The following is a 144,179-nucleotide window of genomic DNA, read 5'->3' on the forward strand; positions in this document are numbered from 1 at the left end:
GGTGGTCTTTGATGATGATTTTACATCTTCTATGAATTTGACAGGTGTTTCAATTAGGAAGTAAATAACCACCCCCCCCACACACACACATGCCGCACCCCTCCCTGCCAGAAACCCTGAGAGAAATGCTTTCTCAACCACATGTCCTAAATGGGGACATGCTTTCAATAATCACACATCTATTAGGAAGCAGTGACTCTCTTTACTGAGTTGACATACCCAGAGGAAAGTGGCTTTCTTCCTTCAAAGAGTAATATGACCCTGATTCTCCCCTTCTTGTACATGTTTTTCAAAGGCTTGGGAAACAGGTATGGGCAATATTCCAGGCCGGAACAACGAGGGAATTTGGTTTGGTTAAAGTTCACAGGGCTAACAGGTTTAAAGTTTGGGATCTGGCAAATAAGCCATGAAGGGTCGGTCTATCGAGTTGTCTTCTTTCCAAAACAGGCTCCCTGCACTCTCCTTGTGACAAACAGGGGACAGTCTCTTAATTAAAGCTGGGAACAGCAGGCAGAGTGAGTCTCCTCTGAGGACTGGACTCAAATGTTCTGGTGACAAGCAATATTTTACAGAGATTGGAGACTGATTCTAAAATGGACTTTTCTGTCTAGAGTTTGTCTCTTTTCATGAAGGTGTTTTCTGTCTCTCTCTCTATTTTAAAATCAAATTTAGAAGTGTCCGAACACCCCCAACTCTCGCGGGAAGGTATCTGTGACCTATTCTTCTACCAGGTCCTTGCCCTAGGCTCCCAGCTCTGATGCTTGCTGGGAGGTGCCTCGGTGGGGTGCAGTGGGGGTGGCCAGGCAGGAAAACAGAGGTTAGGAGTCAGTCTGGCATTCTGCACCCAGCCTTGGCTTTCCCATTTGTTGACCATGCGACCTTGGGACAAAGCCCTTAACCTCTCTGAGCCTCAGCTTCTTGGACCTTGACAGGCGTGCTGGAACAGTCCTTTCAGGTTCTGATTTAGTGCCTAGATTTAGTGCTTAGACCAATCCCTCTGTGTGGTCCCGACAGCAGAAACTCCATTGTCAGTTCTCCCTTGGTTTCACACCAAGGTCTTGCATAAGAGCTTAATAAGTTAAACAAAACAGCCTATAAATAGTTTTTGAGTGTTTCTCATGCTTCTCGCTGCTGTAGGGGCTGGGAGATGCTGCAGGAGTCAAGGCCCCTTTCTGCCCTGGAATTTACCATTCAATGTGCGGAGACAGGCACAAACCAAATATATAATGTAATGTCAAATGGACAGAGAGTCTAAGGGCCTCTTTTAGGAAGGCACTACCTGCAGTGGTTAGAACACAGAACTAAGATCACATTTCTTGGGTCAAATGCCAACTGTGTCGCATCCCTTGCTGTGCTACTGTGGGCAACTGGTTTAACTGCTTTGCCCCTTAGTCTCTCCCTCTGTTGTATGGGCCTGGTAGTATTACCTAGAGTTAAATGAGATCAGTCACTCCAGTGGTTTACCAACTATTCCCAGATTGTCTGTGAGATGCCAGGCACTGCTTTGAGCATCTGTGAGGAGGTGATTTTAGAAAAGATAAGCTTAGTGGGTATGTTGTAAGCATCAAATAAATGTCAGCTATCATTAGCTCTCACACACCAATGCTTGTGTTTGTAGAGGCTCACACAGTGGTGGTGGGTGTGGGTCGACAGACATCCACACTACCTTATTTTGGAAATCTCATTCCGATGGCTCTGATGCATTTAGACTAAACAATCTCACACCTTGCCCAGGTGGTTTGGGACATAATACAGCCCGCAATTCAATGAATCTCCCGGGGCTGGCATACTTCTGGATATGCTGGGTCAGTGTCGGCCTGGTTCATTTTTTGCTGGAAAAGGGTCATTCTATGCTAGTCTTTCAGAAGACAGGAGGTGACATTCTTTGAAGAGAAGGCACAATTAATTCTCCAAGCTCCCTGTCATTTTGAAAAACGTGCCATAGAGTCCAATAGCCACCTCCCCAACCATGCTTTTTCAGTTAAAGAGAACCCACTATGTCATTTTCTATGTGACCCAACTTTTTGATGCTTTGAAAATGAAAATGCCCCGAGAAGCCCCTAACTGAAGCCCAATGGAGGGGCTGGGGTGGTGGAGATATCATTTCCCTGCAAACTGCCCAGCTGACTGCAAAGTGTATACTTAATTAATGCAATTAAAAACAAAACAAAACGCAGGGGCGTGTGGAGATCTAAATTCGGTGTAGCAGCTTTGGTGCAAATCCTGTTTTGGGGGCTATTGGAGTCAAATTCAAGCAGAGGAAAGAAGTGGGAGACATGAGAGAGGGCTGACGGATGGCTGGAATCGGCTGAGTGGAGAGGGCGGATTTGGAAATGCTGACGGGCGACGACCAGAGGCTGAAAGCCGAGGAAACAAGGCCGGACTGCGCCACATCCGGTGAGGATGTCTGGGGGGCTCCGTGAGCACAGGGGCCAGCCATCTCCGGAGACCCACGCGCGGGCTCCAGGCGCCGGAGGGTGGCTGAGGCTAGGTGTCCAGGCCTTGTGCTGCACGGATCTGGGCGCGCAGAGGCGGCGCGGCTGTGTGCCCTCCTGTGGAAAGCAAGGAACGCTGCCGCGAGGTCGTAAAGGGACAGAAGTGGCAGGTCCTGGGGCCTGTGAGAGTCCCAAGGAAAGACCTTCCGGCACGTGGGACGTGCCCCTGCCTGGGCCTGGTCTTCTGCCTCTCCCTACCCTCTGCGCTTCTTTGACTTCAGTTCCTCCCACGGCCCTCTCCCGGGGGTGCTTACCCCGGGGCCAGTGGCTTGCCACCCCTCCTTCCCAGCACAGCCTCGGTCCTCCGCAAGTCCCGGGGAGTAGAACCATCCCGGACGCGCGCGCCTGGCTAGAGGGCGCAGTAGGGAGAAGGGAAGGGCGAGGCGAGACGGCCCCGGGCACTATGGAGGGGCGATCCTGACCAGACTGTGTCCCAGTCTGCCTTGGAGTGGAAGCCACTTAGTCGGTCCCTACCTAACTCCGCCGAGTCCCCACTTGCCTGGAGGGCAGATTCGAGCCGCAGCTCCTGCGCACTCACGCCTGAAAAAGCCACGGGCGGAGCCCGCCTCTTCGCCCGGAACAGGTCGGAGCCGCGACTCGCTCCCGGAGAGGGCGCGGGAGGTCCCGCAGCCATCCTCCACCTGCTGGGAAACCCGAGCGGTGCCTTCAGCCCCAGTGGCTGCCTAAGCTCCCTCCTCCCCGCCCGCTAGCCTAGCTCAGCTCCGCACGCCCCCCAATTCGCTCCCGCTAGCCCTCCTGAGTCACCTCTTCCGCGCCCCCGCCCCTCTGGAGCTCGCGCCCTTTCAACCCCCTCCCCCCATTCCCTCGTCCCCATCCCCCTTTCCTCCTGCCTTCCCTTCATCCCACAAGCGTTGCTTGGCTCTCTCCGGGGCATTTGGCGAGCTGGAGAGGTGAGAGGGATAGGGATCCTGAGAGCAGGCGCAGGGCGGCTAGTCCGGAGACTCCCGCCTTGGCGAGGCGCTGACAGACCGACTTTCCGCTGCTCTCCGCCCCCCACCCCGCCCCGCCTCTCCCCGCCTCTTCCCGCCTCTCCCCGTAGCCCGCCGGACCCGCACCCAGCCCTTGTCCCCACTCATCCTCCCCGCCCGGCCCCTTCCCCTCGGCGCGCGGCGCGCGGCGGGCTGGAGGCGAACGCTGGCTGAGCCCAGTGCAGTGACCGCCCACCGCTGAGCGGCCTGCGCAGCTCCCTGCCTGTCCGGCCCGCGGCGGCTCGCAGCCCCCGGCAGCAGCCTCGGCAGCTTCGGCCGCGCCTCAAGAGGCGGCTGCAGCGGCTCTGGCGGCGGCCGAGCGACCGAGCCCAGGCTGGGAGACATGATTCGTCGCGTCCCCCGGCTTCTCCTCGGCTGCTTCCTCCCCGAGCTGTGCGCCCGCGTGTGCCGGGCGCAGGAGCGAGCGGGGCACCGGCAGCTGGCGCAGCTGGAGGCGTGGTAGTACTGGCGGAGTGGGGGGAGGGCAACTGCTCCGGGGCCACCTCGGAGAGGCAGGCGAGGGCCCGGGGGTCTCGGACGAGCCACCTACCAGAGCGTCCACGCCGGACTTCTACCGGGGCTACTTCGATGTCATGGGCCAGTGGGACCAGCGGTTCACTCGGGCGACTTCATCTTCTGCTGCGGGACTTGTGACTTCCGGTTCTGCTGTACATTTAAGAAGCGGCGACTGAGCCAGAGCACCTGCACCAACTACGACACTCCGCTGTGGCTCAACACCCGCAAGGCCCCGCGCGCAAGGACGACTCCCCACACCACCCCACGAAGGACAAGACCACCCTGATCCTTTACATCATCTGCGGGTGGGACGTCATGGTGCTTGTCGGCATCTTCACCAAGCTGGGGCTGGAGAAAGCTCACCGGCGGCAAAGGGAGCAAGTGTCCAGGTGGGCTGCAACCCCTCGCCCCTCCCCTCCAGGCGCCGCTCTCCCTCCTCTTCCCTCTCCACCTTTGCCTGCGCAATGGCGCTTCCCCCACCCCCCGTATCTCCGCTGGAGGAGGTCGCCCAGGAAGCCAACTTGGGCTCCCAGCTCGGAGAGGGGGCGCTGGGCTCCGCACAGGTGTGGACTTGAGCGCGTGTGTGTATGTGGGGGTGGTCTCTGCTGTCCTCCTTCACCCTCTCGCCGCCCCCTCCCGCCTAGGATTGAAGCGGATCTGAGACACACACACAGCCCGGAAGCCCACGGCCCCGGAGTCTTGGGTTTTGGCGAAGGGTCGACCCCTCGTATTCCAGTTGCTAGGTTCTAGGTAAACAGGGCAGGCGGGCCCAAAGGGAAGGGCGGGCTGTGTAAGGGAGGGAAGGAGTGTGTGCCGCCTGCAACTCTTAAGGCTCGCGAAGAAGAGGCGAGGGAGGTAGAGAGAGAGAGGGGAGGGCGAGAACAAAAGCCTTGCCTGGAGCGGCCGCCTCTCTCTCCCTGAGCTGCCAGGTCCCTGGAATTGGGACCTTGGTTGCCTTCCTGTCTTTCCTGACCCCTCCCTGCTTTCCGCTGGCGCCACTTCTCCCTGCTGGGGGTCAGGGCCTCCACCTCGCCCCTTGCAGGGTTGGCCCGGACTCCATGGGCGGGAGCCCCCTTAATTCCTCAACTTTCCAGTTTGCTTTATTCATTATGCAAGTCCCAGCGGGAGCGAGTTGCAGCAGATGGGAGAAGGCATTTGGGGATTAATGGAGCAATTTGCCTTTTGCTTTTTTTTTTTTTTTTTTTTTTACGTTTATTTATTATTGTGAGACAGAGACAGAGCATGAGCAGGGGAGGGGCATAGAGAGGGGGAGACACAGAACCCGAGGCAGGTTCCAGGAATCCGAGGCAGGTTCCAGGCTCTGAGCTGTCAGCCCAGAGCCCCCACGCGGGGCTCGAACTCAAAAACCGCGAGATCATGACCTGAGCCCAAGTCGGTTGTTCAACCAACTGAGCCACCCAGGCGCCCCTGCCTTTTGCTTTTTAAAAAAGTGTCTGAATTGATTCGCACGACCCAGTAACTTTGGAGGCAGAGGACGCAGCCACAGGGACGCATCCCCCAGACGCGTCGCAGGCCAGGGTTGGCGTGAGGTCTGGGCAGGCGGGGTTGGCGAGCGACTGGCAGTCTTGGAACAGGTGGATGGCTGGGTGCTAGCTAGCTCGATCTGGCCGAGTGTGGGCAGCGGGGTCGCCATGTGTCCCCCTACCCTCCCTACACACAGACACACACCCTCCCCACACCTCCGGCGGGGGCCCATGTGTGCTCGTGTGGATGCACGAGCTCCGTGCGCCTGCCTAAAAATTCTGAACAAAGAGACCCACCCAAAACAGGCGAAGCAACATTACCACCTCACTAGTCATTATTTTCTACTTATACGCAGAGTATCCGATGATTTTTTTTCCCCCCAGAGGGGAGGGATTTGGGGCAAGAGGTGAAGAAGTTCCTCTTGGTTTGGGTCAGCAGGGAGGTGTGGGTGGATGTTGGGGTCTTGAAGCACAAAAGTTAGCTTCAGGGGATTCTGGATACTCTGACCAACTGAGAGAATAACACGCCGGCCCCGCCCACCTCCTGCACCCTCAACATGCCCTGTCGCCAGCCCTACAGGCCAGTTTCACTTCCCCGCAGTCCCCACCAGTCCCTGTAGCTTCCCAGGGTCTGTGTTAAGGTGAAGGAAGAGTACCGAGGCAGGACTGCGGCAGGGGACGGGTGTCGCCTTGGTAGGGAGAGAGTCCCCCAGGGATAGGTAGGCTCCCTTGCAGATTCGTATTAATTCCTCTGCTGAAGTATATCCCCTGAGCCTTTCTTGCAAACCAGCGTTTCCAGGAGCCCTCCTGGGTGTTTGGGTGGGGGGTGGAGGAGGGTAGGAAAGGTGGGAAGGTTCGAGTGGAGTTAAGGGTGGGCGGCTCCCTTTGGCCTGTCGCGGGGGGGGGGGGGGTTGGGGGGCGGGGGGAGGTGATGTGTGATCTTCAGGCTCTGTGTGATCTGGGTATTCCTGTTGAGACAGCGCTCCACCGCCGACCTCACGGCCCAGGAGGGACTCATGTTCCTGTCCTGCCACCTTGAAGCTCTGTCTGGAGAAAAAGAATCCCCCCAGGGGATGCAGCCACTTTTGCAGGGACCACAAAGGGCTGCTTGGGGGTGGAATCTCCGGGCACCCAGTCCTTTGATAACAGAGCCTGGACACAAGACTCTCCCTGGACACAGTTTGGGAATTCCAGAAGGCGGTGGAAGTACATTCTCTTGAAGAGAAAGGATAGTTGGTATTTTTATTGGCAGTTTCCCCGGTGTGGTTTTTGACCCCAGCTGCTGTTTAGCACCTGGAGTGCTTTAAAAAAACAAAAACAAACAAAAAAAAAACGTGTTGCTAGGGGCCCCGCCCTAGGCAATTTAAATCAGAATCTCTAGGGTTGCTGAGTCTGTATACTTCTGTAAAGCTCTCTAGGCTTTCCTGTGTGTAGCCAGTTACTATTACGGAAAAGGAAGGAACATTTGTGAAGCACAGCACTAGAGGTGTGTGTGTCTGTGTGTGTGTGTACTCGCATGCGTGAGTGTGCAAACGCTCCTTTAGTGTGCATGACTGCCTTAGGAGACAGGTGCTGTCAGTTCCCACTTATAGAAGAGAAAATCATGGCTCAGATTGGATGGCTTCTCCAATGTCACACAGTTAGTTATAAAACTGCAGTCCCCAGCCCCCTGATTTCAACTGTGTTTCCAGTTTGAGTGAGCAATGGGTGGGGGTGGGGGGCTTCCTAGAACACACATTCTTGTGTTCTGTCTGGAAAGGGAAAGATTCCGGGTCAGTAAAGGTCTGGGATGAGCCCCAGAAATCCGCATGTAACAGCCTCCCCGAATTGCTCCTCAAAAGTGGCCTACACATTTAAGGAAGACTGTTCTTGAGTTTGGGACTATTTTACAGTCTTGAAGATGGATGCATTAAATCCAGTGTCACTGTCTTATGTGCATTTGGTTGTGTGTTTTCTGCACGTATTTCTGCTTGCGTATTTGTGGTGCTGGGGGCTGCCCCAAGGACCGTCCAAATGCATGTTGCACTGTGTATGCAGTTAATCATTTCAAGTCCCAGCCACAGGTCAGGGGGTACGTGGGTGGGTATACCCAGCCACCTGAGAGCTTCCGGGTGAAATTAACATCTCGGCCACAGCCTCTTAATTTGTCTTGGGCTGTGTGGGTCACTGAGATGAAGGGTTTATTCTCATTTCATCGGAAAGCACCCCCACGTCACCAACTGCTTCTGGTGACCCATGCACTTGTGGTATCCCAGAAGAGGCCTCCGTGATGTCAGTTTTCAGACCCAGAGTCCTAGGCATGTCGGCTGCTCCTTTCTGGGCCAACTGGGACCTGAAAACAAGAGAAAGTCGCTAATTCCAGGAACTGTGGGGGTCTTCTGAAGAACTTTAGAGACCCTCATTCACCAGCCACAGCAGCCTTACATCCAGCAACTATGTATTGGAACAAGTGACTGCAAACAGTGGCGAGCTGTGGTTACCCATCCACGCAGACATGTTTTGTTTGGTCTGCAAGGTATTGCTATTTATGCATTCTTTTTAAAAAAATTTTTTTAATGTTTATTTATTTTTGAGAGAGAGAGAGCATGAGCAGGAGAGGGGCAGAGAGAAAGAGAGAAGGAGACACAGAATCCAAAACAGGCGGCAGGCTCTGAGCTGTCAGCACAGAGCCCAACACAGGGGGTCAAATCCAGGAATGGTGGGATCATGACCTAGGCGGAAGTCGGATGCCCAACCGACTGAACCACCCAAACGCTCCTATTTATGTATTCTTATTTTTAGTTTCTCTCTCTTTCTCTCTCTCTCTTTTCTTACTGTGAAACATTTTCCACATACAAAAGAAAAAACTTAAAAGAAGGACAGGAATGTCTTCAGGGTTTGTCACTCCCGGTACGACTGCCATTGGGGCCGGCTCATTCTCGGCTGTGGGGGGCTGTTCTGTGCGTTGTAGGGTGTCTGGCAGCCTGCTTCGACTCCCCCCACTAGGCGCCAGTGGCAGCTCCCTTACAACCCAGCTGTGACAGTTAAAAAAAAAAAAGGTCCTCAGTCATAGCCACATGTCATCCGGGGGTAGAATCACCCCCAGTTGCGAGTTACAGATCTAGACCACACAATTACTAGTATTTTGTCATATCTGCTTTAACACACTCTATATTTTCATTTTCTCTCTCCCTTTCTCCCTCCATTTCTTTTTCCTCTGTTTCTTGGTGGAAACATTTGAAAAGAAATCACAGACATGGCACTTCATCCCTAAATCCTTCAGTGTGGTTCGCCTAAGAACAAGGACATTCTCCCACATGACACAATCCCAGGATCACACTCAAGAAGAAGGACAGAAGCTCTGTAATACCATCAAATAGCCAATCATGGTAACATTATCCTGGTCATGCCAGAAATGTCCTCTGGAGCTTGGACTTCCAAACTCAGATCCAGTCAAGGCTCACTGCATCTGGGCTGTAAAATGTCTTCAGTGTCTGTTATATATTGTGTTTTAAAACCAACTTAGAACCAAGGAGATTTCACATAGAAATCCCGATTTCTGGGGCGCCTGGGTGGCGCAGTCGGTTAAGCGTCCGACTTCAGCCAGGTCACGATCTCACGGTCCCTGAGTTCGAGCCCCGCATCAGGCTCTGGGCTGATGGCTCAGAGCCTGGAGCCTGTTTCCGATTCTGTGTCTCCCTCTCTCTCTGCCACTCCCCCGTTCATGCTCTGTCTCTCTCTGTCCCAAAAATAAATAAACGTTGAAAAAAAAATTAAAAAAAAAAAAAATCAACAGTGCCTTAAAAAAAAAAAAAAAAAAAAGAAATCCCGATTTCTGACTTCTCTTGAGAAATTGGTAGAACCGACAACACTGGACGTGCATTTTCACAGGGAAGCTGTTGGTTGCCACCCAGTGGTGACTTCCCTCCTTAGGAAGCTCTCAGGTTCACCTCTGTCTCCACCCCCCACCCAGTTCACTTAGTGCTGGTCCCTGCAGTGCCTGGAGACGCGGTCAGGCCGACCTCAAGTCAGATGGCCAGAGATTCCATCCAGCCTGGCCACTTAAGAGTTGTGTGGCCTTGCGAAAGTGACTCCACCTCTCTTTTAGGTTCTTGTCTGTAAAATGAGACCACGGCGATCCCTACGTCCTAGGCTTGTGTGAGGGTTTCACTGAGACTGGGCTTAGGAGGCCCTTAGAGCAGGACCTCTTTATGGTCACTGCTCCGCAAATTTTACCCCTTTGCCATGACTCTTATTATTGGAATTTTCTACCCCTTACCTGCCAGAGGGGTAAATGTTGTAGTCTGAAACTCGGTTCCTAGCCCTCACTCTGTTATATCTTTTTAGCTATGTGACATTGGTCAAGGCTCCTAACTCCTTCAGACATAAGCAGTGGAGGGTGACAGGTTCAGAATAGGAGAGAAGACCCAGGTATGGCCACATTGAATGCCTTGCAAAGTGTTGGCCTGGGTGATATTAAAGAACTCTTGTCCAGCCTGCTATTTTGCCGCGAGCTTGGGTATAAATTCTCATTTAATTTCAGGCCCTGCCCCAGTGAGGCAGGCGTTAGGACATGTGCCTTTGAAGAGGCACAGATTGCTTTCCATGAGGATGAACAAGGCCCTGGGGAGTGGAGGAGTCAGACTTCCAACCCAGACAGTCTGAGGACAGAGCACAGGTCCTTGACCACTAGGCTGCACGGCCTTTGAGCGGACACGTGCAGGACTTCCGTGCTCTCAGATCACCTAGAAGTGCTTGCAGTTCTGCAAATGGCAACACGGGCCGGGGGGGCCAGATCAAGAAGCCACTGTAAGATCAAGACCAGGAGTGTTTCCTGCATCTGCCCCTGGCAGGGCCAGCACCCTTGGAGGAGGCATTGATGAGAAATGACCTTGGGGGCAGGAATGCCTGTTTGAAGCTCCATACACTTGAGGCCAGTAGGGAACACATGCCATTATTTTGCCCACCTTCAAACAGAATCAGAAATCCAAGTGGCACATTACACAGCACAGTGTCCTGGGTGCTTTTCAAACACACTTCAGAAGAGCTGAAATCCCTTTTAAAGAAGTGGCATCAAGGGATAAATGTCTTCCCCTCTTTTGCCTTTTCTCTCTTCCTCCTGTTTCCCCTTTTACCTGCATGTCTGTGGTTACCCTGTGGCTTTGACCAGCTCCCCAGCTTGGAGAAACCTTTGCAGGCACATCTCCTTGCCCATGGAGTAGTCTCTTTATATTCTTTTTCATGGCAGGTTACTTCTCTTTGGGCAATGGAGTCCTTGCATTTTAGCAGTCACTTCAGTGGGGTATACTTTATACATTAAAAGGCACACATTTTAAGTTTAAGTGTGGTTTGAGGAGCTTTGCCCGTACCTGTGTAACCAGCGCTCCAGAAGGTTACCTCATTCCCACAACCCTTGCGTTCTTGAAAGACTAAAAAATGCTTCTGGTACAACAGGAAATGCTCCAGAATCCTAGTCAAGTGTTTAAATGTCAGGACACAGTTTAGACCTCAGGACTCCTGGAACCTCGGAAGCAAGATGAGGAGGTTCTGAGCTCTGTTTGGGAATGTTGGGGTCTTTTATTTGCTCGCCGTAATTGGAAAATGAAGGAACACCATGTTCTCTTTTTGTTCCTCAAATATATCAAGCTCATTGCTACCTTGGAGCTGTTGTGTTGGCTTGGCTTGAATTCTCCTCCATCAGACCTCACATGCTGGCTCCCTCGCCATTGAGGTCACCGCTCCAATGTCGCCTTCTCCGAGAAGTCATCCCTGACGGATGACCCAGGCTCAGTTACCACTGCCCCCCACCCACCCTCTCCAGCCCATTGCTTGGTGTTCCTTGCTTCATTTCACATGATAGTCTAAAATTAACTTATTAATTTCCTGGTTTGCTACTTGATTATCTGTCTGTTTGCATTACTGTCCACAGTGAGGAGTGCAGGGACACTCCACAAATCTCTTTTGTTGTATCCTCAGTGCCTGGAACAGTATCTGGCACAGAGGAATTCTGGTTTCTGACATCCCAGTTTACAAAAGAAAGTACCTCCTCTTTTATTCATTCATTCATTCATTCATTCATTCATTCATTCATTCACCCATTCACCTATTCATTTAATAGGTATTTATGGAGCACCTATGGCATACCTAGCACTGTTTTGAGAGCTAGAAGAGAATAGTGACAGTGCAGACACAATCCCTGCGCTCAAAGAACTAACAGTCAAATGGCCCACGACAAGTAACACACAAGTACATATAGAAGGAAATTGACACTAAATTGAACCTTATGAAATTGCCAATATTCAATCATCCTTGACCGCACAAATGGCAATGTCTGAACCTAATTGTTCTGAACTGGGACAAGGGATATCAAGGAAAATTCTAGTTTCTTTAGTAAGGTATCTGTATTAGTTAGGGTTCCCCAGAGAAAGAGGACTATATTTATATATACATATATACAGTTGAAGGCTGTCAGACAGGAAAATTCCCCTTTACTCAGGAGAGGGTCGGCATTTTGGTCTGTGCATGCTTTCAACTGATTAGACGAGGCCCACCTGAATGATGGAGGGCAATCTACTCAGTCTGTTGAATGTCAATGGTCATTTCATCCAAACACACATTCTCAGATGCATCCAGAATGACCTTTGACCAAATATTTGGGCACCCTGTGGCCCAGTCAAGTGGACACTTAAAAGTTACCATTATAGTTCTTTTAGGAACTTAGTATTCAGGGTGTGTCCTTTGGAGCAGCCTCATTTTCATGACCAGGGAGCTTGAGTGGAAGAATGTTATGCCATGCCTCAGACTTACTGAATTAGAATCTGCATTTTATCAAGGCCCCTAGGTAGCATGAATGCACATCGTTTGAGAAGCACTCAAACTATGTGCTACAAATAGATGGCAAATCCTTGGGAGTTTGCTTGGTTTATAGCACATAGTTGGTGATTTCCATTGTGTTATTTATGAAGCTTTTTGGACATGTATTTTCACATGTTTTTTAGTATGTACCCCAATCCATACACATCTGTTATACTAATAAGTATGTGCATGTACCAGTGAACAGTTATTAGGTACATTATAAAGCATACATTAAAACAAATTTTAAACTGAGCTGAAGGTGCAGTAAATATTATTGTAAAATTTGTTGGTAAGCACGATGACATCGTACAATCATTAGCTAATGTCAAAGCATGATGTATGTTGAGGATGAAACTTAGCATTAATAAACAGTCCATATTTTGGATATTTTTCATGAGAGTTTTGATTATTCTTGGCTGGCTTTGATGTGAATAGAACATCATTGTTTTTAACCTTGTGACAAGCTAGCTGTTCAAGAGATGGGGAGAGTCAACACAATTGTGTTCTTGTGCTTCCTCTATCAGTATTTTCTTGAGTCTGTAGTTTTGTTATGGCAGGGGTGGGGGTAGTGGTTTAAGCCATGTGCCTGCTTAGTGATGGTTAGCCTCACTAACCCTAGATAATGAATCTGCATATCTCCTTTAGGGGGGCACATAGCTGTAATATGGGCAACATACCCCACCGATGGTGCCACTGCCAGTCATCGTTCTTGGTCTGAGCTTCCTGATTGTCACTGTCTGACGCAGGCATTTCAAGTGAGGGTGCCAGCATCCATACATATATTGCGTTGATTCCCCACTTTGACGACTAAAGACCATACGCAGGAGTTCTCGGATTTCCTGTCCCTATGCCGAATCATTTTATGTGGTCTGTAGAGTGAGTGGACTCTACTCTGAAGACTGCTTTTCCAGGATATGGAGGCCTCTTAAGAACTCTCATCTCCATTGCATGCCCTGGGAAGGGCTGCCTTGGGGAAAAGCATCCTTGGCTTTTCAGGAATTTCAGCACTCTGGAGAAGCCCAGGGGATCTGCAGATAGTAGTGCTGACCAAGTTCATGGTAGCTGTCCTGATAACTTACTATGCAAACCTCTTGAAAGCCTGAATAACATGGAATTATGGAGCGGGGGGACTCCTTAGAGAAACTGGTGAAAGCTATGGCTTCTTGCTTGAGAAAAATGCACAAACAAAATTTCCACTCAACTCCCGAGGGGTCCAGGGACCCCCTGAAACTCATGATGAAGAACCTGTTTAGAAGTGAAAAAGGCAAATCAGGTTTGGAGGGCCTGCTTTACCTCAAACATTCCCTTTCCTGCAGCCTCCTTGAGTTTCAGACTCTGCTTACAGCACAGAGTGAGGAAGGAGGCTGAACTCCGATTTTAGAGACACTCAGTTTTGTATGTCAGTCCCTGCATTGATGCGCCAGGTGAACTTGAACAGTTTTTTAGCTCCATAAAATGGGTAGGTTTTCCTCACCTTAAATGCTCCCTTCCTTATTGGCTATCCTCCAGCTTCATTGGCCTTTTGGCTTATACCTCAAATATCTGAACTCTTTCCTGCCCCAGGGCCTTTGTACTTGCTGTTCCCTCTGCCGGGAAGGTTCTTTCCATGATCTTTACATGACTTACTCCTTACCGTTCAGGGCTCAGCTCAAATGTCAACTCCTCAGGAAAGCTTTTCCTGATCACCTTGTGTGTGTGTGTGTCTCTCAGTTTATTTAGAATTTTAGAAAAGTGTACAATTCATTGATTTTTGGCATATTCACAAAGTTGAGCAACTATCACTACTATCTGATTCCAGAACATTTTTATGGTTGAAAGTCTGTATACATTCCAGAGCCACTCCCCAGTCCTCCCTGTCTCCAGCCCCTGGCCACCACTGGTCTACATTGTATCTCTATGGATTAGCCTATTCTGAACACTCAATGGAAATAGAATCACATACCCCGTGGCTTTTTGGGTCCTTTGCAGGAGCCTCAAGTTTCCAGGTTCCATCCATGTTGTAGCAGGTATCAATGCTTCCTTCCTTATCATGGCCAAATCATACTCCACTGCATATCGCACATTCTGTGTGTCCATTCATTAGCTGATTTGGGTTGTTTCCACTTTTGGGCTGTTGCAAATAAGGCTGCTATGTGCCGGTGTCGCTTGATCATGTTACACTTTTTCAAATTTATTTAATATGCATATATTTTTTATCCTGTCCCCTAGAACAGGATAGACAAGCTCCAGGAAGACAGTGATCTTGTGCATCTTGCACACTGGCTGTGTTCCCAGAGCTTTGACTAGTGCCTGGCACATAGTAGGCAATGAATGTTTGTTGAGTGAATGAATGAATGATTGGGAGCTGTTGTTATTCTCCTGTGTCTTGGCACACTCCTCTAATTCTTGCAGGACTCTTGCTGTGTTACCTGTATTTCACATCTGACACTTCTCACCAGCTGTGGTTTTTGGGCCATTGTCTCATTGCCCCCTGAGCAACCACTCAGTCCCCAAGCTTGGGGCTTCTGTGAGCCTAGCACAGGCTCAGACTTGAACGTGCACTTGAAAACACAGGTAGCTAACTCTGGAGTTTCTGAATCAGTAGGTCTGGGTGCATGTGAAAATATGCCTTTTAACATGCTCCCAGGTGATGCTATTGCCGTTGGTTGGGAGACATTATTTGAGAATTGGTGCTATTGGGGGGGTAAATTGCAGCAGGCAGGGTGGCCTCACTCAGACAGCTCCCCTTCCTTCTCTGTCTCCCTTGATGTGGACTCAGAGGGTTCTAGTTTGTTAAGAGCATCTGGATGTATCCTAAACCATGGCAGTATCACTTGTGAGTGTGTACCCTGAGAAGCTCTCCCTGGTCCAAGAGGAGGCATGGATGAGGACGCCTATTGCTGTGTTGTGTTCAGAGGCAGGGAGGCGGTGACCATCTAGGTGTCCATAATTGGGGAACTGGATAAGCAGGGCTGATATTCTTCCACTTCACCATGAAACCACTGGGTAAAGGAGATTCACACTTAGAACTTTGGCTAGCTCTCATGTCGTGCAAAGAGGAAGAAACAGAATGAGGTTTGTGGTCAAAACACTACTCGTGTCAAAGATACACACTATACAATTATACCTACAATAGTATGTATCATTCAAGGATAATCCTGTCTCGGTAAAGACATGGTGGAGCGTAGGTGAAGGGAAAGAAATGGGGTGGTGAGGTCTGACCTTAGATGTGATATCTGCTTGACACTTACCTGTGTTCTGCTCTCTGTGCAAACACCGAGCTGCTTTACTAAGGTTACATCTAATTGTGAAGGTCACTGTTCTGGGTGAATTGTGTACCCCTGCCCCATAACAAAAATTTTTTTGAAGTCCTGGTCTTTTTTAGTGATCCTCAGAAAGTGGTCCTCAGAATGTGACGTTGTTTAGAAATAGGATTTTGCGGATGTAATGACTTGAGATGAGGTTATCCTGGAGGAGGGTGCACCCCTAACCCAGTATGACTCGTGTCCTTAAAAGCAGGTCTTCATGGGAAGACAGAGCCTCCAGGAGACACATCAGGTGAAGATGGGGGAAGAGCCTGGGGTGAGGCAGCTGCGAGCTAGCAAATGCCAGAGATTTCCACCAGAAATCCACCAGAAGCCAGGAAGAGGGAAGGGAGGAGTCCCCTAACGTCTTGGTTTTGGACTTCTGGCCTCCGGAACTGTGAGACAGTGCATTTCCATGGTTTGAAGCCACTTAGCTTGGGGTACTTTGTTACAGCAGCTGGGAGAAACTAATACAGTCACTTAACACCTCTCAACTTATTTTCTTGTCAAATAATAGTAAAAAGAATATTGACCCTTGGATGAATGTCAAGGAGATGAAACATGATGATAAAACACAGTTGGTGACTCAGGTTGTAACCTTGCCCTCCATCCCAGCTACTGATTAAGAGGGGCACCAACCTGGGGGGGCGGGGCGTGTGTGGATGGATCATGCCAAATCCTTCCTAACTACAGGAGACCCAATGCACTCAGTGTACAGAGCTGTGAAAACAGACTCTTGTTCAAAGCCCTGTACAACTGGCTGTGTGACTTTGAGCAGGTTAATTCACCTCTCTGAGCCTTGGTCTGCTCATCTGCAAAGAAGGAGTAATAAACCTCATAAAGTGTTTGTAAGCTACTTAGTTGAATTAAGGCTTGTAACGTGATCGGCATGGTGCCCCGCTTATGGTAAGCACTCCATGAATGTTATTTGTGGTTAATGGTGGGCCATTGCTGTACATGGAGTGTCGTATCGGGCGTTAGCTATGAGGGGGGACTGAGTTTATGGGGTGCAGACACATTACGTATATTTGTCATTAAATCTTCTCCACAGCTCTGCAGGGTGGGTGATACTGCTAATTACACATCTATTGTGAGGAACGTGTGGACTGTTTTGCATGAAGTCCTTATGTAATCTGTAATTGCAGTGATCTTTGGTAACTTCCTGCTGTCTTTTTCTCCCTCCCACCTCTAACGAGCATGCAACTCCGTGGAGTAAGGGGCCTTGTCCTCATAAGCACAGTGCTCAGAACACAACAGGTGCCAGTCATTGTGTTTGGAATGAACAGATTTAAATTCTTTCTCCTTTCAGGGCTCTTGCAGATGTCATGAGGCCACAGGGCCACTGCAACACTGACCCCATGGAGAGGGACCTCAACACTGTGGTTCATGTCCAGCATTATGAAAACATGGATACCAGAACTCCCATAAATAATCTTCGTAAGTATAGCAGTGCAGTCCGTTTCCAGCCCCACTTGGTGACCCAGGCAGTGGTCACGTGTCCAGATTTCATGGGGTGTGTTTGGGTTCATTAAGAGCTTTTCTGTTTGTTGACTAGTTAGAAGTTTTCTTTCATCTCTCCGGGATGTTTGGCATCATCAGATTTCACTTGGTTGGTGTCTCTGTTAAAGATTGATCCATGGGGCGCCTGGGTGGCGCAGTCGGTTAAGCGTCCGACTTCAGCCAGGTCACGATCTCGCGGTCCGTGAGTTCGAGCCCCGCGTCAGTCTCTGGGCTGATGGCTCAGAGCCTGGAGCCTGTTTCCGATTCTGTGTCTCCCTCTCTCTCTGCCCCTCCCCCGTTCATGCTCTGTCTCTCTCTGTCCCAAAAATAAAATAAACGTTGAAAAAAAAAATTAAAGATTGATCCATTTGGTTGGCTTCTTATGGTTGGTTCTTCTGTTAACTAATGGCCCTCTTGGTTGGTTCATCATGGGTACTTAGTTAACTAATGGGTTACTTGGTTGTTTCATTTTACATAGTTAATCTGGCAATAACCCATTTTGTTGGTTCATCTTGATCGGGAAATCGGTTAACCAACAGTCCATTTGCTATTGTCTGCTTCCTGAGGTGGACCAGTTATGACCTTTAATCTTCATGCTGTTGTCAATGAACAGATAGTAGTTCAGAAGAATTTGATCTCTTTTTCATAAAAATAGAGTTTCATAAAAATAATCCCAAACTACTCTGTGTGAGTATGCACGCATGCACATACACATGCGTTTGTGTGTGGGGTGTTGAATTGTGGTTATGATGGTTTGGGGTGCTTATTCCTTGCTATTATGTTTTCAGGTTACCCCCACATTAAAGTAATGTGGAGGGCTTCATTTAAAATAACACAAGCCAGACAGTTTAAAGGATGCATTTAGTTGTGGCTGGAGGTTCTTAAAAACATGGCACATTTTATAATCTGGGTGGCCTTTGCTGAAGCCCCATTACAAGAGCTGCATTGGTATCTTATTTGCTGAATCATCGTTTTGGACTGTTTGGCTGCAAATTTTTATGCTTGCTGGGTAGAGGAATAAATCGGCGGTATTAGACACAGGTGATGTGGATTCTCCGATTCTGCACTGTGATAATTTTTCATAGCCTTGGAAATGTTGCCACATATTTATCAAGTCAATGTTTACATGGTTTGGAAATGGGCTACTAAATAGAATGTCCTAGGTTTCATTGTATTCAGTGATTTGGCATTATTTAATTATGAATAGGGCCATAGAACGGCATGAGGAACGGCCACATCTTAGAGCAAAATACGTCAGCATTTGGAAGTTTTATGACCAAATCTCACAGCCCTGAAAGATACAGTAAACTGCACCAACTCAGAAATGGCAATCACTGAGTCCCGTTCTGGCTCTGATAGAAGTGAGCACATTCCCTTTCAGATGTCACTGGGAAGTAAGCAGAACCTAGTTGTATGTGGGTCCCGGACGTCACACATGAGAGAATATGATTGTGAAATAGACAAAGGTGAAATGGTGTGGAGTCTGTGGCTATCCAAGGGGACTGTTAACAAGTTTCTCATGTGAAGTTATAAGCTTTAAGATGGTTTTTGAATCAACACTGAAAGGAAATAACAAACTCATTGAACTCATTTTTAATCAGGCCAAAGGGCAAGGCACATTAATGAATCTTGTTTAAGTAAAGGACTTCTGTTTAACGTTGTACTGAAAACAAATTACTGCTCAGAGATGAGTGTCTAGGCACTGAGGAATTCAGAAGTCTCTTGTGACAGACTAACTTGATTTATTTATGATTCTTGCTTTTGGTCTATGTCTGAGTCTCAGTAATCAGATATTTATACCAATTAAAAAATGTCTTGTAATATTCTACTGGGTAGATGTATGCCAGAGCATTGCTGGTGGACTACAGAAGAGAATGCCAAGTGTACGCAAACATTTACTGCATTCTTACAAGATGTTAATTTCCTACACTGCTGCTGGGTTAATCCAGTTCTTATCTCCTAGAATTTTGGGGAAGATCTGGAAAGATAAGAAGCATATAGCTCTTCCACCGATTTACATTAATCAGTTTAATTGTATTCAAAAACTTTTAAAATTAATTTATTTATTTTTGAGAGAGAGACAGAGTGAGCAGGGAAGGGGCAGAGAGAGAGAGAATCCCAAGCAGGCTTCACACCGTCAGTACAGAGCCTGATGGGGAGCTTGAACTCACAAACTGTGAGATCATGACCTGAACTGAAACCAATAGTCAGATGCTTAACCAATTGAGCTACTGTGGAGCCTCTTAATCAATTTAATTTTTACAATTAATTCAGTAGTTGGTAGTAAAGATAGGCTTCCTTGGAGTGATTTTATCTTTTTATTGATTCACAAGTGCTATTTACATATTGTAGACACGGGGAAAATTTACATGTTCAGAAGAGGGAATGATTTTGGGAGTTCATTGAGAGGATAGGCCTAAATGACTGATATTTGTCAATTATTAGGGGTTCAAGAGGCCAGGCAGTCACCAGAGCCCATTTTGACCATAGAGAACTAGGAGAGAAGGAATTCATTCCAACTGAGAAGTTAGACCAGCTCTTGGTGCCAGAATTAGAGCGCACCTATTGAATTGAACTCTTCTCTGGACACTGTGAGCAACAAAGATTTACCATTACCAAAAATGGAAAGAAAGATGTATCCATTTGTGATATACCAAGAGGGGGCACATCATGCCATTGTTGCGGTATTCTTCACTAAACATTCAAGTTATCAGATCTGACTGGGAATTCGATAACCCAGACTTGAATGTCATTTTCATCTCTATTCAGTGACCCATTCAACATAGCTTTCAGAGGATACTCATCTCCATCTATTTCTCTTTCCTCATCGTTTTTTTTAGTATTTATTTTTGAGAGAGACAGAGTGCGAGTGAGGGAGGGGCAAAGAGAGAGGGAGATACAGAATCTGAAGCAGGCTGCAGGTTCTGAGCTGTCAGCACAGAGCCTGACGCGGGGCTCAAACCCACGAACCATGAACCTGAGCTGAAGTCAGACACTTAACTGACTGAGCCACCCAGGCGCCCCTCTTTTCTCATCTTAATACTAATGCTAGACTCCTTCCTAATCTTTCCATTATGCCTTAATCAAGCTAAGAGAATCAAAAGTCTGCAGAAATCGGGATATTTGGAAGGAAGGAAGTGGAGGACTAAGGTAAAGGCAAATTGGGGTGGGGGGGTGGAGAAAGCTTCATTGTGGGGAAATGTGGTCAACTTCCCTTTATAAATTTCCTAGGGTTGATTTTTCCTGTGATATGCAAGACTGGCCTTTTTATCTGAAGGTGAATTTTTCTTCAGCTGATAGTGTTCATGTTCTTTCCAGGCATTCAGTGATATTGCCTAAAAATATTTAGTCTGATAATCAAAAGGGCCTCGACCTCTATCAAAGAGGTGGGGGAGGGGCAGAGAGAGAGGGAGACAGAATCTGAAGCAGGCTCCAGTGAGCTGTCCACGCAGAGGCCGACGCGGGGCTCACTCTCACGGACTGCAAGATCATCTTCTGAGCTGAAGTCGGACGCCCAACTGACTGAGCCACCCAGGCACCCCTAAACAGCACACTTTTTAAAAAATATATATAATTTTAATTTTATATTTACAGAGAAGTTGCAGAGGTAATACCCAGAGTTGTATATACTCCTCACCCATACTTCCCCCTAATGTTAACATCTTTCATTACTGTGGTATACCTGTCAAAACTAAGACATCAACATTAGTACATTATTTTTAGCTAAACTGTGGATAGTGTTTGGATTTCACTAGTTCCCTTTCTTAAGTCCCTTTTCTGTTCCAGGATCCACTCCAGCATACTACATTGCATTTCGTACAGGCAGCTTGATAGTAGAATTTTGGCTGTGAGGTCTTGTTTAGTGATGTGGTAAAGACTGAAACGACACCAAATAAGTCAGCGGCAATTACAGAGCCTTTATAGCCACGGTATAAAAAGTGTCTCCCAGGGTCTATAAAAGCATCCACATAAAATTATTCACCTGGTCAGTGTTGGAATAGAATCAGTTCATGTTTTGACTATGCTCTCATATAGGCTCATGGGACAGAGTCCCCCTGAGTGTTCTACCCAAACATGCAACCCCTCTTTTGAATTGGGTTGATGTTACAATGTTACTTAGCAGGTGAGATCTCACACCAAACTGAGGAGAAATACTAGCTTGATATTTCCTGACACAGAAACCATCTGAAAGACCAGGCTCCCGTTCCAGCCTCAGCTCTCCCCTGACCACTCCTCTGCTCACCTCCAGAACCATTTCCCAGTGGGTTTACAAAGAACCAGATGAAAAGCAGATTCATGATTTAGCTTCTGAGATGTTGTGCGCCTTATATCTAGGGCCAGATGGATTTCCATTCATTTCCCATATTTACCAAGACACCCAAATGTCCTATACTTGACTTTTGGAGACACTGGCAGGGATATTGCCAAATATCTTTTAAAAATTGGGGGAATTTCCTAATCAGGGGAGGTGTATAAGAGTAAAAAAAATATGTAAGATAGTGAAATATTAACAGTAACTTATATAGGCAGTATTCTAACCCCTCCCTCCACATTGAATGTTCAAAACCTTATTAGGTTGGTACTGTTATTTCCACCATCATAGAGGTGGGGAAACTGGAGCTCAGAGAGGTTAAATGACTTATCCAAAGTTCATACAGCTACTAAATGGTGGAGCTGGGATTTAAACCAGGCCAATCAGACCCCAAGGTCTATGTTTTAACCACTATACTACGTGACCTCTCCTTTGGGTACAGGTGTTTGCAGAAGGGGGAAGTCTCCCCCCCTAGGAGTTGTGGGTACAGGTGTTTGCAGAAGGGGGAAGTCTTCCCCCCTAGGAGTTGAAGTGGTTGAAGGATATGTGAAGTGAACCAAAAGATCCATTGGCATTGTAGGAAAGAGCTATTTCCAAAACACATTCCAGTGTAGGTCTTGTGATGAGTCCTTCTTTAGGAGGAACAGGAACTAACATTTATTGAGCACTTGCTGTGTGCCAGGCATTGTGTTAAAGCTCTGGACGCATTAGCTCATTTTGTACTGAAAACAACCCTCGAACAGCCTTGCTCATCTCTGCCCCAAGGATCTTTGCACTTGCTGTGCTCCCTACCTACAGAATCCTGCTCCCAGACCTCTACCCTTTTACATCGTATGCACAAAGCTGCCTCATTGGAGAGGACTTCCTTGTCTCCCTTGGGCCCCCAAGTTATCTACTGTTCCTCTTTCCCCCATGATTTTCTTCATGACTTTTGTTCTTTCTGAAATTGTCTTCCTCCTTATTTATGCCTCTTCCACTACAATGTAAACTTCATGAGAGCACATACTTTGTATTGTCACAGCGGCATCCCATACCGTGGGAACCGGGCTGGCTCATGGCAGCAGCCCCATCCATTTCTGTCCAGTGAATGAAAAAGACTATGGAAGGGGTATCATTATTCCTGTCTCATGGAGGAGAAAACAGATTCATAGAAACTAAGGAACTCACCTAACATGATGACTGAGATTTACTTTAAAAATTGCCAGGAAAATATAAAATTGTGGGGGCAGGTGAAACAGAAGGGGGGAAATATCATTGCATACTACTACTAACAAATATTTTTATTATTATTATTTGGTGGGCAAATACATGGGAGTCCATTCTATCTTTGTGTGTATTTGAAGATATCCACAATAAAATTAATAGCGAAAAAACTTTTCCACGGTGTCATAGTTAATAGATAGCAGAACAAGGATTTGTCCCCAGGTCTGTCTGACTACATAGCCTGAACTTCATTGGATACACATGGGGTATCTTCTGGTGAATATCCAGGCTCAGGAAGGGTAGGAATCAGGGCTACCTTCAGGACTTTAGTAGGTGGAGTGAGTAAAGCATCAGTTTTGTCTTTAATGCACTTAACTGCTGTGTCTTTTAGTTCATATTCTGCAGGGAGAGAAAATATGATGAGCTTTTGACCAGCCAGTGGTCTGGCTTCCCCTGGATCAGCTGTCTGACCCTGGTTCAGTCAGTTGAGTCAGGTGGAGAGTATCTCAGCCTCTCTCGTGGCTGTGGTGGAGCCGGTTCTCCAAGAAGGCCAGGCTTGAGAAGTGGGGTGGAGATTGCTGATTTAAGCTTTGTTGGGGAGGGGGCAGGGGTTGTGTTTGTTTTATTCACCCCTGTATCTCCAGTGAAATGACGCAGTGTTCAATAGGTGTTTGTTGAATGAACGAACACCTACATGGGTGAATGAATCTCTAGCCAATGGAACCCGTTAGCAGGACCCTTAGGATTTTGACTTTTGAGGGAACATGGCCAATTCCAACTCTTGTGAGGCTCGCTTTTGAACGAAGCCATAGCTACCAACACTCTTGTTTCTGAAATGTGAGCATTATTTTCCCCATTCGGGCAGACTAAAATTGTTCCATCTGAAGATCTATGACTGTTATGGTTTTGGCACATGGGTCAGAAGTGATGACGTTAGTAAGAGTTAGGGGTTGGATCTATAGTGGATTACCAAACACATTTATAGGTTCAGTGCAATGGCTTGAATCACTTTTGTATGCTTTTAAATCAAAAGTTCTGTTTTTCTCTTAAACTATTCAGTGTTATGGAAGGGTCTCTCACATGTGGTTGATGCCCACTAAATATGTCCAGTATGTCTTTGAGATAGTGCAGTGAGGCAGTGGGGCATAGGGACTTGGGAGGTAGATATAACTGGGTATCTGCTTTGTCACCTATTGGGTATGTAATCTTGGGAAAATTAATTTCATTTTCTGAACCTCAGTTTCCCATTCTATAAAAGGAGCAAAATACAAGACTGTTTGGGAGGATTAAATATATTAACACATATAGTGAACCTAGCATAGTGGCCGGTAACCTAAATGTTGGCCGTTACTCTTATCATTTGTGGAATGAGTGAACATTCATGCTAATGTGGTCCATTAATGAGGGGGCAATGATACACAACACACAAATTCATTGTGCAGTTGATATTTCAAGTGAAAATGTTTGCCCTCTGTGTGTGTCAGTTGGTGACACAGTCTGTGTGTGTGTGTGTGTGTGTGTGTGTGTGTGTGTGTTACTACTAACGTGTTTGATGCCAATGAGAACTAAAGGATCTGTCAATTTCTTCCCAAGGAAATAGTTCTGGTGGAGAAGCTGTCCTATTCTTAACCATTTGTTCCTGTCTTATGTTTTTTTTCTATTCCCGTTGAAACACATGATCTTTTGTTCTGTTAGGAATATTGGCTTTAATATTTTATTTACAATGGCAGACCAGGCCCATAGGAATCTGTATGGTCTCAAAAACGCCTTGTATTTTCACCCAGAAAAATGAGATTGTGTATTCATGAGTGTGTGTGTGTGTGTGTGTGTGTGTGTGTATGCGTGTGCATGTGCAAGCAACACAGAAACAGAGCACTTAACAGGGAAAAAAAAGCCCTACCACTTTCTTTCTTTTTTTTTAATATGAAATTTATTGTCAAATTGGTTTCCATACAACACCCAGTGCTCATCCCAATAGGTGCCCTCCTCAATACCCATCATCCACCTTCCACTCCCTCCTACCCCCCATCACCCTCAGTTTATTCTCAGTTTTTAAGAGTCTCTTGTGGTTTGCCTCCTTCCCTCTCTAACTTTTTTTTCCCCTTCCCCTCCCCCATGGTCTTCTGTTAAGTTGCTCAGGATCCACATAAGAGTGAAAACATACGGTATCTGTCTTTCTCTGTATGACTTATTTCACTTAGCATAACACTCTCCAGTTCCCTCCATGTTGCTACAAAAGGCCATATTTATCATTCTTTCTCATTGCCAAGTAGTATTCCATTGTGTATATAAACCACAGTTTCTTTATCCATTCATCAGTTGATGGACATTTAGGTTGTTTCCATAATTTGGCTATTGTCGAAAGTGCTGCTATAAAATTTGGGTTACTAGGATCATAGCAAAAGGACTCAAGAGTCAACTTTAACCAGGCTCCACTGGTCAAAGATGAAACAATTTGAGGATCAAATAAGGACATTAACTTGAATGGATAGATATTCATCACATACAAATAAATCCATGAATTCAAAATGACATCAGAGGGGAAAAGAACCCTAACTGCTCACCATTGAAGGATGCTAGGGAACCAACTCATAATTATGAACACTAAAGAAAGAATCAAATATTAATTTTGTCTTTCCTATACAAACTGTACCACTGAGTAACCAAATAGTAGATAATGGGAAATTTATATTTAGAGAAGTATCCAGTTAATAAGTGAAGGCGCAATGATAACATTGGAATGACACCATGCTAGAACCACTAATCAATGAGTGGATCTTGACATTGAATGTGAGTGGCTGCTAATATCACAAAAAAGAAGAAACCACGCATGATGTGCCTCCTGACCAAAGAATACATCTCCACCTTTGAGGTAGTTTTGCCAATGGATGAACCTTGCATCTCAACAAACCTCTAGAAGCAGCCACCAATTTATAGGAAATGCAGAGGACAGAGGATCACATCAGGAGACATCACGGAATGAAGATGGCAAATCCAGACTGGGAAGCTCAAGATAAATGAGCTTGTTTCTTCAACAAATAAATGATTAGAACGAGAAGAAGATGAAGAGAGGAAACTATGAATTGAAAGAAAGTTTAGAAATGTTCAACCAGCCATAATGTATGGATCTTGTCTTCATTTTGAGTCCATAAACAAACCACATGTTTCAATTAGAAATTTGAACACTGACTAAATATTTGATATTAAAGAATTAAGTTTTTTTAATGTTTTTTTTTCAATACATGAAGTTTATTGTCAAATTGGTTTCCATACAACACCCAGTGCTCATCCCAAAATGTGCCCTCCTCAGTACCCATCACCCACCCTCCCCTCCCTCCCACCCCCCATCAACCCTCAGTTTGTTCTCAGTTTTTAAGAGTCTCTTATGCTTTGGCTCTCTTCCACTCTAACCTCTTTTTTTTTTTTTCCTTCCCCTCCCCCATGGGTTTCTGTTAAGTTTCTCAGGATCCACATAAGAGTGAAACCATATGGTATCTGTCTTTCTCTGTATGGCTTATTTCACTTAGCATCACACTCTCCAGTTCCATCCATGTTGCTACAAAGGGCCATATTTCATTCTTTCTCATTGCCACGTAGTACTCCATTGTGTATATAAACCACAATTTCTTTATCCATTCATCAGTTGATGGACATTTAGGCTCTTTCCACAATTTGGCTATTGTTGAGAGTGCTGCTATAAACATTGGGGTACAAGTGCCCCTATGCATCAGTACTCCTGTATCCCTTGGGTAAATTCCTAGCAGTGCTATTGCTGAGTCATAGGGTAGGTCTATTTTTAATTTTCTGAGGAACCTCCACACTGCTTTCCAGAGCGGCTGCACCAATTTGCATTCCCACCAACAGTGCAAGAGGGTTCCAGTTTCTCCACATCCTCGCTAACATCTATAGTCTCCTGATTTGTTCATTTTGGCCACTCTGACTGGCGTGAGGTGATATCTGAGTGTGGTTTTGATTTGTATTTCCCTGATGAGGAGCGATGTTGAGCATCTTTTCATGTGCCTGTTGGCCATCCGGATGTCTTCTTTAGAGAAGTGTCTATTCATGTTTTCTGCCCATTTCTTCACTGGGTTATTTGTTTTTTGGGTGTGGAGTTTGGTGAGCTCTTTATAGATTTTGGATACTAGCCCTTTGTCTGATATGTCATTTGCAAATGTCTTTTCCCATTCCATTGGTTGCCTTTTAGTTTTGTTGGTTGTTTGGTTTGCTGTGCAGAAGCTTTTTATCTTCATAAGGTCCCAGTAGTTCATTTTTGCTTTTAATTCCCTTACCTTTGGGGATGTGTCAAGTAAGAAATTGCTACGGCTGAGGTCAGAGAGGTCTTTTCCTGCTTTCTCCTCTAGGGTTTTGATGGTTTCCTGTCTCACATTCAGGTCCTTTATCCATTTTGAGTTTATTTTTGTGAATGGTGTGAGAAAGTGGTCTAGTTTCAATCTTCTGCATGTTGCTGTCCAGTTCTCCCAGCACCATTTGTTAAAGAGACTGTCTTTTGTCCATTGGATGTTCTTTCCTGCCTTGTCAAAGATGAGTTGGCCATACGTTTGTGGGTCTAGTTCTGGGGTTTCTATTCTATTCCATTGGTCTATGTGTCTGTTTTTGTGCCAATACCATACTGTCTTGATGATTACAGCTTTGTAGTAGAGGCTAAAGTCTGGGATTGTGATGCCTCCTGCTTTGGTCTTCTTCAAAATTACTTTGGCTATTCAGGGCCTTTTGTGGTTCCATATGAATTTTAGGATTGCTTGTTCTAGTTTTGAGAAGAATGCTGGTGCAATTTTGATTGGGATTGCATTGAATGTGTAGATAGCTTTGGGTAGTATTGACATTTTGACAATATTTATTCTTCCAATCCATGAGCATGGAATGTTTTTCCATTTATTTATATCTTCTTCAATTTCCTTCATAAGCTTTCTATAGTTTTCAGCATACAGATCTTTTATGTCTTTGGTTAGATTTATGAGAATTATTAAGTTTTTAGGTGTGATTTGATACTATATTTTAAAAAATCCTTTAGAGACACTTACTGAAATATTTATAGACGATATGATGTCTGAGATTTGTTTTAAAGTGATGCAGTGCAGAGAGTTAGCTGAGGACAGAGATGTAATAGGACTGGTTCTGAGTCAAACATTGCTGAGTAATGAGTTCATGTGGTTTATTATACTGTTCTCTCTCTACTTTTGTGTATGACTGATGTCCATTATAAAACAAAATTAAAAATGACTATCTTGGTAAAAAGAACAGTGGTTGCTCAAGTAGTTCTTGCAATGGCAGATAGAGGTGACTTATAACTATATCATTCATTGCAAAACTTGTTTTTGTGAACCTATACCTATATATAAATAAATAATATTTCCCCCTGCTTTATCCTGTAGGGTTTTGATGGTTTCCTGTCTCACATTCAGGTCCTTTATCCATTTTGAGTTTATTTTTGTGAGTGGGGTAAGAAAGTGGTCTAGTTTCATTCTTCTGCATGTTGCTGTCCAGTTCTCCCAGCACTGTTTGTTAAAGAGACTGTCTTGTTTCCATCGGATATTCTTTCCTACTTTGTCAAAGATTAGTTGGCCATACTTTTGTGGGTCCAATTATTTAATCTCTATTCTATTCCATTGGTCTGTGTGTCTGTTTTTTGCCAATACCATGCTGTCTTGATGATTACAGCTCTGTAGTAGATGCTGAAGTCGGATTGTGATGCCTCCCGCTTTGGTCTTCTTCTTCAACATTACTTTGGCTACTCGGGGTCTTTTGTGGTTCCATACAAATTTTAGGATTGCTTGTTCTAGATTCAAGAAGAATGCTGGTGCAATTTTGATTGGGATTGCATTGAATGTGTAGATTGCTTTGGGTAGTATTGATATTTTAACAATATTTATTCTTTCAATCCATGAGCACGGAATGTTTTTCCATTTCTTTGTATCTTCTTCAATTTCCTTCATAAGCTTTCTATAGTTTTCAGCATACAGATCTTTTACATCTTTGTTTAGGTTTATTCCTAGGTATTTTATGATTCTTGGTGCACTTGTGAATGGGATCAGTTTCATTATTTGTCTTTCTGTTGTTTCATTATTAGTGTATAAGAATGAAACTGATTTCTGTACATTAATTTTGTGTCCTGCGACTTTGCTTAATTCATGTATCAGTTCTAGCAGACTTTTGGTGGAGTCTTTCGGGTTTTCCATGTATAATATCTTGTCATCTGCAAAAAGTGAAAGCTTGACTTCATCTTTGCCATTTTGATGCCTTTGATTTCCTTTTGTTGTCTGATTGCTGATGTTAGAACTTCCAAGACTATGTTAAACAACAGCAGTGAGAGTGGACATCCCTGTTGTGTTCCTGATCTCAGGGGGAAAGCTCTCAGTGTTTCCCCATTGAGGATATTAGCTGTGGACTTTTCATAAATGGCTTTTATGATGTTTAAGTATGTTCCTTCTATCCTGACTTTCTTGAGGTTTTTATTAAGAAAGGATGCTGAATTTTGTCAAATGCTTTTTCTGCATCGATTGACAGGATCATATGGTTCTTTTCTTTTCTTTTATTAATGTGATGTATCACATTGATTGATTTGCGAATGTTGAACCAGCCCTGCAGCCCAGGAATGAATCCCACTTGATCATGGTAAATAATTCTTTTCATATGCTGTTGAATTCGATTTGCTAGTATCTTGTTGAGAATTTTTGCATCCAGATTCATCAATTCCATTCATCAGGCCAAATTGGCATTTGTATCCATATTCATCAGGCCATATTGGCCTGTGGTTCTCTTTTTTTTTGCTGGGTCTCTGGTTTGGGAATCAAAGTAATGCTGGCTTCATTGAATGAGTCTGGAAGTTTTCCTTCCCTTTCTATTTTTTGGAACAGCTTGAGAAGGATAGGTATTATATCTGCTTTAAATGTCTGGTAGAATTCCCCAGGGAAGACATGTGGTCCTGGACTCATATTTGTTGGGAGATTTTTGATAACTGATTCAATTTCCTCGCTGGTTATGGGAGTGTTCAAGTTTTCTATTTCTTCCTGTTTGAGTTTTGGAAGTGTGTGGGTGCTTAGGAATTTGTCCATTTCTTCCAGATTGTCCAGTTTGTTAGCATATAATTTTTCATAGTATTCCCTGATAATTGCTTGTATTTCTGAGGGACTAGTTGTAATAATTCCATTTTCATTCATGATTTTATCTATTTGGGTCATCTCCCTTTCCTTTTTGAGAAGACTGGCTAGAGGTTTATCAATTTTGTTTATTTTTTTAAAAAAACAACTCTTGGTTTCATGGATCTGCTCTACAGTTTTTTTAGATTCTATATTGTTTATTTCTGCTCTGATCTTTATTATTTCTCTACTTCTAGGTTTTGGGTGTCTGTGCTGTTCTGCTTCTATTTCCTTTAGGTGTGCTGTTAGATTTTGTGTTTGGGATCTTTCTTGTTTCTTGAGATAGGCCTGGATTGCAATGTATTTTCCTTTGAGGACTGCCTTCGCTGCATCCCAAAGCATTTGGATTGTTGTATTTTCATTTTCATTTGTTTCTGTATATATTTAGTTTCTTCTCTAATTGCCTGGTTGACCCATTCATTCTTTAGTAGGGTGTTCTTTCACCTCCATGCTTTTGGATGTTTTCCAGACTTTTTCTGTGGTTAATTTCAAGTTTCATAGCATTGTGGTCTGAAAGTGTGCATGGTATGATCTCAATTCTTTTATACTTATGGAGGGCTGTTTTGTGACCCAGTATGTGATCTATCTTGGAGAATGTCCCGTGTGCACTCAAGAAGAAAGTATATTCTGTTGCTTTGGGATGCAGAGTTCTAAATATATCTGTCAAGTCCATCTGATCCAGTGTATCATTCAGGGCCCTTGTTTCTTTATTGATCCTGTGTCTAGATGATCTATCCATTGCTGTAAGTGGGGTATTAAAGTCCCCTGCAATTATCACATTCTTATCAGTAAGGTTGCTTATGTTTGTGATTAATTGTTTTATATATTTGGGGGCTCCCGTATTAGGTGAGTAGACATTTATAATTGTTAGCTCTTTCTGATGGATAGACCCTGTAATTATTATATAATGTCCTTCTTCATCTCTTGTTACAGCCTTTAATTTAAAGTGTAGTTTGTCTGATATAAGTATGGGTACTCCAGCTTTCTTTTGACTTCCAGTAGCATGATAGATAGTTGTCCATCCCCTCACTTTCAATCTGAAGGTGCCCTCAGGTCTAAAATGAGTCTCTTGTACACAGCCAATAGTGAAAGAAACCAGAAAATTTTCATGTACTGATTTTCCTCACCTTTATGGAGGGGAGATCTATCAGTCTTAGAATATAGGTCTTTCTTGCAGGGTTGATTAGTTTTATACAGATTATCTAATGGAGAAGGGGATTTTCTTTGGTTAGGGTCACACTCCTTTTGGTAGAAAATGAAAATGCCACATCTGACATGGAAGGACTGAAATTTCAGGATTAGCTGTCAGGAGTTGAGTACAGATCCTTTTCAAAGTACTGTTTTCAGTTCAATCAGCTCACTGTTCTTCAAGATTCGTGTTGAATTTTTTTCTTCTTTAAAAAAAAAACAGCCAATATAAAATTGAGCAACATAGTTTAATATCATAATACATATATTAAAATAATTTATAATAAGGTTTTAGGAAGCTTCCTGAAAACCCCGATAAGAATTCTCAGTAAAGTTAATTACAAGTTGAAAGGGAAACCCCATTATTCTGAGAATGCAGTTGATGAAACTAAATGTAATCATATTCTGAATATTTTATTCAATGGAGACTTAAACTCATTAATTTAGGTATTAGGCCTCGAGTTGTGTGCTCACATGAAGACTGCCATGCTCAAAGCAGAGCCTGCACTGTCTTCTACTAATTTAAATCCAGCCCATTTGTTCCCCAAGATGGGCCCCACAGCTGGAGATCTGTCCATGGTGCTGAATCACTCCCTGATGCAGTTATATAGTTCAAAGTACCCAGCAAGAAGAGTTTATCTCCTAGAATGCTGGAGCTTGAGAGAACGTCAGGAATCATTCTTGCCTTTGGTTCACCACACTACTGGTTTCAAAGATGATTAAAAATTTTAAAGAAACTTATGAACTGGGGGATCAACATAGTGTGCTAACTTCCAATTTTGCCAAGAAAGGAAATTTTGTAAAAAGTAGCTATAAAATACTATCACCATAATTTCACAAATGATATGGGCATTTTAACAGCAGACATGTATTTTCTCAAAACAAAATACAATTCCTAAATCAAATGCAGTGTTAGTTTTATGAAAAATTCATTCCACTGTCCTTATTCTCTCTCTGTTTCTGTCTCTGTCTCTGTCTCTTTCTCTCTGCCTCCAATAAGTTGAGAATGAGAACATGGATTTGCAGTTTGAGGAATAATTGATTATTTCTTAAATGCTTTGTTCACTGAATGAGTCTTTATTGACTTTATTGGGGCTTGGTGCTAGGAATACAGAGATTGGCTCTGTGTGTGTATGTGTGTGTGTGTAAGTATGTAGGTATATATGCATATATCCCTTCCTAGACATTATACTTAGTCCATTCTTTGCATTTTACAAATAATGAAACTGACGACCAGGGATATGTGTGGGTTTTCTTAAAGTTACACAACAATGAAACTCATGAGATTAATATTGTCTTAAAAATATTATTGAATATTTAGGACATAATAACTGATCACAAATACATATTTACTTGGCGGTTCTCTGAAATGGACTTAAAAATGTTAAGGGTAGGAATAGACTATGGCTATTGGTACAGTACTAGTTTAGTTTGATGCCTTACCTCTAATCCAAAGGACCTCTTTGAAATATTCAGATATTCTTAACATTTTTAACAAAATATTGACTTGTCAAAAGCCCATTAATTGGAAGTTGTATAAGGGCAGCATGTGGTATTTGTCTTTGTTTATTGAGTAGTAACAAGGAACAGAGAAAGCACCTCATTCTTCAGAGGCATTACTTAAAAAATTTTAGCACATGTATTCAAAGTCAAAGAAGGTCATCAAACAATTCTTTGATAATAGCCAACAAAGACATTGCACAAGCATGTTTTTAAAAATTGTTCCTTGTGAACATTTTTCTTCTCTAATCAGCTTAGAGGTGGCTAGATTCAGATTCTGGTATGTTTCTTTAAAACATGTATTTATTGTTTTCTTGTTTTGTTTTGTTTTACTTACGACTGTTACATACATACATATAATTATAGAAATTTTCATCTAATGTGGTACTGAAAATTCTTGCTTCTGTCCTTAATAGCTCCTTTATAACAGGATCTTGGGGCACCCTGGTGGCTCAGTCAATTAGGCGACTGACTTCAGCTCAGGTCATGATCTCACAGTTTGTGGGTTCGAGCCCCATGTCAGGCTCTATGCTGACAGCTCGGAGCCTGGAGCCTGCTTCGGATTCTGTGTCTCCTTCTCCTCCTCATGCTCTGTCTCTCTCTCTCTCTCTCTCTCTCTCTCAAAAGTAAATAAACATTAACAAAAAATTAAAAACAAAACAGGATCTTAAGCCATATAATTATCAATTCTATGTAAACTAGAATATTCATTTTATTTCAACATGTAACTACCATGTGTGATATACATTCTTAAACTTCATCTACTTTGTTCAGTGTTCTGTCTTCAGTGCCTGTAATAAGGTCTGCCACATAGTATGTGCTCAATGCGTAATGCTAGATGAGTGAATGAATTTATAGAATTTTGGTACTAGAAGGAAATTCAGAGATTAGTTAGCTGGTCGCCTCAATTTAATTACAGTACTGAATAATCATCTATAATTTTACCTGCTTAAAATTGCCTCATTTTGGGGCAACAACAGCACCCTAATTTTTCTGTTGGGTGAACCATTTCTCATCTGCATTTTGGGTGGAGCTCATCTCATCCTACTATTCCAAGGATGAGGTGTTGACTCTGTCATAAGCCAACAAATGTATTCTATTCCCACAGTGTACTCTAAATTTTGGAATAATGTAATGTTGGTCATACAACTTTGTTATTTTTCATCATAGTTGTTTTGAGCACAGCGATGGGTGTCAAGACTGGGCAGTTGACCCAGTAAGACTGGGTTCACAATTTTGTTTCCGTACTGGAGAGAAAAATAACTTACTGATAGGGTTGTAAGGAAGATAGGATGTACTCCTGGAGTTCATGGAAGCCATCTTGTCACCGCAAGGCAGAAAACCTTCCATGAAATAAAGCTATTGTGTAGGAAGGCAGAATGGAGAGAGTGAGTTTAGTTCTGATGATATTGGTTGAGTTCCTGGATCCAGCCACCCCCGAAGTGAGATTTTTAGTGACCTAAGAGAATGAATTTCTTTCAAACTTAATCAGCTTGAGCTTGATTTCTGTCACTTTCAATGGAAAGAGTGCTGATTTCTGTAAGCAAAAGCTACCTTTTATTAATTAGTCACAGTTTTCAAAGCATATGTCTCTTTTAACTCTTAAAAGGATCACTTGGGACTACAGCCTACTAGCCAGGAATATCCAAATATATGCATAAATGTGCTAATTCTGTTGTGATTTTATCCTACTAGACTGTGAGCTCTTTGAGGTCTGGGTTTAGGTCCCAGCATTTGGACCTGAACACACAGTAGGCAATTAGTAAATGTTTGGTAAAGAAACTATTGAAGCCCTGCCACTTAACTTGTCATGACTGGTCGAAGTTAAGGGACAGAACAAGGACTCAAACCCCAGTCTAGTGCTTTGATTGCCCACCTTGCCTTTGAGGCCTGGCCACTTTTGTGGTATAATGATATGTGGGTTTTCACCTTAACTTCATTACATCACGAATTCCATTACCTGCTTAACACTAACTAGTTGAGCTTTCCATTGCTTGTTTCCATTGCAGTAAAAACAAAATATCAAACTCCTCACATGCCCACAAGGTCCTAAGTAACCTACATGAGCTCTTGCCCTTCTACTCTTCATCTTGCTCGACCACGGCAAGCTCTCTTTTTTCTACTTCGAACATGTCAGGATTGCTGCCATCTTAGGAGCTTCACTTTTGCTCTTCCGTCTTCCTGTGACACTTTTCCCCAGATCTTTGCAAGTGGATGCTCTTTCCTGCCATTCAGGGCTTGGCTAAACTGTTATCTCTTTGGGGAAGCCTTCCTTATAGAAGGTAGCCCACCCTATATAAAGAATCCTACCACCATCCCTCTCTATTAGGTCACCATTTTCTTTTCTTTTTTAGTGTTTATTTATTTGAGAGAGAGAGAGAGAGAGAGCACGTGCACACATGTGTGCAGGCAAACAGGGGAGATGGCAGAAGAGAGAGGGAAAGAGAGAATCCCAAGCAGGCTCCATACCATCAGTGCAGAGCTTGACACGGATCTCGATCCCACGAACTGTGAGATCATGACCTGAGCCAAAATCAACAGTTGGATGCTTAACCAACTGAGCCACCCAGGTGCCCAGCCATTTTATTTTCATCATAGCACATTACCTAAAATTATCTTGTTTACTTGTTTTCTTTGCTTCTTCCCCACCAAAGTGTCAGGTCCGTGATATCAGGGACCTTGTCTGTCTTGCTCCCCACTTGTATCCCCACTTGTATGCCTAGCATAGCACCTGGCACATGGTGGGTGGTCTACAAAAACTGCTCAAATGAATGCTGTCAAAATACAAGACTGGGCACATTTTCAAGTACTTGCTATTCTTACTTCTTTGTCAGTTCATTGAGGTTTTATTTCTTGTGGACTAAATCTTTAGTGTTGTTATCAGTTTAGCTAAGCAGATGCCAACTTACATGCCAAGAGAAGTTGCATCACTTAAAAGATCGTGGATAAGATATTCCAGCATTGCCTGGAAATTATGAAATGTCACACAGAGACAGTGCTTTCAGAATCCAGTCCACCGATTTAATCACAATTGATTTTTGTCATTAGCATTTCCCCCCAGTTTGTTTCTTTCAGCCTCTTTGGGTCATAGATGGCCATGTAATGTCCTATCCATGCTGACTCTCAATTTCATCAGCCCAAAAGCAAACTAAGGAAGGAGTTGGGTGTGTTTAATTGTTATGCAATTGCTATGGTGTGTTGATATGGATAATAAAAAAAAGACTGGTGGTGCAGAGTAACCTTAATCATCTCCTGCTTAGGATCACAATATTAATTTAAATGCATTGCCAAGCAGAGTATTATATCTCCAGCAGCTATGTTCCACATTTAATTATTATATTTAAAAGGAAGTCTTGGGGTGCCTGGGTGGCTCAGTCAGTTAAGCGTCCGACTTCAGCTCAGGTCATGATCTCACAGTCCGTGAGTTCAAGCCCCGCATCGGGCTGTGTGCTAACATGTCAGAGCCTGGAGCCTGCTTCAGATTCTGTGTCTCCCTCTCTCTCTGCCCCTCCCCTGCTCATGCTCTGTCTCTCTGTCTCAAAAATAAATAAAAACATTAAAAAAATTTTTTAAGGAAGTCTTAACAACCCAGAGGGAGGAAGTAGTGGGTATGAGGGGGGAGAAAAGGTCACCACAGATCCACAGATTCATTTCATATCCTGTAATTGGGCATTCATCCAATGGCAGGCCCTAAGCCCTGGCTTATCCGTGGGTTCGATCAAGTATTTACCCACCATTTGACTCTGAGTCCCCAAATGCCCCAAATATGCCACCAGATCTTATAACCCACCCCCCCCCCCCCCGGAGCAAAATCAGGTCAAGCTAAGAAAAGCACTTAAGAACAAAAGATGCAGCCTTAGGATTTTCAATCACGAACTCTCTGAGCATCTCCTATCACCTAGGATACTTGTTAGTAAATGTCTGGAAAGAAAATAAGATAGAATGTGTTGTATGGAGAGAGGAAGTTTTTTTTTTTTTGGTTCCCTTTTCTTGGTTTTCATTCTTTGTGACCCATTGTGCTTGCTTCAGGAAGGTTTCTGTTCATGCCAGCCCATCTTATTAAGCCATCACTGTATGTGAAACACTTATGAGGCTTACTTGGGGGAAAACTAATAGCACCGAAAGCATTTATTGGATACCTGTTGTGTGCCAGATATTTCAAATATATTATTTAATTCTCTTACCAAAGAGAAAGTGGGTAGGATTATCTATATCTGACAGAGTAACCAGGTACAGATTATCCTTCTGATAGATGGATTCAAAAGCAGTGTGGTCTGGGACATCTGGGTGGCTCAGTCTGTTGAGTATCCGACTTTGGCTCGGGTCATGATCTCGCTGTCCGTGAGTTCAAGCCCCACATTGGGCTCTGTGCTGACAGCTCGGAGCCTGGAGCCTGTTTCAGATTCTGTGTCTCCCTCTCTCTCTGTCCCTCCCCCACTCATGCTTGTGCTCTCTCTCTCTCTCTCTGTCTCTCTCTCTCTCTCTCTGTCTCTCTCTCTCTCTCTCTGTCAAAAAAAAAATAAACATTAAAAACAAAAACAAATGCAATGTAGTCTGACTGCAAAGCCGGGGCTCTTTCTTCCACCCAGAATAAGCAGCTCTAGGGTTCCTTTTGGGTGCTATCACTCATGACCTCCAGTGTCTGCCTGAAGTGGAGTGTTACAAGGGTCTTTGAGGCTGTATTCAAGCTTGGTGGGCATGAGTGGTAAGATTGAGTAGCCGGGTTTGCTGTTTGTGTGCTATTTATGTTTACCCCTGTTTCTGCAGCACATATTATAAAAACCCCTTAAAAGACTTACGATTTTATAAATGAGGGAAGATAAATATAAAATGAGGGAATATAAACCAAGTTGATGAATTGGAAAGGCCTCAAGTGTGTGTTGCCTAACATGTGGCATTTGAATGTATAGCACATTTGAGTGTAAGCATATCTCTGTTGAATGAATAAATGAATACATGAATGGATAGTTTGAGGCATTTGATAACTTTCTGTTCTCTTAGGTTCTCAACATATTTACAGGTAGCAAGTCTTACCACAATAAAACTACATATCAGAACTGCATTACTTATAGTTTCCTATAGGCATGCCAATCCAGGACTGTATTTATAGTATATCCTTGTGTTTGTTTTCATTTTTTTAATCATGCTTGATGTAACAAAGGGCAATATGAAGAATGCATATGGACTCTTGTAAATATTCTGTTGAAAATGGGGCCAAGACTATTGTGCAATTCTTTCTATAGAGAATGACTTCTGTATTACACATTCATTCAACAGACCTTTGTCTTGCATTATCTTGTTTAAACACTGTGCTAATGGAGCAAAAACAAGCTACATCTCTGACCTCTGGAGCCTACAAAGTGAGTGATGGAAAACTCTTTTTATATTTAATAGATAAAAGTAAGAATTATTATTTGTGATGTGTATAGGGCGAAACAAGGAAGGTGATGGGATAAGGAATAACAAAGCTAGCATCACTGAGGAGGTGACAATTCAAGTAAGGCCTAAGGATGAATGAGAAGGAATCATCCAAATGAAGGGTGGGGAAAAATGGTATTCTCAGCAGAGAAAAACAGAATGTGCAAAGGCCCTGAGGCAGGAAAATACTTCACCATGCCTGCGGAACTAAAGGAAGCCCAATACGGCAAGAGTCTTGTGAGGGAAGAGGAGGGGTTATAGTAGTAAATGTGGAGAAAGGCTATTCAGAAATGAGAAGGAACAAAGTGAGATACTAAGTATAAACTGTCTCTACAATTTTTTAATTAAAATTTTGTTTGAATGTTTATTTTTGAGAGAGAGAGAGAGAGAGAGAGAGAGAGAGAGACAGTGAGGGGTGGAGAGAGAGAAGGAGGCACAGAATCTGAAGCGGGCTCCAGGCTCTGAGCTGTCAGCACAGAGCCCGACATGGGGCTTGAACTCACGAACTATGAGATCATGACCTGAGCTGAAGTCAGATGCTTAACTGACTGAGGCACCCAGGTGCCCCATAAACTGTCTCTACAATTTTTGAGAGCCTGCTGTAACTAGGCATTGTGTTAAATGCTTTACATCTATTATAGTGTGTCTCAATTGTTCATCTGACCTTTTTTATTTAAAAAATTTTTCTTTAATGTTTATTCATTTTTGAAAGAGAGAGAGAAAGAGCACAAGTGGGGTAGGGGCAGAGAGAGAGAGAGGAAGACACAGAATCTCACTGAAGCAGGCTCTAGGCTCTGAGCCATCAGCACAGAGCCCAACGTGGGGCTCGAACCCATGAACTGTGAGATCATGACCTGAGGTGGAATTGAAGGCTTAACTGACCGAGCCACCCAAACACCCTTGATCTGTCCTTCTACTAATGCTTCCTAGTGGGTGTTCCACTGAACACTAGTCCTCCGAGATGTTCTACAAAACCAAAGTTTCTTAGCTAAATAAATTTGGGGATACTTTCATGCTCTCTTGCCTCTTGGAGATTTTCAGAAACATGGTAACACATTAAAGACTCAGAGAATACACGCAATAAAGCCATTTACGATGGCATTCATGTCAATGTTTTCAAACCAATAGATCTAGGGGAAACATCTTTTTGTCTGATAATTCTAGATATATAGAGGAAATAACATCTGGAGAACTAACTTTGAAGAATGCTGCTGGATGAATGTTAACTTAGCCCTACTTAATCACCTTCTTTGGTGGTAAGCTCATTATGTGCCAAGGTGATCCATTTTGCTTTCAGAGGCAGGCCTCCTTGATGGGAGCCGTCACTGCAGCCGGGGAGTCCTTGTTCCAATTCTACACCAAAACGTTTGGATGGTTTCTAGGAAATGGGATGCTTGAGCAGCTGAGATCTGAATATAACAATTCTGTAAGTTTCCATGGTTGGAGGAGAGTCAGGCCAGTCCATTGCCACGTTTTCTTACCTTACTATGGAGGAGAGTCATGCATAAGTGCCTCTAAGCTGTGTGGTTTCAATTCTGTGATCTCAGGTCAGGGATGGGGAGAAGTGAATGGGAGAGGGGAGCCGAGAGAGAGAGAGAACGAGAGAGAGGGCAGCATAATATATAAAATACTGAACATGTATCCTTTTGTTGGAATTTTAACTTTATTTTTCTAACCGTGTGATGTGTAAATATACCTGTTTCACGTGGTTGATATTCTTCATCCTAATTCCCACCCATGTCTGCAAACATAGAAAAGAGTAAACAATGACTGCTTTGGGTTATTTATAGATTAATTCAAGTTCTAGAAACTCAGGATTAGTGATTTTGATTTGATGATACTGGCATATCATAAATTTACTCAACATTAGAACAAAAATACTTGTAACAAATCATGAGACTTCCAATGCTCTCATTAGCTTCCTACTCCCTTTAATATGAACAAATTCTTTTTTTTTTTTATTTAAAAATTTTTTTTTCAACGTTTATTTATTTTTGGGACAGAGAGAGACAGAGCATGAACGGGGGAGGGGCAGAGAGAGAGGGAGACACAGAATCGGAAACAGGCTCCAGGCTCTGAGCCATCAGCCCAGAGCCTGACGCGGGGCTCGAACTCCCGGACCGCGAGATCGTGACCTGGCTGAAGTCGGACGCATAACCGACTGCGCCACCCAGGCGCCCCAATATGAACAAATTCTTTACAGTAATGTCTGGTTAGATATAGGTTTGGTTGCTTCAACAAAGACACACAATAATTTATTCCTTCCTTCCTGAATTGTCTGGGCATATGCAGTCCATAGCTGGCTTAGCAGCTCCACCCTGTCAGGGACTCAGGTTCCTTCCGTGAAGGTGCTCCACCACCTCTAGGGTAGAACTGAGAGGATTCTGCATCATGTCCACATCCAGGAAGTGCAAAGTGAAAGTGGGAAAGGAAGGACATGTCTCTAGCTTCAGTGAACAACCAGAAAGTTTCACATATCACCTCTGCTGACATTTCATTGGTCTGAACTTAGTCACCTGGCTGTACGTAGCTTCATGAAAGGCTGGGAAATGTGGTCTTTCTTTTTGTGTGGTTGTGTTCAGCCAGAAATAGGGGATTCCATTTCTATGAGAGAGCTGAGGCATGACTATTGAGTGACCGCTACCAGTTTCTGTCAGAGTCTACCCCTTTGATTAAACAACTGTCCATGAATACACACAGACCATTATCCCCATACATAGAATATTGTCATCTTCAAGAAATATAACCTCAAAGTCTCATAGAATGGCTACCTCTGAGTCAAAATTTAGTATCTCTTGTTATTGTTTGGTTCTCTCCATTCAATAGGGATAGAGCTCCCTATCTGACAAACTATAAACTAAAGCATGAGTTATCTCTACTCTCCAGACCAACCAACATATATCCCTGGAGTAGGATATTGCTTTAAAATATCCTATGCCTGGGTGGCTCAGTCGGTTGAGTGTTCGGCTTCGACTCAGGTCATGATCTTGCAGTCTGTGAGTTCGAGCCCCACATCTGGCTCTGTGCTGACAGCTCAGAGCCTGGAATCTGCTTCAGATTCTGCGTCTCCTTCTCTCTCTGTCCCTCCCCCACTCATGCTCTGTTTCTCTCTTAGAAATAAATAAACATTAAAAAATTAAAAAAAAAACTCCAATATTGGAAAGAGAAGAATGAATAATGAGGTAGCATAGGTCCATGACAATGATCCAACTCCCCTGGGCAGGAATTATGAAAGCACCCTGTCCCGGCACTGTTTGAGGTCTCAGTTCATTCAGGAGGTCCTGATTCTGCCCTCTGGGAGGTATTCCTTCCTCTGCTGTCATCTTTAGCTTTTGTCTTTTCCTCTGGAAAATTCTTTCATGTTCATCATCCTCTGTGGACAAATCTGAAGTGGCCATTTTGAAGAACATACCCTTCTTGAGGATAGCATGCTTTTTGCAGCCCACTTCCTGCTAGTACAGAAAGGGGATCATAGGAATTGTATTAGAGGTCAAACTAGTCTATGCCTTATGGGCAATGGCATTAAAAGAAAGGATGTGCTCTCTCCTCCCCATTTTCCTAGGCTAATCGTTGCATTTGCAAAAAAAAATATATATATATATCCTTCAAACATTTAGGCGTCTGGTCTAATTTTATGTCTGTCAAATTCCATATATAAATAATCATACTGAAATATTTTGTTCAGGTATAGTTTTGGGGCCTGAAAACTCTGGTCTTCTATATAGTTTCTTCTGGGATTTACCAAGACTTCCTACCAAATTAATGACAGCTATTTTGCCCTTAACCAGTTTGCTTTGAGTTATCTGTATTGGGGACATGACTGAGAAAGGCTTGGGTGTCCCTATCTCTTGAAAGCTACTTATAATTGCTTCTGTTTGGGATGCAGAAGTTTGTGCCTCTTTCAGTCCTTGCAGGCACCAGTCACTGTACTCTCCACCAAATTGGATTGTCATCTGCAGGCAGAAAGAGCTTCCTTAGAAGGGCCGTATACCCTTGCATTGGTGCTGGCAGTCTGGCTGACCTGAGATCTATTTGTGGAAGGTTCCTGGTGAATGTGGCAAAATGCATCCAACACACAACAGCATTCCAAATATTTCTGTTAATTTCTCCTTGAGTTTTAGGTTCTGATGGCATATGATCTGCCATGAAAATGATAATAGACAACAGCTTAGTGTTTTGTCCCAACATAAAAAGAGTCACCAAAGTTTCAGCCTGTAATATCTGTGCCTCCCCACTTACTGCCTGCCCACCAAACATATGCCATTTATTTCGGGTTCTAAATTATCAGCCACTCACTTCTTGCACCAAATTCTGTAATAGTTTGGATATAGATTGGGCTGCTCTAACAGGGGCTATAAATAATGGTGGTTTCAACAAAATATGTATTTTTTTTTCTTTCATGTAACACTCTAGGCATATGTTCAAACCTGGAATGATTACCCTATGGCATCAAGTACCCAGGATTCTGTATTGTTGCTCTCTTCTTCCTTACCTACAAGGTCAAAGATGACTCAGCACGTCAGGTCCTCTTGCAGCCAGCAGGGAGGGAAAATGGGGAGGGGAGAGCATATCCTTTCTTTTAACACCATTGCCCATAGCACACATCACCCCCATTTGCATTCTGTTGACCATAACTTACAAATTCATGGTAATTTAAAGTCTTATTCTACAAAGCCATGTACCCAACTAAAAATCAGGAATTCTCTGACTATGAGAGCAAAGGTGGGAATGGATGTTAAGTGGCAACAAGCAATACTGTTGACAACAAGTCAATAATCTTGACTCCACTCTTCTTTTCCCACCCTGTCCTCAACATGGGGTCATCTGGGTCCTGGCCTTCACCTCTCAGTTGTATCATTCCCACCAAGGTCACCCTGTCATAGCTTAATGCAAGTTAAGCTGCTCGATCCTACTGTAGCAACTGATGCATTAAACCTCTCCCTCTCCCCCAACCCAGATATCCAGTCAGCAAGACCTCTCAGTTCTATGTCTGGAAACAATTGCTGAATCTTCCCACTACTTCCGGTCTCATGCACCTAACATAGGCCAGGCCACCATCATCTCATGCACAGCCTTAAAATTGACCTGTTTACTGTAACTCCCACTTCCATTTCATGTAAATCCATTCCCCACCTCCAATTAGAGTGATCTTTTAAAAATGACAGCTCACACCAACAATGAAGTGACAGAAAGAGAAATCAAGGAACTGATCCTATTTGCAGTTGCACAAAGAAACCATAAAATACCAAGGAATAAATCCAACCAAAGAGGTGAAAAATCCATACACTGAAAACTATAGAAAGCTTATGAAAGAAATTGAAGAAGACACACAAAAAAAGGAAAAATATCCCATGCTCCTTGATAGGAAGAACAAATACTGTTAAAATGTCAATACTACCCAAAGCAATCTACATATTCAATGCAATCCCTATCAAAGTAACACCAGCATTCTTCACAGAGCTAGAACAAATAATCCTAAAATTTGTATGGAACCAGAAAAGACCCCAAATAGCCAAAGTGATCTTGAAAAAAAAACCAAAGCAGGAGACATCACAATCCCCAACTTCAAGCTATACTACAAAGCTGTAATCATTAAGACAGTATGGTACTGGCACAAGAACAGACACTCAGATCAATGGAATAGAATAGAGAACCCAGAAATGTACCCACAAACATATGGCCAGCTAATCTTTGACAAAGCAGGAAAGAATATCCAATGGAATAAAGACAGTCTTTTCAGCAAGTGGTGCTGGGACAACTGGACAGCGACATGCAGAAAAATGAACCCGGACCACTTTCTTACACTATACACAAAAATTAACTCAAAATGGATGAAAGACCTCAATGTAAGATAGGAAGCCATTAATATCCTCGAGGAGAAAGCAGGCAAAAACTTCTTTGATCTTGGCTGCAGCAACTTCTTAGTCAACATGTCTCTGGAGGTAAGGGAAACAAAAGGAAAAATGAACTCTGGGGACCTCATCAAAATAAAAAGCTTCCGCACAGCGAAGGAAACAATCAGCAAAACTAAAAGACAACTGACAGGATGGGAGAAGATATTTGCAAATGACATATCAGATAAAGGGTTAGTATCCAAAATCTGTAAAGAACTTATCCAACTCAACACCCAAAAAACAAATAATCCAGTGAAGAAATGGACAAAAGACATGAATAGACACTTCTCCAAGGAAGACATCCAAATGGCCAACCGACACATGAAAAAATGCTCAACATCACTCATCATCAGGGAAATACAAATCAAAACCCAATGAGATACCACCTTACACCTGTCAGAATGGCTAACATTAACAACTCAGGCAACAACAGATGTTGCGAGGGTTCGGAGAAGAAGGATCTCTTTTGCATTGTTGGTGGGAATGCAAGCTGGTGCAGCCACTCTGGAAAACAGTATGGAGGTTCCTCAAAAAACTAAAAATAGAACTACCCTATGACCCAGCAATTGCACTACTAGGCATTTGTCCATGGGATACAGGTGTGCTGTTTCGAAGGGCACGTGCACCCCCATGTTTATAGCAGCACTATCAACAATAGCCAAAGTATGGAAAGAGCCCAAATGTCCATCGATGGGATGAATGGATAAAGAAGATGTGGTACATATATACAATGGAGTATTACTCGGCAATCAAAAAGAATGAAATCTTGCCATTTGCAAATACGTGGATGGAACTGGAGGTTATTATGCTAAGTGAAATTAGTCAGACAAAGACAAAAATCCTTTGACTTCACTCGTATGAGGATTTTAAGGGACAAAACAGATGAACATAAGGGAAGGGAAACAAAAACAATATAAAAACGGGGAGGGGGACAAAACCGAAGAGACTCATAAATCTGGAGAACAAACTGAGGTTACTGAAGGGGTTGTGGAGGGGGGAATGGGCTAAATGGGTAAGGGGCATTAAGGAATCTACTCCTGAAATCATTGGTTCACTATATGCTAACTAATTTTTAAAAAATAGATGTAAATTTTAAAAAATAAAATATACAATTAAAAAAAAATGAAAGCTCAGCAATAGCCAGTGAATGATTAAAATTCTTCAATGGCTTCTCAGTACTTTCAGGAAAAAGCACAAAGTTCTTAACTGGTTTGCAAGGTCCTGCAGAAACAGCCTTTAGTTACTTCTCCAGCTTCATCTCTTAAAAGAAGCCTGTTTTCTCTCCTCACCTTTTTGCTCCAAGCATACATGAGTACCATTTGCATATCTATGTCCCAGGTCCTCTTGCATCTCTGGTTGCTGTTACTGTGTTGCAGGCATTATGCGAAGTCATTTCCACACATTGGAATTTTATTTATGTGTCTCTTTATTTTGGTATTTATTTATTTATTTATTTATTTTTGATGAATAAAGATTTTATGTATTTAAGACGTACAATGTGATGTGTTGATATACGCATATTGTACAATGATAACACAATCAAACTCGTTAACATATCCATCACCACCCATAGCTACTTTGTTTTTGTGGTGTGGTTAGAACACTTGAGGTCTGCTCTCTTAGTAAATTTCAAGTATCCAATATAGTATTATTAACTGTAGTCACCGTGCTGTACATTAGGTCTCTAGAACATGTGCATCTTACAATGGAAAGTTTGTACATTGATCAGCATCTCCCCCTTTTGCCCATCCCCCAGCCCCTGGTAACTACCCTTCAATTCTCTGTCTTTTCAGGTTTACCTTTCTTTAAATGAAGATTTCACATGTGCGTGAGATCATACAATATCTGTCTTTTGTGTCTAATTTCGCTTAGAATAACCTCCTCCAGGTTCACCCATGTTGTCAGAAATGGTAGAATTTCTTCCTTTTGTATGGCTGGATAATATTCCACTGAATGCGTAGGCCATTTTTCTTTATGTGTTGGACACTTAAGTTGTTTCCATATCTTGGCTACTGAATAATATTGCAGTGAGCGTGGGAGTACAGATGTCTCATTGAGATAGTGATATATACCCAGAAGTGGGATTGGTGGATCATATGGTATTTCTATTTTTAATTTTTTGAGAACCTCCAAACTGTTTTCCATAATGGCTGTCCCAACTTACATTCCCAACAATAGTGCTTAAGGGTTTGCTTTTTCTCCACATCCTTGCCCACATTTGTTACCTTTTGACTTTTGGGGAATAGTCATCCTAATAAACAGGTGTGAGGTGATAGCTCATTGTGGTTTTGGTTTGCATTTCCCTGATAATTAGTGATGTTGAGCATCTTTTCATATACCTGTTAGCCTTTTGTGTGTCTTCTTTGAGAAAATGTCTATTTGGGTCCTTGCTCACTTTTTCTACCATGTTATATGGTTTCTTTGCTATTGAGTTTGTGAAAATTACAAAAGGAAACTTTATTTAAAATGGAAGTGTTGAATTACTATATTGCATACTTGAAATGAATGCAACACTGTATGCTCATGAACTGGAAAGAAAATAAAAACTTAAAGAAAAAATACTATAAAATGGAGTCAGGGGGCCAGAAGGGGGAAGCTCACAGGCTCTATCACGTGTCATTTGTTGCAGACCCAGTGGAAGGAGACATACCTTGTAAGCTGATACTCCTTCAGCTACTGCTGTACTACCCCAGCAAGAGGAAGAAAGGTCTTTCTTCTTCCCTGATGACAGCCCAGCCAATGAGAGACTGTCACAACTTAAGCAATGAAAATCCTCTCTACTTGGATCTCCCAGTTTACCTCTTTTAATATAGCCCTCCCAACTTCCCCCTTTCTTCTATAAAAGTATTCCTCTCCTTTGTTCTCCAGACTTGCTATAGCTTACTTGTCCCAAGTGGCAGTTCTCTGCTATTCCTGAATAAGCCAATTTTTTTTTTTCTGGTAACATAACTGGCAGTTTTATTTTTTATTTTTTTTTCAACGTTTATTTATTTTTGGGACAGAGAGAGACAGAGCATGAACGGGGGAGGGGCAGAGAGAGAGGGAGACACAGAATCGGAAACAGGCTCCAGGCTCTGAGCCATCAGCCCAGAGCCTGACACGGGGCTCGAACTCACGGACTGCGAGATCGTGACCTGGCTGAAGTCGGACGCTTAACCGACTGCGCCACCCAGGTGCCCCGGCAGTTTTATTTTTAAGGTCCACTATTCGTATGAGCTCCTTTTATAGTTTGGATATTAATCCTTTCTTGGATATGGTCTGCAAATGTATTCTCCCATTCTGTAGGTTGCTTTTTCATTTTGGTGATGGTTTCCTTCCCTGTGTAGGAGCTTTTTAGTTTGATGTGGTCCCAGTTGTTCATTTTTGCTTTTGTTGCTTATGCTTTTGGTGCCAATCCCAAAAACTTGTTGCCTAGACCAAAGTTAAGGACACTTCCTCCTTGATTCTTTCTGGAAGTGTGATGGTTTCATGTGTTACATTTAAGTTTTTAAGCCATTTAAAGTAGATTTTTGTGTGTTTTATAAGGAAAGGTTCACTTTCATTCTTTTGCACATGGGTATACAGTTTTCCCAACATATCTAATGAAGAGATAGATGGTCTCGTATTCACCCATCACTGGGGGTCACCTTTGGGGAGTCCCCTTTGCAGCAGCTCATTTCTGAGGTTCACAGACACCCATACTCACAGAGAAATAAAAAGACACCATAAGCCCAGAATCACACCTAGCCTCACCTGGAAACTCAGGTATGGGGCTTATGGACAGACTCACACACAGACCCACACTACAGACATGGCTAGTGACACCCTGAGGAGAACGAACACACACACACACACACACACACACACACACACACAGATGCACACAGATGCACACAGTCAGAGCCATGAGACATACCCTACACACAGTGGAGACATACACAAAATACACACACACACACAATCAGGAAGACCCGAAGGGGCAACAAATTCACACCTATAACTAATATACGTGCGTACAAAACCCAGACATACATAGATACTCCCTAGGGATACACATTCCACCAGATACAAGGGACTTTTGAAATATGCAGTCACGCGGGGTGTCAGTTGTGATCTATCAGGGGCAAAGGCGGCTGATTGGTGGGGAGAAAGTATAGAGCATCCAGATTGCTATGGCAATGCTTAAACAGGTGAAGACTTGGATGAAGAGGGATCTTCCTCTGCTCCACCTGCTCCTGAGAGTCCACTTAACCTGCTGTTTGTGTCCTGCTCACCTAGTGATTTACTGACCTGCTGGCCTACTAACCTGTCTGAACCCTCCTCCCTCCCCTCTTGTACTTGATCTGATCCTGGTACTGTCCCTGACCCCCTTCTTCTCCTGACACACCCTCTCCCCAATCCCACCCCTATTTAAACCCCTCCAACCCCAATTACCACCCCATTTTCCACCCCCTCCCTTCCCCGCCCACCCCCACCTCCTCTCCACCCCCATCTGCACTTCCTCTCTGGCCCCTTAAAGGACCAGGACATTGAAGGTTCAGAAGCTATTTTTCTGTATGCTCTTACTTGGGCATCCCGGTGACCCAAACACGAATGTGAGTACACATCCGACATCTGTGGATTTTTCCCTTTTTTATTGTTTTTTTTTTTTTCAGACTGTAGTTAAAAAATGGTTTTTTCATGGGGTCCGTGATGAGAGCTCAGTTGTTTGTGAAGACCGAGAAGGTTTCTTGACCAGCTTGTAGGGGTTCTGGCCACAACTGTCCACATCAAGTTGTGGATCCTGTCAGGGCCACTTGGTCCAAAAAGAGTACCGTTGACAGGATGGAAACCAGAGCTTCATAGTGTCAAGAAAGAAGGACCTATGAAGATACTAAAAGCCAGTGAGATCTTTGTCTTAAATAACGGTCTTGTATGATGTTTGAATTATATCTCACTAAAATCGTTTTTAGAAATGTCAGGAACTCTTATTTAATAGGAGCCATTTAATACTATTAATAGTATTTCATAGTATTAGACTGACTGGCTCCTGGAAGCCCTGTAAAGATCCTGCTTCAAGCTTTGTAAGTTTAGGGTCCCTCTTATATGTAGTTAGTTTTCCTATCAGCACATCTTTCATATTTGTGAAGTTTGGTAGCCCTGGGAACAGTGGTATCTGAAGCTTTGGTGTTGGTACTAGAGGGTTAAAAAGTGAAATGTCCTTTGTGCTCTGAGCTTCCTGGTTTGTTTGTTTTTAGGAGCTTGTGAAGCAGCTCTCTCCCTCTGGTCTTGGAGGCTGCCCCCAAGAACTCTGTGTCCAACCAGGTTGATGAGAAGCTCAGCATAAATGAAGTGGCCTTGCCCTGCTTGGACACTTATAATAGGAAAATCACTAGGAGTGGTGTGATCAGAAAGTGAATGAATTCTTGTCCTTTCTTTAGCCAAGTACGTACAGGGTGTTGATTTACCCAAAGCAAAAAGGGTCTTGAATGTCCTTAGGATTGTCCAGCTATAAAGAAATACCTGGTTCCCAGTGTGAATGTTTTATTCTATCGTTAAAAAGCAAAACATGTACTCCTAGGAGCCTGAGAGAGAGAGAGACAGGGAACACCCATAGAAAGAAGTAGATTTCTTTAGATTGGCATGCACCAGATTCTTAGGGATCTGCCAAGTCCCAAGTCAGGACAAGCTAAATGGAGGCAGAATCCTCCTGCATGAGTACCTCCAGGCAAAAAAGAGTCTATTCTGTTTGTTTTGAGTCTAGGAAGGAGGAAATTTCTTGGTTCTGTTTACTGGAATGTCCCCCCTCTACCTAGACTGCATATCATAGATGAGTTCAGCTCTCTCTCTCCCGCCTCCCCACCTGAATTCTTGGATAAACTAACTTGTTGCATTTCCCACCTCCACCTGGTCGTGGCCATTGTCTGTGAGAACCTAGCGTTATTGGTCCGATTGGATCTAATCTAGTTAACAGTAACTACTGTTATCAACATCCAGATAGCTGCCAGGGGTATCAAGAGTGCTCAGGACTGAGGATGTTTACCATTCACGTCAAGATCTCTCTGTCTTTGGTGCATTTGATCCCCATGATCATTGTGCAGACAGCTCCTGCTCTCTTTCAGCCAGTCAGTGTTCATTTCCCACCAGCACACATTTTAGTGACCTCAGTTCTGAGAGCTGAAGATACATATGGTACACATATTGGAGACTACTTTCTAGAGAGGCTTATCGGCACACAATTAAAGTTTGGTATGTGAATTAGAATGAACTGCATTGTGAGTGTTGTGAGTGTATGTTCTCCTAAAACACTGGTAAGTCTAGTTTTAGTAAAATGATATGTGTTCTGTTGTTTTGGTGACCATATCCAGGACTTTTGTATTCTTTTAGAAAGTAATTGTAGTAATTGCTATTGACTGATTTAGGTGCAACACTGTGAAATAGGAACTTGAATTTATTGTATTAGCTATTTGGAGATGTGTGTTCAAGTAACTTAAAATCTCATAGATTTCATCAAAATAGACAAGATCACCTGATTATGCAAATCTTTATTAACTTCAGAAATCTGACAATTTGGGCTGTGATTCAGATTCAGAGTAAACCTTGAATAAAACCTCGTGGAATGCCTGGGTGGCTCAGTCAGTTAAGCATCTGACTCTTGATTTTGGCTCAGGTCATGATCTCACGGTTTGTGAGTTTGAGCCCAGCATCAGGCTGTGTGCTAACAGCGTGGAGCCTGCTTTGGATTCTCTGTCTCCCCTCTCTCTCTTTTCCTCCCCCACTCTTTCTCTCTTTTAAAAATAAATAAACTTTGGGGTGCCTGGGTGGCTCAGTCGGTTAAGCGTCCAACTTTGGCTCAGGTCATGATCTCGCGGTCCATGAGTTCGAGCCCTGTGTCGAGCTTTGTGCTGACAGCTCAGAGCCTGGAGCCTGTTTCAGATTCTGTGTCTCCCTTTCTCTCTGACCCTCCCATGTTCATGCTCTGTCTCTCTCTGTCTCAAAAATAAAAAAAAGTTAAAAAATTTTTTTTAAATAAAAATAAACTTTAGAAAAAAAGGAAATCTCAGTGTTTGTAGAAACTAAACAATAATGTAGAACTTATTTTTGCTGGAATAATCCTATATTATTATAATAGGAGCTGCCCATCTCTCTCAGTTATATCCATATGTGTAAACATCTGTCTCTATAACAATCTCATTTGAATCTCTAGTACATTTGTATTGTTACTTTCTCCCATCCTTCCATAAATTTTGGTGTATTTTTGGAAATGTTCCAAAGGATTTTATCCAGGTACTTCATGAATGTACAACAGAAGTCATTTATTTCTTGTCTACTAAAAGTTTACCTTTACTTTTTTCTTTTTCTTTTTTGTCTCTTTTTAAATTTTTAATGTTTATTTCTGAGAGAAACAGAGATAGAACATGAGCGGGGGAGGGGCAGAGAGAGAGAGAGAGAGAGAGAGAGAGAGAGACAGACAGAATCTGAAACAGGCTCCAGGCTCTGAGTGGTCAGCACAGAGCCGACGCGGGGCTTGAACTCACCAACCGTGAGATCATGACCTGAGCTGAAGTCCGACGCTTAACCGACTGAGCCATCCAGGTGCCCCGTAAAGTTGGCTTATAAATTCTTAAGTTCTCCTAACTATTTAAAAATAGTTCCAATGTGTTTGTCAGCAAAGCAAAATCTCCAAGAGTGGCCTATCAGATTTTCCCAGCAGCTTCAGTGTGGTATAATTTATGTATAATAACAATACCTTTTTAAAGAATACACTTTGTTGACATGTGACATAGGTAAGCAGCAATGAAGCCATCACCACAGTAAGATGGTAAACACAGTCATCATTCCTAAAGGTTTGCCCCTGCTCCTTTGTAAGCCTTCTCTCCTCCCTTCTCTCGCCTTTGAGGAGGCATCTGAGAGGTATGCTTATAACCTCCTGGAGGCTGTTTGAAGATTGTTAATAAAGATGATTCTTTGTGACAGATATTATAAATGTCTTTGATACTCTTCATTATCTCAAATATTATTTCAGCTTGTCCATATTTTGGCTGACCATTTCCCTGTTGGCTCTCGTGTGATCGGAACTTCGTGGAAGCTTACTGTTACTACTGCCACCCTTGCAATTTGCACATGTCTGATTTACCTCTGGAGAGTTGTCCTTGCTGTGAGTATACTAAAGTACCTTATAGATAGCCTTGTAATCCTAAGTAAGCAGAATTTTTTTTTTTTCGGTAAGCACGAATTTTTAACTAGACCTCTGTATGCATTCAGTACTTCAAATTTCCCTTTCAGCACTGTGTTCACTGCATCCGACAAATTGTAATAAGTCCAATATTCATTATCATTTAGATGAAAATGTTTTTAAAATTCTCTGAAATGTCTTCTTTGACCCACTTCTTTTAGAAGTGTTGTTTTATCACTAATATTTTTTGTAGTTTTCCAGCTGTCTTTCTATTATTGATGTCTAGCTTGCATTTGTGGTCTGAGAACGTATTTTCTATGATTTTGTTTACTTTAATTTAAGCTGTATTTTATCACCCTGAATGTGGTCCATGTCAGTGAATGTTCTATGTGACTTGAGAAGAATGTGTATTTTTCTACTGTTGAAGTGTTCTATAGATGGTAAGAATACAAGTGACTGATGACACAGTTCAGTCCAACTGTGTTCTTAAATTTGAATTTCTGTATCCTCAATCCGTCAATGACTGATAAATGTTATTGAATTCTTTCAGCTATCATAATATATATGTCTATTTGTCCTAGCACTTGTGTCAGTTTTTGACTCATGTATTTTGACACTCTGTTGTTATGCATGTACATTAAGGATTATGCTTTCCTGGAGAATTAAGCCTTTACTGTTGACCTCAGTATCTCTGATAATTTTCCTTACTTTGTAGTATGTTTTGAAGGATAATTTCACTGGCCACAGAATTCTAGGTGGATGGGTTCTTTTCTTTTAACACTACAAACACTTCATTCTTCTTGATTGCATGGTTTCTGAATTCTGAGTATTTTTTGTCCTGGTTCCTCTTAGGTACGGTGTTACTTCTCCCCGCCTCCTGCAACTCCAGCCCCCAACTCTACCCCTTAGCTTCTTCCATAACTCTTTGTTTTCAGTTTTCTGTTGATTGAATAGTATATGTCTAGGGGTAGTTTTGTTGTTTTGTTTTGTTTTGGCGGGGGTGGGGGGTGGTATTTATCCTGCTTGGAATTCTTTGAGTTTCCTGGATCTGTGTTTTGTGACTATCATTAATTTCGGAAAATTCTCATTTTCATTTCAAATGTATTTTCTTTTCAGTTCTTCTCCAGGTTTTCCCATTTGTGTATGTTACACCTTTTGTAATTGTTCCACTGGTCTTGGATTTTCTGTGTTGTGGCTTTAGTTTTTTCTTTGTGTTTCTGTTTTGGATATTTCTACTTGACATTTCCTTCTGCTTGTTGAGTCTTTCTTCAGCTATGTTGTGTGTGTTAATAAATCCACCAAAGACATTCCTTATTACTATTAATGGTGCTTTCATTTCTAGAAGTCCTTTTGGATCCTAGAGTTAGCACCTCTGTGCTCACATTCACCACCTCTTCTTGAATACTGACCACTTTTTCCATTAGAGTCATTCTCCTATTAATCAGAACGATTTTAAATTCCCAGCCTGATTATCCCACCGTCTCTGCCATAGGAAGTGTGATTCTAATGCTTGCATTCTGTGTTCAAAATATGTGGTTTTGGGGGCACCTGGGTGGCTCAGTCGGGTGAGTGTCCGACTTTGGCTCAGGTCATTATCTCGCTGTACATGAGTTTGAGCCCCGTGTCTGGCTCTGCATTGACAGCTCAGAGCCTGGAGCCTGCTTTGGATTCTGTGTTTCCCTCTCTGCCCCTCCCCAACTCATGCTCTGTCTCTCTCTCTGTCCAAAATAAATAAACATTAAAAAAATTTTTAAACACAGAATTAAAAAAACCAAAATATGTGGTTTTTCCTTTTAGGGTACCTTGTAAGTTCCTTTGAAACACCCCCTTTGGGGTCACATTCTTGCTTAAAGAAACTGAGGTGAATAGGCCTTTAGTGTGAAGTTTTGTCTTTACCTGGCTAGGTTTTAGGCTGAGTTTACTACCCTGTGAGACAGGAAGGAGGAAGAGCACTGTAGTTGAGTATTTCTCTTCATCTGCATTACTTATCTTTAGGAAAACCTGTATTAGGCTTTGGAGAAAAAGTTTCTCTTGAGGACAGACCTTCTAAGGAAGAACAGAATACCATGAGTTTATTTCTAAATGGCTGTTTTTCCTCTTTTTTTTTTTTTTGCCAATTTAGAAATCTTTCCCTTCAAAAAGAAAATATGAATATTAAGTATTTGTAAGGCCATCTCTCCCTGCTTAGGAAAGGAAACATGTGACCTTAACGGACTATCCATGCTTTTCTGTTTGCCCTCCATAGATACACTTTCTTATAACAACATTATTATGACTAGCTTTTTGATACCCTGATGATATTCCAATATCCTGGCAAGATGTTGGGGCTTGCTTCAACATCATATCATCATTTAAAACTTTCGAATAGGGATATACGTTCTAGGGGTCAAGACAATGTGTCTACCTTTTGTTAAAGTAGAGTCTTGCCTGGATTTCATTGAGCTATAATTCATCAGGGGATGACTTGGGTCTGGGTGTTACTGAACCACCAAGACCAGGTTGTTAAGTCTCAGTGTCTTAGTAATGAACACTGAATGCAAGGGAAACAAAGCAGGCGGAGTTTATTAGAAATAGCTCGTATACAATGGAGCCAACAAGAAAGAGGAATATCGATCCCCGAAGGGGTGGTGTGCCAGGCTTATAAAGACACTTTTCCAAAGGGTGAGGGGCTGGGAGTGGGGAAGCATCCTTCAGTCCCATAGTCATTATTTTGTGGTTGTTATTTTTCAGTGGACACAAGACAATCATAGGATATCTTTTTCCATGGTTGACATTCTTATTTAGGGCTCCTAGAAAATGAAATACTTGTGCAGTCAGGCTTTAAATTGTTACTTCTGATTTTGACAGACAACTATTACTCCCTGATACCTGTTATCTCTCTTTTGTTCACTTTTCCAGAAAGAGGTATAGAAACTTCTGATCCTTGCCTCAGAGCAGTGCCCTTTTAGGAGTTCAGTTCCTCTTGCTTTTCTTATACCCTCTCACAGGGAGCTCTTTTTGCTTTTTTTTTTTTTTTTTTTTTTTTTTTGAAATGTTAGCCATCATTTCTTTTGTTGCCTATGCTTTTTCTCTATCCATGTTTCACTCTCTTTCTTTCTCATTTGATGACTTTTTTTTTTGAAGACCCTCTGTTTTTAGTAATCTAGGAAAATCATAGCACCTGACATGTTTTAATTGTTTATTGATTCAGAAAGCAGCCAACCCTGTGTAAGATTTCAGAAAGCCTTCTGGAAAATGAAAGGGGCATATCTTAGTACAAAGATTTTCCTTTTCTTTCCTCTCCCCTCCCTTCTTCCTTGCCTTGCCTTCCCTTCCCTTCCCTCCCCAGCCCTCCCCTCCCTTCCCTGTCCCCTCCACCTCTCTCTCTCTTTCTCTCTCCTTCTCTCTCTCTCTCTCTCTCTCTCTCTCTCTTTTGTCCTTTCATATGATCCCAGGTTCTGGACTTCAGTGTGGATATTGGGTTTGACTACAAGAGAAAAAAAATCAGGCAAATATCTTAATTATATGTTTTTAAAACTCTCTGCATTATGCACTGACAAAATTGAATATGTTGATGTTTATTTAATAGAATGTAAATCTATCTTTTGGTCAAAATAAGCCATGAATCTTTATGCTTTTATCAGAAATAGTTTATAAAGAATCATGAACTAAATATGAAGTTCTAATTTTTTCTTATATTTAATTTATGAATTCATTAAGCTGAACAAAATGATCATTGTAATTTCATTGGATTACATTTAATATTTTATCAGGAGGTATAAGTTTTTACTAATAATATGTTTTGTTTTTTTTAAAAATTTTTTTAACGTTTATTTATTTTTGAGACAGAGAGAGACAGAGCATGAATGAGGGAGGGTCAGAGAGAGAGGGAGACACAGAATCTGAAACAGGCCCCAGGCTCTGAGCTGTCAGCACAGAGCCCGATGCAGGGCTCAAACTCACAGACTGTGAGATCATGACCCGAGCTGAAGTCGGATGCTCAACCGACTGAGCCACCCAGGCGCCCCACTAATAATATGTTTTGACCTCAAACTTAATTTTGTTTCTTCCTCTCTCAGGTATAGCCTCAAGTATATCAAGGTAAGATTTTAGGTGTTAGTATTCTTTGTAATTTTTTTTCAGTACTCATGTTTGATGTGGATTTTAATTTTTTAACTAGGGATAAATATGGTGACTTCTGATGTCTAATTAATTGACTGTTAGGAGGCTAAGTGACAATGTGGAGGGATTTGCTCTCTTAAGATAAGAGACCAGGGGAGGAAAACATCACAGGAGGAAGAAGAACAGAATGAGTGTAATTCCGCACAGAAATGGTTAGGAAACAAGTGATGATATATGATCCTGAGGTTTGGAGTGAGTACTTTGCCATGACCTGGCTCTTGATGAAATGTGAAGATGAGAAAACCTTCTTTGAGTCTATCAAGAAACCTAAGCTTAGAGAAGAAGCCAGATATTGCCAGGAAGGGTGTGTGTCACAAGAGAGGTTTAAACCAAGGTTTTGAGTCTGAGGTGGAGGGGCCAATCATGCCAGGGGACAATGAGAAGTGAATGTGATACAAATGGGGGTAATGTATTCTGCATGGGCCCCATAGACTGTGGTGATTCTGTGGTGCTGTCTTGAGAGGGTGGCTGCCTGACCCATAGCAAGCCCGCAAAGGCTGGTTGGTATTCATCACTGTGAATGCAGCGGTGGTGGCAGTGAGAAGAGTGATCTCAGGGCATGAGAGCTCTCACACTGGGTCAACAGAAGAGAAGTTTGCACTTTGTGGTCAGATGAGAGAATTAATTCCTGTTAGAGGAGTCTGTCTAGAGCTTACATGTGTTATCCACCTGTAATTGGGTGCTTCGTGTGTGTTGTTTTCCTCTAAGGTGGGAGGTAACATTCTCTTTTGGGGATGTAAAGCTTCTCTTTTAGGGACTGTGAGTTATCCAGAACCTCCAGCAAGTGTGTTTTTTTCCAAAGACCTTGTCCTCCACAGCCCCCAAGCTAGGATTCATGAAAGGCAATCTGTGAGCAGCAGGAAGTCATTGAAGACTTTTGGGTAGTCAATCAATCAACATTTGGAGCTTTCCTTGTGTGGAATTCAAATAGCACCTATAAGTGGAAGTGGCACAAACCAGGACTAAATGATGGATTTGATTATTTGTTTGTTGGCAGGGACCTACTTATGTACTTTTATGATTGGAGGAGAGAAATATAAGTTGATAGGATTTGATTTTTCTCTTTCATCTCTGGTGGTGACATAAGTACTTGAAGTGATTGAGTTTTCCAAGAAGGGTGCTTCCAGATGGGAGAGAAATTAGGAGAAGACATTTTATTGCATTTCTCCATTTTGGACGATATTTTAAATAGGAATCTCATTGATATAAGGTTTTCTTAGGTTTAAAATGCTGCTAAAACTTGATTTCTTCAGGCACAATGGAAAGCTAAAAAGTTACTTACACCCCCCGTCAGATAATGTGTCTGTACTAATGCACTGAGATTATTCGATGTTACTGGGTTTGCTAATCATCTTAGAAATTGTTTTCTCTCCTTTTAGTTAGTTTATAGCTAATAACTGAGAAGATCAATACATTTAAAAAGAAAACAGACCTTGCTGATGAAGTATCCATTTGGGAGCAGAAGGGATCATTACCCTTTCAAAGATTTTTTCTGATTTCATTTTGGTTATTTGTACCTCTGGTAGTGTATCCTACTGACCTATTTCATGTGTTCTATAAACAGTTCTAGTTCAAGACAAGCTTCACAAATGTCAAGCACTGTCTGTTTATTTGTGGAAGGAATCACACATTAAAAGATAGTTTTGTCTATCACTATGCTATTTGTGAATTCTAATCCTTTGTCATATGTTTTATAGATCAATGAATCAAAGAAATGTCTTCAAGAAACTAAGAGAAATTAAGTTTCTTTCTGATGAAGCTCTTAAATTAAAGGTAAGAATCCCTTCTTTGCCTGGATTGCTTTCTCAAAACAGAAGTGAAAATAGTGAGTTATTATTACTGATCCATTGCATTTTGTTGAAGGAGGACATCAAAACAGTTGAATATTTTAATGAAATTTTAAGTGACAGTCTTCAAAGTGCACGTGCTACTTGCAATCTGAGAGAGAGAAGAATGTCAAGAATAAGGACTTGGTAAGAGTTGGCTGCTGAGTTTTACTGTCATTTGGCTTTGGAGGCTTTTTGTTCATTGGGTGAGGTGAGCACAGTATGTTCACTTGCTGTTTACCACAGTAGAGATTGGGCCTCTGGGAGCCAAATCTCCATCTGCAATGTGAGCTGGAATTTCACTAGGACCACCATGAGGAGTTTTGCTATTTCAAGGACTAAGAAGTACCTTGTGTTTTCACAACTAGGTAATTATCACATCATTTCAGTTCTGCCCTCCAAGATATGAAGAAAATTCTAGAAGATATTTGAGAGATGAAGGGTGATTACTAGCCAAATTGTATAGTCCCTTCCTGTCTTAATGATGAACAGATAATTTTCAATGTGAATAGGGAAGGAGATATCTATTATCTATCTATCTATCTATCTGTCTATCTATCTATTGATATATATTCCACTAAGAAAGCCATTTGTGAGCTGTTTGATTTAAACTATTTTCTACCAAGTTGGCTTTCTCCTTGTTATATATATATGCCTCAGGATCTTTATTTGTTGCAGTGTACAATCATGTTGTGTTAGGTGAATTCACATTGTTGTGTGATCATTATTTCTTGAATGTCTTTTCTCATATCTGTCTTAAAGTCACAAGATGGAAATGGTGAATTCGAGGATTGAGAGCTGAGAACCTTGAGGTCCAATAACTGTGAACTGGAAGGTATGCTGTCTGTTGGGGAGAAATCCCCATATGAGTACATGACTTTGCATTGGGAAGGGAAAGAATGCCTTCTTGCCTTCATGGTTCTTGCCCTTTTCCTGTCACACCAAAGCCAACTCTCAGGTCATGTGCACACTTATAAAGAAAATCCATTTTTTACAGAAAATAAAAAGGCCTTAGAAGACAAGTGTAATGCATTGAGGTCTGTGAAAGCAATCAAGGAAGTAAAAGTCAAACAGCTGAAGGAGAAAGCACATATCCTTGAAGAATTCTATAAACAAAGAAGAGTGGCTGCAGAAGAGTAAGATGTTCAAATATTAATTGTCACAAATCCTGTTGTATGAATGAATGTCGTGGCCGGTATAGAGAATTTTTGCCAAATGCATTCGGTAGAATTGTGCCTGACCTTCCTACCTTGCTTTCTGTAACCTGCATTTTCCCCTCTGTCCTTAGTGCTTGTCACACATTATTGTGTCATGTATTTAGGGTGAAAGAGGGAAGGTACCAGCATTAAGAACACTGATCCCTGATACCCTCTGGATCCATTTACATTGTCCCATGGATTTCAATCCTATCACATTGTCTTCTCAGCTGGGAATTAGGTTATTTTTGTTCAGTACCAGACATGGGTCAAAAATATGTAGGGGGGAACGCCCGGGTGGTTCAATTGGTTGAGCATCTGACACTTAATTTTGGCTCAGGTCATGATCTCATGGTTTGTGAGTTCGAGCCCCACATTGGGTTCTGCACTGAAAATGCTGCAGCTGCTGGGGATTCTCTCTCTCCCTCTTTCTCTACCCCTCCTTCCCTGTCTCCCTCTCTCAAAATAAGTAAGTAAACATTTTTTTTTAATTGGGTAAAGAGAAATTGAGTTATATTGCTGCAGAAACAATGGGAATTTCTTTCTGGAAAATGGGTTGGGGCACCAGCAGTACTGGACCCCTTCATGCAGTCTGCCAGTGAGGTTGTTCACTGCAGGCCCAATCCCTAAGAAGGCCTGGGTATTTCCTGTCCCCCTGCATTTCTTATGTATAACAATCTTTGGTTCCAACCAAAACCTGCAGCTTCACTAGGGCTCATCTTTGCTGACTGACCCTCAACTACACTTGTTTACTTCTACGTCTATGTGCATAAAGTTATTTAGCTGCTTTGCAGTTCAGTTTTCTGTCCCTGAATGTATTGATGAGTCCTGGGGAGACTGGCTCCAGCTGCCAGGCTGGCTTTGTCCTGGGCTTCCTTCTTCTCCATCTTGGTCTCGTGTGTCTTCATGGGGTCGTTAGAAATTTGGTGCATTCACTCACTTGTTTCCTCCTTTGTGCAGTATTTCCTTTTGTTCTCAGGAGATCGGGGCCTTTAGAGTCCCTCATTCACGTTGAAAAGTAAACTCTTCCTTCCCTTCCCTGGAGACTCAGCTTCATGATAGTCCTTCCCACACCTGGGGTGGGGGCTGCTGTGCCTCATTGGCATCTTGTTTTTGGTAATTTGTAAGCTCTTTTTGGGAGTGGGTACAGAGCCCTGACCACCTTTCTATCTTCAGCCTCTTACAACAGAGCCACTACATTACAGCCACTCCAGAAAGCATTTGCTGAAGGACTGCCTGAGAAGCCAGAGGGAAATGCACGTGCCTTTCTCTGTCTAGAGCTTTTTTGTCAGTTTCTAAAAGTCAGGGCTCCCCGTGGAGGTGTAAGACTAATGATGATCTGTTGCCCCATCCTAATGGGTATAGTTGATCAGACGTGGTTTTTCACATTGAACTGAAATGAGTCTTCACCATCCCAAACAAAAGACCAACTCTGGGAAGGCACAAAGTGCAATGTTATTTGATGACTTCGTGATGAAGGAGTAGAAGCAGAAAACTAGAAAGACACCTCCAATTGAAGAGACGTGCCAGCAGACAGAGGTTGATTTTAACTTAAATGAGGTGTTCAGTTCATTTCTCTGATTGTGTTGTCAGTCTGCATTTATGGGAGAGGTGAGGGAAGGGATATTTGAATCTAGGCCTTCAAAAGTGCTGGGAGAGGGGCGCCTGGGTGGCGCAGTCGGTTAAGCGTCCGACTTCAACCAGGTCACGATCTCGCGGTCCGTGAGTTCGAGCCCCGCGTCAGGCTCTGGGCTGATGGCTCGGAGCCTGGAGCCTGTTTCCGATTCTGTGTCTCCCTCTCTCTCTGCCCCTCCCCCGTTCATGCTCTGTCTCTCTCTGTCCCAAAAATAAATAAAAACGTTGAAAAAAAAAAGTGCTGGGAGATAAAAAGGAAGAACTTCTGGACCTTGGCTCCTGGATTAGGTATATATCTTTCTCATCTTAGGAAACTGAAAATGGCACAATGTGAACTGGTGGCAATTGAGAATCAACTGGAAGCTACAGAGGAAAATTTGAAAATAGCTAACGAGGAAATATACAAGTACAAGTGAGTTCAGATACTAATTAGCAGTGGCTCATGAAACCCCTGTCCATTTCTTGTTTTTCACATTTGTACAAATTTAGACTCAATTAACAAGTAATATAAATACATATTCAGAGGACATATCCATAGAGAATGAACAGGTAGAAAAAGATAAGGTTTAGAAAGAACAAAAAACAGTCAAGTTACTAAACATTTCCAGAACTCCAGTATTGGCCTGACCATGTGGAAACTTCATCCATGCCAACATTCCTCAGGGGTGGTGTCAACTCTCATAATCTATAGGAAAGCAGTGTGTGGTAGGATGAATTATACCCATCAATATGGTAGTGCCATTTGATGGCCCTGGTTTTTGGGAAATATGGTGAAGATATATGTTAAGGGACAAAGAGCTTTATGATGAAAGACACTTGTCACATGATGAATTAGGGAAAGATTAAAAATGGGAAGGAATTCTATGAACTCTGAACCCTATAGGCATGGAATAATGAGTAAGGAAAGGATGTAACAATAGCTTTGATCCTACTGTACATTTATAATCATGTAAGAATAAATTGTATCAGGGGACAGATATAAGGTTGATGGGAACGTGGGCAGATTATTTAAAATCGTACCCAATATTGGGCCTTATCTGACAAAAGCAATTGTAACTCACAGGCAGCAAATTGAACAAACACAAGAACAGCTGCAGCAGGCAGAGCTCACCTTCAGACACCAGGTAATCTGAGTTCTGCCTGACATACTGAACCCTTAGCACCTCATGCAGGTGAGTGTAGTGGCCCTTGGAATCCCTAAACACGGGCTTTTCATTGTTGGCTTTTTCAGATTGCAGTTCATGAGAAAAATGCTCAGCACAACTGGGTAAGTGTTTTCTTGTTTCCTCCTCTTTCTTTGGTGCACAGTCTGGTAAGACTGAAGGTGGATGTGTTTTTTCTCCTCCAGATCAAGACTCAGATCTGGGACAGGGAGGTGGCAGAAGAGAGCAGGGAGGTCGCCCACTTGAAACAGGTGTGGGAGCTTGACGTGTGGTTTTATGGGTGTTTCAAGGGATGACAGCTGTGCTGTTTAGTATCTAGTAGAGTATGTGGTGTTGTAACTCTTCAGAAGTCCATTCTTTTTCTGTATCCAAGACTGGATGTTATGGAAGGAAAGAGGCTGCCTGAGGGACACATGAGACAGAAACCAATGCCTGGAAGACCAAAGATGCAGAACCCTCCAAGGAGAGGTAAGGAGCACATTGTGACATGCACTGGCCTAATTTCTGCTGCAAAACCTGTTCCTTTCGGTGATCATTGTGTGGCCTGGACAGAACCACAAGCACTACCTAAGGATAGCAGGTGGTCTGAAGGGGTGACAGGAGGGTGTTCTCCTCTGGTGCCCTAGCAGCACTGCTAAATTTCTGTAGTTTTCCTTTTCTCATTAGTATCAGATTAGTCTAAGTACATTTCTATTCAGACATAGTTATATAATAACTGCTCACATGTGGAAGGCAGCTTACATATAAGCTGAAGGATTGAACAATCCACCTGGAGCCAGAAGAAACACACACATTCTCTTCCGTTGAGGGTTCTTTGATGTTATCCGCCAATCGATACTCTCATTTGTATTCTTTTTTTTAGTTAAATTTTTAATGTTTATTTACTTTGTAGAGAGAGAGTGTGAGTGGGGGTGGGGCAGAGAGAGAAGGAGACACAGAATCTGAAGCAAGCTCCAGGCTCTGAGCTGTCAGCACAGAGCCCGACGCGGGGCTCGAACCCACGGACTGTGAGATCATGACCTGAGCCAAAATCAGATGCTTAACGGACAGCCACCAAGGCATCCTCATTTTTGTTCTTAATTGGTAATGAAATGGTGATTTCCCATGATGTACACTGAGAAACCTCTTTCTTAGTGATGACTTCTAGATTGCTAGTTGAGCCTGACCTGTCCACAGTTATTTGATTAATTACAAAACAACATGAACTAAGGCCACATGAGGTCTTTATCAAGGTGAGGGGATGGTTCTCCCCCTTATCCTTGGGGGTCACCTGAGGCATGTGGGATACCCTCTGCCTCTGGTCAGGGACCTGCGTGTAGGGAAAAATTTAAGGTATTTGAGGAACGAGAGGAGAGATTGTTTTCATTTCGCACAGTCCTCTAAAAGCAGAATAAACCTCTATCCCTTCTAGGGCCATTAGCAGATCCAGAAACCGGTGTGACCTCTGTGAGTTACAGCAGCTCTGACTGTACCAAGAAAGCAGACAAGGACAAGGTAAATGCTGGGGCCATTCTCAGTTATAAGTCTTTCGGGAAAACCTCCTCTTTCTGTACAGCACACTCTCCTGGCCTTGTCTCATTTTGCATGTTGTGTGGTATGTCTGTTTGATTCTTTGTTTTCCAAATGCACACTCATAACCCAGGAGCCCACAGGCTTCTCTGTTTTCATTCAGCTTATCGTCTTTCTGTGGTAAGTTTAGAATCTCGAAGAACTTACAGGTTGAAGACCTTAGGGCTTTTCCTGCGTGTTTCTGTAAATAACACAAGGAGGATGACCCCACACTCCACACTCCAGTCTCCTGGCCTGGCCGACTCCTTCCATGCCTCAACTTTGTGGGATCAATGTTATTGTCATTATTTTCCTCTTTTTGGTCAGGCAATTAATGTGTTCAGACAGTCCCCTTTTCCTGGGGACTCCTGCACTTTCCTGCACTTTCCTGGGGACTTTTCCTGCACTTCCTGGGTGTTTCATATGCATGTTACATGCAACTTATGGTCGTGGCTGAGCGATATTTGCTTTCAGCCCAGTCAGCTGCAATGGTCCACTTTGCCTGTTGCTAGCAGGGTTTGGTCCCTGTTATGGTAAGATTCCAGTCTGCTGCTGCCTTGGGCTTGTAGTTGGGTCTGACCAGATGTATCCATTTGTTGGGACTATGGTCACCCCTAACTGCAGGATGCTCTTCCTGCCCCTGAGAGACTCTCATTAGTCAGTAGAGCCTTCAGTCAGCCCAGATATCTGCCACCAGTCTGTTGGGGTTGTAGTGACCCCCAAAGTGCAACACTTTCTCCTTATGCAGCCCCTGTGAAGTTTTTATTGGTGGCCGAGGCCAGCATTCACATCAGATGTCTGCCTCCAGCCCACTGCGGGGGCTGCAGCCCACTGGTGTACATGGTTATCTTCCCCTCTCCCTGCGCCAGGACAGGCTGTCAGAGATGTTTGCGGAAAGAGTCATGTCAAGAATAGCCTTGCAGGGACTCTAGCTGGGTTGGGTGGGACTGGATGGCACAGTCCCCGGGAGAATGCAGGACAGGGCTCCAGGTGTAGCAAGGGAGGTGAAGAGCGTTCATACTGGTTCCAGCAAGTGTCTGCGTATCTAGGCTTGGGCAGGGTCAAGAAATGGCACCCACCTGGTCTTTCATTCTTGGAGAAGTTGGCTGGAGACCCCTGCCCCTGCTGGGCAAGTTCTGAGATTAGTAAATAAATCTTCTATTGTGTTGCCGCCTTTCAAAGGGCTGCCTCTGCGTTTGCTGGCCTGGATGTTTGCTATGCTGGCTCATTAAGAGAGGGGATTCCTATGGCTCTCCAGCTCTCCCAGAGCTAAGCCCTCTGATTTTTAAAGTTCATGGACTTAAGGCCCACTGATTGTATAAATTCGTGAATTTAAGCCCCATGATTTTCAAAGCCGAATATTATGGGGATTCATCTTCTCAGTGGAGGTTCCCCGTATCTGGGATGCATGGTGAGGAGTCTCTTCCTCTCCCATCTCTGCCTTTGTGGTCTCCCTCCCATTTGTGTTTGGTCTCCTTGGGAGCTCAGTACCAGCCTGCTCTTCTGCTTCCCTACCCTTTCCAGTGTAGCTCCTCTGAGCGATTAAGTGTGGACAGTCACTTCTGCCAGGTTTGGGGTTGTTTTCTAGGTTAGTTCTCCTGATATGACTGTTTTCTAGGTGCATCCATGAGATGAGGTAAGCTTAGGACCCTCCTACACTGCCATCTTCCCAGCATCCTTCATGACAGTATTCTTTTTCCAAATAGATTGTCCAGTTTTATTTGCTTATTAATTTTTAAGTTTATATTTATATTTAAAAACTTTTTTTTTTTCAACGTTTATTTATTTTTGGGACAGAGAGAGACAGAGCATGAACGGGGGAGGGGCAGAGAGAGAGGGAGACACAGAATCCGAAACAGGCTCCAGGCTCTGAGCCATCAGCCCAGAGCCCGACGCGGGGCTCGAACTCCCGGACTGCGAGATCGTGACCTGGCTGAAGTCGGACGCTTAACCGACTGCGCCACCCAGGCGCCCCTATATTTAAAAACTTTTTAATCAAAATATTTTTTTTCAGGAATAGAAGAGTGATTCATCACACCTTTAACACCCAAGGATAGTGCTCATCCCAACCAGTGTCCTCCTTAATGCCCCTCACCTCTTTAGCCTTTCCCCCCATCCAGCACCCTACTAGCAACCCTCAGTTTGTTCTCTGTATTTAAGAGTCTCTTTTGGTTGGTCTCCGTTTCTGTTTTTATATTATTTTTGCTTCCCTTCCCTTATGTTCTACTGTTTTGTATCTTAAATTCCACATATGAGTGAAGTCATAATGATATTTGTCTTTCTCTGACTGATTTATTTTGCTTAGCATAATAACTCTAGTTCTATCCACGTTGCAAATGGTAAGATTTCGTTCTTTTTGATCACCAAGTGGTGTTCCATTGAATATATATCCCACTTCTTCTTTATCCATTTATCAGCATGACAGTATTCTTATTATGACGTCCTCTTGTAATGGAAGCATTTTGTCATGATTGGTTGCATCTGCTTTAAAATCAATATCTAGGGGAAGTATTTTTCTTATATTCTCAATAGTGTTTCAGGTGTAACCTAATTTCCTAGTAGCATTATAATTCTTTTGAATTTAATTACAAAATATGACCAAATCTCACCCATCACTAGCTATATGATTAGATAGATCTTCATTATAGCAATCTCTAATTACTTTAAATTTGGAAACATCCTAGTATTTGGGCTTCAAATATGTTCTTGTGATCTTCTAAACTATAAGTTATTTATTGCACGAAATGTAACATCTCAATCATTCCCAAAGCATTCTTTGATTTTAAAAATGATCTTTTCCCTTGCAACCATCATCTAGTAAACTGTGATTTTAAGTGATTTTCTTAAACACTTCTGTTTGAAAAACATATCGATGAAGCATCATATCTTCATGTGAATTCTTCTTCCATTTGTAATATAAATGAATTAAAAATGGCTGCTGTATATTGGCAGGCTGGTCCCATTTGCTCAATATCCTGTTGGTGCCAAGCTCAAATGTTTATACATCCAGTTTTTTGTTGTTGTTATTGTTGTTGTTTTTAAGTAGCCCTAGGGGTGCCTGTGTGGCTCAGTTGGTTAATCCTCCAACTTCAGCTCAGGTCATGATCTTGCGGTTCATGGGTTTGAGCCCTGTGTCGGGCTCTGTGCTGACAGCTCAGAGCCTGGAGCCTGCTTCGGATTCTGTGTCTCCCTTTCTCTTGGCTCCTCCCCTTCTCTCTCTCTCTCTGTCTCTCTCTCTCTCTCTCAAAAATAAACATTAAAACAATTTTTTTTAAGTAGCCATAAATTGGTTTTTTTGTTTTGTTTTGTTTTTTGTTTTGTTTTTTTGCCATTTCACTGTCTGCCTGATCTTCATGCCTGTGAAATTACGACAAACATCTGCTAATCAGAGATTAAGATCACCTCTGGCTGTTAAAGACCCTAAGCTGCTGGTGACTTCTGAACTCGAGTCCCTCAGCCAGGCTGCTGAGAGACAACACGTAGGCATGTAAGTACCCTCTCCACATTACCTCTTCCTAAGACGCTACCTTGCCCTCTTCTACTTCAGGGTGGTAGCCACTGGAAGGTCAGATGCTGTGAAGGACCTCCCCTCATGCAGACCTGTCAGAGTGGAGCAAATACTGCTACCTGCATGCTGCTGCCACCTCATGGTCACATCTTTCTCCTTCAGCCTGAAAACTCTTGAACTCAACCGTACATTCTTCCCAACGTTGAATGTTTTTCTGAATTGGAATTATTTGATTCTGTTGTATTGCCGCTAAAAAGAATGCATGGAAACAAATTAAAAACAAGGATTCTTTAGAATAAGTGAGCTAGTCACAGTGAAACACCTGTCCATTTGTACATTTTTGGAAAATGTTAAGCCATGATGTGAAAAACATCGTCCAGAATCTAAATAGGTCCATGCTGTAGGATCACCAACTTTATAGTGAGCCCATCAGTGACACACTCTTTGAAAATCAGAAAAACACATAATTCCATACTATAGAATACAATGTGGCATATATGTTATCATCTTAGTGTAAAATATGTAAAATGGCTACTTTGGCCAATTATATTTATTGTGTATTCAATTTTTTATAACATACATGCTATTATTTAAATAAAACAGCAGTAAGAACATGAAAATGAGTGTCAACTGTTAGTAAATAACAGAACTCATTATGCAGTTACATGTGTTAAAACAATGATTATTCATATACTTTTAATATTATTACAGTTTTAGATTTATTTTAAAAAGAGTCCATATGGTACCAAATAAATGAGTATTTTCTTTTTTTTTAATTTTTTTTTAACATTTATTTATTTTTGAGACAGAGAGAGACAGAGCATGAACAGGGGGAGGGGCAGAGAGAGAGGGAGACACAGAATCTGAAACAGGCTCCAGGCTCTGAGCCGTCAGCACAGAGCCCGACACGGGGCTTGAACTCAGGGACCGCGAGATCATGACCTAAGCCGAAGTCGGACGCTTAACCGACTGAGCCACCCAGGCGCCCCTAAATGAGTATTTTCAAAGCTGAAAGCATTTGCATTATGTAGATACCCAGTCCTCCAAGAGGTGACATGTAACTTCCCACTTCTTGAGATGTGCACTTATTTCTCTAGAGAGAACATACATCATGGACAGGGGAGAAACCTGAAAAGCACCACCTCAGCCGTGTGATGAAACATAAAATTAACAGTGGCAATTCATCTTGAGAGTAAACATTCTTGATATGAATCGATAAGGATGGCATTTTGCCTCTGTGATCTTGTGCCACCAAGCACATAACTCCAGTATAGTCATTTGAAAAAACATTAGAGGGGCTTCTGGTTGGCTCAGTCGGTTAAGCATCGGACTTTGGCTCAGGTCATGGTCTCACAGTTCATGGGTCTGAGCCCCACATCGGGCTCTGTGCTGACAGCTCGGAGCCTGAAGCCTGCTTTGGATTCCATGTCTCTCTCTCTCTGCCCCTTCCTCACTCACACTCTGTCTCTCTCTGTGTCTCAAAAATTAATAAACGTTAAAAAAAATTAGACGTATATCAACTGAGGATCATCCCACAAAATACATTCTACAAAAGTACCCCTCAAAACTTTGCAGATCATGAAAAATATGGAAAGTCTGAGAATTGTCATAGGCAGGTAGAGCCTAAGGAGACAGGATGACTGGATGTAATGTGCCAGCTGGGATGAGTCTGGAACAGGAGAAGTTAAAACCTCAGCAAATCTGAGTAAAATAGACATTGGTCGATTATATCAATTTTTGATTACTATACCAACTCATGTGACATTAATAATCAACAAACTGAGTCTTAGGTATGTGAAAACTCTCAGTACTATCCCCACAATTTTTATTCAGTAAATCAAACCTATTGTAAAATTAAAAGTTTATTAGTAATCTTGGTTTATGTTTTTAACACATAATATGGCATAATTAGTCCTGCCCTGAGTGACTAGTATCTACTCTTATAGTTCTTACTATTATTTAAATAATAACATTTATGTTATAGAAAACTGAATGATACACGGTATTATGTAATTCACAGAAACAGAAACATCTAGTTTCTATAGTTTATGTTAAGATAATAAAACATATACAACATATGATATATAATTATTTCTGATCTAGAATGGGTGTGTCACTGATGCACTTTCTATAAAGTTTGTGCCTACCATGACATTGGCTAATTAGTATTCATAAAGAGAAAAACGACAATAAAAGAATAGTACCAACATGGGCAATATAGATTACTGTGGGGGATAATATGAAGTTGATGTTAAGACACTGTATTCCTAGGATGTTGGCTGTTATTTCACCTCTTTCTTTTCTAATTTTACTTATTTTTGTCCTCTCTTCTTTTGTTAATGAGTCTGGATAACAGTTTATCAATTTGGTTTATCTTTTCAAACAACCAGCTCTGGTTTTCATGATGTGTTCTATTTTTTTTGTGTGTTTTTATTTCCTTTATTTCTGCTTTAGTTTTTATTATTTCTTCCCTTCTGTATTTGGGCTTTGTTCTTCTAGGCTTAAGGTTAGTTGTTTTTTTGTTGTTGTTGTTTGTTTGTTTTGGTTTTTTTTTTTTAGTTTTTTCTTACTTCTTGAGGTAGGCCTGATTGCTATAACCTACCCTCTTATATCAGCTTTTGCTACATCCAAGACTTAAAGTCTTCATTCAAATTCCAGTTAGTTAACATCCAGTGTAATATTAGCCCCAGGTATACAATATAGTGATTCAACACTTGCATATGACACCTGGTGGTGCTCATCACCAGAAATGCAATCCTTAATCCCCATCACTTATTTTACCCATCTCCCACCCACCTCCCTTCTGGTAACCATTTGTTTCTCTATAGTTTCTAGTCTGTTTCTTGGTTTCTCTTTCTTTCCTCCCCACCCCATCTCCTCCCTGTGTTCATTTGTTTTGTTTCTTAAATTCCACCTGTGAGTGAAATCATATGGTATTTGTCATTCTCTAACTTATTTCACTTAGTATAATACTCTGTAGGTCTATCCGTGTTGGTGCAAATGGCAAGATTTCATTCTTTTTATGGCTGATACTATTCCATCGCATATATCTATATATACCACACCTTCTTTATCCATTCAGCAATAATGAACACTTGAACTGCTTCCATAATATGACTCTTGTAAATATGTTGCTAAAAACATAAGGGTACGTGTATCCCTTTGAGTTAGTGTTCTTGTGTTATTTGGGTAAATACCCAGTAATGTGATTGCTGGATCATAAGGTAGTTCTATTTTTAACTTTTTGAGGAACTTCCATACTCTTTTCCACAGTGGTTGCACCACGTTTGCATTCCCACCAATCAGTGCACAGGGGTTCCCCTTTCCTCATATCCTTGCCAACACCTGTTGTTTCTGTGTTGTTGATTTTACCCATTCTGACAGGTGTGAGATGATATCTCATTGTAGCTTTTTTTTTTTTTTAACATTTATTTATTTTTGAGACAGAGAGAGACAGAGCATGAGCAGAGGAGGGTCAGAGAGAGAGGGAGACACAGAATCCGAAACAGGTTCCAGGCTCTGAGCTGTCAGCCCAGAGCCCAATGCGGGGCTCAAACTCATGGACCGCGAGATCATGACCTGAGCCGAAGTCGGATGCCCAACTGACTGAGCCACCCAGGCGCCCCTCTCATTGTAGCTTTGATTTGTATTTCCCTGATGATAAGTGAAGATGAGCATCTTTTTATGTATCTGTTGGCCATCTGGATGCCTTCTTTGGAGAAGATGTTGCCCAATGTCTGTTGCCCTTTAGTTTTATTGATTGTTTTCTTCGCTGTGCAGAAGGTTTTTATTTTGGTGTAGTCTCAGTAATTTATTTTTCCTTTAATTTCCTTTGCCTAAGGAGGCATATCTAGAAAGAAGTTGGTACGTCCAATGTCAAAGAAGTTACTACCTATATTCTTTGCTAGGATTTTTATGGTTTCAGGTCTCACATTTAGGGTTTTAATTCATTTTGAATTTATTTATGTGTATGATGTTAAGAAAGTGTCCAGTTTCATTCTTTCGCATGTCGTTGTTAAGTTTTCCCAACACCATTTGTTGAAGAGACTTTCTCCCATTGGATCATCTTTCCTGCTTTGTTGAAGATTAACTGATCCTATAATTGTGGGATTATTCCTTGTTTTCTATTCTGTTCCATTGATCTCTGTGTCTGTTTTTGCTTCAGTATCATACTGTTTTGGAGCCACAGGAAGGATCCATTTCTGATTGATATAACAATCTCTTAGTCAGTTAGAGGTACTTGACTGAGAAATCATTGTATCATTCAGATATGGATGGATCCTTCCTCTGTCTCTTTGTTTCCATGCCTGAACTTCTGGCTGTGCCCAAGAATAAGGTAATCTTCAACAGTAGATGGGACATATGAAAAAGACACAGGAACCATCTGAAAGGATTGCCACTGATCAGATCAAGACAACCTGAACATCAAAATGAATCATGGCAGGAATGGTTTCCCAATACTGAATGATAAACAATCCATGAGTCTACAGTGATACCTAAAAAAACATTTTTTAAATGGGGATTGGAGAAAAGAGAAATACCGTCACAAAAGATTATACAAAAATAAAGGTAGAAATAGAAAATGGAGATAAGAAATCACCTTTTAAAAACCATCATTCTAACAATTTGGCCACCAATTATCAGTAGATGCTAAAGTTGTTGTGTGAAATAATGTTGGGGCATAGGAAATGGACTGTGGGGACCACAGTGAACTTAATAACTAACATATAAAGAAACCAGGCTGTGTTATGTGGCTCATGATGCAGGGTCAGTGTGAAGGGCATAATATCAGACAGTAAAAGATTTTGAAAAGAGAAGAAAAAACAGAAAAGTATAGACAAATAGAATGCACATATTGATGGTGAATGTAAAGTCCAAGAGAAGAAGGTCACATTGAATTCACTGGATGAAAAGATCCTGTTAAAAATCAACAACTAGCTAAACCAACCAACCAACCAACCAACAACCATAAGCTGGTGACATGATACTCATCTAAAATGCAAGGTCATAGACATTTTGAAAATAAGACACTGGAAAAAACTAAAGTATGCAAACACCAATCAAAGAAAAGCTGCTCTGGGTATAGTAATATCAGATAAAATATACAGAAGGCAAAAAGCATTGCTAGATGTAAAGAAAATTGGTACAAAGTAATAAAAGGTATAGTTCACCAAGAAAGGAAAAGTTGTGCATCCCCAATTACATGGCTGCTAACCATATAAAGGGAAGTATGCCAAAAACTGCAAGAAGAATCAAATCCTCAAGCAGAGTGGGAGATTTTTTCACAGCCCTCTCTCAGCAACTGATAATGGGCAGACCCCAAATCAGTAAGGATGCAGAAGATTTGAACAGGAAGCCATCTTAATATAGATTATATACATAGACATATATAGAAATATATGTAGATAGTATATATAAACATGTTAAATAAATAGTTAAAATAGATATAATAAAATATGCTTTAATATATTTTCCTATTAGATATTAGGGAATACAAAATATAAACTTTAATAGCATATATAATTAAATGTAAATAATACAAATATTACAAATACTATAAATAAATTTTAAAATCTAATGCATAATATATTAACATACAGAATTGTTATTTATAAAAATTAATACTTTATAATAACACTTATATTAATACTTATTAATGTATTATAATTATATATTATGTATTTTGTGTATGTGATTTATCATAAATATATATTTTAATATGATATAATCAATATAATAATTATAAGAAATATAATTAATTATAAATATTAATATATAGATGTATAAACACACAAAATAAATGTAAATATAGGGAGAGAAATATATACAGAAATACTCTATCAATTTCTATGTGTATATATATAAAATATATGTATAATCTATCTATTTCTGCACATTTGCAATTATGTTCCAAGAACATCCTCTGTGGGTTTCATTCTTTTGAAATATATTTAGACTTGCTTTATGACCAAACTATGGGAAAGAGGAGAGAGGGAAACAAACCACAAGAGACTCTTAACAATAGAGAATAAACTGAGGGTTGATGGAGGGAGGTGGGTGGGAGATGCACTGGATGAGTGATGGGTATTAAGGGGGGCATTTGTGATGAGCACTGGGTGTTGTGTGTAAGTGGTGAATCACTGAATTCTACTCCTGAAAACAATATTGCACCCTTATGTTAACTGAAATTTAAATGAAAAAAAAAAAAAACTTTTGTAAACATATGACGTGTGCTTAAAAATAATGTATCCCCAGGTGCCTGGGTGGCTAGGTCTGTTGAGCATCCGACTTTGGCTCATGACAGGTGACAAATTAACAGGTGACTCACGCCCTGTGAGTTCGAAGCCGTCATTGGGATCTGTGCTGACAGCTCAGAGCCTGGAGCCTGCTTCAGATTCTGTGTCTCCTTCTCTCTCTGCCCCAACCCCACTTGTGCATGCGCGCTCTCGCTATCAAAAACAAATGTATAAAAAAATTTTTTAAAAAAGTATTGCTTTAAACTTCAGCACTTTTTAAAATTAAGACTTGTTATAGTTTTTTGGGTATTGAGCTGTGGAAGTTCTTTATATATTTTGGATATGATTGCTTTATCAGAGTTGTCATTGGCAAATGTCTTCTCCCATTCAGTAGATTGTCTTTTCCTGTGAATGGGTAAAGAAGTGATACACACACACACACACACACACACACACACACACACAGAGCAATATTATTCAGCCATGAAAAAGAATGAAATATTGCCATTTTCAACAACATGGATGGAACTAGAGAGTATAAGGCTAAGTGAAATAAGCCAGTCAGAGAAAGATAAATACAGTATGGTTTTATTCACGTGTGGAATTTAAGAAACAAAGGGTGGAACAAAAGGAGAGAGAAACAAACCAAGAAACAGAAGACTTTTTTACTATAGAGAATAAGCTGATGGTTACCAAAGGGGAGTTGCTTGGGGGATGGGTAAATTAGGTGATGGGGATTAAAAGGTGCACTTATCATGATAAGCACTGAGTAATGTATAGCATTGTTGATTCAGTCTATTGGACAACTGAAATTAACAAAACATTGCATGTTAACTATACTGGAATTAAAACTAAAAACTTAAAGTATATATAATTTGCATACAATAAATAAAATCAGAAAATTTATTATAAATGTAAAGTTTGGATCACTGATATAAAGGCAAATAAAAAGAAACCATTAAAAAGCATCAAAAAAAAAAAACCCAAAAAACAAAACCCTAAGCTAAAATGGAACCAAAACAGGGAAGGGAACAATGATATTCAATTGTATTTAGATGAATTGCCTGCCTGAAAAGTCCCTTGAATGGGCTTTAGCTCATTGCAGTTTGAAAAAGGACAGTAGCAAGTATAAGACAAGCTCAAAAGTGAATGGAGGGGTCAGGTCCCAGTGTACTCTGTCCCCTTGTGGGAATTGCTAAGGGAAACACTTTGGTGTTTTGATTCCATACAGATTAAAACTAATTAAGAGGTCATTTTCACCTCTAAGGTATACAGAAAATGCACAAGTTTGATCACACTGTCAGCAAGACTTAGGGGAAACAGGCATTCTTAGACATTGCTGGTGGGAGTGTGAATATAAATTGGTAAAACAACAATTTATTAACTAGAGGGTATAATTCTAAGTGAAATAAGTCAGAGAAAGACAAATACCATATGACTTCACTGACAAGTGCAATTGGAGAAACACAGCAAATGTACAAGCCAAAAAGAGACAAACAAAAAAAAACAGACTCTGAAATACAAAGAACAAAATGGTGGTTGCCAGAGGGGAGGTGGGTGAGGGACATGTGAAACAGATACAGGGGATTGAGAGTATACTTATCTTGAGGACCACTGAGAAATATATAGAATTTTTGAATCATTATACTGTACATCTGAAAACAACATAACATTGTATGTTGATTATACTTCAATACAAAAATGAATAAACTGTACATGGGGTGCCTGGGTGGCTCAGTCGGTTGAGCCACCAGCTTCGGCTCAGGTCATGATCCCACCATTCTGAGTTCAAGCTCTGTGTCAGGCTCTGTGCTGAGCTCAGAGCCTGGAGCCTGCTTCAGATTCTGTGTCTCCCTCGCTCTCTGTCCTTCCCCTGCTCACACTGTCTCTGTCTCTCAAAAAAGGAATAAATGTTTAAAAAATTCTTAAAAATGAATAAACTGTACAAACAAGTAAACAATTTAGGTATGGAAGGCAGTCTAATAAAATTAAAGATGCATATACCATATCCCCACAATTTCACCTTGTTTTAAGGTGAAAATTAGCGTACAGATTGGCTACCTTTGCGTAGGAGGGGATATAGATATTTATTTGCTTGATTGTGCATAAAGAACATAGGAAGACACAAATGGAATTAAGAACAGAGATTTCCAAGAAGTAGAAGTCTGAGGACAAATTTTTTTCTTTTAATAGCAGTTTTAGGTTTACAGCAACATTGAGCAGAAGCTACAGAAGTTTCCCATATGCTTCCTGCCCTCTACATGCATAGGTTCCCCTCTATCCATGTCTCCCACCAGAGATGTACATTCATTACAATAGATAAATGAACCTACATTGACACATCATTACCAGCCAAAGTCCACAGATTTCATTAGGGTTGATTCTTGGGTTGTTCATTCTGTGGAATTGGACAAATTTTTGATAACATGTATCCACCATTATAGTTTGATACCCACTAGTTTCACTGCCCTAAACATCCTCTGTGCTGCACCTATTCATTCCTCCCCCTCCCTCTCCCTAAGCCCTCATAGTCACTGACCTTTTTACTGTCTCCATCATCATGCCTTTTCTAGAATGTCATATAATTGGAATCCTAGTGTATGTAGCCTTTTCAGATTGGCTTCTTCCACCTAGTAACATCTCTAGGTTTTCTTCCATGTCTTTTCAGAGCTTGATAGCTTCTTTCTTTTTTTTTTTTTAATTTTTTAAACATTTATTTATTTTTGAGACAGAGAGCATGAACAGGGGAGGGTCAGAGAAAGAGGGAGACACAGAATGTGAAACAGGCTCCAGGCTCTGAGCTGTCAGCACAGAGCCCGACGTGGGGCTCGAACCCACAGACCATGAGATCATGACCTGAGCCGAAGTCGGACGCTTAACCGACTGAGCCACCCAGGCGCCCCGTAGCTTATTTCTTTACAACACTTTACAGGAATAATATTCTTTACAGGAATAATACTCCATTGTTAGCTATACCACAGTTTACTTAACCATTCACCTATTGACAGACATCTTGGTTAAATCCCACTGTTGGAAATTATGAATAAAACTGTTCTAAACATCCATGTGTAGGTGTCTGTGTGGATAAAAGTTTTCAGCTGTTTGGATAAATACTAAGGAGCACAATCAATTGTTGGACTGTAGGGGAAGAGTTTTGTAAGAACAACTGAACTGTCTGCAAAGTGGCTGTACCATTTTGCATTGCCGCTATTCTAACAGATGTGTAGTGGTATCTCACTGTTGTCTTATTTCATTATTTTTTAAATGTTTATTTGTGAGAGAGAAATTAGGAGAGGTGTGGGGTGGGTGGTGGGGACAGATTCCAAAGCAGGCTCTGTGCTCAGAGCAGCAATGTGGGGATTGAACTCATGAACCATGAGATCATGACCTGAGCCAAAGTCAGATGCTCAAGCAAATGAGTCACCCAGGTGCTCCCTCTCTATTGTTTTGGTTTGCATTTCCCTTGTGACATATGATGTAGAGCACATTTTCATATGCTTATTTGCCACCTGTATGTCTTTCTGGTGTGGTGTCTTTAAAGGTCATTGCCCCATTTTTCAATTAGGTTGTTCTCTTACTGTTGAGTTTACAGAGTTCTTTGTGTATTTTGATAACAGTCCTTCACAGATATGTCTTTTGCAAATATTTTCTCCCAGTCTGTGGCTTCTCATTTTGTTCTTTTGATGAGAGTGACTTCTTATTTGTTTTTACTCTTTAATATTTGGTTTGAATCATTGGACTCCAAAATGTAACAGTATGGTTTAAGGAAAAAAAACCTAAACTTGTTTGAGAATGTGCCCTGGAAAAATCTGGTGTACTTAAGCTTACTTTGTATTTCATAACATTGAAGCTAGAGTTGCGACTATGTGCTCATTCCTGGCATAAACACATACTGAATCAAGTGTTGTTTTTCCATTTATTTAATAAACATTTACTTTTTAAACTATACAATTGGTTGCCACTCACCCTGAGACTCCACTCTGGTTCTGCACTGCGAGTGGTGAAGGCATTTATTGTCCTGACCCCGGAATACCTCTCCCATGACCAGGACCAGCTCACCTAGGAGCTGCAGCAGCATGTGAAGTCAGTGACAGCCCCATATAAGTACCCGAGGAAGGTGATTGAGGGCAGATGGATGGGATCTGGTCCCCGCCAGTGGTTCCTGGGGCTCTGCTGCCCCAAATCCCCTAGTGTGGCCATGGAAAAGCTTATGTAGCCAACAGATTGAGCATTTTTCTCTACAGAAAAAGCATTTAACTTAGTGGTTTGGGGGAACCAACTTAATCAGATGGAATCTTAATCTTTTGTCAGAAAACCAAAAGGAATCCATGGCTGGCAGGTCAACCTAAAAGAAAAAAATCACACAAGTGCCTAGAAATATCCAAGAAGGTTATTTGTAATCTTTAAAAACTGAAAAAGAAATTCCAGTAGACGACTTCCACATGTTTTAAAAACATTATTTGTATTAAGAAATACATTGTAAATTGCAGCACACTATACATATAGACACATAACAGATAAAAGCTAATGAACTAATATTTATTCTAACATACAATACATTCTGATAGTTTTTATTCTGCTTCATTTGTTTTCAGTGCCTGTTCAACCTATGGAAATGTCTAGCTGTTGAGAAATGATTATTCATGGTATTTGATATTCTTATAATTTAAAAAGATGATGCAGATCTCTAGTTTGAAACATCAATATCACAGCAATATCTTACTAAGAGAAAAACAGCAGGCTGTAAATGAATGTACATAACATCCTATTCATTGAAACACAGTTTGAAAGGATACATATGCCAAAATTTTAACATTTCCTTCTTTTGTAATCATACGTTGCTGCATTTTCTGAATGTTTACAATCAGGACATAAAGCCATTCAGCTAACATTTATTGAGCATTCGCTATGGGTGCCAGGCTCTGGACTCAAAGATTTACAAGTTTTATAATTTCATTTAATTCCCTTCAAACTTAAGATGGTGTAACCATCCATTTCATGGAGTGAAAATGGAGGCCCAGAGACTCCAAGTAAATTGCCTGCAGTTGGGGTTAATAAAACGATGGAGGTGTGTCTCATGTTCATGAAATACAGCCAGACCAACAGTAAACCATCCTACACACCTAGAAAACTGATTGGAGGATTAACAATCTGCACAACCTGAACCACAGAATTCAGCAGGTACACGGCACAGAGAGCTGAACTTGGGGAGCGAGAAGTGGCAAAAGGTAGGGAACTGCTTTTGTGGGCAGAGGGAGGATGGAGACTGAGGAGAGGGGGAGAATACGGGAAAAGCATCCCTCACCAAAAGGAGCTGGAGAGAAAGTGGAAAATTGGAAACAGCCACAAGGACTAAACTAAAAAGGGAGAAAAGAGGAGAGGGTTTAAATTCCATTAAGACTGTAAACAAGGGGAGCACAAAGGCTGCAGTTCTGCAGCTGGATACCTGGCGGTGCTCTGGTGGAAAGGGAGAATCCCCAGAAACAGAGTGGGGTCTGAGAGGTTCTTGGGCTACACAGGGAAAAGCGGTTCCACTGCTGGTCCCAGCAGACCCCGGAAGGCAGCCACATTTGCTGGTGCTGGGGCAAGGTTGTTGAGGGTGAAGCCTGGTGCCAGATGTGTGTTGTGATTTTCCATGGTCCCTGAAACGCTGAGGCTATACTATCTCGCGATCTTTTTTGGGGGCGGGATGGCACCTGGCCACAGTCTCGGGACACCGGCAACAGCAGGGTCCAGCAAGCGTTCCTGGGTGCAGCCGATATTCAGCCATTGCTGATTCAGCCATTGCTCGGTGAGACCCTCCCGCAGAGGGGCAGAGCGGGTCAAAGCCACAGTCCTTCAGAAGTAAGGGGCCGGGGAAAACAGCCACATCTGAGACAGAACTTGGCAGAGAGGTACTGCCTGGGGCCTGGTCACGGAAAGTGGAAAAGCAGGGAGTGGATGAGAGCTGAAGACGGAGGACCGGTGTGCAATTGCTGATCTGGGAGAACAGACTGGGTGGCTCCATTTTTCACCACTCCCACCGATGAGCACCGCAACAATCCACCCCAGTAGGCTAGCAGCGCCATCTAGTGGAGAGCAGAACTGTTACACTGAGCCCAGCCCAACTGGGCCAACTTTGACCTTCAAGAACACAAGTTTCACTATCGGCTTAGTTTAGGGACTATAAAGCGCTACATAGACTGACTTTAACAAAGTAATTTCAGTCCTACTTCAATCTGTTAGGTCCACCTATTCAATTTTATTTCATTTTTTTTTCTCTTTTACACTTTTCCTTGAATACAGAAAGAAAAAAATCAGTTTTATTTTCAATTTTTATTAAAAATATCTTTCTTTAATTTTTATTACTATATTTTTTATTTTGTGTAATTTTTTTCAAATTCTACTTTGCTTCCATCATTTTATTTTAGTCTACTTCAGTGTACTCACCTTTTCAAATTTGCAATTTCCTTTTTTTCCTTTCTTTTTTCTCTTTTTCATTTCTTTTCTTTTTCTTGAATGCAGAAAGAGAAAAACATTTTTACTTTCAATTTCCATTAAAAATATTCTTGTTTAATTTCCATTACTATATATTTTTGCTTTTATGTAAATTTTTTCAAATTCTATTTTGCTTCCATCACTTTATTTTAGTCTACTACAGAGTATTCACTTTTTTCAAATTTTCAAACGATTTCTTTCTTTTTTGTTCTTTTTTCTCTTTTTAATTTCTTTTCTTTTTTCTTAAATACAGAAAACAAAAAAAAATCATACTTATTTTTAATTTTATTACAAATATTTTTCTTTAAATTTTTTTCTACTATATTCTTTACTTTTGTGTATATTTTTTCAAATTCTATTTTACCCCCATCATCTCATTTTGGTTGACTTCAGTGTATTCATTTTTTTCAAATTCTCAAATGATTTCTTTTTTTTTCATCCCCCCCCCTTTTTTTCTCTAATCTGTCAAACCACTTTCAACACCCAGACCAAAACACACCTAGGATCTAGCATAATCTATTCAATTTTGTGTGTGTGTGAGTTTTTAATTTTTAATTTTAATACTTTTTAAAAATTTTTTAATTTCAATTTTTCTACCTCATTAATTCCTTTTCTCCCTTCAAAATGACAAAACAAAGGAATTCACCCCAAAAGAAAGAGCACGAAGAAACGATGGCCAGGGATTTGACCAACAAAGATACAAGCAAGATGTCTGAACCAGAATTTAGAATCACAATAATAAGAATACTAGCTGGAGTCCAAAATAGGTTAGAATTCCATTCTGCAGAGATAAAAGAAGTAAAAAATAATGAGAGTGAAATTAAGAATGCTATAACTGAGCTGTAATCGTGGATGGATGCCGCGGTGGCAAGGATGGACGAGGCAGAACAGAGAATCAGTGATATAGAGGACAAACTTATAGAGAATAACAAAGAAGAAAAAAAACAGGGAGATTAAGGCAAAAGAGCACGATTTAAGAATTAGAGAAATCAGTGACTCATTAAAAAGAAACAACATCAGAATCATAGGGGTCCCAGAAGAGGAAGAGAGAGAAATAGTGGTAAAAGGGTTATGTGAGCAAATCAAGGTGGAAAACATTCCTAACCTGGGGAAAGACACAGACATCAAAATCTGGGAAGCACAGAGGACCCCCATTAGATTCAACAAAAGCCTACCATCAACAAGGCATATCATAGTCAAATTCACAAAATACTCAGGAAAGGAGAGAATCATGAAAGCAGCAAGGGAAAAAAGTCCTTAACCTACAAGGGAAGGCAGGACAGGTTTGCAGCAGACCTATCCACCGAAACTTGGCAGGCCAGAAAGGAGTGGTGGGATATATTCAATGTGCTGAATCAGAAAAATATGCAGCCAAGATTTCTTTATCCAGCAAGGCTGTCATTCAAAATAGAAGAAGAGATAAAAAGTTTCCCAGACAAACAAAAATTAAAGGAGTTTGTGACCACTAAACTAACCCTGCAGGAAATTTTAAGGGGGACTTTCTTTTTACCCCCATCATCTCATTTTGATGATGAGATGAGGGGAGAAAAGATGGAAAAAAAAAAAAAATATATATATATATATATACACACACACACCAAAAGCAGTAAAAGATTAGAAAGGACCAGAGAACACCACCAGAAACTCCACCTCTACAAGCATCATAATGGCAATAAATTCATATCTTTCAGTATTCACTCTAAACATCAATGGACTCAATGCTCCAATGAAAAGACATAGGGTAACAGAATGGATAAGAAAACAAGATCCATCTATATGCTGTTTACAAGAGACCCACTTTAGACCTAAAGACACCTTCAGATTGAAAATAAGGGGATGGAGAACCATCTATCATGCTAATGGTCAACAAAAGAAAGCTGAAGAAGCCATACTTATATCAGAAAATCTAGACTTTAAAATAAAGACTTTATCAAGAGATGCAGAAGGGCATTATATCATAATCAAGGGGTCTCTCCACCAAGAAGACCTAACAGTTGTAAATATTTATGCACCAAATGTGGCAGCACCCAAATATTTAAATCAATCACAAACATAAGGAAACTCATTGATAGTAATACCATAATAGTAGGAGACGTCAACACCCCACTCACAGCAATGCATACATCATCTAATCAAAAAATCAACAAGGAAACAATGGCTTTGAATGACACACTGGACCAGATGGACTTAACAGATACATTCAGAACATTTCATCCTAAAGCAGCAGAATATACATTCTTCTCCAGTGCACATGGAACATTCTGCAGAATAGATCACATACTGAGACAAAAATTAGCCCTAAGTAAGTACAAAAAGATCAAGATAATACCGTGCATATTTTCAGACCACAACACTATGGTTGTGAAACTCGAAATCAACCACAAGAAAAAATTTGGAAAGGCAACAAATACTTGGAGACTGAAGAACATCCTACTAAAGAATGAATGGGCTAACCAAGCAGTTAAAGTATATGGAAGTCAATGAAAATGATAACACCACAACCCAAAACCTCTGGGACGCAGCAAAGGTGGTCATAAGAGGAAAGTATATAGCAATCCAGGTCTTCCGAAAGAAGGAAGAAAGGTCTCAGATACACAACCTAACCTTACGCCTTAAGGAACTGGAAAAAGAACAGCAAATAAAACCCAGAACCAGCAGAAGACAGGAAATAAGACAGTTTGATCAAAAGAAAAAGGAAAGGACCCAAATAAATAAAATCAAGAATGAAAGAGGAGAGATCACAACCAACAAAACAGAAATAAAAACAATAATAAGAGAATATTATGAGCAATTATATGCCAATAAAATGGACAATCTGGAAGAAATGGACAAATTCCTAAAAATGTATACACTACCAAAACTGAAACAGGAAGAAATAGAAAATTTGGACAGACCCATAACCAGTAAGGAAATCGAATTAGTAATCAAAAATCTGCCAAAAACAAGAGTCCAGGGCCAGATGGCTTTCCACGCGAATTCTACCAAACGTTTAAGGAAGAGTTAACACCTATTCTCTTGAAACTGTTCCAAAAAATAGAAATGGAAGGAAAACTTCCAAACTCTTTCTATGAAGCCAGCATTACCTTAATTCCAAAACCAGGCAGAGACCACACTAAAAAGGAGAACTATAGACCAATTTCCCTGATGAACATGGATGCAAAAATCCTCAACAAGGTATTAGCCAACCGGATCCAACAATACATTAAAAAACTTATTCACCACAACCAAGCAGGATTTATACCTGGGATGCAGGGCTGGTTCAATATAAGCAAAGCAATGGGATTCATCACATCGATAAAAGAAAGGACAAGAACTATATGATCCTCTCAATAAATGCAGAGAAAGCATTTGACAAAATACAGCATCCTTTCTTGATAAAAACCCTCAAGAAAGTAGGGATAGAAGGAGCATACCTCGAGATCATAAAAGCCATATATGAATGGCCCAACGCTAATATCATCCTCAATGGGGAAAAACTGAGAGCTTTCCCCCTGAGGTCAGGAACAAGACAGGGATGTCCACTCTAGCCACTGTTATTCAACATAGTATTGGAAGTCTTAGCCTCTGCAATCAGACAACACAAAGAGATAAAACGCATCCAAATTAGCCAGGAGGAGGTCAAACTTTCACTGTTCGCAGATGACATGATACTCTATGTGGAAAACCCAAAAGATTCCACCACAAAACTGCTAGAATGGATTCATGAATTCAGCAAAGTTGCATCATATAAAATCAATGCACAGAAATCAGTTGCATTCCTATACACCAAGAATGAAGCAACAGAAAGAGAAATCAAGGAATCAATCCCATTTACAATTGCACCAAAAACCATAAAATACCTAGGAATAAATCTAACCAAAGAGGTGAAAAATCTATACACTGAAAACTATAGAAAACTTATAAAAGAAATCGAAGAAGACACAAAAAAATGGAAAAGGATTCCATGCTCCTTGATAGGAAGAACAAATACTGTTAAAATGTCAATACTACCCAAAGCAATCTACATATTCAATGCAATCCCTATCAAAGTAACACCAGCATTCTTCACAGAGCTAGAACAAATAATCCTAAAATTTGTATGGAACCAGAAAAGACCCCAAATAGCCAAAGCGATCTTGAAAAAGAAAACCAAAGCAGGAGACATCACAATCCCCGACATCAAGCTATACTACAAAGCTGTATTCATCAAGACAGTATGGTATTGGCACAAGAACAGACACTCAGTTCAATGGAACAGAATAGAGAACCCAGAAATGGACCCACAAACGTATGGCCAACTAATCTTTGACAAAGCAGGAAAGAATATCCAATGGAATAAAGACAGTCTTTTCAGCAAGTGGTGCTGAGAAAACTGGACAGCGACATGCAGAAAAATGAACCCGGACCACTTTCTCACACCATACACAAAAATAAACTCGACGTGGATGAAAGACTTAAGTGAAAGACAGAAGCCATCAAAATCCTTGAGGAGTAAGCAGGCAAAAACCTCTTTGATCTTGGCCGCAGCAACTTCTTACTCAACATGTCTCTGGAGGCAAGGGAAACAAAAGCAAAAATGAACTACTGGGACCTCATCAAAATAAAAAACTTCTGCACAGCAAAGGAAACAATCAGCAAAACTAAAAGACAACTGACAGGATGGGAGAAGATATTTGCAAATGACATATCAGATAAAGGGTTAGTATCCAAAATCTATAAAGAACTTATCCAACTCAACACCCAAAAAACAAATAATCCAGTGAAGAAATGGGCAAAAGACATGAATAGACACTTCTCCAAAGAAGACATCCAGATGGCCAACTGACACATGAAAAAATGCTCAACATCACTCATCATCAGGGAAATACAAATCAAAACCACAATGAGATACCACCTTACACCTGTCAGAATGGCTAACATTAACAACTCAGGCAACAACAGATGTTGGCGAGGATGCGGAGAAAGAGGATCTCTTTTGCATTGTTGGTGGGAATGCAAGCTGGTGCAGCCACTCTGGAAAACAGTATGGAGGTTCCTCAAAAAACTATAAATAGAACTACCCTATGACCCAGCAATTGCACTACTAGGCATTTGTCCATGGGATACAGGTGTGCTGTTTCGAAGGGACACATGCACCCCCATGTTTATAGCAGCACTATCAACAAGAGCCAAAGTATGGAGCCAAATGTCCATCGATGGATGAATGGAAAAGGAAGATGTGGTATATATATACAATGGAGTGTTACTTGGCAATCAAAAAGAATGAAAGCTTGCCATTTGCAACTACGTGGATGGAACCGGGGTGTATTATGCTAAGTGAAATTAGTCAGAGAAAGACAAAAATCCTATGACTTCCCTCATATGAGGACTTTAAGGGACAAAACATGAACATAAGGGAAGGGAAACAAAAATAATATAAAAACAGGGAGGGGGACAAAACCGAGGAGACTCATAAATCTGGAGAACAAACTGAGGGTTGCTAGAGAGGTTGTGGAGGGGGGAATGGGCTAAATGGATAAGGGGCATTAAGGAATCTACTCCTGAAATCATTGTTTCACTATATGCTAACTAATTTGGATGTAAATTTTAAAAAATAAAAAAATTAAAAAAATAAAAGGATGGAGCTGGAACTCAGACTTACATGTCTCTAACAACAGAGATCATGCTTCGAGTGTTAGGCTGTACTGCCTCATAGAGAGGAGAATGCAAGATGCATACCAGTTAGTATGGACTAGATGTTATTGTGAGTAATAAATAGCCTCAAAGTCTTAATGGCTTATAATAAGGGAAGTCTCTTCCTTGCTCATGCCACATGTCCACGATGGTCCTCCTGAGACCAGGATAAAAGAGCACCCATCATAGGTAACTCCCAGGTGCCATAAGAGATGGACAGAGAGGTGACCAGACACAGTTGTTCCCAAGTATTGTGTTCGAGGTGGCACAATTCGCCCCCACTCACATTTCACTAGTCAGAGCACATCACAGGGCTGTGTCTAGCTTTCCAGGAGGACAATGTGGCATGTTTGGTGGAGCCTAGTGAGGCTACCACAAGGTACCAGCCTGTCTGGGGGACTGTGCAGGGGCAAAGGAGGGACGTGTGGAATATTGGTAGGAAATGTTAGCAGGACTAAGGATGGGTTCTTCCTCAACTAGGTGGAATTTGTCCCAGAGCTGCCCAAAATCATCACTGGCAAGACTAAGAGAAGTGAACTTTGGAAAAAGGAGTTTGGTCAGATGTAATCAGCAAAACACTCAGAAACCACTGTGTGGTCATGGACAATCCCTGACTGCCTCAGTTTCCCCACAATGGAGAGGATGAGGAGGGAGTGTTGGGCAATGATCTGTAACTGCATCAAGAGTGCCCACATTCCAACATTTTTGTTCTTTTAAATTAATATCAGTTCCTATCCTTCCTCCAAATCCCTGGGTAAGTGCTCAAATGTGGCCTGGGTAAGAGAACACTGACATCAGCAGCCAAGGTGACCCTATGTTGTGGTTTTATGCTGTGAATGAACTGGCACTAAATGCTGTCCCTGCATAATTCTCTCCAAGTCCCATAAGAGAAGTTTCCAGGGCTAGATTCTCCCTCCTGGTTCCAGGGGCCCTGGGTGACTCCTTATGCCCGTTCAACAACTAGGACACAGAGGTCAGGGGGACACTCCTGTGGCCTCAGGTGTCCGTCTCTGCCTGGCTTGCCCATGCCCTGCTGGAGGTGATGCCAGGGCCAGAGCTAGTGAGGTGTCTGGGGAAGGGAGAAGGGGCCGAGGGCAGCCCAGCGTGGTGACTCCACTTGCTTGTAAGACCATGGCTCACTGCTCCATCCACCATCCCATGGATCTGCTGCCTCTGCTGCCTCTGAATGCTGCTGCTGCTTCCCGGCCCCAGCCTGTGCCAGCACAGGTGAGTGAGGGATCTGCCCCTTGGGGACTCATGAGTCCTGCAGGACTCCTCCAGCTCTTTCCCGGGGTGCCCAATCCTGCCTTCCTTCTGTGGGTCCCAGGAGCTCTGTTTCCCCAGCCCTCCCTTGGGGTCTTCACTCACTCACCCTTCCCAGGGTCCAGGAATAGTATTCTCAGCCTCACCAGGGGCCCAGAGCCCCCACTCCACCCCCACTTTATCACCTCCTCCTGCCATCTGCAGCTCTCCCAGCTGCTGGCCTGTGATCCTGAGCTGACCCTTCACTCGGTCCATCCTTGGGGACTGAGATGGCACCACAAGGGTCGGCGGGGGGGGGGGGGGCCACCAGAGGATGAGAGAAAAACAGGCAGAGGGAGCTGAGCCTGAGGGTGGGGAAAGCACATATTGTCTCTTGCTCACCCACCCCAGGAGTCACCCTTGAAGGGCCCCCTCTGCAGCTGCTTACTTCTGAGCTGCACAGACACACATGTGCAGAGGAAGAAACAGACACCACAAACACAGAGACACACAGGCATGGAACCACCCACAGCCTCCTCTGGAGACTCAGGTATGGGGCTCATGGACAGGCTCGCACACAGACCTACACAGCAGAGGAAGAGAGGAGAGAGGGAGAGTGAGCAAGATCTCTCTCTCTCTCTCTCTCTCTCTCTCTCTCTCTCACACACACACACACACACACACACACACACAAATACATACACTCAGGGATACATACATTCAGGGACATGTGCAACACTCCCATGAAGGAAACCCTACACACACTGAGCACACAGAAACCATACACACACAGTTGTGATCAGAAACACCCAAAGTGACAGCAAATTCACACATACAACCATTATACACACCGACACGAAACACAGATACACACAGATACTCCTACAGGGACACATGTACCCGAGAGATACAGATAATACATATAGTCACAGACACAGAGATTTGCACAGCAGATATATGCTCATTCAGAGACACAGACACAGACACAGATAACACATGCATACAGATAAACACAAGAGGAAAATGTTGAGGGAGCATAAGGCAAGCTGCCAGGCCTCAAACTCCTGTCCCCACCCCCAGGTGGGATATGTGTGATATCCCTTGGGCACTCCTGGCTGCCCAAGAACAAAGCAAAAGGAGAAAAAACAAATGGTTACCTGATAGAGATCATAGTCCCGCAGGGCTTGTCTCTATCTATTTACAAATATCTTAGTAAATCACGAGAAAAAGGCAAAGGCAGTAGTAATCTCCAGAAACCTGTGGACTTGGTTTCCTAGAGCCCCAGCATCATCCCTCCATAGTGATGCCATAGGAAACTAAGGCAGAAGGAAATGGCAGATAGAACTAAATTTCCTTATAACCTGCAGCCCATTGACAGATACTTGAGGCCAGCAGAGTGAAACATTTCTCCAGGAACTCCCTCTGTCTTAATGCTAATGCTTTGCCAGAGGGCAAACAACCCTAGTGTGACAATAGCTAGGCCTCCAGTATCCTGGGAGTCTTCTTTAGCATATGAAAGTCTCATTGGAAACCACCTGGACTTGACCTCCCCGCCAGCTCCACAGTATATAACTATTCTCTCCTCATGGTGCCTGGGCAGCTCTTCAGCCAGGGCCATTGGTCCTGTCCCTGTGCTTTAATGAAATCACCTTTTTGCACCAAAGACGACTTCAAGAATTCTTTCCCCACGAACCCCACTGTCACCCCCAAACCTAATCAGACAACATGAAAACAACCAAATAACTGGAAATTCGTGTCCACAGTCAATATACCCACAGACACAGAACTCTGACTCAGGTACATGATGCATATTACACACACACACACACACACACACACACTCCAGGACAGCTCTGGCACTCTAGTGGAGACCACTACAAGAAGAAGGGGTGCACAGACCCTGGTATGACCTGTCCCATCTAAGTTGTCATGGAAGGGGGTGTTTGCCTGTTTCCAACCCTGTGTTGGGCATGAGCCCCATGTCAGTGACTTACGGAGGGTTGTGCCCAGGCCTGGATTCCAGAGACTGGCCAGGGTAGGGTGGCCACAGGGACAGGGGCACAGGGTAGAGACAGGGTCCACTTAGAGTTGGGGTGTTGCATGGGGCCAGGTCAAGTGAGGGAGACAGTTGAGTCTCTCCAGTCAAAGTGGGCTGTGCCCTCTCCCGCAACAATAAAGCACTGATGGCATCATCAGGACTAGCATATGACAGCATTATCATCACCACAGAGATGAATGACCTGAGGTGCAGAAGCCGGCCTGTGACCTTGCTGCCTGGTTTGGCCTCAGCTTCGGTACAGGCTGACCTGAAGCAAAGCTGGGCTATGGGTGAAAGGAACAATCCAAATGACAGCCCTACCTTAGTTTAAAGCTAGGTTCTCTTTTCTGCTTATTATGGATCTTTGATAAGAAATACAATTGCTGAGAAGTCTGTTTTGCTTGCTGTTTGCTATGAGCATTGTGAGACCTTTCCTGAATGTAACCCGCTGTGTAGTAGAATGGGTTGTAAACCTTCCTAAATGTAGTCTGATATGTAATGGAATGAGTGGTTGTACATAAACTAACCGGCGTTTCTCGCTTCTGTAAACCTGCTTACTTAGCACATTCCTCACCTATCCCCTTCCCCTTTTTTTTCTCCCACCACAAGTAACGGACAAAGCCTTCCCGCCAAAGGACAGACAAAGGACGCCCAATCAGAAAACCACAAATGTCCGTACTTTAAAATCGACTAATCAGGCCCCTCATAATTTGAAACCTCACCTATGCTGTTTGTCCCTGTCTATAAAAACCCTATACTAACTCTGATCGGGGCCTCTTGCGTCACCGGCGACGAGTGCGCAGAGGACCAGGTTCGAACCTGCAATAAACGACCCTTGCCGCTTGGCTTTGACTCACGACTCTGGTGGTCTTTTGTGGGAGGTTTAGGAACTTCGGGCATTACATGGGGCCAAGCATCTTTGTGGCCCCTGCTCCTTCTGGAGTCTCCAGGCCCCAGCTTCCCAATCTCCCAGCATCCCCTCCCAGACCCAAGTCAGCAGTGAGCCTTTTCTCAGCCTGGGTCCAGCCCTCCCCTTGAGAGCTCTGAGCCTGGTTCCCCATCTGTGCAAGGGGTTAGGGATGGTACTGTAATGCCCCCGATTTCGAATCCGAGAGACCACCAAGGAGCCGATACCGATGCAAACGCACGAGGGTTTATTTGAAAGCTCGAGCTTGGGCCCAAGTATACCCAACACAGCAGAGCAGGGACTTGGACCCCTAGGTTAAGAGGCGTAGCAGTTTTATAGGGGCCAGTGGCCAATGAGATTGTAACACACACAGAAAGTTGCACATTCATGTCAGTCCACACGCAGGTGGCCAATTGAATTACAATTTACCCTATAGTAACTGTTTGAACTAGCCTATCACTCTGGTCAGAATTGGTGCGCAAGTTTGGCGAGCAAAAGGCGGAGTTTACATTCTTTGGCGGTTAGGGGTTCTGCATTCCTAAATGAGCCAGTTTCCAGTAAGGGTGTGCTCAGCGGTTTGACTAGGGTGGGGGAGTGTCTTAAGTAATAAGTAGGTCATGTGGAGGTTATACATGAGATGGTGGGTGTAGCACAAAATGGAGTTAGTCTTGCTCTGCTTGTCCAGGGGTAGGGGATTTTTGTTAAATTCCTTGGGTCCCACAGTACTGCCGCTGGGTCCCGAGAGGTGATGTCTGTAAAGGCAAAGGCTTGACACAGGCCTGAAACTGGAGGGAACTGTGGTTTTCACCTTTGTTGCCTTTAACAGCTGTGCAACTTTTAAGGCACCAGACTGGGAAGACACAAGCCCCAGGGAGGTGATGACGTTGATATCCACCAGTGCTCAGCACGTAGCTTCCTCTTGTCCTCAGCACAGTTCTGGACACAGGCATGGACACTCCCAGTTTACTGAAGGAAACCAGCCCAGTGTCACACAGGTGATAAGCAGCACACTGGATCTCAAACTCTAGGCTCCTGACCCTGCCCCCACAGTCCACGAAGGGCTCCCAGATGGGAGGCTGACATTGGCTTTGGAGACCCTTCCTCACCTCCATGAATGATCTCACTTGTTCAGGCCCCCCAAACTCTGTTCACTGCCTTTTCTTTCCCTGGTCCCTGCTCTAGTTATAATCAGGGTGACCCTGGCCACCCTTCATGGAATTCCCTAGGCCCCCTTATAGTCAGAGCCTCTATCCTATTCATTTTTGTGCCAGCCGGACTCCACCCCTTCTGTAGCTGGTCTCTCCTTGTATAACCAGGACAGCCCAATACTGGGGCTCTTTAGGCAGGCAGCAGGATCTAAAGGGAATGTAACACTATTGGTTTTTCACTCCTGTTTTGTTTTGGTTTTGCTTGTTTTGTATGGTTTCTCTGTATTTAAGTTGGAGCCCTTGCTTTGCTATTTTAACAGTGCCAGAGTGTTTCCTGTTATAATAAATTTACATAAAAATAAAAGTGAGGGATTTAGAGCAATGATTGTCAGTTGGGGAATCATTGAGTCAATCATGTAGAGAAACTATTTAGGAAGCTCAGCTGAGGACAGAGCCCGGGAGAGATGATCACAGTAGGTTTGTCTAGTCACCTGGGTCCCTGGCCCCTGGACTCTGCCCACCTGCTTGGCCCTCCCCTCCCAGCATGCCTGGTGCTGCCAACAGTCTGGGTGTTGTCCCGGGTCCCCCAGGAGAGAAGCTGATGAACTATTTCTCTTAAAATGCTCTCATTCCTGGAGATCGCAGGAGATCCCTGTGAGTCAGCTGGATTTCCTGCCTTCCTCCCACCCCCCACCACCCCCATAAGGTTCATAATGTACAGCCCATGCCAATAGGTAGGAGGGTCACACAGGTAAGTGACAGATCTACCACTGGTTGTGTTAAAATGTCTAGGTCAATTAGAGATGATTTGGGGACCAGACAGTCTTCTCACACCAATATTCCAGGATATTCCAGGCCAGGAGACATTTTTTTATTACAATTTTATCATGCTCCTATCATTCAGTTCAAATACAGTTCTTTTTCTTTGGGATTTCTTGACTCATATTCTACTTCTAGAGGAACTTCTCAATTTCTAAACGTATGAGAATTTCTTGTTATCTCTATATTAGTGATTTCTAGCACATTCTATTACCAAAACATGCTTTGTGTGATTTCCTTCCTCTGAAATCATTTCATTCCTTTGAAATTTCATTTATAGCCATAATAAATAAGGTGAATTTTTGTAACTGTATCCTCTGTGCCTAAAGTGAATGTGTCCTCTACAGTGTTATGTACATGTGGACCTATATATGGATATAGCTGTAGGATTCAGATGATTTGCTATCAAGATCTCTATCTTATGGATGTTCTATCTGCTTTGACTTACTGAGAGAGGGTTAAACCTTCCTGTCTGCTTGTGTATTTGATTGTTCTTGCAGTTGTGTCCTCCTTTGCTTTCTCTGTTGTTCAGCTATTGCCCATGGGAGATAGGAGTTCAGGAAGGAAGGAGAGAGCACTCAGAAGAGGTGACAGGGAGCTGGGTTCAGAGGCCCAGAAACCAAAAGGTTGGCCAAGTTTCCAGAGAGGAACTGTCATTGGGATGGCACCTGGTGGTGCACCAGGCGGGAAGCGGCTTTTCAAAAATGAGGTCACATGGGTGTCCATATTGCTCTACCAGGGGTGAAGGCAGCTGATTGGTCGAGAGAGTATAAAGGTTCCAGGTTGCTAAGGCAACACCCAGACAGGTGAGGGCTTGGAAGAAGAAGGATCTTCCTCTGCTCCACCTGCTCCTGAGAGTCCACTTAACTTGCTGTTTGTGTCTTATGTGGGAGGCCGGGCCCGGTGCCAGGCTGAGACCGAGTTGAGCAATGGCTCCCTGTCAACTCAGCCAACCTGGTGGTTCCCCCTCCCATTCATGTGGGAGGCCGGGCCCCAGTGCCAGGCTGAGACCGGGTCGAGCAACGGCTCCCTGTTGACTCAGCCAACCTGGTGGTTACCCCTCCCATTCCCCCACTTTCAAGGGCATACGAAAGCCTTGTCAAGGCTGAGAAAGTTAATTCCTGAAGCCTGTGGTCTGCAGGTGTTGGCAGTAATGCTACCTCCCTTTTTCTACCCCGAGTCAGATAGAAACAAACATGGGAATTGTGTTTTGCTAGCAATCTTATCAACAAGGTCTTGTTGTGACCCGTCTAGAAAATTCACAAGAAACACGGAACTAAATGTTTTGGTTGGCAGCGATTATGTGAAACCTGATTATTCTTAGAATGACCTGATCCATAAGAGTCTTATATTATAAAAGATTGTGTGCAGCAACAATAAAGCCGTCACTTGGGCCATCAGCCCAGGGGACCCTCCTGTTCCCAAACTGTCTTCTCTTCTCTTTTTTTCTTACATTCCCCTACCCTCAGGACCCTGATCTCGGTGTTTGTTGCACCGGTCGCAACAGTCTTGCTCACCTAGTGATTTACTGACCTGCTGGCCTACTAACCTGTCTGAACCCTCCTCCCTCCCCTCTTGTACTTGATCTGATCCTGGTACTGTCCCTGACCCCCTTCTTCTCCTGACACACCCTTCCCTAACCCCACCCCTTTTCTATACTCCTCCCCCATCTCCAATTACCACCCCTCCCCACTTCTCCCTTGCCCATCTATACCCCATCCCTGTCTCAACCTCCTGCCTGGAACCCTAGGTCCCCTTAAAGGACCAGGACAGGAAGGTGCAGAGGCTGTTTTTCTGGCTCCTTGTGCTTGGGTGTCCCGATTACCCAAACACAAATGTGAGTAAACATGGGACATTGGTGGATTCTTCCTTCTTACTGGGTTCTTTCACACTGTGGTTAAACAACAGCTTTTCCATGGGGCTTTTGATGGGAACTTCAGAAGAACTTCATTTCTTCCTGAGGACCACAGGGCAGGTTTCTCCTCCAGCCTGAAGTGGTTGTGGCCACAGCTGTCCACATCATGTTCTGGGTCCTGTCTGTGCTGCTTGGTCCAAAAAGAGCAGTGTTGACAGGATGTAAACCCTAACATAGTAGGTTTATAGTGTCAAGAAGGAAGTATTTGTGAAGATACTAAAAGCTATTGAGCTGACTGACTTAAATAAGTGTTTCTATGATGTGTGAATTATTTCATTAAAGTTGTTTTTAAAAATGTCAAGAACTCTTATTTAATAAGAACTCTGGGTATTAGACTGGCTCCTGGAAGCCCTGTTAAGATCCTGCTTCAAGCTTTGTAAGCTTAGGGTCCATCTTATATGTAGTTCCTTTTCCACTCAGCACACTGTTCATATTTGTGAAGTTTGGTAGCCCTGGGAACAGTGGGAACTGGAGCATTGGTGTTGGCACTAGAGCGTTAAAAAGTGAAATGTCTTTGGGCTCTGTGCTTCCTGGTTTGTTGACTTTTAGCAACTTCTGAGTCATCCCTTTGCCTCTGGTCTTGGAGGCTGCCCCCAGGGACTCAGTGTCCAATTGTGTTGATGGGAGCGTCATAAGCCCAGCAGAAACTCAGTGGCTGTATCCTTCTTGGATATTTACAATAGGAAAATCACTAGAAACAACATAATTAGGAAGTGAATGAATTGTTGTCCTTTCTTTAGCTCAGTATGTGCAGAGTGTTGATTTACTCAAAGCAAGAAGGGTTCTGAATGTCCTTAGGATTGTCCAAATATAATGAAATACCTGGTTCCCAGTGTGACTATTTCACTCTATCATTGAAAAGCAAAACTTGTACCCCTAGGAGAGTGAGAGAGGCAGACAGACAGACATACAGACAGGTAACACCATAGAGATAAGTAGATTTCTTTAGATTGGCATGTACCAGATCCTTAGCGCGGGATCTGGAAAGTGCCAGGAGTCAGGAATAACCCTTGCATTGAGGCAGAATCATTCCACACAAAGGCCTCCTGTCTAAATGAATCAATTCTATTTCTTTTGAGACTATGAAGGAGGAAAATTCTTGATCATCTTGATGAGAATTTCCCCCTGTACCTAGGCTGCCTCACAGATTGGTTCAGCTCTCTCTCCCTACCTCATCTCTGAATTCTTCCATCAACTAACTTGTCTTGCATTTCCCACCTCCACCTACTCATGGCCATTGACTGTGAGAACCTAGTGTTATTGGCCCCATTGGACCTAATCTAGTTCAGCGTCAACTACCAATATCAGCAGCCAGACAGCTGCCAGATACACCAAGAGTGCCCACAGCTGAAGATGTTTTACCTTCATGACAAGATGGCCTCTGTCTTTGGTACACTTGAGACCCATGACCAACCATTGTGCTGACAGCTACTGCTTTCTTTCAGACAGTGGCTAGTCAAAGACAGTGTCTATTTCCCACCATTACACATTTTTTGACCTCATCTCTGAGAGCTGAAGATGAAGATGTTATAGGTTTCAGAGGCTACTTTCTAGACAGGTTCATTTGCACAAAATTAAGCTTGGTATGTAAATTAGTGTGAATTGCATTGTGAGTGTTTTGCTCCTAAAATACTTCTAAGTCCAGTTTTTGTAGAATGATGTGTGTTCTGTTGTTTTGGTGACCATACCCAGGAATTTTGTATTCTTTTAGAAATTAATTTTCAGGGTTGCTATTCATTGATTTGGACAATACCATGAAATAGAAACAGGAATTCCTTTCATTGTCTATTTGGAGATGTGTGTTCAGGTAACTTAAAATCCCACAGATGTTATCAAAATATACAAGTTATCACCTGATTATGTAAATCTTTATGTACCTCAGAAACCTGACATTTTGAGCTGTGATTCAGAATCAAAATGAACATTGAAATAAAACACCAAAAAATGAACCATAATATGTAATTTATTTTTTTGGAATAATAATCCCGTATTATTATAACAGCAGGTGCCCATCTCGCTCAGATATATCCGTATCTGTAAACATCTTTTTCTAGAACAATCTCATTTGTATCTCTAGTACATTTTGTGTTTTTACTTTCTTCCATTCTTCCATGAATTTGGGGCATGTTTGGAGATATTCCAAAGGATTTTATCCAGGTACTTTACAAATGTACAATAGAAGTTATTGACTTCTTATCTACTATAAATTTGCATTTTCTTATTTTTTCTATTTTACATTGGCTTATAAATTCTTACTATTAAAACACAGTTGCAATGTGTTTGTCAGCAAAATAAAATTTCTAAGTGTTGCCTATTACATCTTTCCTACAGCTTCAGTGTCATATAATTTGTATATAAAACCAACACCTTTTTAAAGAAGATAGTTTGTTGACATTTGACATATGTAAGCAGCAATGAAACCATCACCACAGTAAGATAGCAAACACAGTCTTCACCTCCACAAGTTTGTTCCTGCTCCTTTGTAAGCTGTCTGTCCTCTTGCTCTTCCATGAGGAGACATTTGAGAGGTGTGCTTATAACCTTCTGGAGGCTGGTAGAGGGTTTATAAAGATGATTCTTTGTGACAGATATATTGTAAACATCTTTAAGATGCCTCATCATATTCCTCTCCAATATTATTTCAGCCTGACCATATTTTGCCTGACCATTTCCCTCTTGGCTCTGATGTGTTTGAAATTCTGTGGAAACATAACATTATTACCGCCTCCATGGGAACTTGTGCTTGTCTAATTTACCTCTGGAGAACTGTTTTCGCTGTGAGTATACTAAAGTACCTTATAGATAGACTTGCCATCATAAGGAAGCAGAAAATTTTATAGTCACTGGACCTTTGATATGCACTCAGTATTTCAAATTTCCCACTAATATGTTCAATTTTCATTATCATTTAGATAGAAATATGTTAAAATTTCTGTAGAAATGTCTTCTTTGACCTAAATGGACTTTTTTTTAAAATTCAACTGTAATTAACATACAGTGTAATATCAGTTTCAGGTGTTCCATATGATTCAGTGATTTCATGCATTTCTCAGTGCTCATCACACGTGTACTCTTGATCTACTTCACCTCTTTCACCCATCCCCCCACCCAGCTCCCCTTTAATCCATGTCTTTTTGAGAAGCTTGTTATTTAATCTCATTTTTTTGTCATTCCCCAACTAAGAACTTTTTGTTCTTGATGTCTAGTTTGAATCATTTGTGATCTGAGAGCATACTTCCTAAGATTTCATTTACTTTGTTCACGTCTCTCTGTGACGTCTCAAGTACCTGCTCTAATTTTATAATGTCTTCAGGGAATGACTCTGATCAAAGAAGCACTGTTTGCACTTTGTGGAAACGTTTGTTGTCATTTCTGTTGTTGCTTGTGTGTGTGTTTTTTTTAGCCATCTCCCACTTCCTTTCTGATTTGAAAACCTTTATTGTTAGTGATGTGGGAAAAATCATAGGACCTGATTTGATAGAATTGTTTGTCAGTTCAGGAAATAGCCAACTGCATAAGCTGGGTGTGTCTGCTGGGTCAGAGGCATCTTTTAGTCCAAAGATTTTATCTTTACTTTTGTTTTCTCTGAAACTCTGAAACAATTTGTGGTTCTGGGCTTTATTATGGCTATTGGACTTGACAAAAAATAATTGGTAGTAAATGGTGCATTGGTTATTAATTTAAAATAAGTCTGCCATTTCCATTATTGAAGATTAGTAGTTTGGTATCTCTTTAATAGAATGGAAACAGAGCGTTTGGTGAAAAATAACATATCTACCTTAATTCTCTTCCTTAGAAATGGTGGTTGAAATATCATCAAATAGAAAGGAAATTCTTTCTATGCTTATTCTACTTCTAAGTTTTTGTTATGCTAGGCCATGGCTACATTGTTCTAGAGTGTCTCCTGAGGCAGAGGAAATAAAAACAAAATTAAACTATGGGGGTACATCAAAATAAATTGCTCCTGCTCAGCGATGGAAACAATCAACAAAACTGAAAGGCAACTTAGTAAATGGGAGAATATATTTGGAAATAACATAGCTGATAAAGGGTTAGTACCCAAAATGTACGAAGAAATTATACAACTCAACAGCCAGAAAACAAATAATACAATTTACAAATGGGCCAAAGTCACAAACAGACATTTCTGTGAAGAAGACATTCAGATGGCCGACAGACACATGAAAAGATGCTCAGCATCATTCATGGTCAGGGAAATGCAAATCAAAGCTACCATGTGATATCACCTTACACCTGTCAGAACAGTTGAAATCAATAAGACAAGAAAAAAATTAGTGTTGGCGAGGATGTGGAGAAAAAGGAACCCTCATGTACTTTTGCTGGGAATGCAAATTGCTGCAGCCATTTTGAAAAACAATATGGAATTTCCTCAGATAATTGAAAATAGAACTAATTTATGATGCAGTAATTGCCCTACTGGATATTTACCCAAAAAATACAAAAGAAAAAAAAACTACTCCTAAAGGATATTTGCACCCCTATGTTTACTCCATCATTAATTACAGTAGCCAAATTGTGGAAGCAGCCCAAGTATCCATCCATAGATGAATGGATAAATAAGAGGTGATATATACATACATACATACATACATACACACACACACACACACACACACATACACACACAATTATTATTCAGCCATAAAAAGGAGTGAAATCTTGCCATGTGCAACAACATGGATTGATATAGAGGATATAATGCTAAGTGAAGGATAAATACCATATAATTTCACTCATATGTGGAATTTAAGAAACAAAACAAATGAGCAAAGGGGGAAAAAAGAGATGAACCAAGAAACAGATTCCTAAATTTAGAGAACAAAGTGATGGTTACCAGAGGGGAGTGGGTGGGGGGATGGGAGAAACAGGTGATGGTGATTAAAGAGTACACTTACCATGATGAACCCTGAGTAATGTACAACATTGTTGAATCCTGATATGTGCACCCGAATCGAATATAACACTGTATATTAACTATATTACATTGCACCACTTAGAAAAATAATTTATTTTGCTGAACCACACCTTTATTATAATACTACATTGGATTATGATTTTGACTTTTTGTCACGAACTATACTTTTATAAAAAATACAGTTTCTACATCAAATTTAGTTTTCTTTATCCCTCTTCTAGGTAAAGAGTCGAATATATGAAGGTAAGATTTCAGGCTTCTATTTTCCTTGTAATCTTTTCTTTTTAAATCTCTTTTTAAAAGATTCAAAACCCGACACAGGGCTCGATCTCACAAACCATGAGATCATGACCTGAGCCAAAATCAAGAGTCGGATGCTCAACTGACCGAGCCACCCAGTGACCTGTACTCTTAATACAGCTGTTCAATGTGGTTTCTAATTCAGCTAGAAGTAAAGACATTGACTTATCAGGTCTAGTTAGCTGCTTAACTAGTTAGCCCCTTAGCCTCCTTGTTTGTATCCTAAGTGACAACACAGATTGAGTTGCCACCAACTGAGACAGGTGACCAAGTAGAGGAAAAAAATCAGACAATTAGAGAGAGAGAAGCAGATGAGTTTAACTCTGGTCAGAAATTTTTTAAGAATCCAGTGGCAGGAGTATTTTGGCATGACCTGCCTACTGGGGGAAATGTACAGATTAAGGCATTATCTGAGCCTGTCAAGAAGCTCAAGACTTAGAGAAGAAGTTAGATATTGCCAGGCCAAGTGTGTCACTAGAGAGGTTTAAAACACGTGTTATGAGTCCTGGGTGGAGGGACACTCTCATGCCAGTGGAGAGTAAGTAGAAGTGAACAAGATGCAAAATGGGGCTAATGGATTGTGTATGAGCTTCACGGACTGTCCTGATTAAGTAACCTACAGATAGTGGGTCCTCAAATGCTGGTGTTGCTGTGGGGAATACAGCACTGCTCGCGTAGAGAAGGGTGACCTCAGGGCAGCAGAGCTCTCACAGTGTACAAAGGTAAGTTTGCAGTCTGGGACCAAACAATAGAATTCAACGCCTATCAGAAGATTCTGCAGTACTGGGCCCTGTTCTAGGTGCTGTCCATGTGCTATCCACGTGTAAGGTGAGTGTTTCCTGCATGGTGTTTACCAGTGATGCATGTTGGGCTTTCACCATCTTGTGATTTGGGAGGTGAGGAGTTATCCAGGGTCCTAGCCACTAAGTAGTAAAGCTGAGATTTTACCCAAGTGTGTTTGATTCCAAAACCATATCCACCTGAGCATCCCTCCCTGGTTCTCATGGACGGGACCCTGTGGAGCAGCAGAAAGAGATTGGAGGCCTCTGAGTGCCAAACAAGTGACATTTGTCTCTCAGTACTTGTTTAAATGTTTATTTACTTATTTTGAGATGGAGAGAGAATGTGTGCACGAGTGGTGGAGGGGCAGAGAGAGAGGGAGAGAGAGAATCCCAAGCAGCCTCGATGTCTATGCTGACCTTCACATGGGGCTCAATCTCACCAACTGTCAGATCATGACCTGAGCCAAAATCAACTGATTAGGCGCCCAGCACCCGCCTCTCTTGTTATTGTCGTTGTTATTGTTATCTATCTATCTATGTATCTATTTAAAAGATTTATTTATTTATTTTTGAGAGAGAGTGGGAGCGCAAGTGAGGAGGGGACAGAGGGAGAGGAGGACAGGAGATCCGAACCAGGCTCTGTGTTGACAGCAGTAAGCCCGATATGGGGCTCGAACTCATGAGCGGTAAGATGATGGCCTGTGCTGAAGTTGGATCTCAACTGACTGAGTCACCCAGGTGCCCCTTTCATTATTTTTAAATTTTTTTTTTTCAACGTTTATTTATTTTCGGGACAGAGAGAGACAGAACATGAGCGGGGGAGGGTCAGAGAGAGAGGGAAGCACAGAATCGGAAACAGGCTGGATCCAGGCTCTGAGCCATCAGCCCAGAGCCTGACACGGGGCTCGAACTCAGGGATCGCGAGATCGTGACCTGGCTGAAGTCGGACGCCTAACCGACTGCGCCACCCAGGCGCCCCTCCTTTCATTATTTTTAAAGGGTGGGTGAAAGTGGGGGAAAACCTTGAAGAAATTAGGTGGGTTATTTTTTCTTTTTGACTTTTGTTTTTATTTTTGTTTTTATTTTTTTTTTTTTAATTTTTTTTTTCAACGTTTATTTATTTTTGGGACAGAGAGAGACAGAGCATGAACGGGGGAGGGGCAGAGAGAGAGGGAGACACAGAATCGGAAACAGGCTCCAGGCTCTGAGCCATCAGCCCAGAGCCCGACGCGGGGCTCGAACTCACGGACCGCGAGATCGTGACCTGGCTGAAGTCGGACGCTTAACCGACTGCGCCACCCAGGCGCCCCGTTGACTTTTGTTTTTAAAGTAATTGCACTGATTTGTTGATTTGATCATGAAGGACAGAATATAAGTATGTAGGATACTTGATTTTTCTCCATTTCTCGTCTGGTGATGTCAGAGCAATTTGAACTGTTCCTATATTCTAAGAAGGATGTTGCTTAATGATGGGATATTAGGGGACACCTGGGTGGCTCAGCCGGTTGGGTATCTGACTTTCAATTTTGGCTCAGGAAGTGATCTCGGGGTCATGGGATCGAGCACTGCCTTGGACTCTGCGTTGAGCCTGAAATATGGTTAAGATTCTCTCTCTCTCCCTACCCTTCACCCACTCATGTGTTCTCTGTCTCTAAAAGAAAAAGAAAGAGGAGAGAGAGGAGAGAGAGAGGAAGAAGGAGAGAATGAGAGAAAAAATAAAATAAAATGCCACTAACTAAAACATGCTTTCTTCAGGGACCATAGTAATGCCAAAATGTTATATGTGACCACAGTGCCAGATCTTGTGCCTTTGCTGTTGACACAATGGGTGATTTGATTTTACTGGTTTTGGTACTAATCTTAAGAGATTTCTGTTTTACCTTTTTGGTTAATTTAGATCAAATTTCTGAGAAGATTAAGTACTACATGAAGAAAAATGCAAAACGTGCAGAGAAAAATATCCATTTGTGAACAGAAGGTATAACCATCCCCCCCCTTTTTTTTCATTTTCATGATCTCACCTGGAATTGTGTTCACTTCTGATTCACTGATTTTGCCATCTCCTCTTTCATCATGATGCCCCATTTCATTCCATTCTATACCAGGGTAAATTCAAAGCAATCATCACATATGTAAAATACCACATGCTTTATTTTTGTAGTGGCTTACCCACCAGAGATATGTTCTTATGTCAGCATAATTAATATTTTTGAATTCTGAATCCTTTATTACATATTTGTGTGGATCATTGGAGCAAAGAAATGTGCTCAAGAAATCATGTGGCAAAATAAGCTTCCCTCTTATGAAGCACATAGATGTAAGATAAAAATCCCTTCTTTGTCCTGGGGCACCTGGGTGGCTCAGTTGGTTAAACATCCAACTCTTGGTTTCAGCTCAGGTCATGATCTCATGGTTCATGAGTTTGAGCTCTTCATCAGGCTATGTGCTTACGGTGGGGATTCTTTCCCTCTGTCTCTATCTGTCCTTCCCCTGCTGGCTCACTCTGTCTCTCTTGAAAAATAAATTTAAAAAAGGTGTTAAAATCCCTTCTTTGTCCTTTAAAAATGGAAGTAAAAGTAATGAGTAAGTATTCCTGATGACTATATGTTTTGTTGAAGAATAACAATGAGACACTTGAGCACACTAATGAATTTTTAATGACATCATTCCAAGTGCGCAGGCTTTGTTGCAATCTGAGAGAAATCAGAATGTCAAGAATCGGGGCTTCCTGAGTTACCATATTTTGATGTTTGAGCCCTTTTGGTCATTGGGTAAATTAAGGCCCTCAACCTTGCATGCCATTCACTGCTGTTTCAAGCAGTACCACCACAGTACCTCTTATTTAGGAGTTAGGCAGAATTTGTTTTCATAACCCTGGCTTAACTTTTATATCATTCAGTGCTGCTGGGAGAGAGCACTAGAGGTTTCTCGCCATCTTGAACAGTTCTGTTCCTCTTAATGCAGAGCAGAGAATTTTGAAAGTGAACCTGGTGACAATATTTCTCTTCCATTAAGAAAACTCATTCATTGGAGCTGTTTGGCTTGAAAGATTTTACACTTTCTTTGTTTTTTCTTTGTCATCCAGTCACAGTTCCACTGTCTCAAAACCAAGACGGTTGCTCTGAAACATTTACACTTTCCACTGTTCTCTTCATCCTTCATTTCTTTATGTGTCTGGCTTTTCTCTTTGGCCCAAACTGGATCAAATGTTTTAAATGATACAGGGACTGGCTGTGGGGTATGTTCTATTGACAATGCTTCTTTGTGACACAATGTCCAGTGTTTGTTTGGAAAGCCTAGTACACATTTTGTTTCTATCCTACTTGCAAATCAGGGAAAGGAAAAATCTACAAAGAGCTTCAAAGGTGCTATTTTAGTAAACACTTCAGAAGTTTCAGAAGTAAATTCCATCTATTTCCTGCAAGATTTCCATTGTTCACTTTAGCTTTGAAGAAGAACTTATCTTTGTCTTAGAACATTAGATTTATATGTTATCTACTGGGTGATTTTCTTCTTGGGACGTAAGTCACTAGAGAGAAAGTTTTGCTCAGGTTCACTTCTCCCTTAATGAAGTTCATACCAGCAAAGTGAAATCGAAGTCTGAAGAACAGCCTGTGCAGAAAGAAAATGCTCAGCTTAAGATCCACAAGAATCAGGTAAAAAGGGGAGCCTGGGTGGCTCAGTCGGTTAAGTGTCCGACTTTGGCTCAGGTCATGATATCACAGTTTGTGAGTTCAAGCCCCACATCCGGCTCTGTGCCGACAGCTCAGAGCCTGGAGCCTGCTTCAGATCCTGTGTCTCCTTCTCTCTTTACCCCTCCCTGCTCACATTCTGTCTCTCTCTCTCTCAAAAATAAATAAACATTAAAATTTTTTTAAAGAATTAGGTTAAAAGATTTACTATCAAATGTTATATAAATCAGAAATGAACCTCATTACTTCCTTTTTAAGTTTCTCTTCTTTAACTGTGGTAAAATACATGCATTAGAAAGTTTCCCATCATGAACATTTAAGTGTACATTTTAGTAGTGCTAAGTGCATTCACGTTCTTCTATAGTCATTCCACTTTTCTCAAATCTGTCTTAAAGTCAGGAGATAGTGCACACGTCAAGGATTCGATGCAGGGAGTCTTGATGTCTCATAAATGTAACCTGGAAGAGGTGTTGCTTGGAGGGAAGAAAACCGCCCTTGGTAGAATGAGTTTGCTCTGGGAAGGTAAAAAGTGGCTTCCTGCCTTGGGAATCCTGTCCTTTCCCTTCTCCCTCCTCATGGCCACACTCGTGGGAACAGGTGCGCACATTCAACTAAATTGTTTTATGCTTGACAGGCAGCAAAAGGGAACTGGGGACAACTGTGATGCACTGAGGTGTGTGTGTGAAAGGGTCAAAGGAAGCCAAATGGGAAACATTGAAGAATGTAGACGTTCATGATGGACTGTGTGGACAAAGACAGAAGCTCACAGAAGAGTAAGACTTTCAGGAGTTGTTACAAATACTGTTGTAAGAATGAGTGTGTCAGATAGTGGGGATAATTATACTTTCTTTGAGCACATTTAACACCAACCATACTTTTACCATAGTAATCAGTAAAGAATTGTGTTTCTCCCTTCTGCCTTGATTTCTGTGATCTGCACCTTCCTTCACTTTGTGGAAACCTCAAGGTTCATTTTCATTGTTCTTTACATTTCAGTCCCATCATAGCGACATAACTGCCATATGTCTATATTCTTTTGCTATAATCTAGACATTGGGTAGGAAATATTGGGAGGAGAATTCAGGTGTACCGTGATGGTATCTTGCTGCAGATGAGATGGGAGTTTATGTCTGGTAGGAGATCAAGGGTGCCGGCATTACTGAATCCTGTGAACTCAGTTTTCCTTCCTTTCCCTCTTTCTTTTTCCTTTCCTTCCCTTTCTTTCCCTTTCCTTCCCTTCTCTTCCCTTCCCTTCCCTTCCTTTCCCTTCCCTTCCCTTCCCTTCCCTTCCCTTCCCTTCCCTTCCCTTCCCTTCCCTTCCCCGCATTCCTTTTCCAGGAGACAATATTCTGAAGGTAGGCAATTTATATCATTTTTTTTTGTCAGTGTATTTTGCCTTCTTCTCAACTGGTATCTTTGAGGCAGGTGGCAGGAGTTCCCTCATGAACTGTAGAAATGTCCAGCAGATCATTGTACAATGTTAATGACACCATGTCCAAGAAAGATGTCTCTGTGGCAGTGTCATGGCCCCAGCCTTGATTGAAAGTTCAGGCCTCTTGGGAGAAATCAGACAAGTCAGGAACCCCTGCGTCATCCTTATGTGTTTAGTTGTGATGAGTTGGCCAGGCTTAGTTTTGTACATTGAAAAGAAATAACGCTTATGGAGTCCCAATCACAAGAGCCTGATCCTGGGAGGGCACTTAGTGCATCTCATGTGGGCTTTTTATATTTATGTGATGTATAGATGAGTAGGAATAGAGAGCTGTGAAGAGAAGCTCAGAGTTGCCAAAGACTTGCCAGCACGCTGGAGTTAGTTGAGTTTGTTTAGTCCCTTAATGGTGGGTGCCAATGCTTCCCGCTGGTTGTGTTTGTAGATCTGTGCATTTACGGGGAACAGGAGTGGGGACATTTGAGTCCTGCTTTCAAATTTCAGGGAGGGAAGAAAGGCAGAATTTCACATGGGATACCAGGTAATCTATGTTTCTTTCCCCTGTAGGAAGCTGGGACTGAAAGAATGGGAGCAGGTGGAAGGGGAGAAGCAGCTGTCAGCTGCAGAAGAGAAACTGAAATTAGCTGCAGAAGAGCTACAGAACTACAAGTGAGTTCATCTCCTACCAGCAGCTCACACACACCCATTGTATTACTTTGAAACTTTGTACAGTGTTTAGATCCAAGTAGCACACAAATATACACAAACATTCAGGGAACATTTATTTCTACAGAGACTTCAAGATAAATGTGACATTTTCCAGATGTTAAGTTAAAAATATTAATCTATGAGAATGCAAGCTGCTGCAGCCACTCTGGAAAACAGTATGGAGGTTCCTCAAAAAACTACAAATAGAACTACCCTACGACCCAGCAACTGCACTACTAGGTATTTATCCAAGGGATACAGGTGTGCTGTTTCAAAGGGACACATGCACCCCAATGTTTACAGCAACACTATTGACAATAGCCAAAGTATGGAAAGAGCCCAATGTCCAATGATGGTGGATGAATGGAATAAAGGAGATTTGGTATATATATACATACAATGGAGCATTACTCGGCAATCAAAAAGAATGAAATCTTGCCATTAACGACTACGTGGATGGAACTGGAGAGTATTATGTTAAGAGAAATTAGTCAGTCAGACAAAGACAAGTATCATATGACTTCACTCATATGAGGACTTTAAGAGACAAAATAGATGAACATAAGGGAAGGGAAACAAAAATAATATAAAAACAGAGCAGGACAAAACATAAAAGACTCATAAATATGGAGAACAAACAGAGGCTTACTGGAGGGGGTGTGGGAGGGGGGATGGGCTAAATGGGTACGGGGCACTAAGGAATCTACTCCTGAAATCATTGTTGCACTATAAGCTAACTAATTTGGATGTAAATTAAAAAAATAAAATTAAAAAAGCTATTAATCTAAACAAGTTAAGTCACTAAAGATTTCCTGATCCCAATGCTGGCCAGACTATGTGGAAATGTGGTTCCTGAACATGTTTCTGGAGGTTCTGGAATGATTACAAACCTCAGGAAGCAGTTTGGTAGAGGACAAATCATATCGACAAGTAGGACCATCCCATTTTAGAGACCCACTTGTTGTAACCATGAGAAATATGACAAGGATACATGGAAAAGAAGATTTGAACTTTATGATGAAAGATCCTCATTGCAGGATTAGGGAGCTGTCACCACAGGTAAGGAGGCCGTGTCAACGTGGACCCCACAGGCATTAAATAATAAATCCAAGATGATGTAGTGATGGCTTTGAGCTTTCTGTACTCTCCTCCTCATGTGAAATGTGTCTTATATGATTGGGTCGTGTGTATGAGAGTTCAGTTCTTATAATGGGAACCTGGGCTAATTAACATCACCCTCAACATTGTGCTTCATCTGATTAAAGCAATTGCACTCCCAGGAGAAGAGTAGAAGAAACACAAGAGCAGCTGCAGCAGTCAGAGCTCACCTTCGGACACCTGGTAGGCTGCGCTCTGCCCAGTAGTTCCTGAGTGCTTCAGCACCTAACGCAGATGATCATAACGGGCCACTGAATCTCTCCACATGGGTTTTTACTGATGTGCTGACTCTTTCAGATTGCTCTTTGTGAGAAGGCAACCCAGGACAACTGGGTAAGAATGTTTTTCTCTCCTCCTCTTGTGCACACCCTGCCACAGCTGAACGTGGATGTGTTTCTCTCTCCCAGCTCAGGGCTCGTGATCTGGAGAGGGCAGTGGCAGAGCAGAGCAGGGAGGTAGCCTACTTGAAACACAGGTACATGATTTTGACATATTTCTTTTAAGGGCGCTGTGAGGTTTTTAAAAAGGCTAAACTATTTGGTGTCCAGTGGAGGCCTGGGTGTGGTAACTCTTAGTGAAACTGATTCATCTCAATCTTCAAGACTGGAAGCCATCCAAAGACAGAGGCTTCCAGAGGAATTCAGGAGGCACAAACCAATGGCAAGAGGACCTGACAGGGCGATCCCTCCATGGAGAGATATGGAGCATATTGTGAAATGCAGTAGCTTAACTTCGGCGGCAACATCTGCACAATCGGCTTCTTGTTCCAGTGGGTGTAATTGTTTGGTCTCCTGCAAACAGTCCCAGGTGGTTACTAGAGGTTGTGACCTGTTATGTAGGTTGTCTCACAGTGGTGACAGGGCACTGGTTCCCTTAGTTGCCCCCAGCCAGCAGGGCTCTTTGGGTCTGTCCCTTGTGAGTGGTGGAGCTCACGCCCCTCCACTGACTGTGGGCCCCCCTGCAACCTCCCGGTTACACTTAACTGGAGAGTGGATGCTAGAACAGATGTGGGTCAGTCCCCCTTCCACCTTGAGACAATGTTGAAGCCTTTTTCTTTTGTTTCACATGAATAACATGAACAACAGCATGAATTGGAGGCTGTATGTCCTGAAGAGCTTTCTTGATTTGGCTTTTTGATAAATCCTCCATAGAAAATATGCTTTCTACAAAGAAAGCAGACATTTCTTTCCTCTGTTTGGAGGTGCCTTTATTCTTTAAAAGGTTTTTTTTTTTTTTTTGTATTATGAACTATAGTACTCCATTAGTAAAGTAAATCCTTGTGAAATGTCACTCCTCTAATGTTATTTTATTAGTGTAACTCTAAAACTTCGGGTCATTCCACACAGAATTAACCTTTCCCTACCTCATTACTATAGTATTAGTCTTTTCAAGGCCATTTCTGTTCATGAATACTTACATAATCCCTTGTCAGATACATAAGGCAGATGATATATACAGTAAAACACTTGAAAAATCCCACCAATGCCTTATGGAAAAGGACAGTGTGCTGTTCATGCTGATGTTTACTGACATGCTAACTAAGCCACTCTTATTTTAAATTTTTTTTAATGTTTATTTATTTTTGAGACCGGGAGAGACAGAGCATGAATGGGGGAGGGTCAGAGAGAGAGGGAGACGCAGAATCCAAAACAGGTTCCAGGCTCTGAGCTGTCAGCACAGAGCCTGACGTGGGGCTCGAACTCATGGACTGCGAGATCATGACCTGAGCCGAAGTTGGATGCTTAACCGACTGAGCCACCCAGGCGCCCCAACTTATTTTAATTTTTAATCTGTGATAAATTGTCATTTCCCATGATGTGTTGTATTAGGAAACCCTTCTTTTAGTGTTGATTTCCACTGAATTGAGCCCTGACCTTTCCACAGTTGGTTGATTATCAAATATCCAACCAAAGCCTTCTGGTACCTTCCTCAAGGCTCCCCTGAGTCCCAAGGGGTCACTTCTGCCATTTGGAAAACCCTCTGTTTCTGGTAAGGGACCTGATTGTAGGAAGCAGTGTAAGACGGTGGAAGAAGGCATGGAGGTTTTTTTGTTTTTTGTTTTTTCCACCCAGTCTATGCAAGTCAGAATAAACCTCCATCCCTTCTTTGGCCTCTATCAAATACAGAATCTGGTGCAGCTTCTATGAGGAACAAGAATTCTGTTCCTACTATGAACATGGAGAAGGGCAAGGGAAATGATGTGACCATTTTCAGTTGTAACTCTCTCTCTGGGATCTTTTGTTTCTTTATACAGCACTCTCTCCTGGTATTGTCTCAAGATTGTGTGTTCTGAGATATATCTACGGTGTTATTTACTTTACAAAGAGTAAAACTCTTTCCCAAGAGCCTACAGGCCTCTCTGTTCTTAGCTTGTTTGTCATCTTTGGTCGTGCCTCCAGCAGCCATAAGTATGTTTAGAGGCTGAGGACCACAGGGCAGTCACTGTGTGTTTGTGGAAATAACATGAGGAATATGACATCTCCCTCCACACTGATGTCTCCTGGCCTAGCTCACTTCTTCCAGACCTCCTTTCATGGGAATGTTACTGAAAACTGAAACAGAATTGTTGTTATTATTTTACTCCTTTTCTGTCCAGAGTTAGTCATTAACCTGTTTAGAACATCAATTGTAATACTCACTAACTGAAAAACATGAAAAGCCCAACTTTCTGAGAGGTGCTTGGCAATTTTGAATGCTCTTATTCAAAGGTTGTTTTTTTCTAAATTTCATAATTCATCAGTTTTCCCATCTCTTTTGGGAAATGTGCTTTTGCAGAGTCACTGCAGCTGTTCAAGTAGTAAAAATATTATGAATTCTCAGGGAAGACATATTTACAGTAGAAAACGTACACTGGAGCTGAAGGAATAGAGAGTGAAAGTCAGGTCTGATGTGCCAGTTTCTGGAAAAGAGCTGATGCCATATTCATGTAACCAGGTTCTTTTAAGGCCTCTGTTGCTGTAATACCTGGCATCTTCTCTTCATATCTTAACTGTCTTTTCAACTTTGATATCAGAACATATTCATTTTAATTCTGTCATTTAAAATTCCAAACATATTTTTCCACGGGACAAAATTAATCTGTGTGTCACAGTGTACGTAAAAATTCGGCATTACCTGTGAATTCACGTATTATCTATAACTTTTCCTAACTCAGTCCTGTAGGTGGCACTGTTCCTGCAGAAAACACTTTCCTAATTCCCCTACAGGGCTCTAGGGATGTCATCTGCCTATAGGTCTGTGTCCTTAGGACAGCAGGTCCAGAGAGGAAGCCAGGTAAGCAGAGGCTGCCAGCAGGACCTTGCAGGCAGAGCTGGTATCAATTCCTGCTTCACCTTTTGCAAGCTGTTTACCCTCATTCCTCTTAGAGCCTATTTCTTTATATTTAGAGCAGAGTGTAGCTGGTCATCCTTACCTCGCAGAGTTCTGAGAATCAGAGCTCGGGCATGAAAGGCCTGTAGAAGGTTCTCTCGTGAGTCTCCGGAATGAAACAACTCATAAGAATTAACTGGAGACAGACTCAAGATTTCAGTGAATGATATGAAACCATAATTCCCCGTTGTTATTTCTGCTCTTAATATGCTAAAGACAGAGCTGTTGAGGTGGTGAAGGGCTGCGTGGAGAGTAGTCCTGGAAATAGATGCCTGTGTGTGTGGAACAGACATTCTTTAGTAGTCTGGAATTATCTCTCTGATCCTCTAGGACTGGCCACTTTCTTCCTACATTTGCAGACATAGCCAGTACCATGTATGCTGCCAGAAATTTACTGTCTTGGTTTCTCAAACTCCTAGAAGGTCTAGGTGGGACCCAGTGGGAAGAGTGGAGTTTTGTGGCACTGATGCTGCCCTGTTGAAACCAGGTGGGGGGGGGGGGGAAGGAGACAGGCACTGTTCCTGCTTCACTGCGGTTCAGCTATGTTAGTATTAGTGTTGGTGTTGGATTTTTCACCTTTTACCCTAACACATCTCAAAAGTTTAATATCTGTCCTGCAGGACAACGTGGCTGCCAGAGCATTTCCTTCTTTCCCAGAAAGGGAAACTATCCCATGGGGTGCCCTTTATCACCATTCATGGGCTCTGGGCCACCCCCATCTTCTCCACCCTGGTGGCCTCTGGGACCTCACCCTCCACCTCCACCTCTACCATTTGGTAAGATGATCTGAATAGTAGTAGTTGACTTGTAAAACACATTTCATCTTTTTGTCTTATTTAGTCTTTGGGGAATATACAGGGATGGCATCACAGAGCTTTCAGGTCAACCTGACTGAGGGCATTGCAACATTCTCAGGACATGCATGAAATGGGCTGTCATTTCCACATGGTGAGCTGGGCAGCAAGTGTCTCTAATAGAGAAGAAACAGGCCTTATACAGGGTGATAGACATAGCACTCCTTAGGATGTAGCTTGTTACAGAGACCACGTGTTGGACTCTCTGAAGGATGAGACACACCCCTAAATTTATTTCTAGCTAGTTGAGACCTGAGCTGTTCACAGTTTCTTGATTAATTATGAAAACACCTGAACCAGGGCCCTGTGGAATCTTCCTCAAGGGTCAGGGTCAGATCTTTTCTCTTGACTATAGTATTAGTCTAAGGACATTTCTATTCAGAAATAGTTATATAATACCTGCTCACATGTGGAAGGCAGCTTATAGATAAGCTGAAAGATTGAACAGTTCTCCTGGAGCCAGAAGAAACACACCCATGCTCTTCTGTTGAGGATTTATTGATGTTATCTACCAAGTGACACTCTCATTTTAATTCTTATCTGTAATGAGATGGTGATTTATTACCCCTAATGTATATTAAGAAATGGCTGTTTTAGTGACGATTTCCAGATTTCTATTTGAGTTCACCTGTTGAAAGTTATTTGACTAGTTATGAAGAACAAGAACCAGGGCCCTATGGTTTCTTCATTAAGATGATGGGATGGATCTCCCCCATCTTGCTGGGGTCACCTGAGGCTTGTGGGTTACTCTCTGCCTCTCTTCATGGTCCTGAGTGTGAGGAAGAGTTTAAGATGTCACAAGATGTGGTGTTTGTTTGAATTCTGCACAGTCTACTAAAATCAGAACACACCTCCATCCCTTCTAGAGCCTTTAGCCAATCCAGAAGCTCGTGTCCTCCCGTGAGTCACAACAACAAGCACTCTACCAAAAATGCCAAGAAGGACAAGGTAAATGCTGGGCCATTTTCAGTTGTACGTCTGTCAGGACACCCTCATTTGTGATTCAGCATGCTCTCCAGCCTTTTCCCTGTTTTGTGTGTTGTGTGATATGTCTGCCTGTTTCTATTTGCCAAATGTGCAGCCTTAACCCAAGAGTCTACAGGCTTCTCTCTTTTCAGCCTGTCACCTTTTCCTGGTAAGTTTAGTAGCCAAAGGAACTTAGAGATTAAGGACACTTTGGTTTTTCCCATGTGTTCTGGAAATACACCAGGAAGATACACTGCACTCCATACTAAAGTCTCTAGGTTTGTTGACTCCTACCATACTGCCTCTCTGTGGGATCAGTGTTGTTATTTTCCTCTTTCTGGTCATGCGATGATGCATTAACACTATCTGTTAATTGGAAATGTGAAAAGACGCCCCTCTATTTTTATATTGTGTGCCTTGTACAATTTAGAGTGGTCTTAGACAAAGTCACTGTTATAACTCACCACCTTCACATCTTCATTGGTAAATGAGCTGTTTAGAATCCTTCAAGCTGTATCTTAGGTAAACATATTCAGAACACAAAATCCTTCAGTTGTGTTCACACAAGCAGATTCTAATGTGTCTCCAATCAGTGTTAGAGCTGATACCATCACTCATGACACATCCCTGGGAATTGATAACAAAATCAAAACACGTTCACATTATTTCGGTTACATAAATTTCTTCCTCTTTTTTCCCATATGATGTATTCCTCTGTGTCTTGTAGTGTGCTCAAAATCAATTCCTTATAAATTCGGATAAACACATATGGGCTTAGTAGACATTGACAAGTAATATTTTTGTCACAGTGAACACTTTCTCACTTCCCCTGCAAGACTCCAGGCATCCTGAACTCCCAGTGGCCTCTTAGGCCTCTGACAGCACTTCCAGAGATGGGGAAGACCCCTTTCTCAGGGAGGGAAGCAGAGGGGGCAAAGTGAGGGGCTGGCAGGCAGAACTTTTTCCCAGTAGTAGCTGTGGCTTTTTTGTGCAGATCATGAGCTGTTTATTTGCACTCAGTTGTCTGTGTGTGTGTGTGTGTGTGTGTGTGTGTGTGTGTATTCTTGAAGATGCCAAAAACAGAGCTTCCACAGTCACTGTAGTGGAGAGATGCAGGGTGATCCTGGACATAGATGTTGGCCTTCTGGAATATGCTACTTCATTCATTTGGAGTTACTTCTTTTAATCCTCTAAGGTAGGATCACTTTGTTCTACATTCTCAGACATGAGCAGGGACATGTGGTGACAGTAGTTTAACCTCCTGCATTTATTTGCCTAGGCTGTAGGTGGTACCCAGTGGGAGGGATAGAGTTGTCAGGTAGTGATGCTGCTCTCTTGGATCATAGTGGCAGAGAAGATGCCAGGTGCTGACATGTACTTCTCTGGGTTTCAGCTACTTTTGGTATTGGTTCTCTTGTCTGGCATATGAATGTAGCTGTCACTTCTGTACTGCAGGGCAGTGTGGATCCGTGGGGACTTCCTCCGTTAACTGGAATATTCTGCACACCCTACCCTAGAGGCCACCCTATGGGCTCCTGGGCACATCTACCTCCTCAACCTTGGTGGCCCTGGGGACCACCCTAAACCCTTCCACCTGCACCACTTAGTAAGATGATCTGAGCAGTATGAGTTGACTTGCAAAGCACATTCATCTAATTTTTGTTGTTGTTGAGTCTTGGACAAGGTGCAGAGGTGTTACCACAGGGCATTACAATGCAAGAGAATTGTGTCTGCCACCATTACCACATTCCTCGAGTGTCTCATGACCCATAGATCATCTTTGTGTCATTTTCCCCACCCTGTGTTGGTACAGGTGTCTCTTGAGGAGATGGAATGGGGCTGTATACAGAAAAGCAGGCATAGCACTTCAGCACATGTGTGCCATACACAGTCCATGTGCTGGGCGGTGGGAGGCATGAGGCTCAGCCTAATGTATATCCATCCAGTTGAGCCCCCAGACATCCACAGTTGTTTGATGAGTCATGAAAACACCTGAACCAGGGCTATAACAAGTCTTCATCAAAGTTTAAGGGATGGTTCTCCCTTTCACCTTGGGATCACCTGAAGCATGTGGGATACCCTCTGCATGTGATTGGGGATATGACTAGGCCAAAGAGTTTAAGCTGTTTGAGGAATGAGGTGATTTTTTTTTGTCTTGTCTCTGAACAATCTACTCCAATCAAAATAAACATCCATCCCTTCTAGGGTCTTTTGCAGATCCAGATTTTGCTCCCATGATTGACAATAACACTGACTCTACCAAAAGGACCAAGAAGGATAAGGTAAGTGCTATGGACATTTTCAGTTGTAAATCTTTTGGGAAACCCTCATTTTCCTTCAGCACTCTCTCCTGGCATTGTGTCTGTTTTGTGTGTTGTATGATATGTCCACTTGTTTTTCTTATTTTGTAAATGCACAACCTTAACTCGAGTGTCTCTGGGCTTGACTATTTTCATCCGGTCAACTCTTCGTGGTGAGTTTAGAAGTCAAACATGGTCAGGGATGAGGACCTGAGGGCTTTTCCAGTATGCTCCTGGAAATAACCCAAGGAGGATGACACCACACTCCACCTGGAAGTCTTCCGGCATGCCTCATTTTTTCTGGACCTCCTCAAAGTGGAATCATTGCTCTTGCTGTTACTTCCTGTTCTGTTTCTGTCTAGGGGATTAACGTGCTCAGAAAATCTGCAGTTATCGTTATGGGAGGAAAATGCAAAATGCCTTCACTCCAATTTTATTTTTGTATGTGTCATTTAGAGTGGTCTTAGACAAAGCAAATTTCATACCCATCAACATTAAGCCCTTTTTTTTTTTTTTTTAAACGTGCTGTCTGGAATCCCTTCAGATGTGCCCTGGGTATAAATATCTGAAGTATAAGAGATGAGATATTTGTCCTAGAAAACATGCATTGGAACATGAGTGGTGAAGAGAGAAAATCCGTACAATTACCTGCATTGTAATTCCCCACTGTGTCCTTCATTTGTGTTCACCTGAGTACGTTGTCTTGTGTCCTGTGTCATGGTTACAGGTGAAACATGGAAATGTACAGCAGAAACGAAAGTGTATTTGTGTTAATTCTGTTACTTAGAACTTCAGCTCATTTTTCCAGAGGACACGATTACCCTGCAAATTGTACTGTACTTAAACTGAGAAGTACCACTGAATTAAAATAAATTACCTAAGCCTAACTAAAATGAATAGGTAACATGTTTCTCTAAAACATGCTTTTCCAGGTTCTCTGCATGACCTCAGGATCCCCATCACCCCATGTGTCTCTGTGCCCATGGATAGCACTTCCAGAGAGGAGAAGACCCCATTGTCAGGAGAGAAGCAGATCGGGCACAGGAGGGGGCTTAGAGGAAGAGCTTTGAGCCCTGAGGGCTATGATTCCATGTGTGGACACTGGCCTTGTCATTCCTTCTTATTTTGTAGTTCTTCACATACAAATAAGCAACCTCTGTGGTGGAGGGGAATAAGGGGTGGTGGTTGATCCTGGACTTAGATGCCTTCATATCAGGAATATGCTATTTTCTTAATTTACTCCATATTCACTCCATGAATTCTCTAGGACAAGAGCTCTTGCTGTTCTACATTTGCAGATATGTGGGGACACTAGTTTCTTCCCATAGCCTCTGTTCCCCATCCCCAAAGCTCTCAACGGAACCCAAAGTATGGGTAGAGTTCTTTTGATGCCGATGCTGCCCACTTGGAACCCAGTTGTGGGGAAGCTAGTAGGAGATGAGCACTACTTCTTTAGGTTTTCGCTTTTTGCCAGCGTTGGTGCTTGGTTCTGTCCTACGAACACAGCTTTCATTTCTGTTCCACAGGCCATTATGTATGCAAGAGGGCCTGGTCCTTTCCTAGGTTCGCCTTGCAGGCTGTACCCCATGGATGGCCCTTCATCACCAGCTCTTACCCCTCCTCCATCAGCTCCTCCACATACTCAATTTGGTAAGACGACCTGAACGGGATGAGTGACTGATAAAGCGTATTCATCTTCTTCATTATTGACTTTGTGGGAATGATGTTGAGATGGTTGTGAGTGTTGGCAATCCAACTGCGACCTTCCTGAGGACGCTGTAGCATATCTCAAGTTTATCAGGACATACATACAGTGGGCAGTGTCATTTCCCTGTAATGCGGTGAGCTATACGTTTCTCTTCTCAAAATGAAAGAGGATTTTTTACACAAAAGCAGACATATCAGCAGTACTGGTGCGTATTTTACAGACACAATGTTGTGGGTTCTGTGACAGATGAGACACACCCTTAACTTTAGGTGCTTCAGGTGTCCTGAGTGAAATGGGGCACATGCATTATATGACACAGTACTTGTGGTCACCATAATGGAAGCAGCAGTGAAGGAATGGGGGAAACTTGAATCACACAGGAATAGAAGGGAAGTTGTGGACGGCAATCAGAGTTTGAAGAGGTGCAGAGGGGAGGGTGTTGGGGTGAGTAGGATGGATTTGGAGGCCTTTCATGACAGGGCCCACAGCCTAGGCAGGGAGCATGAGGATATATGCAAGGAACTGCTTCATGGGTTCAAGCACAGTGCACAATTTAGTCATCATCTCTGGAATGTCAAGGTTACCACAGTGTACCCAGTTCATAATCTAAAAAAAGGATTGTTGTTTCCCTTGGTTTTCTGAAGGGTCTGCACATGTATGAAAGAATGTCCTGGAGATTTGGTAATTTAAACTTGGTCTTAGGAAATTCTTGTCTGCCTAAGTTTGTGTATCTCAGTGATACTACATGTGAAGACAGGTTGTTGATCAGCTGAGTGGCTTCCTTGGCCTTCAGCCTGAGTCAGACTCTTGGTGGGGAATTCAGGGTTGAGGAGGAGCCTCCCCTGCTGAGCTCCGGTCACCACCTCCCTGCATCTGCTGTCACCACCCTGCCTGTGGGTTTGCATCTCCGGAACTTCCCTCACAATTTCCTGAGGCTTTGCCTGTGTTCCTGCTGTCTCAGCCCTAATACCCACTCTCAGTGGGGCCATCTCAGAGCCTCAGGTTTGTAATCTGAGAAACAGGGACAATGTTGGTTTCTGAGATCAGTATGATGAACAGGGGATAAGCAATAAGGAATTTGTACAATGTATGGGACGAATGGGCACTCACCCTTCTCAGGGTGGAAATGAATGTATCTGCACACAGAAGATCATCAACAGATGTTCATTCAATTTCATGCAACTAAGAGTATAATGCCTGAGGCTGAGAGATTGGCAATCACTATTTTGGCAATCAAAATTTCAAAAGATATGGCAAGGACCCCAGTGTTTTTTCTATGAAAATTCAGGTCCTACTTTACAAAGAAGAAAAAGATAACTATGATACTGTGTACATTCAGGGATCTATATCTAAGATTTGAAGACAGTCATCTTCCCTTGTAGGTAGACACACAGATGCGGCCACACAATTAAGTGTTCATCCAAGGCCACAGATATATTGTTGAAGACAAAATGCATAGAGGACAACAGAAGATCCCATTGCAATAACCCACAATCTCTTTGCCTTACAGGAGAATTTGAAGTTTGAAGAGGACCCTGACCTGTGACAAATGGGCTGGGTGATGTAATATATTTCGAAAAGTTGTCTGATACGCGTATTTGACTAAATTCTTTCCCTGACCAATCCTGTCCCCTCTATTTTGTCTTTCCTCATTTCCCCTGATAAACCCATCACAGTTCTGACTCTGTGTCAGTATCTGCTTCCAGGAGGACCTATGTACATCTATTTTGATGTACACAGTGTGACTCCTGTATACATGGTCACAAACAGGTAGAATCTACAGTAATAGGGGCAGAAGATAAGTCCCTATTTGAATTGTATTGACTGCACATGTCCCCCTGGTTCCTTCTGGGGTGGTGGACACAACCTTCCTCTAGATCTGGTGATGGTGGTGTTCACTCCTCAATAGGTACTCGCAAGCACACAGCGCCTGCTAGTCACAGTGGTGTGTGGTGATCAGCAGGGCAGCTATCAGTCCCCAGGAAGTGGCTAATTCCTGATTGCAAGAAATGGATGAGAGGTCAGCAGTGTCTCTGGTAGAACAGTGAGGAAACCCTGCATTAATCCAGATGTTGTGGACTCTTCCCACCTACCAGCTACCTCACAATAGCACCAATCCAGGTGGGAGCTGAGGTAGACTCATGGTGGTAGTTTTGGGGGTGAGACTTTGATGTCCCATATTCCTCCCAGTGTTTTCTTTTTTTTTCCCTTAATTTTTTGCAATGTTTGTTTATTTTTTGAGCGGGAGAGAGAGAGAGAGACAGAACACAAGCGAGAGAGGGGCAGAGAGAGAGAGAGGGAGACACAGAATCCCAAGCAGTCTCCAGCCTCTGAGCTGTCAGCCTAGAACCCGACAAGAGGTTCAGACTTACAACCCATGAGATCACGACCTGAGCCGAAGTCAGATGCTTAACTGACTGATCCACCCAGGCACCCCTCTTCCCACTATCCTTAGTGAGGGATGGGCAGGGCAGAGGTCGATGACATGATACCCTCTCCTCCCTCACCACCAAGGCAGGGTTGGTTGTAAGCATCTGGCTCTTTCCAGGTCCTCAAAGGCCATGCATTCTGTCCCCGAGCCCCTGATGCCTGCAGGGCCCTCCTTCCTCCCAGGTTGTGGAGGCAACCAGCCCTCCAGCAACTTTGAGGTCATGGCTGGGCCACCAAGGGCTCAAGGTCTGGCTGTCCATATGCTTCCCAGGAGTAGCTTAGAACGGCAATGCTGCAGGAAAGGTCAGCATGAGCAGCTTCTGTAAACAGGATTCTCAACCACTGTGATCAGGGCCTGGGCTAAAACATGACAGGAGAGAGGGGGACACAGGACATGTGGTGCCCTGCCTCCTGGACAGGGCTGCACAGAGTAGAAGGCCGAGGGCCTGGGGAGAGGCAGACAAAGAGACAGGCAGGGAGAGAGACACTGAGTCAGTGATGGGGGAATTGGGCATGTCTGAGAGAGTGAGAGGAAGAAACGGGGAGACAGGAGGAGAGAGAAGCAGAGGCAAAGAGGAGGCAAGGAGGAAAGGATGGAGCTGGTTACAGTGTGTGGAGGGGGCAATGGGCCATGCAGGAGGGGCTCTGTGAAGATGCTCTTAGTGTTGGAGGCAGAAAGGGTAGGAAACCTGGGCATGACAGTTCCCTGAGTGCAAAGCTCCAACCTCACTGGGGCAAGCTCTGTAGAGGCCATTTTCCCTGGGAAGATGGGTTCCCCTCATTTTGCCTGGCGTGTGGGGGCCCAGTCTCAGGATCGGTCATGGAGAGAGATGGCTTGAGGCAGAGTGTGCAGCTCATTAGCAGATAAAGTCCAGAGTGTGCCCCATGGGGAGGTAACCATCATCCTCCCCCACTGCCCTCAGTCCCTGCTCCATTCCCCCATGCTTGAGCACGACCTTCCTTATGTTCCAAAACCAGGCGTCAGGCATTGTGCTGCCCCCAGAGCCAGCAGTCTGGAACTTGCAAGGATGGATTATTGATCTCAACCAAAAGTATTTGAGAATAAGGTCCGTATTCTCCTTCTGGAACTAGTTATGTGCAACATGATAGTGCATTGTTATTCTTACATCTACTGCTGATCTCTGGATTCTGGATTGTAAGTGAGCAGTTTAAAACACCACAGCCTTCTCTTACATGAAAGGAGAAACCTGTTTTCACCCAGTCTTCCTCTAATTGTGAAGACATGGCAATTATTTTTTTTAATTTTTTTTCATTTATTTAATCTCAAGAGACAGAACACAAGTGGGGAGGGGCAGAGAGAGAGGTGACAGAATCCAGAGCAGGCTCCAGGCTCCGAGCTGTCAGCACAGAGCCTGATGCGGGGCTTGAACCCACAAACTGTGAGATTCTGACCCGAGCTGAAGTCGGATGCTTAACCGACTGAGCCACCCAGGTGCCCCAAGACATGGAAATTATTATTTGCAGGCACAATTATCTACCTATGAGTCTGATGGAAATTATTTCATCCATCTTCATCCCTAAAGCACTTTTCATTGAAAATATTACCCATATACAGGCAGGAAATTCATAACAGATGTGTAGCTTCCTTTAGATGTGTATTCTGGCCTTGTCACATTTGTGTCATCAAACACATTATTGACAACGTGAAAATAAGTTCTCAACATCAAGATGGTGACATTAGAGAATGTGGTATAAATGGAATTTCATATGTTCTCAATTAGAAATAATTTTTTAATGGTGAAGGACAAATTTAAAGTATTGTCCAATTTATTGAAATGTAGTAGACACACCATGTTGTATTAGTTTCAGGCATATATAATAGTGATTCTGTGTGTATACTTTATGCTCTCCAGATACCTATACAAGTGTAGGTATCATGTGAAAGCATGCAACACTTTCTTACAGGATTGACTATATTCCATAGGCTGTACCTGGTATCCCAATGACGTATTCATTCCATAGCTGGAAGCCTGTATGTCTTTCTCAAGGGTGTCAATTTTTTATTCAACCCAAGTATTTTCGTGGTAAACACCACTGCCTGTGGTTCATTCAGCATGTGTCAATTTGTCGTCTGTATTTCTGGGAATGCTGCTTAAAGCATTACAAATGATATCATGACATCAATAAATTCGGTTTCGTTCTCCACTCAGTAAAAAGGAGAAGGAAAAGATTTCTTTGTGTCCCAGGCCCTTCACTAAGACCCTTCCCAATCTGGAGAACAGGCTTCACTGGACCAGCTGCACTCAGTACTTCCAGCTGAGCAGCCATGGCCTTGAGCATTGCAGGAATTCCCACGGAGGCCGGCAGGGGGCGCGCACGCACCACGCCCAGGGAGGGGCCGGGCGTCTGCGTGCGCAGTGATGGCCAGAGAAGGCGCCCGTTAGGCTTTTCTGATCCAGGGCGCCTCAGAGCTGGAAAGGCTTCCTTGCTTCTGAGGACCCAGTGCCTCTGAGTGTGGGCAAAGAGCCAGAGCTGCATGTCCAGCAGGTTCCGCCCCCGAGGAGGGGGGGGCAGGGGTGCTGGGCAGCTTCCCCAGAAAGGCCAGATGGTCAGTGAGTGGCACAGTCCCTTACATTTTTTGGGTTGTTCCGTGGCTTATTCCTCATTTCCCCTGCCGCTTTGTGAACAAGATGTATTTCACTCAAGGATCCAAGGATTCAGGGGGTCCCGCCACGCCGTGTCAGAGAGGCTGGGGTTGGCTTGTGCCAGGTTCAGGCTTGTTTGGGGGAGAAATCCTGACACAAGTTCGGAGGAACAGGAGCCGCATTCATTTGGGAAGTGAAGACGCCGAATGTTGACTCTCAGGACCTTCTAGAAGAATGAGCTAGGACCCACTCTCCGAGTCCTGCCGCAACCAGAGCCCGAGGTAAAAACACAATGTGCCCTCCACATCATACATGCTTTTATTAACTTTCAGTGGGGATTTTTTCCCAAGAATGTTCTCGTCGTTGAAAACAACTGAAAACCTGACAGGTACGTTGTGCCAGGAACCTCCCGTTATTCGAATGTTCAATATTATTCCTGCAACAGAATTCCTTACACTTATCCTTTCTTGCCTTTGTTGGAAGGAATCTCCTCAATAATACCTTCAAAACATACTCGTTACCTTATCTCCTTTTTAGTTGAGATTGGGCCTGTTTTCTAATTTCTCATGAACTCGTGAACATCCGAAATACTTTTAAATTGATTGCAGATTTTACTAAAAGCTCATTCATGGGATCCCTCTGTGACTGCTGCTGGTCAAAGGACATACCAAGGCCACTTCTCAGTGTGGGTAGGACTGTAGCAAGCAAACATTGTGAATCAATTTTAGAAGAAAAAGCCTCATGGTATTCTGTCTTTATGAAACTTAATGCTCAGATCCCCTGTTCGATACATTTCCACTGTTTTTTAATTTTTCTTTTTTGCTCATTTTCTCATTCAGAGATTCGTAGACCTGCCCGAGTTTTACATTCACCACACATACTTGCAAGGCTCCTTTCTGTCACTGTAAGAGAGAAGACAGACCTGATGCACATGCAAGTTTCTGTAACTTCAAGATTTGCTGTGTAGGTCTCTGTTAACTTTTCCCACCCAGTTGAAAATATCATCCACCTTGAGTGGTTCCACAAAAAATGTAATCTCTGTGCACCAGTATGATTTCATTTCGTTATACTGGATTTCTTCATTGGGTGTTTTATGTATGTGTATACATTGGATGGTTTACACCTATTACCTGAGGAAATCCCACATGTAGTCGAATTTGAAAGAAAAAATGTATGTCCTATACAGAAAATTAGAAGATTTGCATATTAAATTCATAAATGTAGAATTTTTGCAAGTGAAATTAGGGTTATTTTCTGAGGAAGATGCAAGGGGAGAATAACCATTTCAGGGGAAAAAGAATGGTGTGTAGTTTTCACATGTCTGCAGGAGTTACTCAATTACATATGTGTTTATGAGCAATTTTATGACAGTGTCCCATTTTTCCAATTCATTAATGATTTCATAAGCTACGTATATCATTTTTCATTCCAAGATTATAAAAGTAAAACTTTTATCTTCTGTTGCTATGAGAGTATTTCCATTTTGTATTAATTTTTAAAATTCAAGTGTAATTAACATTGGGTTATGTTTGCTTCACGGTGTACAAGTGTAATGATTTAACACTTCTCGTATGACTCCATGCTCCTCACCATGGGTGTATTCTTCATCTCCTTCCCCGATTTCACCCACCCCCCAACCACCTGCCCTCTGGCAAGCACCATTTCCTCTCTAAATTTAAGAGTCTGTTTTTGTTTTTTTGTTTTTTTGTTTTTTGTTTTTTTGGTCTGTCTTCTTTTCTCCATTTTCTTTGTTTCTTTGTTTTGTTTCCCAAATTCCACATAAAGTGATGTCGTATGGTGTTTTTCTTTCAGCGCACAGCCTCATGGGGGGCTTGAACTCCTGAACTTCGAGAGCATGACCTGAGCCCAAACCAAGAGTCAGACGCTTAACTGACTGAGCCCCTCAGACACCTAAGGTGAATGACTTTTTAAATGCATTGTTGGATTTGGGTTGCAAATATTTTCTCGACAATTACTATATCTATGTTCATCGGAGATATTGGCCTGTTGTTTTGCTATTGTTTGTAATGTCTTTATCTGGTTTGGTATCAGGGTACTGATGGCCTCATAAAATGAACTTGGAAACTTGCCTTCCACTTTCATATTTTAGAATATTTTAAGAATAGGTATTAACTCTTTATTTTTTAATATAATTTATTTTCAAATTGGCTTATATTCAACACCCACTGCTCATCCCAACAAGTGCCCTCCTCAGTGCCTATCACCCACTTTCCCCTCTCCCCCACCCCCATCCACCCTCAGTTTGTTCTCTGTATTTAAGAGTCTCTTATGGTTTGCCTCCCTCCCTCTCTGTTTGTAACTATTTTTCTCCCTTTTCTTCCCCCATGGTCTTCTGTTAAGTTTCTCAAGATCCACATATGAGTGAAAACATATGATATCTGTCTTTCTCTGACTGAGTTATTTCACTTAGCAAGACACCCTCCAGTTCCATCCACATTGCTGCAAGTGGCATGATTTTATTCTTCCTCACTGCCAAGGAGTATTCCATTGTGTACATAAACCAGTTTCTTTATCCATTCATCAGTTGATGGACATTTAGGCTCTTTCCATAATTTGGCCATTGTTGAAAGCACTGCTGTAACCATAGGGGTACATGCGTCCCTATGCATCAGCACTCCTGTATCCCTTGGGTAAATTCCTAGCAGTGCTCTTGCTGGGTCATAGGGTATTTGTAGTTTTAATTTTTTGAGGAAGCTCCACTCTGTTGTCCAGAGCAGCTGCACCAGTTTGCATTCCCACCAACAGTGCAAGATGGTTCCCATTTCTCTACACCTCGCCAGCATCTATAATTTCCTGATTTGTTCATTTTAGCCACTCTGACCGTTGTGAGGTGGTATCTCAGTGTGGCTTTGAGTTGTATTTCCCTGATGAGGAGTGACATTGAGCATCATTTCATGTGTCTGTTGGCCATCTGGATGTCTTCTTTGGAAAAGTGTCTATTCGTATCTTCTGCCCATTTCTTCACTGGATTATCTGTTTTTCAAGTATGGAGCTTGGTGAGTTCTTTATAGGTTTCGGATACTAGCCCTTTATCTGATATGTCATTTGCAAATACCTTTTCCTATTCTGTCAGTTGCCTTTTAGTTTTGTTGATTGTTTCCTTTGCAGCGCAGAAGGTTTTTATCTTCATGAGGTCCCAATAGTTCATTTTTGCTTTTCATTCCCTTGTCTTTGGAGACGTGTCGAGTAAGAAATTGCCACGACCAAGGTCAAAGAGGTTGTTGCTTGCTTTTTCCTCTAGGATTTTGATGACTTCCTGTCTCACATTTAGGTCTTTCATCCATTTTGAGTTTATTTTTTGTACGGCATAAGAAAGTGGTCTAGTTTCATTCTTCTACATGTTGCTGTCCAGTTCTCCCAGCACCATTTGCTAAGGAGCCTGTCTTTTTTTTTTTTTTTCCATTGGATACTCTTTCCTGCTTTGTCAAAGATTTGTTGGCCATCCATTTGTGTGTCCACTTCTGGGTTCTCTATTCTATTCCATTTGTCTATGTCTCTGTTTTTGTGCCAATACCATACTGTCTTGATGATTACAGCTCTGTAGTAGAGGCTAACATCTGGGATTGTGACGCCTCCTGTTTTGGTTTTCTTCTTCAGTATTACTTTGGCTATTCGGGGTCTTTTGTGACTCCATACAAATTTTAGCATTGTTTCTTCTAGCTTGGAGAACAATGCTGGTGCAATTTTGATTGGGATTGCATTGAATGTGTAGGTTGCTTTGGGTAGTATTGACATTTTAACAATAGTCTTCCAATCCATGAGCATGGAATATTTTTCCATTTCTTTGTGTCTTCTTCAGTTTCTTCCATAAGCTTTCTATAGTTTTCAGCATACGGATCTTTTACATCTTTTTGGTTAGGTTTATTCCTAGGCATTTTATGGTTTTTGGTGCAATTGTAAATGGGAACCGTTTCTTTATTTCTCTTTCTGTTGTTTCACTATTGGTGTATAAAAATGCAGCCGATTTCTGTACATTGATTTTGTACCCTGCGACTTTGCTGAATTCATGTATCAGTTCTAGCAGTCTTTTGGTGGAGTCTTTCGGGTTTTCCATGTAGGGTATCATGTTGTCTGCGAAAAGTGAAAGTTTGACTTCTTCTTTGCCAATTTTGATGCCTTTTATTTCATTTTGTTGTCTGACTGCTGATGCTAGGACTTCCAACACTATGTTGAACAACAGTGGTGAGAGTGGACATCCCTGTCATGTTCCTGATCTCAGGGGGAAAGCTCTCCATTTTTCCCCATTGAGGATGATATTAGTTGTGGGCTTTTCATCTATGGCTCTTATGATGTTTAAGTATGTTCCTTCCATCCTGACTTTCTTGTGGGTTTTTATTTAGAAAGGATGCTGTATTTTGTCAAATGCTTTTTCTTCATCTATTGAGAGGATCATATGGATCTTCTTTCTTGTATTAATGTGATGAATCACATTGATTGATTTGTGAATATTGAACCAACCCTGCAGCCCAAGAATGAATCCCACTTGATGATGGTGAATAATTCTTTGTATATGTCATTGAATTTGATTTGCTAGTATCTCGTTGAGAATTTTTGCATCCATGTTCATCAGGGATATTGGCCTGTAGTTCTCCTTTTTTGTGGGGACCGTGTCTGGTTTGTGAATCAAGGTAATGCTGGCTTCATAGGATGAGTCCTGAAGTTTTCCTTCCATTTCTATATTTTGGGGACATCTTGAGAAGGATTGATATGAACTCTGCTTTAAATGTCTGGTAGAATTCCCCAGGGAAGCCATGTTTGCCCAGGACTCTTATTTGTTGAGAGATTTTTGATAACTGATGCAACTTCTTTACTAGATATGGATCTGTTCAAATTTTCTATTTCTTCCCGTTTGAGTTTTGATAGTGTGTGGGTGTTTAGGACTTTGTCCATTTCTTCCTGGTTGTCCAGTTTGTTGGCATAGAATTTTTCATAGTATTCTTGGATAATTGCTTGTATTTCTGAGGGATTGGCTGCAAGAAATCCCTTTTCATTCGTGATTTTATCTACTTGGGTCCTCTCTCTTTTCCTTTTGAGAAGCCTGGCTAGAGATTTATCAATTTTGTTTATTTTTTCAAAAAACCAAATCTTGGTTTCATTGATCTGTTCTATTTTTTTTGGGGGGGGGGTTCTGTATTGTTTGTGCTCTGATCTTTATTAATTCTCTTCTTCTTCTGGGTTTGGGGTTTCTTTGCTGTTCTGCTTCTAGTTCCTTTAGGTGTGCTGTTAGATTTTGTATTTGGGATTTTTCTTGTTTCTTGAGATAGGCTGGATTGCAATGTATTTTCCTCTTAGGACTGCCTTTGCTGCATCCCAAAGGGTTTGGATTGTTGTGTTTTCGTTTTCATTTGTTTCCATATATTTTTTAATTTCTTCTTTAATTGCCTGGTTGATCTATTCTTTCTTTAGTAGAATGTTCTTTAACCTCCATGCATTTGGAAGTTTTCCAAACTTTGTCCTGTGATTAATTTCAAGTTTCATAGCATTGTGATCTGAAAGTGTGCAAGGTATGATCTAAATTCTTTCATATTTATTGAGGGCTGTTTTGTGACTCAGTATGTGATCTATCTTGGAGGATGTTCCCTATGCACTCGAGAAGAATGTATATTCCACTGCTGTAGGATGAAAAGTTCTAAATATATCTGTCAAGTCCATCTGGTCCAGTGTATCTTTCAGGGCCATTGTTTCTTTATTGATTTTCTGTCTAGATGACCTGTCCATTGTTGTAAGTGGAGTGTTAAAGCCCCTGCAGTTACCACATTTTTGTCAATAAAGTTGTTTATGGTTTTGATTAATTGTTTTATATATTTGGGTGCTTCTGAATTCGGTGCGTAGACATTTATAATTGTTAGCTCTTCTTGATGGATAGACCTAGTAATTATTATATAATGCCCTTCTTCATCTCTTGTTACAGCCTTTACTTTAAAATCTATTTTGTCTGATAGAAGTATGGCTACTCCAGCTTTCTTTTGACTTCCAGTAGCATGGTAGATGTTCTCCATCCCCTCAGTTTCAATCTGAAGATGTCCTCAGGTCTAAAATGGGTTTCTTGAAGGCAGCAAAAAGAGGGGTCTTGTTTTCTTTTTTTAATCCATTCTGATACCCTATGTCTCTTGATTGGAGCATTTACTTCATTTGCATTCAGTGTTGTTATTGAAAGACGTGGGTTTAGAGTCATTATATGTAGGTTTCATGCTTGTGGTGATGTCTCTTGTCCTTTAGTGGTCCTTGCATCATTTTACTCAGAGAGTCTCCCTTAGGATCTCTTGTAGGGATGGTTTATTGGTGATGAATTCCTTCAGTTTTTGTTTGTTTGGGAAAACCTTGATCTCTCCCTCCTTCTATTCTGAATGACAGGCTTGCTGGATAAAGGATTCTTGGCTGCATATTTTTCCTGTTCACCACATTGACAATTTCCTGCCACTCCTTTCTGGCCTGCCAAGTTTTAGTGGATAGGTCAGCTACTACCTTTATGTGTCTACCTTATATGTTAAGCCCCGTTTATCCCTAGCTGCTTTCAGAATTCTCTATTTATCTTTGTATTTTGACACTTTCAGTATGATATGTCATGCAGAAGATTGATGCATGTTACATCTGAAGGGAATTCTCTGTGACTCCTGGATTTCAATGTTTGTTTCCTTCTCCAGGTTAGGGAAGTTCTCAGCTATGTTTTGTTTAAGTACATTGGCCCCTTTTTCTCTCTTCTTCTTCTGGAACTCCTATGATATGGATATTGTTCTGTTTGATTGCATCACTTCGTTCTCTAAATCTACCCTCATATCCAGAATTTTTTTATCTCTCTTTTCCTTAGCTTCCTCTTTTTCCATAATTATCTTCCAATTCACCTATTCTCCCCTCTGCCTCTTCAGTCTTCACTGTGACCACCTCTATTTTATTTTGCACCTCATTTATAGCATTTTTAAATTCATCATTACTATTGTTTAGTTCCTTGATCTCTGCAGCAATAGATTCTCTGCTTTCTTCCATGCTTTTCTCAAACCCAGCGATTAATCTTATGACTGTTATTCTAAATTCTTGTGCAGTTATATTGTGCATATCTATTTTGATCAATTCTTTAGCTGTCATTTCATCCTGGAATTTCTTTTGAGGAGAACTCTTCTATTTCATCATTTTGGATAGTGATGTGTTTTAAAAGCTTGTTATGTGCCCTGCACCTGCGAGCACTTGTATATTAAAGACGGGCCATACCCTATCCAGAGCCTGGCCCTTCAGGAGATGTTTTTTTGGAGAGTGTTACTTACTCTCTCTTGTTGTGACCTTGGGTACTTTATCTCCCAACTGGTAGTGATGTTTTAGACCCTCCACCAGGTGTGCTTTGACTTGTTCATTGAAGTAGCTCTGGAAAGGAAAACAGACAAACAAAAAACAAACAGAAAACAAAAACACACAAACACACAAGCAAGCAAACAAACCAAAAAAACCTAGAACAAAAAAAACAGAAACACCAGCTACAAGTAAATCACAGGGTGGAGGTAGTGCTGATAGAAGAGGCCTTATCCCATACAAAGAGAGACATGACATGGGTGGGGAAAAGAAAGAGTAAAAATGGACCAGAGAAACTTTTTGGCTTAATCCAGAGAGAGAGAAAGGAAACTGAAGAAGGAGGTGGGGAAGAATGAAGGAAGATAAAGTTGTCCAGACAGAGAAACTATAGGGCTTAATCCAGAGAGAGAAAATGGAGAATAAAGAAGGAGGTTTGGAACATATATCAAGAGAATGGATTAAATATATCTGCTTAAACAAACCAACAACCAGAGTAACCAGACTAGAGGAGGGAAGAGATGAGAAGGAGAAAGGAAGGAAGAATGTATCTATATAATTGTTTGAGAATTAAACCAGGCAATGCAGCAGTGCAGGTCTGGAGAAGGGGGCGTCCACTGTGGGTCCTGCTGTCCAATCCCTGAGGCCCCATCTTGGTGGTTGTGGGGAGAAAAATGGAAGCCCCCCCCCCCGCCCCCAGTCTCTCCTCCGCAGACCACTCTGAGCTATCTGTCCTCACTGTGCCGTGGATACAAATGAGACAGTTTGTCTCGCTCCCCCGACTCCCGTGCCTGGCATTTGGCTGGGATTTAAACTCTTGCTCCCCGGGCCCCGGGAAGCATCTCTCCCCACCACCTGATATGTGGTCCCTGACTGGCAGGTGCAGGCAGGCTTTGTCCTGTCCCACAGGGAGGGGGATCACTCCAGGGAGGGGATCACTTTTTCCTAGTGCGGACTGTGCCCCTGACCTAGCCCCTGAGCCTGGGGCTGGCTCCCCTCCTCCCCAGGTTCGTGATCCGGGCAGCTGGCCCCAGTCCACAGCAAGCCCCACAGTTAGAGATTGGATCTTTCTCTGTCCTGGCCTGAGATTTTTCTCTTGTCCAGATACAGTCCTATGCTTCCCCAGCCACTCTTTCTCTTCCCTTTGTCTCTCGGAAGAAGCGGACCCCTCCCTCTGTTCATTTCATCTCTCCCAGGTCACAATCATGCACCTGTGGCCCATCAGGTTGTCCCATGGGTCCCTGGAAGCGTGACTGTCTCTTTTCCACCCGGACTCTTGGGATTCAAAGTCCTTTGGCTTCAATACTTCTTTGTTTGGGAGAAGAGGGAAGTTTGGATACCCCTACTTCTCTGCCATGTTGGCCCCTCCCCTCAGGCATTAACTCTTTAAATGGTTGAAAGGATGCAGCTCTGAAGCCATTGGATCTTGGCCTTTTGTTTGTTGGGAGTTTTTGGATTACTGGATCCAAATTATTTGGATACAATTTGATTGCTATTCATCAGTCTGTTCAAATTTTCTATTTCTTTCAGGTTCAGTTTCGGATGTGATGTTTCTAGGAATTGATGCATTTCTTCTAGGTTGTCCATTTGGTTGGTCTATGATTTTTCATGATATTCTGTTATAATATCTGTGTGTTTCTGTGATGTCTGTCATTATTTATCCTCTTTCATTTCTGCTTTTAGTTTAGTCCTCTTTTTGGGGGGAGGGGGATGAGTGTAGCTAAAGGTGCATCAATTTTGTTTATTCTTTGAAACTATGAGCTTCTGGTTTCGTTGAAGCCTTCTGTTATCTTTGGGGTTTGTTTATTCTTTTTTCTAACTGCTTTATGTGTGTAAGTTTAGGTGGTTTGTTTGAGATTTTTCTTCTTGAGGGAGGCGTGGTTTGTTGTAATCATCCCTCTTAGATCATTCATAGCATCCCAAGGATTTTGGACCCTGGTGTTTCCTTTTTCATTTGTCTCTCTATATTTTTGGATTTCCTCTTTGATTTCTTGGTTGACCCATTCATTGCTTAGGAGCATGTTATTTGTCCCGCATTTCCTGATTCTTTTCCTGTGATTGATTTCCGGTTTCCTACCATTGTGGTCAGAAAAGATGCATGAAATGCATTCATCTTTTTGAATTTGTTGAGACTTGTTTTGTAGCCTAACATGTGATCTCCTCTGGAGAATGTTCCATGTGCATTTGACAAGAATGTGTATTCTGCTGTTTGGGGATGGAATGTTTGCAATATATTTACTAGATCCATCTGGTCCAGTGTGTCATTCAAAGCCACTGTTTTCTTTTTGATTTTCTGATTGGATGATCTGTCCATTGTTGTAAGGTGGTGTTAAAATCCTATACTAATTTGTATTGCTCTGAATTTCTTCTTTTAGGTCTGTTGTTAGCTGATTATATATTTCAGTGCTCCCATGTTGGTTGCATGAATATTCACAATTGGTATGTCTTCTTGTAGATTGTTCCCATTATCACTATGTAGCATTCTTGGTCTCCTGATGTAGTCTTTGTTTGAAAGTCTATTTTGCCTGATTGGAGTATTGCTACCCCACGTTTCTTTTCACTTCCATTTGCCTGATAAATGTGTTTCCATCATTTCACTTTTTATCTACATGTGTCTCTAGTTCTGGAATGAGACTCTTGTAGGTAGCACATAGGTGGATCTTGCTTTTTTATCCATTAAGGTACCCTGTGTGTTATGATTGGAGCATCTAGTCCATTTATATTCAAAGCTATTATTTATTTTAGTATATTTTATTTGCTGAATAGTTAACATGAAGTGTTCTGTTAGTTTCAACAATTTTCTACATCACCAATGCACATCACAATAAGTCTACTCCTTAATCCCCATCAGTGATTCCACCCATCCCCCATCCCACCCCACCCCCTCTGGTAACTGTCAGTTCTCAATAGTTAAGAGTCTGTTTCATGGCTCATCTCTCTTCTCTCTCTCTTTTTCCTTTGGTCGTTTGTTTCTTAAATGCCACATGTGAGTGAAGTCATAGGGTATTTGTCTTTCTCTGACTGACTTATTTCACGTAGAAGTATACTCTATAGCTCCATCCATGTTATTGCAAATGGGAATATTTCATTCTTTTTAATGGCTGATATGATGCCATTGTGTGTGTGTATATATATATGTATGTATATATATATATACATGTATGTATGTCTGCACACGTATACATACATGTATACGTGTGTGTGTGTGTGTATTTTCCAGGTCTGTATGTATTCATCTATCTAGGGACACTTGTCCTCTTCCATAATTTGTCTTGTAAATATTGCTGCCTAAACATGGGGTGCATGTATCCCTTTGAAAGAGTGTTTTTGTATTTTGAGGGTAAATACTCAGTAGTGCTATTGCTGGATCATCGGGTAGTTCCATTTTTAACCTTGTTGAGGAACCTCCATACTGTTTCCACAGTGTGGCAGCAGTTGGCATTCCCACCAACAGTGCACAAGAGCTCCTTTTCCTGCGCAACCCATTCTACCCTTGTTTCTTCTGTTGTTCATTGTAGCCATTCTGACAGGTATGAATTGATGTTTCCTTGTACTTTTGATTTGCATTTCCCTGCTGAGGGGAGATGTTGAGCATCTTTTCATGTGTGTGTTGGCCATCTCTGTATCTTCTTTGGAGAGAGATCTGTTCATTTCTTCTCATTTTTTAATTGGATATTTTTGTGTGGGTTTATTTGCACAAATTCTTTATATATTTGGGATACTAACCCTGTTTTGGATATGTCATTTGCAAATATCTTCTCCCATTCTGTAGGTTGCCTTTTAGCTTTGCTGATTGTTTCTTTTACTATGCAGAAGCTTTTTATTTTGATGAAGTCCCAATAGTTTATTTTTGCTTTTATTTCCCTTGCCTCAGGGGACATATCTAGAAAAATGTTGCTATGGTAATTACTAGAGACATTACTGCCTGTTCTCTGTTCTGGGATGTTTATGGATTCATGTCTCACATTAGGTCCTTAATCCATTTTGAATTTATTTTTGTGTATAGTATAAGAAAGTGGTCCAATTTTATTCTTTTGCTTACAGCTGACTAGTTTTTCCAGCACCATTTGTTGAAGAGTCTGATTTTTCCCATTGGATATTCCTTCCTGCTTTGTTGAGGATTAATTGAACATAAAATTGTAGGTTTATTTCTGAATATTCTGTCCCCTCAATGTATGTATTTATTTTTGTGCCAGGACCATACTGTTTTACTGCCTACTGCCTTGGACTAGAACTTGAAGTCGTGAATTGTGATCCCTCCAGCTTTGCTTTTTGTTTTCCAAAGCTTCTTTGGTAATTTGGGACCTTTGCTGGTTCCATATTTATTTAGGATTTTTGTTTTAGTTGTGTGAAAAAATGCTGTTGGTACTTTGATAGAGATTACATTAAATCTGTGGATTGCTTTGGGTAGTGTAGACATTTCAAAAATATTGGTTCTTTTTTATTTATTTACTGAAAAATTTTTTTATGTTTGTTTATTTTTGAGAGAGAGAGAGAAATAGAGCGTGAGTGGGGGAGGGGCAGGAAGAGATGGAAGCATAGAATCCTCCAGCCTCCACACTCTGGGCTGTCATTCAGCATATGGCCCAACGTGGGGCTCAAATGCACGAACTGTGAGATCATGACCCAAACTGAAGTTGGACACTTAACCAACTGAGCCAGCCAGGTGCTTTTCTTTTAAAAAAATTTTTTTTAACATTTATTTTTATTTTTGAGACTCAGAGAGACAGAGCATGAACAGGGGAGGGTCAGAGAGAGAGAGACACACACACACACAGAATCTGAAACAGGCTCCAGGGTCTGAGCTGTCAGCACAGAGCCTGATGCGGGGCTCGAACTCACGGACTGCAAGATCATGACCTGATCCAAAGTCAGACGCTTAACCGACTGAGCCACCCAGGTGCCCCTAAAAAAATTTTTTTTAATGTCTTATTTATTTTCGAGAGACTGAGACAGAGCATGAGTGGGGGAGGGGCAGAGAGAGAGGGAGACACAGAATCCCAAGCAGATTCCAGGTTCTGAGCTATCCATACAGAGCCCGACGCAGACCTCAAACCCACAAACATGAGATCATGAACTGAGCTGAAGTCGGAAGCTTAATCGACTGAGACACCCAGGCACCCCTGGTTCTTTCTGTGCATGAGCATGGAATGCCTTTCCATTTATTTGTGTTGTCTTCAGTTTCTTTCATCAGTGTTTCACAGTGGTCAGAGTAAAGGTCTTGCACTTATTTGCTTAGGTTTATTCCTAGGTTTCTTATTATTTTGTGTGTGTGTGTAAATGTAATTGGGATTGTTTCCTTAATTTCCCTTTTACTGCTTTATTATAATAGAAATGCTACTGATTTCTGCACATTGATTTTCCATCCTGTGACATTACTAAATTCAAGTTTCAGTTCTGGTAGATTTTTGGTGGAGTCTATTGGATTTTCTATATAGAGTATCACATCATGTGCACATAGTGAAATTGTACTTTCACTATGTGAAATGCCTTTCATTTCTTTTTGTTGGCTAAGTGCTGTGACTAGGACTGACAGTATTATGTTGAATATAAGTGGTAAGAGTGGAGATCTTTACATTTTACTGACCTTGGAGGAAAGCTTTCTGTTTTCTCCACTGAGTACGATGTCTGCTGTGGGCTTACATAGATAGACTATATTAAGCTGAGGTATGTTCCCTCTAAACCTGTTTTTAGAGGGTCTTTATCATGGATGAGAGTTTTACTTTGTCAAATAATTTTTTCTGTGTCTGTAGAAATGATATCTATTTTATCCTTTCAATTATTACTGTGATATTACAGGTTGATTGATTTTTGAATATGGAACTACCCTTGCATTCTGGGAGATATCCCACTTTATACTGGTGGACTATTTTTTGAATGTGTTGTTGGATTCTGTTTGCTAAATCTTGGTTGAGGACTTCTGCATCTGTGTGCATGAACGATATGGACCTGTAGTTTTGTTTTTCCATGGTGTCTTTATTTGGTTTTAGTATCAGGGTAATGCTGGTCTCATATAAGTAATTTGGGTATTTTGTTTCCTGTTCTGTTTTCTGGTACAGTTTGACAAGTACAGGCATCAACTTTTCTTCAGATGTTTGGTAGAATGTGCTTGTGAAGTCCCCTGGTCCTGGACTGTTGTCTGTTAGGTGATTTTTGATTACTGAGTCTGTCTTCTGGCTAGTAAACAATCTGTTCAAATTTTCTATTTCATCCTGCTTCAGTTTTGGTAGGTTCCATGTTTCTAGGAATTGATCCGTATATTCCAGTTTGTCCAGCTTGTTGGCATATAGTTTTTCATAATATTCTCTTACAATTCTTTGTATTTCTCTGGTGTTGGTTGTTCTTCTCCGTCATTGTTATTTATACATGTTGTTTCTGTTTTCTGATTAGTGCGGCTAGGGGTTATCAATTTTATTGATCTTTTCATGGAAGCACCTCCTAATTTCATTTACCTTGTTCTACTGTAGTTTTAATTTCTGTATCATTTATTTCTCCTCTGCTTTTAATTATTTTCTTCATTCTGCTATTTGGGGGTTTTGTTGTTGTCCTTTGTCTAGCTTTTATTGTCATAAGGTTTTGGAATTTACTTCAGGTTTTTGTTGTTGTTGTTTTCCCCCTGCGACAGACCTATATTGCTATAAACTTCCCTGTTAGAACCACTTTTCCTGCTTTACAAAAGTTTGGATTGTTGTGTTTTCATCTTCATTTGTTTCCATGTCCTTTTGGATTTCTTCTTTGATTTCTTGGCTGACCCATTGATTGTTTAGGAGCATGTTATTTAACTTCCATGTTTTTGTGCTTTTTCCAGATTTTTTTCTTGTTGTAGACTTCTACTTTCATAGCACTGTGGTCTGAAAAGACACATGGTATGACTTCAATCTGTTTGATTTTGTTTTGGCTTGTTTTATGACCTAATATTTTATCTAGTGTGGAGAATGTTCCATGTGCACCTGAAAAGAAAGTGTATTGTGCTGTTTTAGGATGGAATGTCCTAAATATATCGGTTAAGTCCATCTGGTCTACTCTATCATTCAACATCACCACTTCCTTGTTGATTTTATGATTGAATGATCTCTCCATTGATGCCATTGGGGTGTAAAAGTGCCCTACTAGGATTGTATGACTATCAATTCCTTTACTTTTGTTTTTGACTGTTTTGTGTATTTGGATGCTCTCAGGTTGAGTGCATATATGTTTACAATTGTTCTTTTTGTTGGATTGTACTTTTTATTATTAAGTGTCCTTTGTCTCTTGTTACAGTTTTATTTTTAAATCTATTTTGTCTGATATAGGTATTGCTACTGCAGTTTTCTTTTGATACTTTAGTTCTATAATTAGTCTCTTGTAGGTAGAAGATAGATAGGTCCTATATTTTTATCCATTCTATCATCCAGTGCCTTTTATTATTAAGAGAGAGAGAGCACAGGCGTGGGAGGGTGGGGTGGGGGGAGTGGGGAGAGAGAGAGAGAGAGAGAATGAGAATGAGAATGAATCTTAAGCAAGTTCCATGCTCAGTGCAGAACCCAACATGGGGCTCAGTCCCATGATCCTGGGATCAGAGCCTGAACCCAAATCAAGAGGCGAAATCTCAAGCAATTGAGCCATCCAGGTGCCCCTATCTGTCACCCAGTGCCTTTGATTTGAGCATTTATTCTGTTTCCATTCAAAGTAATTGATAGACATGTACTTGTTGTCATTTTATTACTTGATTTTGGTTGTTTCTGAATCTTTCTGATCCTTTCTTCTCTCTCTTTTTTACGGTTGGCTGAGTTTCTTTAGTAGCACATTTGAAATTGCTTGTCTTTATTCTCTCCATATGTATTACTGGTGTTTGGTTTGTGGTTACTATTAGGTTTGTACCTAACCACTTCTGCATATAGAGGTCTATATTCAGTTGATAGTTGTTTAAGTTTGAACCAGTTCTTTACTCCTCTCCTCCCCGTGTTGTAGATATGTAGTGTCATATTTCAAAACCTTTTATATCGTGAATACCTTGACTGATGTTTTACAGAAATACTCGTTTTGGGGCGCCTGGGTGGCGCAGTCGGTTAAGCGTCCGACTTCAGCCAGGTCACGATCTCGCGGTCCGTGAGTTTGAGCCCCGCGTCAGGCTCTGGGCTGATGGCTCAGAGCCTGGAGCCTGTTTCCGATTCTGTGTCTCCCTCTCTCTCTGCTCCTCCCCCGTTCATGCTCTGTCTCTCTCTGTCCCAAAAATAAATAAACGTTGAAAAAAAATTAAAAAAAAAAGAAAGAAAGAAATACTCGTTTTTATTGCTTTAGCGTTTTGCACTTTAATACTGTCACTTTAGGTGTTTCTTTTCCACTCAAAGATTCCCCTTTAACATTTCTTGCCAGGGTGGTTTGTTGGTTGTGAACTCGCTTAGTTTTTATTTGGGAACCTCTTGATCTCTCCTTCCATCTGAATGATAGTGTGCTGGATAGACTCTTTTTGGCTGCAGATGTTTTCCATTCAGCACCTTTAACATACCGTGCTGCTCACTTACGGTTTCAAAGTTTCTTCTGAAAAAAATCCAGTGATAATCTTATAGGGTTTCCCTTGTAGGTAACTGTCATCTTTTGTTTTCCTGCTGTTAAAATTTTTCTTTATAATGACATTTTGGGTTTTAATTATTATATGACTTGGTGTGGATCTGCTTCTGTTGAATATATTGGGGGTTCTTTGTGCCTCCTGCTTCTGGATCTGTTTCCTTCCCCGCATAGGGAAGTTTTCCATCTGTTGTGTCTTCAAGTAAATTTTCTGGTTCTTTTTCTCAGAGTTCTGAGAATCAGAGATAGGACAGGAAAGACCTGTTGAAGGTTCTCTGATGAGTCACTGGATTTGCATGCATGGAGGATAGATTTGGGACTCAAATGAACAACCTAACTAACTTCAAAGAACTAGAAGAAAACAACAATCTAAGTCCAATATTCTCAGAAAGGAGAAAGTAATACATATGAGAGTGGAAACAAATGAAACTGAGACCATGAAATCAGTAGAAAATATGAAGAAGACCAACAGTTGGTTTTCTGAAAAGTTAAAATTGACAAGCCTGTACATAGACTATGCTAAGACAGAGAGAGGACCCAAATCAAAAGAATTATAAGTAAGAGAGAAGACACTACATCTGATAGCACAGAAACATAAAGGAGACAAAGAGGCAACTATGGCCAAATTAGATGCCAACAAACTGACTACCTAGAAGAAATGGATAGGTTCTGAGAAACACACAACCTACCAAGACTGTATCAGGAAGGAATAGAAGGTTTTTACAGACCAATTAAAGGAAGACTGTATCAATACCAGAAGATAACCAATGCAAGTAATTTGAATCAGTAATTGAAAATCTTCCAGTGAAGACAAGCCCAGGACCAGGTGGATTCACTGGTGAATTTGAGCAGAAGTTTGTAGAAGAAACCTAACAGCAGCCCTTTCACTGATTAAAGAGGAATGAACACCACCAAACTCATTTAATGAGATTGGAATTACCCTGTTACAAAGCCAGAAAAGGATACTACCTGAACAGAAGACTATAGGCCAGTATCCCCGTGATGAATATAGATGAAAAATTTCCAATAATACACAGGCAAACCAAATTCAGCAGCACATTAAAAGGATCATTGACCGTGACGAAGGGTCTTTTTTTTCCCTGTAAAGGAAGGATGTTCAGCAATGCAAATCAATAAATGTGACCCCTCACATACTTGAATGAAAGACAAATCAAGCAGAAACCAGACTCTTAACTATAAATAGCAAACTGAGGGTTACTAGAAGGGAGGTGGGCAGGGGGATGGGTTAAATGGGTGATGGGCTAAGGAGGACACGAGTATTGAGGAACACGGGGTGTTGTATGTAAGTGATGGATGACTAAATTCTTTTTTTTTTCAATATATAAAGTTTATTGTCAAATTGGTTTCCATACAACACCCAGTGCTCATCCCAAAAGGTTCCCTCCTCAATACCCATCACCCATCCTCCCCTCCCTCCCACCCCCCATCAACCCTCAGTTTGTTCTCAGTTTTTAAGAGTCTCTTATGCTTTGGCTCTCTCCCACTCTAACCTCTTATTTTTTCTTTCCCCTCCCCCATGGGTTTCTGTTAAGTTTCTCAGGATCCACATAAGAGTGAAAACATATGGTATCTGTCTTTCTCTGTATGGCTTATTTCACTTAGCATAACACTCTCCAGTTCCATCCATGTTGCTACAAAGGGCCATATTTCATTCTTTCTCATTGCCACGTAGTACTCCATTGTGTATATAAACCACAATTTCTTTATCCATTCATCAGTTGATGGACATTTGGGCTCTTTCCATAATTTGGCTATTGTTGAGAGTGCTGCTATAAACATTGGGGTACAAGTGCCCCTATGCATCAGTACTCCTGTATCCCTTGGGTAAATTCCTAGCAGTGCTATTGCTGGGTCATAGGGTAGGTCTATTTTTTATTTTCTGAGGAACCTCCACACTGCTTTCCAGAGTGGCTGCACCAATTTGCATTCCCACCAACAGTGGAAGAGGGTTCCCGTTTCTCCACATCCTCTCCAGCATCTATAGTCTCCTGATTTGTTCATTTTGGCCACTCTGACTGGCGTGAGGTGATACCTGAGTGTGGTTTTGATTTGTATTTCCCTGATGAGGAGCGACGTTGAGCATCTTTTCATGTGCCTGTTGGCTAGATGGATGACTAAATTCTATACCCCAAACTAGTATTGCACTGTATGTTAACCAACTGGAATTTAAGTAAAAACTTGAAAAATACATACTAAATAAATACATAAATAAATAAATTGTTAAAAATTTAAAGTAAAAATAAATAAATTTTAAAAATTAAAAAGAAAACTCATATGACCATGTCAGTAGACACAGAAAAAAGATTTGAGAAAATTTGGTATCCATTTGTGCTAAAAAACTCTTTAAAAATTCAGTGTAGAAGGAACAAATCTCAACATAAGAAAGGCCATGTATGTGAAGCCCGCAGCTAACATCATACTCAATAGTGATATTGTGAAAGATTTTCCTTTAAGATCAGGCACAAGACAAGGATGCCCTAGATATGTGAAGGGGATTGGGTGATGCAGGCCTTTGGTTATGTAATGAGTAAATCACAGATAGAAGATACAGCATAGGGAACATACTGAATGGTACTGGAATAGATGCATGGTGACACATGATAGCTACACCTGTGTTAGTGTAGCAGAATGTATATACTTGCCCAATCACTATGTTGTTCCTCTGAAACTAATGTAACATAGTGTGTCAGCTATTCCCAAATAAAATGATTTTTTTAAGTAAGGTGAAGGAATGAAATAAAAAGTTTAATGTAAAAGAGCCTGTTAATATCTAATCAAGAAATGCAGTAAAATTGCAAAATAGAAAGTCACCATACCAAATTCTATAGCATTCCTATCCACTAACCACATTATCTAAAAAGAAGTAAAGAAAAGAATCCCATTTACAATAGCATCAAAAACAATAAAATATATAGGAATAAATTTAGCCTAGGAAGTGAAAGATCTCTCTACAGAAAACTATAAAACCTGTGTGGAGAAATGGAAGAAATTCAATTTGGATGAAAGAAACGAAGAACACACAAGTCAGTGAAAAGCCATCCATGTCCATCTTTTGAAGGAATTAATATAGATACAATATCCATGCTACCCAAAGCCATCTAGAGACTCAATGCAATCTCTATCAATACTCCAATGCAATTTTTACGCAATTAGAAAAACATATCCTAAAATATATTTGGAACCACAAAAACACCCCAAGTAGCCAAAGCAAGAAAGAACAAGATAGGAGGCATCACACTTCTTGATTTCAAGCTGCATTCTGACACGAAAGAAATCAGTTATGTCACTGGCATAAACACACACACAAGACAATGGAACAGAAATTGAGAGCCCAAACTAAAACCATGCATGTACAGTCAACTAGTATTTGACAAGGGTGTCCAGAATACACAGTGGAGAAAAGTAGTCTCTTGAATAACTGGTGCTGGGAAAATTGGATATTTACATGCATAAGAATAAAGCTTACATCCTTATGTTACACCACTGACAAGTATGAACTTGAAATGCATTAAAGATGTAAATGTATGATATGAAAACATAATTCTTCCTCATCATTTCAGCTCTTATTATGCCAAGACGGAGCTGTTGAGGTGGTGAAGGGCTGGGTGGAGAGTAGTCCTGGAAATAGAAGCCTCTGTGTGTGTGGAACAGACTTTCTTTAGTAGTCTGGAATTATCCCTCTGATCCTTTAAGACTAGCCACTTCCTTCCCTACATTTGCAGACACAGCTAGTACCATGCATGCTGCAAGCAATGCACTGCATTGTCTCCTCAAACTCCTAGAAGCTCTAGGTGGGACCTGGTGGGAAGAGTGGAGTTTTGTGGCACTGCTGCTGCCCTGTTGAAACCAGGTGGAGGGGAAGGAGACAGGCACTGTTCCTGCTTCACTGCGGTTCAGCTATGTTAGTGTTGGTGTTGTTGTTGGATTTTTCACCTTTTACCCTAACACAGCTCAAAAGTTTAATTTCTATCCTATAGGTCAACGTGGCTGCCAGAGTGTTTCCTCCTTTCCCAGAAGTGCCCTCCATGTCGTACCCCATGGGCTGCCCTTTATCACCATCCATGGGCTTTGGGCCACCCCCCCCCCCTTCTTCAACCTGGTGGCCTCTGGGACCTCACCCTCCACCTCCACCATCTGGAAAGATGATCTGAACAGTATGAGTTGACTTATAAAACACGTTTTGTCTTTTTACTTGTGTGTTTGGAAAAGATGCAGTGATGGCACCACAGGGCTTTCAGGTCGGCCTGACTGAGGATGTTACAAAGTTCTTCAAGTTTCTCAGGACATGCATGAAACAGGCTGTCATTTCCACATAGTGAGCTGGGCAACACGTGTCTCTTACAGAGAAGGAAAGAGGCCTTATACAGGCCGACAGACATAGCACTCCTTAAGATGTAGCTTGTACAGAGACCATGTGCTGGGCTCTCCAAAGGATGAGACACACCTTAACTTTATTTCTAGCTACTTGAGACCTGAGCTGCTCACAGCTGCTTGATCAGTTATAAAAACACCAGGGCCCTGTGAACCATCCTCAAGGGACAGGATCAGATCTCCCTCTTGTTCTCAACGGTCACCCAAGGCACCTGAAAAACCCGCTGCCCCTGGTAAAGGACCAGAGAGTGGGAAAGAGTTGAATATAATGAGACATGGTGCGGAGGGTTTGTTTTTCTTCTGCACAGTCTATGCAAGTCAGAATCAACTTTCATCCACCTCCAGCCTTTATGAGACCCAGGACGTGGCGCAGCTCCGATGGGGGAACATCAGTTGTGTCTCTACCAAGGATGCAGAGTAAGACAAGGTAAATTCTGTTGCCCGTTTCAGTTGCAATGATTTCTGGAAACTTTTATCTGGCCTTGTCTGGTTTTCTGTGTCCTCTGGTGTCTTTACTGTCTTTATTTACTTCCTCACAAGCCTCCAGGCTTCTCCAGTTTAAGATCTTCATGTTAGCTGGCGCCTCTGGAAGCCACAAGTGCGTGGAGGCTGAGGACCATGTGGCTCTCACTTTGTGTTTGTGGAAATAGCTTGAGGAGGATGACACTTCCCTGCACCCTCAAGTCTTCTGGAGCAGCTGACTCCTTCCGCACCTTCTTTACATGGGATTTTGTTATTATTTTCATTTTTTCCTATTTCAGTGTAGGCGATGAACTTGTTCAGAATGTCTGCGATGAGCTTCATGACTGGAAAAGATGAAAACTCTTTCCAACTTTATATTCTGTGCTTTGTGCAGTCCTGAGTGTTCTTAGATAAATTTCAGAATTCATTACTGATCCTTCTGTGTTGGTAAATGTGTGATAGAGAATTTCTCCAGTTGTCATCTAGGTGGAAATACTCTGAATTATCAGAAGCAGCACGTGTACTCAAAAATGTACGTGGAACTGCAGTCGTGAAGGGAGAGAATCAGTGATTACCTGTAGGGCCAGTACCTCACAGAGTCCTTCAGTTGTGTTTATATGAGCAGGTTCTCTTGTGTCCCAGGAGCAGTTGTAACTGGTACTTTGTCTCATGATACCTTATGGGAGTTTCACAGCTGAAATTGAGACCTGTTTCTCTTCATTCTTTTATGTAGAATTTCTACCTCCCTTTTACAATGGGACAAAATAGCTCTGCACCTCATATTGTACTTAAAACTGAATTATCTGTGGATTAAGATAAACATATCTGAGACCAATGAATGTGCACAGGTAACGTGTTTCTCTCAGAAAACACATTTCCAGGCCCCCTGCACGACTCCAGGAATCCCCATCTCCTCACAGGTCTCTGTGGCCATGCAGAGAAGATGCCTTTGTCAGGGAGGGAAGCAGAGTGAGGACAGGCACGGGCTGGCCGGCTGAGCTTTGACCCTGGGGTGGCCCTGAATCTCTGTGTGGTGCTGGGCTTTTCTTTCATTCCTTCATGTTCTGTCCTCAACGTACAAATAAAAAGCCTGCAGATGCGGTGGAAGAGGACACCAGAGGGGTCCTGGACACAGATGTCTGCCTCTCCGGAATATTCTCCTTTATTAGACTGGCATTACTGCCATCAATCTTCTAGAATAGGAAGCCTTGGCTTTCTGCATTTATAAACACGGGCAGTGACGTGTGGCAACAGTAGTTTCTCCTTGTAGCATCCGGTACCTTCAGGCTGTAGGTGGGATCTTGTGGGAAGGTAGAGTTTTCTGGCACTGATGCTCTGTTCTAGAACCTGTGAATGAACAAGAGGCCAGGTGCTGACACCTGCTTCCATTGGGTTTCAGCTCCTGTGGGCATTGTGCTTCTGTCTGTCATACCAACATACCCGTCGCTTCTGTTGTGTAGGTCCCTGTGGATGCAAGAAGACCTCCTCCTTTACCAGGTCCACCCTGCAGGCCCTTCCCCACAGACCCCCTTTTATCACTGTTCATAGGCTCTATGAGCTGCCTCCAGCTCCTGGATGTCCTCAGGGACAGGACCCACCACCTCCACCTCGACTATTTGTAAGATAATCTGAACAGTATGAGTGGACGTGTTCAGCACATCCAGCTTCTGCCTTGTTGAGTCTTTGAGAAGACGTAGAGATGGCCTCACAGGCTTTGCAATGCAAGGGTGCTGCTGGCTGAGGACACTGTTAAGATTCCTCAGGTTTCTCGGGACATATGTATGTTAGGCTATGTCATTTTCCCTTACTGAGCTTGGCTGCAGGTGTCTCTTGTGGAGAAGGAAAAAGTCTTTTCGTAGAAAAGCAGGCATATCAGTTCTGCCGATGTGCCTCATACAGAGTCCATGTTCCTGGGTCTATGAGAGATGAGGCACACCCCTACCATCAAGGGCTTCAGGTGTCCTAACGGGGAGAGAGTCACATGCATTAAATGACATGGAGCTTCTGATTTACAATAGTGGAAGCTCCAGTAATGGGTCCTCAAGTACAAGAGACAGAGATGTGAATCTCATGAGAATGAATTGGAGGCTGTGGACGAGAAGGAAGAGCTGAGATGGTGCAGAGGGGAGGGTGTTGGACTCAGTGAGATGGAGCTGGAGGCCGTTTCCCGCAGGGCCCGCAACCTGGGCAGGGAGAGTGAGTGCAGCGTGAGGTCCACACAGAGCTGCTGCATGGATTCAAGCACAGTTCATGCAGGTGTCATCTCTGAAATGTCATTGTGGCCAAAGTGCACCTAGCTCATTATCTAAATAAAGACTGTTGTTTCCCTTGGTTCTGTGTGAAAGAATGCCCTGGAGATTTGTAGTTTAAATTGGTTCTTATGGGATGCTTGTCTGCCTAAGTTTGTGTGCCTCTCTGAGACTAAATGCAATGGAAGGTTGTAGATCAGCTGTGCGACTTCCTTGGCCTTCAGCCTGAGTCAGACTGTTAGTGGGAAATTCAGGGTTGACCAAGGAACCGCCCCTGCTGGACTCCTGTCATCGCACCCCTGTGCTGCTGTCACCACCCTGCCTGAAGGTTTCCATCTCCGAAACTTCCCTCACAATTTCCTGAGACTTTGTCTGTGTTCCTGCTGTCTCAGCCCTAATACCCACTCTCAGTGGGGCCATCTCAGAGCCTCAGCTTTGTAATCTGAGAAGCAGGGACAGTGTTGGTCTCTGAGGTCAGTGTGATGAAGAGGTGGTTAAGCACGTAAGGAATTTGTACAATGTATGGGACGAATGGGCACTCACCCTTCTCAGGGTGGAAATGAATGTATCTGCACACAGAAGATCATCAACAGATGTTCATTCACTTTCATGA

The 144,179-nt window shown here is 42.1% G+C and overlaps 1 protein-coding gene, 2 long non-coding RNA genes and 1 pseudogene across 4 annotated transcripts; all 4 read left to right on the plus strand.

Moving 5' to 3' along the window:
* Positions 1-3,560: 3,560 nt before the first annotated feature.
* Positions 3,561-58,730, plus strand: LOC123598842 (annotated as a pseudogene).
* Positions 58,731-60,966: 2,236 nt separating this feature from the next.
* Positions 60,967-67,659, plus strand: LOC123598843 (transport and Golgi organization protein 1 homolog). 2 transcript variants are annotated; one of them, XM_045479587.1, is made up of 7 exons: positions 60,967-61,138; positions 61,790-61,850; positions 61,958-61,993; positions 62,075-62,140; positions 62,263-62,357; positions 63,301-63,383; positions 66,827-67,659. In XM_045479587.1, exons 1-5 carry the CDS (start codon positions 61,047-61,049, stop codon positions 62,293-62,295), a joined length of 288 nt encoding a protein of 95 aa, XP_045335543.1. In that variant the 5' UTR covers positions 60,967-61,046; the 3' UTR covers positions 62,296-62,357; positions 63,301-63,383; positions 66,827-67,659. The 2 variants fall into 2 exon arrangements, with proteins under 2 accessions (XP_045335543.1, XP_045335542.1); XM_045479586.1 differs by lacking the exons at positions 60,967-61,138; positions 61,790-61,850; positions 61,958-61,993 and having other exon boundaries at positions 62,000-62,140; positions 66,985-67,659.
* A 9,278-nt stretch (positions 67,660-76,937) lies between these two features.
* LOC123596738 lies at positions 76,938-85,820 on the plus strand. Its single transcript, XR_006711841.1, has 2 exons — positions 76,938-77,298; positions 85,791-85,820. It is a non-coding gene; the product is annotated as an uncharacterized LOC123596738 (long non-coding RNA).
* A 27,954-nt stretch (positions 85,821-113,774) lies between these two features.
* On the plus strand, positions 113,775-117,263 carry LOC123596740. Its single transcript, XR_006711842.1, has 3 exons — positions 113,775-113,855; positions 115,400-115,523; positions 117,092-117,263. It is a non-coding gene; the product is annotated as an uncharacterized LOC123596740 (long non-coding RNA).
* The last annotated feature ends 26,916 nt before the right edge of the window (positions 117,264-144,179 follow it).

The sequence above is a fragment of the Leopardus geoffroyi genome, chromosome C1 (genome assembly GCF_018350155.1).
Source record: "Leopardus geoffroyi isolate Oge1 chromosome C1, O.geoffroyi_Oge1_pat1.0, whole genome shotgun sequence".
NCBI classification, from domain to species: Eukaryota; Metazoa; Chordata; class Mammalia; order Carnivora; family Felidae; genus Leopardus; species Leopardus geoffroyi.

Excerpts from the sequence above, each read along its gene's own strand:
- LOC123598843 (XM_045479586.1), top strand. The coding sequence starts at position 62,273 with ATGGAAGGAAAGAGGCTGCCTGAGGGACACATGAGACAGAAACCAATG. Across the intron at positions 62,358-63,300 it reads GCAGAACCCTCCAAGGAGAG|GGCCATTAGCAGATCCAGAA; the intron begins GTAAGGAGCACA and ends TATCCCTTCTAG. Across the intron at positions 63,384-66,984 it reads AGAAAGCAGACAAGGACAAG|GGTGGTAGCCACTGGAAGGT; the intron begins GTAAATGCTGGG and ends CTTCTACTTCAG.